Source organism: Balaenoptera acutorostrata, chromosome 16, assembly GCF_949987535.1.
Source record: "Balaenoptera acutorostrata chromosome 16, mBalAcu1.1, whole genome shotgun sequence".
Lineage (NCBI taxonomy): Eukaryota > Metazoa > Chordata > Mammalia > Artiodactyla > Balaenopteridae > Balaenoptera > Balaenoptera acutorostrata.
In genome coordinates this window covers 9315563-9457557 of record NC_080079.1, presented here as the reverse complement: position 1 = coordinate 9457557, position 141995 = coordinate 9315563, and the positions used below count along the sequence as shown (strand labels likewise).

General features: G+C 49.2%; 2 protein-coding genes across 2 annotated transcripts; one reads left to right on the top strand and one right to left on the bottom strand.

Moving 5' to 3' along the window:
* Nucleotides 1–30196: 30196 nt before the first annotated feature.
* On the top strand, nt 30197–116295 carry DMBT1 (deleted in malignant brain tumors 1). The gene is made up of 57 exons (XM_057531417.1): nt 30197–30258; nt 38301–38363; nt 39427–39456; nt 41412–41441; nt 45452–45496; nt 46300–46329; nt 48160–48201; nt 48933–49260; nt 51303–51337; nt 51730–52093; nt 54505–54909; nt 57322–57704; nt 58480–58509; nt 59113–59142; nt 60201–60524; nt 61972–62010; nt 63018–63341; nt 64117–64146; nt 64750–64779; nt 65838–66161; nt 66937–66966; nt 67570–67599; nt 68655–69014; nt 69754–69783; nt 70387–70416; nt 71472–71795; nt 72571–72600; nt 73204–73233; nt 74292–74615; nt 75391–75420; nt 76024–76053; nt 77109–77432; nt 78208–78237; nt 78841–78870; nt 79929–80252; nt 81028–81057; nt 81661–81690; nt 82749–83072; nt 83848–83877; nt 84481–84510; nt 85569–85892; nt 87028–87054; nt 88544–88576; nt 95011–95334; nt 96470–96496; nt 97986–98018; nt 101966–102119; nt 102417–102619; nt 103338–103658; nt 104249–104269; nt 105331–105360; nt 105622–105772; nt 107467–107675; nt 108534–108718; nt 113027–113415; nt 113998–114269; nt 115751–116295. Exons 1-57 carry the CDS (start codon nt 30198–30200, stop codon nt 115915–115917), a joined length of 8217 nt encoding a protein of 2738 aa, XP_057387400.1. The 5' UTR covers nt 30197; the 3' UTR covers nt 115918–116295.
* Nucleotides 116296–133383: 17088 nt separating this feature from the next.
* C16H10orf120 (chromosome 16 C10orf120 homolog) lies at nt 133384–135591 on the bottom strand. Its single transcript, XM_007173246.2, has 3 exons — nt 134963–135591; nt 134681–134756; nt 133384–134139 (listed from the first exon to the last, which is right to left on the bottom strand). The coding sequence occupies exons 1-3, from the start codon at nt 135262–135264 to the stop codon at nt 133384–133386; spliced, it is 1134 nt and encodes a 377-aa protein (XP_007173308.1). The 5' UTR covers nt 135265–135591.
* Nucleotides 135592–141995: the final 6404 nt, after the last annotated feature.

Below are 141995 nucleotides of genomic sequence, written 5' to 3'. Positions count from 1 at the left end.
CATCATATGAATATGCCAGGATTAACTTTTCTATTTCCTGATTGATGGACCTTTATGGTGAAAAGGTTCAGTGTCTTGATCTGTAAAGTGGGAATCATTATACCTTTCTCACACATTGTGGAGCCTATATGAGGGGACACAGGTGAAGGCATCTCACATGGCCCTTGGCCACAGAATCTTCTTAAGACCTACAGGGAGTGGTTTTCCAGCCCCCAGGATGAGTCCTGTTGCAGGACACACTGTGTCCAGTATCTTCCCCAATGTCCAGCAAAGGCAACCTTTCTGGTAGACCTCATAAAAGGAGGGCTTGTGGCCCAGTGAACAGGGTCAGCCCTGGGGGCTCCTCTCTAAGACTGGAAAGAATTTTATGAGTCCTCTAACCCAATTTCCTTCACAAGTTACCACCATGGGCTGTCCATTCCTTCCGAACCCTAAAAGGCAGCTCTATCTTAAATCGGGTCAAAAATCTGTGTCCTGCTAAGTTCTACTTTTTTGCCCCAGTTTTGCCTGAAGGGGTCATACAAGCCATCCCACCCCTCCGTGAACCCCAGCACACTGCACATTTAAGGGCAGCAGCTACGCCCGTCCTTACTCCTTTCATCGTCTAGGCTAACCACCCAGAAGTTAAGAGGGAGATGCAGCCTTCCTGGGATGCATTCTTCCATCCCTTCGCCATCCTGGTCATCCTCTGAATGTGTTCCTGTTTCCAGCCTCAGATGAGAGATTCCTGGTGAGCTGAGTTTCTGCTGAAACGTTTGGGACTGCAGTGTATGCCGGAAACGAGTATGGCCTACACTCTCTGGATGCTTTCTGCCTTAAGTATAAACAACTTTGTACTGAGCATCTATTGTTTTTTCTGCTCAGGGCCCTCCCCCATCCACAGCTTTTCTCGGAACTATCTCTTCACCCAATTCACATGGAAAGTGCAATTGGCATCCAAGCAGCCTCCTGGCACAGTGAAGGGACCAGGGCCCTGGAAGCTCTGAGAAGTGGCTAAGCCTTTCACAACCCTCCCTCCCAAGTCCCCTGATGTTCATGGCTGAGGACACCCATTCTTTATTTTAGGCAATTGATTCAGCCTTCTATAAATTGCCATACAAATGCAGTGTCAAGCTCTGCTTTCCAATTTGTTGGCTTTTTAGGTTGGAACTAAGAGATTCTGGGTTAAGGTTGTGGGTCTCTTTAAAGGAGCAGATGCAAATTAGAGAGTTGCTGGCAGCCAGAGGTTTCCTTGGTAAGGAGAGATAATCCAAGGAGAGAGAGGGGGAGGGTGGAATGAAGCAAGAGGCCAGTGAGAGAGCTCTGATGGAGCAGTGATGAGGGAAGGAGAGAGTCCCAAGCAGCCTGAGCCCCTGCTTCCCATCCCCTCCTGGGGACCTGCTGTGTCCTGGACCTTGGAGACCATAAGACACCCCGGATGCATAAAGAATCTTCCTTTTTGTGTGAGCTGCTTCCAGTTACTTTCTGTTTCTGGCAACCAAGAGACTTGATTCATGCAAAGTGGAAGCCAAGTTGACTCTATTACCAGAAGCGGCCGTGTGACCTGCTGTCGAACCACATCCGCTCCCTCGTCCCCTCTCCCTGTGGCCTCTATTCGAGTCTTTGAATGTCCACCGTTATACTGTGTTTTTATCCTAAGCTACCCCTATTGCCTTGGAAGGCAGTAGGGCACAACCCTGGCATCAGTAAAGCATAGGAGCGGAGGGGAAACTCCCTGTTAAAAGGCTCAATCTGGACTTTGTTAGGGACCGCATTCCACCACTTCATCTGGTCCAGAGAGAAAAAAAATCAGCTCCCAGATGGGAAACACCTGTGCCTGTAACTATTGTTGCAGTTGATGCAGCCAGAAGAACTGTGCAGCCCAAGGCTTCAGGAACTGGGCTGAGGTCCGGGTCAGCATCCACCTCAGCAGCACCCAGTTGCTGGAAAAATCGAGTAACCTGAGGAGGAAGTCCACTCTCCTCCCTGTCTCACCTCTGGCCACCCAGTGTGTCAGCTTGGAGGCTTTTGATTTTAGGCAGCGCCAAGGAGCAGCTTTGCAGGGGAGGAGGTGGGGCACCTTGCTTCTGCTTCACGCTCAGTCACTCATTAGCTAGGTCAGCTCGGCCAGGTGAACCTTTAATTCTGTGTGTGTGTGTGTGTGTGTGTGTGTGTGTGTGCGCGCGCGCGCACGCACGCACGGAGGCTGTCACGTAGAGTTTTGAGAGGATAAAATTTTTTTAATGGATTAGAAACCTGCAAAAAATAAAAACTAAAAAATTAAAAATGGATTAAAGAGTTTTTGCCAAGCAATAATAATAATGACAAAATGGCTACCATTAGCCGAAGATAGAAGTGTGTTGACTCTCATTGTTGGTGAGGATGTGGACAAAAGGGAACTCTCATACACTGTTGGTGGAAATGTAAATTGGTGCAGTCACTGTTGAAAACAGTGTGGAGGTTTCTCAGAAAATGGAAAATATAAAAATACCATATGACCCAGCAATTCCACTCTTGGATATTTATTCAAAAAACAAACAAACAAACACCAAAAAACTCATTCAAAAAGATACATGCACCCCAATGTTCACAGCAGCACTATTTACAATAGCCAAGATATGGAAACAACCTGAGTGTCCATCAGCAGATGAATGGATCAAGAAGCTGTGGTGTATATAGACAATGGAATACTACTCAGCCATAAAAAAGAATGAAATTTTGTCATTTGCACAGATGGACTTGGAGGGCACTGTGCTAAGTGAAATAAGTCAGGCAGAGAAAGACAAATACTGTATGATATAACTTATATGTGGAATCTAAAAAAGAAAACAAACTAGTGAATATAACAAAAAAGAAACAGACCTACAGATATAGAAAACAAATTAGTGGTTACCAGTGGGGAGGGGAGAGGAGGGCAATATTGGGGTAGGAGTTTAAGAGGTACAAACTACTACATATAAGATAAATAAGCTACAAGGATACATACAACACAGGGAATATAGCCAATATTTTATAACAACTATAAATAGAGTATAACCTTTAAAAATTGTGACTCACTATATTGTACTCCTGTAACTTATATAATATTATACATCAACTATACTTCAATAAAAAAAAAAAAGAAGTGCGTTGACTCTCATATTTGGTCCTTAGAACACCCTGCAGCATAGGTGTTATGGCCCTATGTCAGAGGTGAACAAGGTGAGGTTTTGCTCACTAATTAGCTTGTCCCAGATGCTCAGCTAATAAGAGCAGGAAGTTGATTCCAGGTCTTTTCTGACTCCAGGGTCTATGAGACATGATTCTCTTCTTCCAGGAGGCACCCTTCACACTGGAAGGCAGCATCGTGCTGGCTCACCGGGGTGTGTACAGCGCTTTAAGGCCGCTCAGAGTCAGTGTGGTTTTACAGCTCTGGCAGAGAGAGGGGACACTGCTCTTTGAACCTAGAGCTGTCTGCAGCTGCCATGCAGCCCCAGGGCAATGGCATCACTCACACCACATCAGGTGGTTCTTTGTTTTGGGGGAGAATTTGGAGGCCTTTGGGATTGAAAAAGTGAAGGCTCCAACTCAGGCGAAACTCCTGATCTAGAAGGAGAAAAGCAGAAGGAGATGGTTGCTTTGTCAAAGAAGACAAGAGGAATTTGGGTCTTTCCTGGGCAGCCTTCAGAGAGAGGTTAACAAGCCCAGAAAAACCGAGGGCAGAGGGGCAAAGAGACACAGATCTTGACGGGAAGCCAGTGAGAAATCCCTGTGGGTGGGGAGAGCTGACGGAGGTGCTTATACTTGAAGCTCTAGCTCTTCTGTAAACCCCTTTCATTGTCCCCAAACGTGGGTAAAGTTTTGCTGATGAAACTTTAGGTCAATGCTGGGCAGAGAGGAGCAAATGGATGAGGTGGTAAGACTCTGGTGAGACCGGTCGCTGAGCTCAGTGGGTGCAGGAAGCAGGGACCAGTGGTGATTTCCAGTATGAGTTACAGAAACATGGGGGCTGTGCTGATGCTCTCAGTAGGTGACAAGGGATGTGAGCGCTTTATATTTAAATATTAGAGACCTGGGTCACTCCATAAAGCTGAAGGCGTGCGGATGCACAGGCACCTGACATCTGGTGTCTCGGCCCTTCATAAGGTGTTGCCTGTGCTTTCCAATCTCCCTCCCATGTTCTGATGCCACGTCCATAGTGCCTCCAGAGGATGCTGGGTACCCATCTGTGACTTTCCTGTTCCTGTGGTCCTATTCCTTCCCTGAGCAGTGTCTGACACGTAGAGAAGGAGAATGCGAGCTTCCCCCCATCCTCCCGGTTGCAACAAACCCCAAACTCACCAGCACTGCACATTTAAGAGGCAATTGCCAAGCAGCCTGGAGTCAGCCGCCCACCACTGGGATCATCACCAACAGTCCCCTTCAGACGTATTTTTCTCATAAAACCAACCCAATGTTTTAAAAGGAAACCTGAGGAGGGAGCAATTTCCCTGGCAGTGGGTAAGGACTAGAGCCAGCACCTGACACAGCCCAAGATGGCGGCTGCCTGGTGGGGCTGGGTTGCTATGGAAACGGTTTGGAGCCAATGCACTTGCAGCCAAGTGCACTTCCTTTGGCTTGGCCACACCCCTAACTTCTTTTCATTCTGGATGGAAATGGCCAAGTAATTTGGCAGGAGATCTTGACAGCTAGATGTGGAACTTATAACCTCTGGGAAGGAGAGTGGCACTGTAAGATGTTTTCGTGGTCACTCCTAGGACACTACATTTTTCACTGACGATTTCTCTTTTTCTGTGTCCTTCCAGCCTTGAGGGGGAATAGTCTGTAATGAGCAGTTGCGGTGGACATCATCTCTGTTGTTTCCAAAATCCTCTTTCTATGTCTTACATATTAGTCACGCGGCGGGATCACCACGTTGCCAGGCACTTTACATACATTATCATCTTATTTAATCCTCCCATAACCCTATGGAATAGACATTATATTAATCTACATATAAGGAAACCGAGGCTTCGGGTTTGCTTCACTTCAAAACTTATGCTCTGGGCTTCCCTGGTGGCGCAGTGGTTGAGAATCCACCTGCCAATGCAGGGCACACGGGTTCGAGCCCTGGTCTGGGAGGATCCCACCGCGGAGCGGCTGGGCCCGTGAGCCACAACTGCTGAGCCTGCACATCTGGAGCCTGTGCTCCGCCACAAGAGAGGCCGCGATAGTGAGAGGCCCGCGCACCGTGATGAAGAGTGGCCCCCGCTCGCCGCAACTGGAGAGGGCCGTCGTGCAGAAACGAAGACCCAACACAGCCATAAATAAATAAATAAATAAAAAGAGATTAAAACCCCTTAAAAAAAAAAAAAACTTACGCTCTTACCAACCACCTTTACCTACCGTTCACGGCTCAGCTGGAAAGCCTTTTCTAACACAAAGCCAACCCCTACTCATCCCACCTAAGGGGTCTCCCTCCCCCAACACTGTTTCCTGGATTCCTAGGTCTGTGCTTGTCTGAGGTAGGCTGAATAATGCCCCCACGTCCTCATCCTAATCCCTGAAACCTGCCACTGTATCACCTGATGTGGCAGAAGGGACTTTGCAGGTGTGATTAAATAAAGGATCCTGGGCTCTGGAGATTATTCTGGACTATCTGGGTGGGCCCAGTGTCATCACAAGGGTCCTTATAAGAGGGAGGCAGGAGGGTCAGAAGGAGAGAAAGCAGATGTGACCACAGAAGCAGAAGTTGCAGTGATGTGCTTTGAAGATGGAGGAAGAGACCATGAACCAAGGAATATGTGCACCTCTAGAAACTAGAAAAGACAAGGAAACGATTCTCCCCTGGAGCCTCTAGAAGGAACACGGCCCAGCTAAAACCTTGATTTTAGCCCAGAAGACCCATTTTGTTTTGTACTTCCGCCCTCCAGAACTATAAGAAAATTAATTTGTGTTGTTTTAAACTACCCAGTTTGTGGTAATTTGTTACACGAGCAATAAGAAACTAATACGGTCCATGTCATGATTTTTTCCCCTGCACTTATGTCCACACCCCCAGCCAGGATGTAAGTTTCTGAAGCCTGGACTGACTTAATTCAGTAGCTATATTTTGAGCACTTGCTCTATTTCTGAGAGTATTGTCTCTGTGGAAAGCAATGCAGGCATGAGTAAAACAACTCTCTGCCCTCAAGAAAAGCACATCTAAAATCTTTGTGTTTTTAGAGGTCCCAGCTCAAAAGAAGTGAGTAGTGATTAGCTAGTGACTGAGGGGCCCCATCATACAAAGAAAACAATATACAAAAGAAAACACAATTAAACTGGGTCAACTTTTGTAAGTGAAATTAAAATAGGAGTTCTCTGATTTTTAAATGAACAGCAGTGAAGATAAACATTTCTTTAAACTTAAAGACAAAGAACCAGGAGAAGGGGAGGTACTGGAGCCCAGGGGACATGAAGGAGGGAGAGAATTGGTGAGAGGCTGGAGGGAGGGATCAGGTGAAGGCATTGGGGCCAAGGGGGTAGGAGTTTCTGAGAGAGAGCAGGGACTTGGTAAACTGCTTGGCGCATACCTGCCTCTATGATTTACAGTCACTTGCTAACTAAACAAATTAGCCACCTTCCCAGGGGTTAAAATGGCCTTTATCCTTAAACCCAAGCCCTCGCCTCTGAAAAGAATAAGGAAAAACAAGGACCGGGAACTATTAGCATTACTGTTCCTTACACCAGGGTGTGGGTCTGCCCCAGGGCATTGCTGATGGGCATCCTGCCAGGCGAGGGGATGCCCTGTACCCAGATGGTCAGCTACATCCTTTTAACGTGCAATCTTAAAGATCACCTGTATCAGAATTACCTGAGCAAATATTAAGATTCCTTACCCCCTCCCAGACCCCTTGATTCTGATGTTACCTAAGATTTGAGAACAGTGTGACTTTTCTGTTTATTGGACAAAAGTTTTTCAAAATATTAACAATCTTAGCAGTTTTATGAACTTAATTAGCATGAAGTTTGGGGTCTTAGTACACCTGGGCTGAACCAATTAATTCTTATGATTGATTTTCCTGTTAAATTTCTATAGAGTACAGAACAGTCTGGATAAAAGTTATCTCCTAATTGCCCTCTAGTAACAATTATTAGGAGTAAACGGATTTCCCTGGCGGTCCAGAGGTTAAGATTCTGCGCTTCCAGTGCAGGGGGTGTAGGGTCAGTCCCTGGTCAGGGAATGAAGAACTCACATGCCGTGTGACCGAAAAACAAACAAACAAAAAAACCCCCCAAAAAAACAATTATTAGGAGTAACAACAGTAAGCATTTTATGGCATGTCCAGCAAACATCAGTTTCCCTAAATTAACATTTATTATTCCACCTGTTAACTCATGTTATCAGTATACTACTTCATAGTATGATAAGTGGCTCTTAGGAGCCTGACGTTTGACAAATAGAGGAAGCTGGACTTATTGCCTGGAAAACTTTGGGGAATCAAAGTTATTCATGAAATAAAGCCATTCTTGGGACATGGTGTTTTCTCACAATCTAAGTGATTGATAACTTACATCAGCAATTTGGTAGTTTTATAACATACTGGAACAATGACAACTAATCTTTCTGGCAAATTATTTTTGTGCTGTGCATTACTTGCGTGGTCTAAACTGTGACAAAACACTGCAAATGATTAACTGAAGTGTAAAGATGAACACACTGGATAATGTTGGATATTAGTTAGGTGTCTCAAGCTCATTTTCATGGGAAGGAAACCAGATCAGCTAGTTTTAGGTAGCTCCCCAGGAGAAAGGCTTCTAGAACACCAGCCCTGGGCTTGGGGTGGAAGATGTGAATTGCTCATGATCCACTGAATGGGTAACTGAATGGAAGACTTCTTAAAATAATGTTGAAAAGGAAAGGTCAGCATGAAGCCCTTAACTCTTCCTAGATCACGTATCTATGTTGTGTGGTGCTTAAATCTAGAATTACACTGTGTTTTAAAAATTACTATTTTGAATATGCTTTTGGAAGACCAAGTACATAAAACAGATAAACCAGAGGGTATTCACATTACAGCAAAAGGTTTGCAGAACGAGCTGGTTGGAAGTAGGCAGGGCTCTGGAGGCAAACAGAACTGGGTTCAAGCTCTCGCTCAGCCAATTAGTTAGCTATTACTGTAGCGCCACTGGGCAATATTCTCCACTTTATTGCAGCTCTAAAATGGGCCAATAAAACTTACCTCCTAGAATTGCTGTAGTGTTTTGGGACACTGTGTATAACATGCCAGCACCATGTTGGTCGTCGTTAAATGGAGGTGACAGTGGTGATCTTCGTCATTGCCACCATTCTTCAATCCGACTCCATAGATTTGTGCCTAAGTTTTAGGGCTGTATAGATTACATAAAATGTATCCTGCATCCTTATTTTTTGCCAAGAGGGATATATGAAATGTCTTATTCATCTCTGTGACCACCTTCCTGCCCACAGTTGCCTGGGGCTTGTTGACATGTAAGTGATAGGTGCTGGGTTAGATTATGGTTGAATTGAGTTGAATCATAAGCTTTAGATCTTGACAGGGGATGGGGAACTTGAGTTTTTCACCCTTGAACAGACCAAAGGAAATGACTAGACCTGAAAAGAGTCAACAGAGACTATTATGTCCACCTGTTTACCTGTAATTATGATGCACAATGGCTCTTTGAAATATGTGTGCACCAGCGTCAGAGCTCTGAGCATTGTGAAGTCTTGGGAACCTGTCTGGATTCCCTTTCTTTTTTTAAAATCAGATTTTGCTGGAGACACCTTTGGGGCCTTCCGGTACCAGGCTTTTGACTTGATTTTATTGGCAAAGGGGACAGCTAGACACTCTTTGTAACCATAGTGCTCTTAGGTTCCCATAGGAGACGGCAAGTGCTTCTGACCTTGGGAAGAGCAAATATGAGGTAGTGGTTAAGCACACAGGCTGGAAACCACTTAGACCTAGATCTGGGATTGAATCCAAGCACTGTCACTTATTATTTGTGATAAGAGTCTACTTACTTAACTTTCCCAAGCCTCAGTTTCCTCATCCGTAAAGTGGGTATGATAACATTGGTACTTGTCTCATAAACTATGGGAGGATAAATGAAATACTGCAGCACAATGCACTGAGCTTAGTAAAGCTTCTCTCTGTCATTGTTGTCTGGTCTTCCAGAGCGGTTTGGGTGCTGTGCTATGAGCGACCTTGACTGCAGAACTTGAATTCATTGCTCTTCTTCCTGCACTTTGGACCTCCACTCATAATGGTTGGTTAGATGAGAACATCAACCTCTAAAGCTCAGACTCTTCTGGGAATTGGATGAAAGCCATGGACTCTATAACTAGGAAGATGCACACGCCCTGTACTTTAAATGTTCATAGGGCTCTCAAGCCCATAGGTCCATGGGACCAGGTTTGGGAGCCCCCGGCTCAAAGGAAATTAATCATAAATGGATTATGGAGCACTTAACAATGCACCATGCTTGCAGTCTGGCGGGATTCAAAATGGCATTGGCAGTTACTACTTTTCACCAGCCCTTGACTCTTTTGAAGCTGAGTGTCCAGTGGGCTGACCCCAGTCTTCTTCCTTGAATCACAAATTCTGCCAAAGTCAGAATCTGGGTCCTCAGTGGAGGAGAGCCTCCTCGTCTGTCTTTCCCAGGGAAAGGTCTGGATGCTCAGATTAGAATACTTGTACTAAAGAGAATTGCCTTTTTGACTCAACTCAAGTGAGAAGTGTTTCTGTGGTCAAGTTCAAGCAAGCAAGCTCAATAAACCCCTTATGGGAAAGGATGAGGCAAATCAAGACAGATTACTACACTGTTCTTCGCTGGTGGTCGTTAAATGCATCCAAATAAATTAGTTGGGGGACTCAAATAAAATAGGAGTGGATAAAGGGGAGAATGTTGCTTTAGTCCCTCTTTACCTACATGTTTGATTGCTTATGGTTCCTGCTCTAGTCTGGAAGACCCAGGAAGGCAGGGCTCCTGTGTTCTTTGCTCACTGTACAGTGCCTGGGACACAGTAGATACAATAAATATTTGTGGAATAAACGATGATTCCTGATTCTCAAACTGCTGTTCTGAGCAGAAACTCTGCCATCAACCAATAGAAGTGCTTCTATGGGTCTGTTTGAAGGACTTAAGATCCATGGAATGATTTTGACTTCTCTACTTGCTGTAGAAAAATGTATTGAGGGAAAAATCGGAGGTTCATATAGAGCATGGAGGCATCCAGTACGTCTTTTTCAAAGTCCTTATAAATCTAACAAGGCTGACACAGTTAATGCTAATTAAAATGTTTCCTTCTTTTTTTTTTTTTTTTTTTTTTTGCCGTGCTGCACGGCTTGCGGGATCTCAGTTCCCAGGCCAGGGATTGAACCCCGGCCCTGGCGGTGAAAGCCTGGAATCCTAACCACTAGGCCACCAGGGAACTCCCCATAATTTATGGAAACCTTTAAGATTTTATTTTTTATTTTTTTGGCTGTGCTGCGTGGCATCTGAGATCCTAGTTCCCCGACCAGGGGATCAAACCTGTGCCCCCTCAGTGGAAACGCAGAGTCCTAACCACTGGACCGCCAGCGAATTCCCCCTTCACAGTTATTATGATCAACTTTTCTTTACTAGGATTTGCTAAATCCATGATTAATTTGTTGTTGAATTCTTGGCCAAGAACACACATCCAAATATGACATTATTTTTTGTAAGCTTTCCGGTTATTTGGCACTAAAAGAAACCCCTTTAATAGCTGTTTTTATTTTGACTATATCTTATGTATGTGCAATAGGGTCAAACAAGGCCAAAATTTATACAGTAAAAGGGGAAATTCCCCTCATAGATTTAGGTTGCCACTTTCAGAGCTAAATATTCTCCATATCTTGCTGTTTAGTAATTCAGACCTTTATGGATGTCAGCGTTTGCTGATATGACTGGTGCTCAGGAGATAACCTTGGCAGTACAGGAACCATGGTGAAATAGTCTGAATCTCATAGTGAGAACATAGGTCCTTGTCCGTTCTCCTGCACTCTGTTAAGTAAAGCTGTCTCTGGTGCTAGGCTTTAACATTCCCTAACCTTGAATCTTCCTTTTAACAATTGCACAAAGCTCAAGTTCTGACCCATGTTAATGCAATCCACTTTTTAAAACGTACAATGTGCCTTTATGAGCACATCCCCTGCCTCTAGGAGCTCACAGTTTAGCTCAGGAGATAAGAAATAAACTTATAAGAAATTTGACAATGCCAGATGGCATGTATGAAATGCCAGACATATTCTCAGGCTCTGAGGTGGGTCTTAGAGGATGAATAAGTTTGCAGAAGGAGAGCTGGCCGTTGTAAGCAAATGAGAACAGTTGAAGGAGGGTAAGGTCTGTTACTAGGACATGGTTGGTCGGGAGGAGAGAGTGTATGCGGAAGCAGGTAGATTGGATGGAGGTGGTGCAGGCCCTTGAATGTCAAACTTGGAAGTCTGTCCTGTAGACAATGGGCATTGAAGGCTTCTAGATGTATCTGATGGCAGCTGGAAACAGGTCAAAAGGCTAAAGAATTGATTCAAACCCAAAGAAGATACAGCAAAGAGGTGGGTATATCAGGCCTCTAGATCCATGAGAAATTCCTGTAGAGACGAAACCAAGCCCCCTTCTACAGCCACGAATGCACCCTGTCTCCTCGTTCAGGGGCTCACACAAGACCCTCCATCTCTCACCAGGTGCTTCCTCCTCCCACTCTATGCTTCCCTGGCAATTCTCCCAGTGTGCCAGTGCTTTCTCGTATCTTCATGGCCTTGCACATGCTAATCCTCTTGTCCTGAAAGCCCTCCCCACCCTCCCTTCCCTCCTCTGCTTCCTTACTACCTACTTTGTTTCATGACTTGGCTCAGGCATGGCCTTTGTGACTAATGCTCTCACTCTGTGCCAGTCCCCAAGCAAGAGGCCTCTCCTTGGTGCCCCCAGAGCCTCCTTAGTTACCTTATCACGCTGTACTGTTGCTATCTGCTTTATAGTTCTCCCCATTGTTTCAGAAGCACTTTAAGAGCAGGGACCTTGTATTACTCATTTTGAAGCCCAACACCTGGCCCAGGAACTGACATGGAGCCAGGACTCTGTAAATTCTTATTGAATGGATTATGCAAGTTTTTTTCATTTTTTTCTTTTTCCCTTCCTGGAACTGGACTTAAATGAAAGCAAAATGTTATAAAGGAAAACTTCTAGGATGTCAGGATAATAAGACCCTAGAACTGTGGTTCTCGAGTGGAACCTCAACAGGTTATGAACCCTTGGATAAGAGTCAGATAAACATTTAAAATGTATTTTTGTTTTAATAAAAGATTTATTTTGTTAGGTGGTATTGATCATAGGCTCGTTGAACTAAGCAGGCATTTGAAGCCGAGGTAGCTTTTTCCCCAAAGAGTTATGAGGCTTAGCATGAGATTGAGTCAGAGACAGATGTGGACGTGAGTATTTAAGAGAATACAGTCAGGGCAACAAAGATTCTTGATCAAACAGAGATATGGTGGTAAAAACCAGCCAAGTGAATATCACATTAACTGTGAATGCTTTTATAGATGGCATGGAAATCCTGTTGTAATCTTTAGTGTTGTTTTGAGTCTTTTATTCTTCAAGTTCCTGCCAAAATCTAGATGGGAACCACTGCCGTAGAAAGAGTTCCTGAATGGTGACCGGGCCATCGGTCAATAGGTAGCAGGTCTTATGGCAGAGGCCAACAGGAGATATTGGTGGTCTTCTTGTTCTTTCAGCTTGATGCCATTTTTTTCAAAGCGATGAAAGGATAAAAAGTCAAGGACTGGCTTGCTCTTGTTTTTATAAAATTGTTACTCTGTGGCAAGTTTATAAATGTGTCTTGTATTAGGTTAATGATTAAATGATCATTTTCTAATAGCCATCATTTTTCAGTCATGTTATTCACTAAAAAATTGTTTTCAGGCTATTAAGAGAAAGGACACTGAGAACCATGGAGTGATAACTTCTGCCTTTTATGATTTACCTGAAGTTGCATTAGTGGTTGGATTTTAATCAGGGCTTGGTGACTAATAGCCCCATTTTTTTTTTTTTTAAACAACTCTTCTGTATTCTTAACAATGTAATGCCTGCTTGATCTGTAAGTGTCTGAGAAAAACCTGCTAAGATCCTCAGTTTTTACTTAATATATTTCCAGATTATTTTGGTAGATGCAATCAAATTTTGGTGGAAAGTTCCTTTTATTACTATGTAGCATTCTTCCTTATCTATATTAATGACTTTTGGTAAGTTATATCATACTTTACTATAAATTAATACCACTATGCAAACTATGGTTTAATACTTACACAGTATATCTTTCCTCAATATTTCTGTGTCATTTTGTTTTAGGCATGACTTTTATAGACAGAATATAGCTTAGTTAAAAAAATATGAAGGGATAGTCTGTTTCTTTTAAAGAGTAAGCATAATCTACATTTACTGTGATTTCTCATATATTTAAACTTATTTTAAACATCTTCTTTTATGATTTGTGCTTACCATCCTTTTTGTTTGCATTTTTTTCCTGTCCTGCCTTCGATTAGATTGATGAAATTTTTTCATGTTCCCTTTTCCTCCTTTGCTGATGTGGAAGCTATAAATTCTGCATTTCTTATTTTATTCTTACCCCTAAATTTCTAAACTTAATACATAATTCTAACTTTTTTTAGAAAAATATAAAGGTATTCAGTTCCTACCATCTACCATCTTAATGTAATAGCTATTGGCATTTTGTTACCTTCTGTTCAATGTATTTATTATGTTTAAATGTGTCTTCAGGCAGTGCTGTTGTCATAGCTCACTACACCTATGTGCAGACTTACGAATACTTTATTGTGGATGTCTATTGTCTTGAGTGTTTTGTCTTCGATTCTTTTGAGGGTAGCTTTCTTTTTGCTTCGGGAAACTGCTTCATCCACTGGAGCAGGAGTTGCCATGTTCTCAGAGACTCCAGCAACTGACCTTTGCTGATTGGCTCAGGGGTGAGCACTGAACTTAAATCAGGCCAATCAGAGTCCTTCCCTGATTTTTTTGAATTGGAACAGAAAAAAGAGGGCCTGTCCTTTCTAGTCACAGACACTGTGATGGCTTGTGTATGGCACAAGCACTGCCAGCACGATTCCTACAATCCAGAAGTGGCCCAATTAGAACAAGGAAAGGAACCATGAAATATTCTAGGTGGTAGGAGAAATTCATATAACATGTGGACCTGAGAAAAGACGCCATCTATAATGCACAAAATGAATTTTTTAAAAATTCTGAATGACAGGTTTAATTTAATATCCAGCTGAATCTCTTTTTCTTCTTTGCCTGTGTTTGTGCCTGTATACCTGTGCACACATGCTTATTTAGGGCAAGGGTGCTTCTCAGCCAGGCTGACATGGGCCATTCCATCCCATTCCTGTTTCTGCTGGTCTCAGAGGAAGGCAGAGGGAACCTTGCCCCAGCAGGACTGGGACAAAGGGACACTTCCTTATTTTGGACAGTGTTTAACAACTTTTATTCTCATGACTCTTGTGTTTTATTTCCCACAAAATAAGATGGCTGAGAGTAGCGGAGCCTTGTTTTTTGAATTTTTTCAAAGCAAGAAAGTTTCACCATCTGGGGTTGGTTCAAAGAGATAGTCTAACCTGAAGGCTGTGGTGTGGATATGTTGGTTTCTCAGTGAAACACTTCTTGTCCAAAGATCCCCAGATATTACGCATATGTGTTCTGTGATGAACACGGTGTGGCCGGCAAGCCCTAGCCCGGTGCCCTGACAGAGGCCCCTGAAATGCACAAGCTGAAGCTTTGAGCATTAGTTCCTGAGCTCATGATGACAGCTGGTGGCAACACTGTGGACACCGCGCAAGGCGAAGAAAAACAGAGTGGGGCAGGAATAGGAAGGCTGTGAAAGAGCCACATGGGGAGGGATGCCTCTTCCAGGCACAGGGCAACAGGACAATAATCAGGCTGGAGACAGGCAGGTACCAGTGGGGTGGGTGGTCTCAGGCCTGGCTCTGTGGCAGGACCACGCTTGAATTCTGAGATGGGGCTGCCCAGACATGGAGTCAGGTGGTGAGAGGGTGAGGGTGAAGGCCCCAAAAGCCAGCAGGCAAAGGAGAGGCTAGGAAACCCGCTGTCTGGCTCCGGAAGAGCAGGTCAAAAAGAAAGGGAGACAGACTAGGAAGAGGTCAGAGAAGATTGAGGCCCTGCAATGTGGAAGGACAGGCCGTGGACGCTGACTGAGGTGACAGAGGGGAGTTGGGAAGTCTGTGTTGGCAGTGGGCACAGGAAGCTGTCCCCCACTCCTGTGCAACCTTTGCCGTGGTCACCGCCACACAAAGAGCACTCAGATGATCTGCCCCTTGTCCTGGGGCTTCCGGGGCATGGCGGGGGCTGTGGGGGCTTCTCACTGCTAGGGCGGCTCAGTCCTTCTGGAACACACTTACCTGAGCAGCCCCTGCACAGCTCGGAAGCTGGGTGAGATGCTTCCCTTTTCCCCACAGTGGCCTTGTGCGGCCTGTCCTTCCCGTCACACACGTCCCCCAGCTGAACGGTCTGGAGGGCAAGCAGCTCTGTCCAGCCTGCAGCAGCCCCTTCCGAGGGGGGGGACTTCCCAGAGGCAGGGTGACCAGTGGGAAGCAGGAGGGGTTGGACCCACTCCTTTGAATTTGGATGTGTGCTTTGACTTCCCTGGAACTCTGTTTTCTCATCTCTAAAACAGGGGCAGGAGAAGAATTGGATGCGAACGTTCGCTGAGGTCCCTGCTAGTTCTGGGATCCTGCGACTTAAGGGGAACTGGAACTGCAGGTGGGCGGTTTCCAAACAGGGAAGCCAAGGGGTCCTGAAAACTTAGGCAAAGGAACCGTGCCTTCCTATGGGTTTAAGGTTGGGTGCTCTTGCTCTCCAGTTATAAGGACGGCTGATTTGCCTTTTGAATTTCCGTTTCTCAGCCAAAATGGAAAGAACAGTTTAACTAACCTAGAAAAGTAAAGTAAACTAAACCTTTGAGCAAGCTGATGCTTCAGAAGCCTGATTTACCCCCAAATCACTAGCAAATGATTTTTCAATGTACAAGTAGGGTCCTGATGGATTCCTTTAAATGGCCAGTTTCCCTACTTTCCATACAAATAAAGTTCCATTCACACAATGTTACTCATGAAGTTTCAAGGACATTTCTTTTGTGTAAAGAAAATATACTTAAAATCCTTCCGGGGCCATTTCGAGTCTCATAAATCCTTTAAGGGAATAGGTGGGAGTCTATGTTATGATAGGAAGCCATTCATTTTATTATTTTGTAACTTATTTTAAAGATCATACTTGTCCTTTAGAAATTTGCTTGTGTAACTGATACACTGAAAAACCTCAGTCCGTGGTGTAATCGAAACACAAATTTATTTTTTGTTTTTGTCCCTTAAAAATTTAGTATCACCCCCTGTTCCAGAAAGAAAACTTAGGCTGGTGTTCTTCAGAAGCGCTGGAGAGCACTGTGGTTGCTTTAAATCACAAACCAGAGCTTCGGGGCTGCCAGCCTGGGGCCCTGGGCACTAAGCCCAGGGGCTTGGACACTAGGGTCACCCACCACTGAGTAAGCCAGCTGGCCTGGTCAGGATGCAGGTCAAGCAAGACTTGCTTCTACAAAGTTATAGTGATGGATGGGCCAGGAGGATGAGGATTCACCTAGTATCAGTCAAGCAAAGGGCGGGGATGAGAGGTGGAGTGGGGTGGTGGGGACTTGAGACCACCCAGGAAGAACCTGGGGCCTCGGTACCACCCTAGAAGGCAGGAGAATCCCTGAGGAATGATGGGTGTTGGCCTTCTCATCAGCACTGGTGAATGGGGTACTTCCTTGGCGGTCCAATGGTTAAGAGTTCAAGCTTCCACTGCTGGGGCCCGGGTTCAATCCCTGGTCGGGGAACCAAGATCCTGGAACAAGCTGTGCGGCACAGCCAAAAAAAAAATTGGTGAATGGGAGGCTTGTGGCAGGATTGGATTGGATTAAGAAAAATTAATGTGGTGTTTATTCCATCTGAAAATTGTGGAGCAGTGTTCACCATGGCTTGTGATAAAGATACAAACGTATTCTTCTTCTTAAAAAACATTTATTTGGAAGATACATTTATACAAATGTAAAGTGAAAGAGTTTATTTTCATATATTTTGCCCTTTTTCATAAAATGAAATATTTTACCTTTTTTTAAAAAAAAGTTGCACTTTTTCTTCCATTACAAAATTGTATATGACCTGGAAATTAAATTTTGATAGCTTGTTGCAGCAATTTGTCAATGAGACTGTTTTAAATCTAACCACAAATGGTAACTCATGACTCAAATTACAGCTTATTTCAACTCCCTCTGGCTGCTGTTCTGTCAATACCTTAGAATTTTCTAAAGCGGTTCGTGATCAGATACTTACAAGATCTGGGGACACATCTCCCAGAAATGTCAAGGATTTTGACAGCATCCACAAGGTCCAGCTGAAGCCCTAAACTGTTCTAAGTCTCCTTGCATCCCTCGAATCCATGGAAGCTGGCTTCACAGGCCACCTGGTGCATTCACCTACCAGACACAGCACAGGTGGCCTGTGTACTGCTGGTGATTTCATTTTTACCTTTTAAATAAAAAATATTTACGCAAATAATAATTCAAAACACCCAGTGATTTTCTAGCTATAAAAAAAGTGAATACATAATGTAGATGAAGATTTGAACTTACACATGCCTAGGCAGTGCCAGGTACCATCTCACAAATCTTTCCCTATTAGATATCTGACTCTTATCTGTTCCCCAGATTCAAGCTTTTAAAGGAATTAGAGTTCATCTAAGCTTTTTTCTTAAAGTCAAAATCTTCTATGGTCTCTAAGGTCTTAGAGAGGCCGAAAAGTTTCCATCTGTTATTTTCTGATGAGCCAGTGATATTTCTGTCCAGCTGGATTGTACGTTTCTTCAGGCAGGGATTATTTTATTCTTCCTGGTAGTTTTCCAGACTCCTGCACAATATGACGGGTATGGCTGTGCTCGATAAATGTGTGTGTGCCTCCGTGCCTCCCGACACAGACACACTGTCGTGTCTTGTTCTATTGTCTGTCTTTATAAAAGACGCATCCCACCACTCTCCTCCTCAAAACCCTGCCGGTGAATTAAATGCAGAGTCCTCCGTAAGCTGTCTGAAACCACATCCTTGCAGCCCAAAGCTCCTTTCTGCTGTTCTCAAATGAATCTGCCACTGGCCCAGTGTGAATTTCCTTCCGTGTTTGCAGCCAGGAGGTCCTGCTCAGAGCTGGCTTCTCTCAGTTCCCACACCCTGGTGTATATCAGAATCATCTGGGAAATTTAAGCAGAAAGATCTCCAGGTCCAACCCCAAACTTAGTGTATCAGACTCTCGAGGGCATGGGACCCAGGCATCTGTATTTTAAACCGATGCCCCTGATACCCCTGATGATTCCATTCCCCCCATTCCACCCCAACCCCCCGCCGGAAGAGCTCAGTGGCCTCTGATTTTGGAATCAGTCTGGAGCAAACTCATCAGCTTCCCACTGCAGGTCGCCCTATTGAAAAACAAAAGGGAAATTTAATGAGCCCCTGCCCTGTGTAAGTTTCCATGGTTCTATGAGGACAGCTTCCAGGAGGACCTGGAGAAAGTTGCTCCGTCCCCCAGGGAGGGTCCTCCTCACCTTGGGCCACAGGACAAGGGAGGCAAGGTACTTCTGGTTCAACCAGGAAGCCAGCTTCAAAAATTCTGGCTCTCTTATCTCCACTTATCTCGAAGTTATCATTGCAGTTTGCTACTGGAGAGGCAGTGGTTATCAAGGAGTTGTAGGTTCTTAGTTTTATTAGAAATCTGTAAAGAGTCAGCAGGTGGAACGGAAAAGACCTTTGACCAGGGAGGGGTCGGGAGATTTAGGGAGGATACATAACCTTTAGGGGAATTGAGTAGATGACGTCTAAGCTCTCTTTTTTGTACTGCGAGGAACTATCAGAAAAAAATCTTTTCTAATCAAACTATTTTGTTGATTCACACATACACGTTTTGTGTTCGGTTTTTAACAGTTCTGAAATTGGGAATTGTCTCAGTTGAGACACTTTTACTGTACTGTTTCTTCCTTCTTCCTCTTCCAACATAGTTATTAACCCAGGACAAGACTTCTATATAATCCACGCCATATTATAATCAAGGACATTCTGTATATTTTAAGAGGGGGACACAGCCCTTCTCTCTCTGCTGAGTGTGGAGTGTTTTTCCCTTTTCCCTCCTTTCGAGGAGAGAAGAGGCAAAAGCTCTACTGGAGAATTCTTGAGAGAATAATAAGGTAAAGAGAAAAACCACCTCCAAGGGGGTTTGTCAGCTCAGGAAAGGCACTGAGGGCTCCTAGCAGTGAAGAGGAGGAGGAGAGGAGAAAGGGACAGGGGGTCCAGATTGCAGGGCTCCTTGCACAGGACTGAGATCCTTGTATGTCTGTTTGCATAGAAAAATGAAAGCCTCCTGGGAGTTTTGGGTGCTAGAAAATAGGATAAGATGGAAGATTTTAATAAAGTCAAAGTCAAAATTCCTGATGGCCGTGAATTGACACGCAGGAGCTGCTTATCTCTAGGCTTCACAGGCCACCATAGCATTCTAAGTGTAATCTCTGCTCTGCTGGAGCTGAGGTTGGTGGGGAGGAGGTGGGTGCAGGAGCAGAGCTAGCTTCCTCACCCTTCTCTTCATCACACCCATGGCACCCCAGGGATGTGGGAATATGATTTGAAAGCTGCCGTGTTTCACCCAGGTAATCTGTCCGTGAGACCATTTGGGAGACATTTTTTCAGGGCTTGGGAACAAGAAAACTAATGCCTCTAAGAACAAAGATGAGTTAAATTTTATACTGATCTTGTTTCCTTCTTTGCTTTGGCCGCTAGGAAGCTTAGAGCCACAATTCCAATTGCTGTCTAGCAACTAAGTTCCTTCGGTGGAGGACCTTACAGTATTTCTCAATTTTGTGTTGAAAATTTCCCCTGGCTTTGTTTACTAAACTACCATTAGTTTTCATGGTCTTGTTAAACATTTCTCTCCTTGCTATTACACCATATGTGGCTTTGAAAATTGCATCAAACTGTTTTGGAGCAAAGCAGGTGCACACAAACTATGGGAGAAATATCACATCCCATCAGGGAATCTCAGCCAAGAACAATATCATCAGGGAGCTTGTAGGACCTGAGTCAGGCAGTCGTGGGTTTGTGTCCTGAGCTATCCCCACTCTGTTCACTTATTAAACTTGATCATGGGAGTAGGTACTTCACCTCTGCGAGCCTCAGTTTTCCTCATCTGTGAAGTGGGCTGAGTCTCACCTGAAGAGTGTATGTGAGGCTTTGTGGTTTAGTACAGGGTGCTGAGAGCATGACAGCTTTTGCAACTTGTCCTCAAGTGCTGTTTGAGATCTTGCTGGGTATGCAGTGCTGGGGGAGTAGAAGCTGTGGTTCCTGATTTCACAAGGAGGACCCAGATTGTGATACGCAGAATAATTAGGGCCCCGTCCAATGTTGCATGTTAGCCAGAGGAAGACAGGGAGTGAGTGGGGCCACTGACTCCATGAGTGGGGAGAGAAAAGTCTTCGTGGAGAGAGGCAAGAGGGGTTAATCCGGTTTTCTGAGAATGTGTGAGGCAACCCCAGAGGAGGAGAGAGAATTCTGAATAAGTCTTTTGGCTGAATGAGAAAGGGGTAAAGCCCTCCCTATGCCCTGGCACTTTCGGCAAGAGGAAAGGTTTAGGCACCGGCTCACCTACCAGTCCAGAGCCCCTCTTCAGAGCCCAGGCCGCCAATGGCTCGGAAGTGACCCCAGAGGTGGTGCAGGTCACGCAGATCTCCCCCAACCTTGGGTAAAGCCAGGCTGGCTCTCTTGGCCTGAGGTCAGCTCCCTCCTGGACTGGACTCCCTGGTGCTCAATTCTCAGCCGGATCAAAGGCTACGGCAAAAACGTGTTCGTTCCATTAAATCCACCCAGATGGTCGGTCAGGCATCTCCTGGGGGATACCGCCCATGCGTGTGTGAAGCACGCACACACACATACGCACATGTGCACTGGCTCTCTGAATCCTGTGTTGTAACACGGAAGAAGGAAACATGAACGAAACATTTCTAACTCAAGGAACTAGCTGAGACCCAGTGAGAGCTTTGTGGAGGCCATCAATCACGTTACCTTCTTCGCTGGCCGTGCATAAGAACTCCATTATGGCTGTGCTGTTTTTAAGGCACTTTGTTTTCTTTGGTTTGGCTGAGTGTTGTGTGCTTGTCATTGCCCTGTACCCATTTAAGACTCTTCTTTTGTTCCAATTTCCTTGGAGTTTTATAGTAGGTGTTGTGGTTTTCAACACCACCTGTCAAGGCCACAACGAAGACTAACTTGAGGGTTGTTGATGAACAAAGCAGTGGATTTGAACCACTGCCTCAATCTCAATGTGAACTAGCTCTCTGGAGCCGAGCGGCCGTGGCCACAGCTTCTTGGTCCCTGGGGCCACACCTGCCACCTGAGCTCACTTTGGGACTACAGTGGGCTCTTCAGCCAATGTGGGCAACAGATGATCCTCCTTTTTTAGATAAAAAGCTTTCCTCTTCGGTGATAAGGGTCCTTTGCAATGCTCTTCTTTTTCCACTTTGATTGCTGTTTGGAGCTGCTGCCCTCTATCCTCAGAATCAGAATGAAAGGCTGGATACAGGTCTCATCTCTAAGACTGAGAGTGGTGGCTTGGGTCTGATGCCCTTCCCAGGGGTCCGATGGTGGTCCTGCTGGGCTCCTGCTAAGAGCTGGGCTCCCCTCATATTTCCCCTCCAACTCTGGGGCCCAGAGAAGTGTGAAGATCCACAGTATTGGGGATGGTCAGTCTGGGTTTGAATGTGGATCATTCATCACCAGTGTCACGCCCTTCTGTGATGCCCACATGGCTTTCCTCTTCTGCTTTGGTGTTGTTTCACTGGCTTGAAAGGCCCATACTCCCTGTTGAAGGAGAGAGAAGGATGTGAGCCGAGAGTTCCAGATCCTGAGGGGAAAGGGCCCATGGTGTGGCTGAGGACCAGAAGGAAGGCCAGCCGGGCTGGTGGCCAGAGAGCAGGGGCCAGATGCGGGAGGGCGCAGGGGCCATGTCAACTCGTCCCAGCCAGGACACTGGTGTCAGTGGACGGATGGTCCAGCAATCATGGCTCTGGGGTAGGAAGTAAGAAGCGGGGCTGTCCGGGGGACACTGGACGGCCACGGTCCCTGTCAGGCAGGCATGCTCCCCTGGCATCTGCCACTGGCCCCCAGATGCTGGCATGTGGACAGCGCCACTAGGATGAAGAGGGACTGATCTGTGGCAAAATGAGACAACAGGTCTCTTCTCAGGAAGGATGGTCCTTGAATCTGATCTTCTGTCATCCCCGATTCTTTTTGTTTAAACATCTGTTAGTTTGTGAAACAATGGTGATGAAAACCGGGCTTTAAAAACATCTTCATTTACCAAATAAAACATGGCAGGCTTGTGGGGACAAAAATGACCCCAAATAACATTTATCTGAAAATTGATAGGGCTGTGAAAGCAAATGTCTGGGAACAGCAGGTCAGGGTCACGCTGAAGTGCAGAGTCCAGCAGCGCCTCGGTTCTTGGACCCCTTCTGCCCAGTGACCTTCCTTTATCCCATGGCCACACCAGACCTTAGCAACTTGCAGAACCTCAGCCAGATGTGCTGCTGCCAGACACCACTGCCGGCCACGAGCCTCCACCCTCCCTGTCCTCAGTGCCTCCACACGGATGATGACAGGTCCAGACCTCATTTCACAGGTGACCCCCAAGTTCATCTGCTCCACCCCCAGCCTTACTGCTCCTTTTCATCACGCCTTCCAGACCCCCACCCTTGGAACCTCCCAACATTTTCCCCGTCCCACCCTGGGTGGAGAGGACACCGCAGTCCAGGGGTCTGGGCTGCTGTCATCTGTGGCTCAGTCTCGGCCACCCCTGCTGCTTGTCCTTCTGTGTAGTATCTTATCTCGGGGCCCCTCTCCCATCCCCTCCAGGGCTGCATCGACTGAAGGTGCAGGTGGAGGTGACCAGAGGGAAGTTCGAAGAGGGAGGGGGAAGCAGGGACTGGGGAGAAAGGACTGGGGTGAGTGCATGTCCCAGGTCCATGAAGCCGGGGGAACAGATGGAGTCTGTCAAGAGGGAAGAGAAGAGGGGAGCAGAACCCCCCAAAGCGTTCATCGTCCCCAGTGCCCACCCTTCCTCCTGGGCTCCCTGTCCCATGTGGTGCCTCTTTCACCTGGAAGCCCAGAGACTTGAAGCAGAACTGGTTTTCCTGGGCTCCCTCGTCCCCTTTGTCCCTATGCCCTTGCCATCCAGTCGGCCCCCAGCTTACATTCCTGACTTCAGCTACCATCATCTCTAAAATCTCCTTCCCCACCACCACTGGCCCTGCTTTGTCCCTGCAGTTCAGGGCCCTGCTTCACTCACCTGCACGTCCCTGGCTGGGCAAGTGAGCCCGCCGCATAGGCAGCGTTCCCCGCATGTTTGTGTAGTGCAGGGTGAGCCTCGGAGCCCCCGCAGGTTGCTGGGACCCACTGTGCAGCCTGAGACTTTGCAGTTCTAACAGGTGCCCAGGTGATGCCGGTGCTGGTGGTCCAGGGACCACACTGTGAGCTCCAGTGGTTTAGTGCATCAAATGGCCGGATGAACCTGAGCTAGTACTTGAGGTATGGTCTGTTTCATCCAGAGGGAAGTGGGTTCTTCCTCATTCAGGCCCACCCCACGCCTGAGCAGCAATTAAGATGCCCTTAGACCCATTCACTTTTGGTGGCGCCTTTTCCCACTGCACTCCTATTATGTTTCCGGTCGATTCTAATGTTATAGTGGTTTTTACACATGTAAAAACCCACCACCCACCCCCACCATCCAGGACTGGTACAGTTGATTTTTAGACTCAAAGACAGGTGTGATTTGGGTACATTTAATCATGGTTGGCTTGGCCGGTGGTTCAGTCTTTCTAGATTGTCATGCGTACGGGTGGCAACTTCTGTTTCTGTTTCATCCCTCCCTCTATGTTGTTGCCCAGTCATGTGTAAAGTTGTTGAAGGAGCTGGGGATGAAGGATTCTCCTGCAGCTCAGGAAACCCTTCAGTAGACCCATCATCAGCCCCTTTGGACCACAAGACTTCACCTAAAGTAACTGAACTCTAGTCCCTTAATTTAACAAGAAGACTGTCACATGCCACCCTTCTGAAGCAACTGAATTGAACTTGAAAAATTATGAAACGAAGCAACTTGGCTGTGGCCCAAGTTCACCCATGCTCTGGTTGGAGGTGGTCTATTTGAGTCTCCTGTGTCTCTTACTTACCAGGGACCCCATGTCGGGGATTTGGAAGGGCAGACAGGATGACAATCATTTAGAGGAACCCAAAACGGTTCTTTATGCTGAGACTTCCAAAATGGGGTAATGACAGGCTCCATTATCTTGATAAGAGTTTCTTTTGGACACTATCCAGTTTCCTTGTTCTTATTCTTTGTTCCCCAAGCAAACTGCTGGCATATAATTTGATCTCTCAAGCAGAATAATTCTTTAGTCAAAGTATACTCCAATTGCAAATGAATGAATTGGTCTCCTGGCTCACCAATTAGTGTCTGACGAGTGTAATTAATGTCTGGCGAGTGTAATTAATGTAACTGGATTTCCTAGAATCTGATCACACTGGGGCGAGTTGAACTTGAAAAGGCTAACACTCCATGATGCTGCCACCCCGTCTACAGCCCCGCCTGAAGCAGCCATCCCCACCGTCCCCCACTGCCCTGCGCTTCCTTCACTTTGCTGTTAGACCTTCACTCTTGAGGCTTCCCTGCTCAGTTGCAATAACCCCCTTGGAAGGGCAGTGCGCTGGGCTCCACCAACCTCATGTACCTTAAGGGAAAGTGTTAAGGAGTAAATAACTCCAGGGAGATGGTCACATCTCTGATGTTTTATTTTCCCACTTTGCTGTGAGCCTATTGGGCACTGCAATTTTGCCGATACCACTTCCAGCCATGTTGGTCTAGATCTAGTGTTGCCTTTAAAGATATTCTCCTTTTACTCTTCCAGGGAGAAGCCACTTAGCATCTTTCGTGGGGCATATGTCAAAAAATTCTGTGCCTGTTCTGATGACATCAGAGCCAGTTTTCCTTCTCTACCCATTCCTTTGAATGTTTCTGAATAGCAAGGCATCCTTCGGTGGGGGGCACTTAGACACAAGGCCTGCCATTTGAATGGAAACACAGTCTTCTTGGGGGAAGGGGAAGGCTTTGGGGTCTAGTGGAAAAATACCAGGCTTTGGAGTTAGACTTCAGTTCAAGCTCTGGCTCTGCCACTTTCTAGCTGTGTGACTTTCATAAGTTACTTAACTTCTCTGAGCCTCAGATGAGGAATCTCTGAAGGAGTTATTGAGCTAGTGTGAGATTTTGACCACCCTATCCAAATAGCCCTCCCTACCACAGATACTTGCTATTCTATCACCTTGTTCATTTCCTTCATAATTCTTATCCCAATCTGAAATGTTTCTCCCTACGTATTATTCTCTTGCCTATTGTCTGTGTTGCCCTAGTTTATAAAGCCCAGGAAGGCAGTGATCATGTCTATCTGTCTTTGAACTTCAGCCCTATTACCTAGAGCAGTTCCTGGAACATCGTAGATGCTCAGCACTTATTTGTTGACTGAACAGAGGTACGGATAACATAATCCTCAGCACGTTGTTGGCACCCAGTTAATGTAGAACTCACTCAAACCATCTGGGTAAAGAGCCCTGGTCCTCCTCTTCCGATCTGCCCACACTCATTCAGTCAACTCATTCTACACATATTTCCTGAGTACCTACTATGTGCTAAGTATTGTTCTAGATTCTGGGGATACAGCAGTAAACAAAACAGACACAAATTCCTGCCTCGTGAAGCTTAAGTTTTAATGGGCAGACAGGCAAAAGAATAAAAAAGTAAAATATAAGGAGGGCAGATGGTGAGAAGGGCTGTGGAGGGGGTAGGGAGTGCTGGGGAGGGATGGTCAGGAAAGTCTGCCCGGAGGAGAAGATATGTCAGAAAAGTCCTGAAGGAGGGGAGGGGTGAACTCACAGATTTCTGGGGGAGAAGTCTTCCAGGCAGAGAAAACAGCAAGTGCAAAGGTCCTGGGGCTAGATGATTGCCAGAGTGGGCTGCGGGGAGTGAGGTCATGGGGGTTGGTTGAGCGGGCCCTTGTAAACCATGGTGAGGGCTTTCCGCGTTGCTCTGAGAAAGATGAGAAGAATGTGGTGAGCCTTCTATTTTCAAGGGTCATTAGAGGGCTGTGTTTGTTGCTGGAAGATTCTGCAGTTGGACTGCACCCTGGTGAGCAGAGAGCTGTGTCAGGCCTCTACTCTCCATCCTTCTCATGGGAGGCAGTTTCTGCTGCCCTGGACACTGGCCTGGCTCTGCGTGTCACTTCCTGTCCCTGGAGTGTCCCCTGCTCGAGGCTGTAGGTTACCCTGGAAGGCAGGGGCAGGGGGCGGTGCTGCTCTTGACAGCCACCTTCAACAACCAATGCCGACTGAACACCTGCTCGGCTTGAAGCTCCCAATTACAGAGGAGCAGCAGGAAAGGATGAGACTCAGCTCGGTCCTCAGGCTGGGGGCTGGGTGGGTGGGGTGGGGGTCCCTGGTAACCTGGTTGGGAAGACAGGCTCTCTGAGGGCAAAGCTGAGTGATGTTGCAACATTGTGCGTATCACATACACAGTGCCCAGAGGGTTGTTACAATGGTAACAATGGCTAACAATTATGTCAGGCTACTCAGCGACAGTAATATTAGATTTTAGGGGTCAAGCTGACACCCGGAGGGGAGCCATGGTCACACAGACTCCTGGGACCCAGTACCTGGAAGCGTACGGTGATGCCTGAGAGGCCACAGCCCCCGATTCTTCCCACCTAGGTCTGTCCCAGGTCACGGGGCTCCCGGGCTCAGAGATCAGAGACCTCACAGGGTGGGAGGACCCAGGTGACCGGCAGGGTGTAGAGCCAACCTCTGGGGAAAGGGGCTTAGATAACCCAAGTTGAGGGCAGGTGCCTGCTCTGCAGTGTCTACTTGGGACCTGGCTCAGTATCAGGGCAGAGCCTCTGGCAACCCCAGGAGCCTCGCTGGGCCTCCAGTTCCTGGTCTGGAAAGGGAGGGGCTGGCTTCCATCAGGGAACCCCCAGCTCTGCCACAGGCTGCCCTCTAGGAGGACAGGGGCTGGTGGCATTGGCTGAGCCGGCAGGGACTCCTCTGCCACACTCAGAGTGGTCCCACTGATTTGTTAATGTTAATATTTGGAGCTTCCCCATGACTTTCAATTTAGGAAAGTGTTCTGCTTCTTAAAAAAAGCCGTGAGGAACCCCTATAGAGGATTCTCCCCAGTGAAGGCCATGCCTCCCGGGTTGAGGCCCAGCACTTGGTTCTGCCTTCTGGAGTTTTCAAGAGCAGGTGGTCATCAGGACCATAATCACCTGGGGAAGGTCCTTGCGAAATGGGGTCTGAGGGCCGAGTCCTGGAGCTTTAATGAGCTTTTCCTTCTTCCTGCTGTTCTTTTTTAAACTCTCCTGGAATCATGCTTGGGCATAATATTTTGTCTTTTTTTTTAAATTTATTAATTAATTTATTTATTTTTGGCTGTGTTGGGTCTTCGTTTCTGTGCGAGGGCTTTCTCTAGCTGCGGCAAGCGGGGGCCACTCTTCATCGCGGTGCGCGGGCCTCTCACTATCGCGGCCTCTCTTGTTGCAGAGCACAGGCTCCAGACGCGCAGGCTCAGTAGTTGTGGCTCACGGGGCCATTTGCTCCGCCGCATGTGGGATCTTCCCAGACCAGGGCTCGAACCCGTGTCCCCTGCATTGGCAGGCAGATTCTCAACCACTGCGCCACCAGGGAAGCCCCCTTTCCTGCTGTTCTTAATGTTAGGTTTCATTAGGAAATGGAGTTCTGTAGCTCTGGTCTTCTACCCAGACATGCTGTTGACATAGAAGCTTCTAACCAGTGGGTAGGGGAAAGGCTGGCCCTCTGAGAGGGGTGGGTCTCTCCAGTACCCTCCTCTCTACACAAGAGGAAGACCACTCTGAACGGGGTCTGATAAAAGGCCATGGGACACAAAGGGCCTTGGGACAGGGTGGGGTCCTGGTGATGAAGGACCCACACTGTTGTGGCAGGTGGCCTGCGGCCCCATTGTGCTCTTCCCGCACCTCCAGGACCCCACCTCCTTCCTGCTCCACTGACATCGCCCATCTTCCCACCTGGACACCTCTCCAGCTGGCTTTGAAATGACAGGTAGGTTCCCTCCTCTTCCTTCTTCCTGGTATCTTCTGAACAAAAAGCTCACAATCCCTTGTTGTGTTAGGATCTTTACGCTAACCACAGGGCGGAAAGGACAGGGTCATCACAGTGACAAAAATGAGGAAGTGGTGCTGTTCTTTCTGCTCTGAGCTGAGCTATTGATGGAGTTTCCTCCACAGTCTCCTGGCAGGATCCCTACCACCCACTCTACTCTCACACAGTCCTGGAAGGTCACTCCTGTTCCGCATCTGGTCTTCCCACCCTTGTTTGCCCGATGACTCCTGCTTATATTTCAAGTCTCACTTCCTTAGAGAAACTGCTTCTGCCATCTGATTTACATGTTTTATTCCCTGTATTCTCCCATAGCAACTTGTATTAATACTCATGCCCTGTTGTAATTGTCACCATGCAAGTCTGTCTCTAAGACCAGACAGTGTGCTTCTGTGGGGGAGGGACACTTTGTACCCCCTCCTCCTTCGTGGATATTTTGTACTCCTTCCTCTATTTTTCTCTGCTGTGCTCAGGGCAGGCATTACGAATCAATCACAGCACTCTTTTTTGATGATCCCAAACTCAGCACTTCACAATCATTCTCAGCCCAGCACTTCAAGATCCAAACAATCATAACCCCCGTAAGAGGAATCACGGTGCTGTCCGGTCTTAGGCATTCCCTAGCAGATGTGTATCCTGGTTCTCTTGTCACCTGACTCTCATCAATTGTTGGACGGAAAGTAGGAGGATGAAAAACAGTGGGGCTATCCTGCGGAAATTTGCCTATCCTCATCAAGGAGAGAGGAGGAACTTGGGAACGATGGGAAGAGCTATAGGATTAAAAAAGAAATCCAAGGTTGAAAGTAACTTTCATCTGGATGAAGCCAAATGCAGACATCCAGCCCTAAATCCTGCTTGGTGGCTGATACAAGGCATGGGCTCCTGGTATCCTTCCAGAATGAAGCACCAGGAGACTAGGGGTTAACAGCTCGTGGCAAGGAAACCAAGGTGTCATCTCATAGCCTCCACATCTCAGCTGAAAGACGGGACATGGCTCACTCAGGCCACGATAACAGAGGCAAGTCCTACAAAACCATATGCTTCTAACCAAGAGTTACCAACCACCAATAGAGTTTTGATAAAAAATAAACGACAGGAAACCTTCTTGGTAGATTGTCAGGGTAAAACCAGAGTCTGGTGATAAAGAAAGACTGTGGGTCCCAAAGCGATACTTACGTAAGAGAGGGATTGCAGGCAAGGTTGGGGGAAGGTGTGGTGGGTTTGCAAAGCTCCAAGGGTCAGACAATGTGAATGCCAAGGGCAAGAAATCAAAGACTGTGAATGGTTGGAGGTGGTTCAGTTTGAGGTCCCATGTTCTCAGCTCCTGGGTTATGGAATCCGTGTCAGAGGCAGAAGGTGACGGCTAAAGCTAGTATAAGCCCATGGAATCCATGGGTATCACTCATGTCTTCTGCTCTCCAGTCATGTCTGCACTGACGCCATCCTCATTTCTCCAAGGCAAAGGGCCAACAGGAGACTGCCCTGCCAGGGCAAATCATCCCCAAGAGATGCTTTTCCCCTTTGGCACCATGTCCTGTATTTGCTCAGCAGCCCACATCCTGCTCTGCCCCGAATCTTGGAGCAGTCTTCCCACAAATTCATTCACATTCTCCAAGATTAAAATCAAGCCTATATTCAGGGAGCACTTGAGAGACTTAGAGGTTCACCTAGAAGGAAGTGGAAATTGCATCGCTAATGTCAGTGCTTTTGCAGTTGGGGAATAGCCAAACTGTTCATATGACAATCAATCTAACACACCTAAATTGTTCCCACAGATTAACCATCGATTGTTAGAAAAGTCACTTACTTCCTTTATCTTTACGGCAGCAGTAGAAATAGAGTACCCCAGAAGACACGCCTCCTTTTAGCTAGGAACTTATAAATATCAAGGCATTTTTATTCAAATTGAGAAGAACCCGGAAAAATGGGGATCTCCACAGTCATCCTTGAAATATGTCTTTTATGGGGTCAAGTTCTATCTACAGGTATTATGTCTAATTACTACATTTGTTAATTTCACTGCTCTAAATCCAAATCATGGCAAATTATATCTGTTTCTTGGTGCTAGACTTTCCATCTCAAGGGGAGTTTTCTCTCAAGGGTGGGGGCAATTCTTTGCTGATCATTGTAATTGCAAGTATTTTTATTTTGTTTCTGGCTGAGAAATGCCATGGTTGTAGTTAGAAAAAGTCAATCATTATGTCAGTGTCTACAGTGAGTCACTCAACTAAGGAAATGATTGATTGGTCTTAGAAAAATTCCTGAAATTAAGGAAAAGTGTGCACTAATAAGAGACCCTAAAACTTTGTCATCATTGGTTAAGCCCTCAGTTTGTGTACTGATGAAAATGGGCAGAAAAGATTGCCCTGGAAATGCTCATAATGTGACTTCTTTCTGCAGGTGTGTCTGACTTGTTAATTAATATTTACCGAGCAAAATCAGATCAAGTGGCTGAGCGCAGATAAGATCATTAAGATTGCAAGTTTGTGTCTGTCACTACTTTAGAGAAATAATTTTTTTAATAAGATGCAGTTAAATTCTCTCTTTTTTAAAAATAATTTATTTATTTATTTTTGGCTGCGTTGGGTCTTCGTTGCCGCGCGCAGGCTTTCTCCAGTTGTGGTGAGCAGGGGTTATTCTTCGTTGCTGTGCGCAGTCTTCTCCTTGCAGTGGCTTCTCTTGTTGCAGAGCACGGGCTCTAGGCACATGGGCTTCAGTAGTTGTGGCACGTGGGCTCAGTAGTTGTGGTTCGCAGGCTCTAGAGTGCAGGCTAAGTAGTTGTAGCGCACAGGCTTAGTTGCTCCACGACACGTGGGATCTTCCCGGACCAGGGATCGAACCCGTGTCCCCTGCATCGGCAGGCGGATTCTTAACCACTGCGCCACCAGGGAAGTCCTAGAGAAATGATCTGAAGCTTAGTTAGTCAAGCATATCTTTGTGTTCTTAGAGTGTCATGATAAAATGGACACGAAAGAGCCCTGGACAAATCAGTGAGACCTTGAATCTCAATGTCATTTTACTGAGATGCTAAGTGAACAGGACGATTAGCCAGTCTGTCTATTAGCTCTCTCTTTTTTTCTCTCTGTCTCTGTCTTTCTCTGTCTCTCTCTCTCTCTGTCTCTGACCAGGAACACGCTGACAGGTGACACCCACCTTCCCTTCTTGTCAGGAGGACCTCGGGGGGTACTGGCTCTGGACAATCGGGGGGCTGGAGTTTGTGCCTCCATCAGAATATTTGAAAATGGAAGGCAGTGTTCTTAGCTCCAGCTTTTGTGAGTATGAAGTTAATCCCTGGACTTGCACTGGCTCTGAAAAGTGACAGGGGATTCATGTCAGCCCCTAAAGGACAGGGAGCGGATTGCCATGTCCTTATCTACAAAGGGGCTTAAGGCAGCCTCTATGCGTGGCTTGAGGGAACTTGTGGTTTGACATGATGTTATGTGCACATATATGCCCAGAAACACACATGCATGTGTGCCTGCATTCGTATTTTAGACGTAAGAATTAACCCTCTGCAAAGTGCTGGCTCTGTACCAGGCGCTCTGTGAGACAGGGTGCCTATCTTCCCTTGTCTAAATCTGCTAACAAGTTAGGTATCCATATTGCAGATGAGGAAACTGAGGCTCAGAAAGGTTCTGTGTCCCGTCCAAAGTCAGCAGTTGTTGCAGGCGGTGGGCCGGGATTTGAACCAGAAGGAGGTCTGCTGGCATTCGGGTAGCGGGTAGCGGCTTTGGCCCATTAACCCCTGCTTTTCCTGGCAGAGAGCTGAGGAGTGCTGGAGCCCCCCGGGGGAGCTTTGTGCTGGGGGAACCCATGCAGCAGACACTCTTCTCAGTTCCGGTCTTTGCACAAATGCTTGAGAAAGAGTCAGTGAGCTCAGGTTTGTGCTGGGCTCTAGGCTCCTGGCAATGTCTTTGGTTCTGCCATTTACCAGCTCTGGAGCCTCTGCAAGCCTCATTTTATTCACTGGTAAATTGGGGTTGTGTTCCAGCTTCACAGGGTTGTATAGACCTGAGGTCACCCACGCGGTGTCTGGCACCTGGAGGGTGTGAGGGGGCCTGGGTGTCGTCCACTGTTACTCTCCTAGGCATTTTCCTCACATAACTTCCTAAATGCAAAGTGGTATCTTGGACTGGATCCTAGAAAAAGGAAAAACTGGTGAAATCCAAATAAAGTCTGGAGTTTAGTTAGTAGGAATGTACCATTGTTGATTTGGTAATTGTGACAAATGTACCTCAGTCATGTGAGATGTTAGCATGAGGGGAAATTGGGTAAGAGTATATGGGAACTCTCTGTATTTTCTGCAACTTTTCTATAACTCTGTAAAGTTATTGTGAAAGAATTTATTTTAACTCAACTTCCCTTGGTCCCATTTCTTCAAGGTCAATGTTTTGCAAAATAAGAAAGTAATAATTGCTTACAAACTAATTCCTAGCAAAGTGTTAATGCCTGTACTTCCCCTTTTCACAGTTTATCAGGGGTTTTGGCAATGATTAACGCCATGAAAAGAAGGAGGAAATGCAATGGAAGGACTTTAAGGCACTGTGAGATGTCCTTATGCCGGTGACATTGGACTGGGGGAGGCGCTTCTGTTATCACTTAAACAGACCCCACAGATGTCTAATTACTCCCTCGCCAGTTCTCTTGGCTGCAACTCATCTTTACTGTGCAAAATCCCCCCTGGGCATTATGTCACTCAGTCCAGGCTAGGTGTGGAATGTTACAGAAAGAAGATAAAGTCCAAGGCCATGCCCCTGGACCGAGTCCCAAAGCGTCACAGCCTGGCACCGGGACCCTGCGTTCCCGCCCGGCCACCCTCTCCAGCCTCCTGTGTCTCCAGACCCCCACCTGGGTTTCAGTTCCCACTTGTTCCCTGCTGTTTTCCACCCCATGATTTTATTTGTTCCACCTGTTTTCCAGGATACTTGGTAGCGGGATGTCTACAGTACAAAGCAACCTGTCCTGCCCACCTCAGGCCCGGCAGTAATGCTGCCTCTTGCCATGGTGACTGTGCTCATGCTGTTCCCTCCACCTGGAACGCAGTCTTATTCTTCCCCTCCTCCCTCCCCTCCCCTGGCTAAATCTAGCCGCTATTTTTAAATACGATGGACACTGTCCCATCCAGGAACCCTGACATGTACTCTCAACACACACACACACACACACACACACACGCAGTGTGTCACCCTATGGTTACCACTCTTATTCTCCCATAACATCTTAACTCTTACACTAGATCATCTGTGGATTTTTCTAGAGATCCTGCCGTGCCGGGAGTCCCTGGAGGGCAGGGACCACATCTTGCTCACTTAGTACAACACAGTGCGTCACCAAGAGCCTAACAAAGGCTCCCGCTGATGGTAATGGAAGGGCAGGAGAGAGGGTGCTTGTGCCCTGAGACATCCCCTCTGTGCCCTGTGCCAGGTCCCGTGAAGTATTTCTCTTCCCTTATGTATAGTTTATGGGGAGCCAGATGCCGTATCAGGAACAATACTGACCACAGCCTCTCCATTACTAAATATTATTATTTCAGAATGTTTTGCTTTCTGACAAGTTGAAGTGGAATCTCAGTGTTTTCACTTGAATTTTGGGAAGCAGTGGAGCTGAGCTGTGAGCACACTTGCTCTGGGGTCAGTGCACTCGACTTCCGGCATCAGTTTCTCTCTGTCACACCTGTGTGACCTTTGACAAGTTGTTTTCCTTCCCTAAGCCTTGGATTTCTCTTCTATAGAATAGATGGTGTAATAACTCTACCATAAAGGATATTGTGAAGATAAAATGAGATACTACAGGTAGAGCACTTAGCTTAATGCCGGAATGTCCTAATTGCTAAAAGATATGAGCATCTCCTCCCCTTCCTAACTCTCCCCTCCCTACCTCTCCCCTCTCCCCTCCTTCTTTTTCTCTCCTCTTCCTCCCTCTCTGTTTTATCCTTAGCTCCATTTTTTCCTGATCTTCTTTTTCTTTTTCATCCTTGTTCTTTTCTTTTAGGCTACAACCCCAATTCCCTGCGAACCTAATAGAATCTGCCTCCTACCTTACCTACCACCTCATTTCATGCCTTCAGCCTCAAACCACAGCTTTTAATGCATAGTTAGCGTGGGAAATGTAGGAGCTAGAGAAAAACAGAGAGAAGGTGAAAACTCATCGTCCTATCACCCGAGATTGCCTTTGTTAAAATATGTATTTCTTTCAAATTATGTGTGTATGTAGTGATATCATTTTTTCTGGCCGCACTGTGCGGCATGAGGGATCTTAGTTCCCCGACCAGGGACCAAACCTGTGTCCCCTGCAGTGGAAGCTTGGAGTCTGAGCCACTGGACCACCAGGGAAGTCCCTAAGTGATATCTTTTCATATACAGTTTTTCTATAGTTTATATTCTGAACATTTTAACATGCAGTCATGATTTTTGGAGGAAAGTTTTTTCAGGTTTTCTCCTTTTTTTTTTTTAATTTCAGCTTTATTGAGGTACAATTGACCAAGAAATTTATAGGATATTTAAAGAGTACCTCGTGGTGATTTGATATGCATATGCATTGTGAAAAGATTCTCCCCCACCTAGTTAATGAACATATCCATCTCCTCACATTTTTATCTTTTATTTTGGTGAGAGCATTTAAGTTCTACCCTCTTAACAAATTCCAATTGTACAGTAAATACAGTGTTATCAACTATAGTCCCCATATTTTACATTAGATCCTGAGAACTTATTCATGGTATCAGTGAAAGTTTGTACCCTTTTACCAACCTCTCCCTATTTCTTCCACCCCCTTTCAGGTTCTTTCTGTAATTATAATGACTAATACTGTGAAGATCATGTTTGCTCATGCATCTTTGTCCACATTAAGTAAATTATGATTTCCTTTGGCTAGGTTCTTAGAAGTGGAATTACTAAGTCAAAGAGTTGATCATTTTAAGACTTTTAAAACATATTGATAAATTATTTTCTAGCAATATACCAATTCTTTCTCCAATCAGTAAAAAAACAAGAGTGGCAATTTTCTACACCTTCACTGGATCTGAATATTATCAGTCAAAAATCTTGGCTAAATTGTTGGGTGAAAAATGGTGTACAGTTCTTTTAATTTGCATTTCTTTGCTTACAGTGAAGGTGAATGTTTTTAAGCCATTTACATTCCTTTTCCTTGAAGTGTCTGTTTATATCCTTTATCCATTTATTTTGTGCGTGTGAAAGCTAGTATCATCTTTGTTGATTTATATAAACTCTCTCTACAATTTGGATGTTAATACTTTGTCCATTACATTGATGACAAATATTTTCCCAGTTTGTTGTTTGCCTTTTAATTCTGATTTTCTTCCCCACAAATATTTTATATTTTTACAAGATTAAATTTATTGCTATTTTCCTTTGTGATTTCCTGTTGATTTAACACCTAGAAATTTCACAGAAATCAGATAAACATTTAATGAGTTTCCTGTTTTGGTGTGTTTAAAAAAAATCTAGTTCTTCTGTTCTGAAAATTATGTTGCTTTCTGGTGTGAAATAGGTATCTAAAATAATTTTTAGATTATTTCAATTTTTAAACTTTGTTTTAATTGTATAGCTTTATTTTGAATATTTTGGAGCTAAGAATAATTTTTTGAATGCTGACTACATGGTAAACACTATATTAAGCACTTGATATATTTTTCTGATTTTGTCTTCACAATAACCTTGTGAAGTAGGTTAGTGTAACTACCTTTTTGCAGATAAGGAAACTAGGACTGAGTGAGAATTAATGACTTGCCCAAGTTTAGAGACCAAATAAGCAGCAGAGCTAGAATTTGAACCTAAGTCGCCTGTCTCCCAGGTTCATAGGTGGACAAGATCTCCCAGCCCCACTCTCACTGCCCCTACCCCTGCCCCATCAGTATTTTTTTCTTTTTCAAGAACTTCTCAGTCATTTGTAGCCTATTTATTTTTCCTGATAAACTTCAGAATCATTTTTTAAAGAACCAATCAATCCAAGAAAAACCTTTGGATGGAAATTATATCAAACCTATGCATTAGTTCAGAATGACTGATTTTCCTATATTCAGTCCTTCCATCCAGAAACCCGATTCATCTCTTCATCTGCCAAGAGACAGCCAAGAAGCTTCACATAGAGTTTGTAGTTTTATTCTCATGAGTTTATTTCGAAAGGAAAGTTTACTCATAATGTCTTTACTTCCTCGGAGCCCATTTTCACCCACATCTTCCCCTCTGCCTGACGCACATCCGCTTGGACGTCCAGGTCCCATTCCAGGAAATCTCGCGTGATCTTCTGCCGGACTCCCGGACGTCCAGCAATCGGAGCCCTCAGTCCCCTGTCCTGTAATTGCTTACCTGCAGGTCTCGACAACTAGAGCCAATTACCAGAGGCAGCATCGTGTAATCTCAACATTCCCCCTGCCTGCTGGAGTCTAGCACGCAGGAGGTGCCGGTAAATGATTGTGGAATGAATTATTCGCTCTCACTGTGTGGAAACGCTCTTGCTGCAGAACAGCGAGCAGTTTTCAAACCTTAGTGTGTATCAGAATCACCTCGAACGCCTGTTAAAAACACATATTGTTGGGCACCACCTCCAGGGTAAATCCTTAAGTCTGGGGGAGGCCTAAAAATTTGCATTTTGTACAAATTCCCGCATGCTGGCTGGTGCTGCTGATTCATGGAACCGTTTTAAGAGCCGTTGTTCTAAAGGAACCCTTTTCTAACGTGACTGGGTCCGGTAGTTGGTTGGTTTTTCAAAAATGTTGTTTAAAATGGGGAAATCATAAAATAGGATACAGACACATTTTAAATGTTTCATTTTATCTTAAAACATATAAACACACTTTGATTTGCCAATTTGTTGCTGTAGGCTTCTCTCTCAGGGATCTTCTGCAATTCTGCAATGTCTTTCTTATATAAACTACGCCCATCTGGCATTATCTATAATTTCTAATTTTAGTTTCTCTAAAGTAGAGCATGAAATGAAAGACATTTGCAAAGCAGTATGAGGGCAGAAGTTCTATTGCTTTACATATCCTTCTACTTTTTGCTGTTTAACCCACTTGCTTTCTTTTAGCAACCTGATTTTATTTTATTTCCAAAGCATTCAGCCTTATTTTTTTTAAAAGACATCTTTCTTTTTGTACCCATATTTGATCACTTTACTTAATATTTAATTTAATCTAATGCCAGGTACAACCAGCATAAACAGGTTCAGGACTCACACCTGCCTTTAATCGATCACACAGCTTGGTTGGAGTGAAAGATGCCAAGTGTACTAGATATTAGCATACCAGCCCTAGTGTTCAGTAGGTTTACAGAGAGGATGGAGAGCCTCAGTGGATCTGGCTAGGGGGTTACATATAGGGTAGTTAAAACAACTTCTTGTCTACTGCCACCTATGGGATGCCTTTCATCTAGAGTAGCTGGATATTGTAAATAACAATACAATGCACCCAGTTAAATTCGAATTTCAGATAAATTTTTTTTCTTAAGTATACATATATCCCATGTAATATTGTGGACATACTTATATTAAAGCAGTATTCATTGTTTATCTGAAATTCAAATTTAACTGGGCATCCTGTGTTTCATCTGGCAACTCGACTTCCACCCTGTTTTTTCCTGATGTATGTCTATGTCTTCTTCTAAGCCTTGTTGAAATCTCCTCTCCTCTCTGGATTCCTCCTGCCCTTCTCCCAAGCCCAGGAATTGCTTCTTTTGAGATTCCCATTCCCCTTCCACTGTGTTCCTCACTGGCCAAGATGGAGAGTCACCGGTTAGCAAGTCTGGCTGCCAGGTGGCCTCTGAGCTCCAGAGGACTACACCTTACCCTCTGTGATGGATCCCTACTGTCCTGTGTCCCCTGTGCGGTCAGAGACTGGTCCATATTCCCTGAGTGAATCAATTAATGAATGATGTGTCCAGCTACCCTCCAAAGCAAAGAGTAATGCAACTTTCTCCCCTGCTTGAATTAGCGGGTGGGAGGGTGGGTCCGGATTTAATTCTTGTTTTCGGAAGACCTCTCATTTGGCTATTTTTCCTTGTATTTTCAGCAACATCAACAGTGAGCGACACCAGAGAAACTGCTTTTCGGGAGACACAGACACTCAGCTCTGGTAACTCTATCACACTCGGGAGCTGGGCGATTGTGGTGCCCAAGGCCACCCCCAAGAACTCAGGAGGGACTGCTGCAGAGTCCTGCTGGGTTTTAGATGTAGGACAGGTCCTCTGAGGGGGTCCACTTGGACCCTTAGCTCCTTCCTTGTGAGGTTCCATACTGACCATAAGACGGGCCCCAAGTTTCCATGCAAGTCTCTGTCCAGCCACACTTCTTTCCTAAGGTCTCTGTCCCCCAGACTGCCCCACTGGGTGTCCAGCAGGGGTTACAGACAGCAGGGCAGCAGGGGCAGACAGGGACAGCAGCTTCTAACTGAGCCTCTCTGGATAGAATCACATTTCTCTTCTTTTCTAGAATTGTTAACAGGTCTTGGGGAAATAATGAATACCCCTGCCTCAGTCAATGCTTTAAAGGCTAACTTCTTCTGCTTCCTAATTCCTCTTTTATTCTAGTCCTGTGCACGCATGAGCATACCTGTCTGTGCAAAACCGCAGACCATGATTTGGGCCCAATAATACAAACATTAAAAATATATATACTGGGAGGCAGAATAGTGAAATGGTTAAGAGCAACTGTCTGAGTACAAATCCTGCCCCTGTCACTTACTAGTCAGTTGATTTGGGTCACCTACCCGAGCCTCAGTTTCCCTATGGGGTTGTATGAGGATTAACTAAGATGACACATATAAAACTCTTGAATATGACCCCAGGTCCCCAGGTTAGAAAATGTACAAAATCTTCTGCCATGATTAAGCTTTTAAAAATCAGCACCCTTGGGTGTGTGTGAAGGAGGAGAAGAGACGACACAAGTGTGGACGTTTGAGGCATTTTAGAAGCAAGCCTAGACCTCTCGTTGCACTAGAGCCTCAAGAAACCTTTTCAATTTGAATTAAATTTCAAAACCAGATTCCAGATTTGTTGATGTTGAGTTACATGCAGTTGTTACATCTTTAGTTCAGAGTCAACTATAAGAAAAGCAATGGCTCAAAGGTGGATTTCTTGGTTAGGGTTCCCTGTGCATGAAACATGCGTGCGTCTGATTTTTCTTTTATTCCTTTATAGTTTCTGAATCAGATCTTCCCAGAACACGTGGTAAGTACTTTGAAAACAGCATCTTGTATTTGGTTTAAAATTTATTTATCCTTCTACACAGTTATTTATATCAAAAAGAATAAACACTGCCTCACTGGACTTTAATGAATGGTATGAGGGTTGCATAAGAATATGATTTGTGTCCTGTATGGAAATACAAGGGCAATAGAAACTTCTTTCAGCTACAGCATAAATGGATCATGTGGTTATACAATTAGGTTCTTCTTCAGTTTTAATTTGCCTTTGCCTCAAACTTCAGTGCACATCAGAATCAACTAGGATATTTGGCTGAATGCAGGTCCTTAGAGTTCACCTCCCCACTCCAGACACTCGGATTTGGTTGGTCTGGGGTGGGGCTCAGGAATCTGCATTTTTATATAACCGAAAATAAGGATGGTCTGCAGACCACACTTTGAGCAAGCATGCTGCATGGCCCAGGACTGAATTAAGTTTTCATGTTTACAATGTAATTATGGGACTTTGCTAAAAATTTCCAAAGCAAGCGACAGAAGATACGTGTATATATTTTAAGGGCTACCTTTTTAAACTTATTTTTTCTTAATGTCTGTATTTTGCTTAATGTCAAGTAAATGCAGGTTTTTAACATTTTCCCAAATGGTTATTGGCTACATCGTAAGTCTGACTTGTTGATGTAAAGACTTTTCCATAAGTGAATCGCTGACATTGAACTTTTACACATCTTTCACAACGGCTTCGACATCCGTGCCACCTCATTTGGCCAGAAGAGGTCCTACCAGGATCCTTCTAAACAGGAGAAGTCCCTGCAGGGACTCAGGGTCTAATGGAAAGATAGACATTAATCTCTGAGCACACAGTTACAACTACAGCTGTGATAGGTGCTGCAGCAAGAGGTCCAGAGCAAGAGAGGCATGCTCAAGCCATCAGAGAGAGCAGCCCCGAGGAAGTCACAGGTGAACTGAGGTCCGGGGCTGATGGTGGAGTTAGCCAGACAGAGGAGAAAGGAAGAGTGTTTTTCTGTTAGTCATTGGCACTGTTGCCAGGAACTTGAGGGAATAGATACAGACTTAGGTTGACAGTAGCCGCCCTCCCCCTGCAGTCAGATACTCCCCCCTCCCCATGCTTAGCCATCCTTATATCGTGTAGCTAACCAGCGTAGTGTGCTGATGGGAGGTTATCTCTAGGTCCCATTCCCCAAACTGTGCCTTTGATACATTTTCTGAAGCTCTAGAAAAAAATGGCTTCTGATCAACAAAGTTTGGAAGTGTCACCTGCCATTGGTGGTAGAACACCGTTTGTCTTTTGGGGCAAATGACTGAAGAGCAGGTGTGTGGGCAGCTGCAGTCAGACTCGGTTCTTGTCTGCTTTCTAAATCGTCGTCTAAATCTGCGTGGAGATGATGGAGGCAAATTCAGAGATGTATCCATGAGCACATCTCCCGGATGCTCATCCTTGGTCACGTCTCAAACTGACACATCAAGCAATGAGCAGTCGGGCACAGTCTCCACTTTGTGCCACCCCTGCCCCTTCGTGCCGTCCCCTTAGGCCGGACATCCTCCCCTTCGTCCGTGGAGAGCGCTCAGACAAGGTGCCCATCCACAAACTCCTTAAACTTCACTGAGATAGATGCATTCTGTATGGCAGAAAAGATAGTACCTGAGAGCATGAAATAAGCTGGGTGCCTCCTGAGCATAGGTCACATCCTGGGGCTATAACTAGTGTTAGAGGGCCTCGTAAGGAGACATGTACTTTATTACATCTAATATTACTGAACACCCCATATCCAACGCACTTGTTTTAAAGGTCTATTGCAAAACCCCAAACACTTTCAGCAAGAATGCTGCAGGCACAGAAACCCAACATTGAACCACAGCACCCCGTGGCATTGCTGTGAGGTGAACTTCAAGCCAGTTTCTGTGACTGTAGATCATTTACAAACAGCAGAATAGCCTAAGATGAATTTGATTTCTTTCTAGACCCATGGCTTCTCCACACCACAGATGATGGTAAGATATTTTTTCTTTATTTGTCTTCCCCGGGGTTTTGCTCGCTGGCTGGGTCGGCCAGGGTTACTTGAGGCTGAGTGCAGTCTTAGCCACAGAGCAAGTGCCTGCCCTTTAGAATGCAGGGATGAAGCGGGAGGGGTCAAGGGGTTCAGAGATACTTTGCGTGTCCCAGACACATACTCAGCCAGTTTCATCTGTCATTTTCCTTCCTTCTTCTCTCTGCCTCTCAGTTATTCATTGCATGAGATTACCTTCAGCTTGGTGTCAGGAGAGAGAGGTGAAAAAAAAATCAGTGCCTCTTCTCACCATGAATGTCAGTTCTATCAAAGATAGTTAACATCTCCCAAGCATTTGCTTTGTACCCTGCACAAAATTATTTTCATACACCAAATGAGTTAATATATAAAAAAGCATTTAAAAGACTGGCTGGCACATAATAAGTGCTCAACTAATGCACATAGTAAGTGCTATTATCATGAAATCTTTCCAACAACACTTCGAGGTAAGTAGTATAATCACCTTCCTTGTGCAGATGGGGAAACCGGGGCATTGTAAGGTAACTTGTCAAGTTCTGTGTCTAAGGTCACATGGTGGGTCAGTGGCCGGGCAGAGATCTGATCCCAGAACAGGTGCCTTTGCCTCTGTCCAGGATTCTTTCTAAACGTGTCATCTCTTCTCCTCTGCTCAGTGAGAATACGCACACTTTGCACCAAATTTGATACGTCAGGGTCCTTCGTGTGCTCACTTGGGGCAGCTGATCCTGCCATTGGGTCTTAGCTGTTTTGAGGCCAATCCCTGCCCTTTCAGAGCATGCCCTAAGAGTCCAGAAGTGGTCTGGGAGGGACTTGAGGGACAGCTTTCTGGTGATTGACCTCCAGCAAGGCACAGGCCGAGGCTGAGATCTCTTCTGCAGGGACCTTTCACAGGAGTGACCAGAAGGGGACAGCAGGAGGGGCTAAGGGAGCCCAGAATGCACCTTGGGAAAACCCAACAGATAGTCCATTTGGCCTTTCCTCCCTCTTTCCCTGACCCCTACCCTGACAACAACCATGGGCGCCACCTGCCCCTTTCTCTTCCATCCCATGCTAACCTCTCTGATCACTACCCGATCAAAAATTTCTCATAACCTCAGACTAACCACTGACAAGGCTCCTGTTGTCAGGACGCTGCTGGATCCCTCAAAACCTGCTGCCTGTTCTCCTTGCGTCATCAGCGTGGGTGATTCTACAGGATCATGTCAGGCAGGAACACGGTGCCCACTGACTCCCCAGTCACGGTCATCCTTCTGGTGAGAATCAGGCTCTCTAAGCCCCTCACAGGAGGCTCAAAAGGTAGCATGAAGCCCACTCTTGGACATGTGCCATCTTGGGCTTGACCCTGATGGGAGTGCAGAGTACATCGAGGCATTTGGAACAGAGACGTGACTTGCACATGTCTGTACTTTATATAAAGATAAAACTTGAGGTGGTCTGGGGGAGACAGATGCATCAGCTCAGCACAGGAACTGGCACAAAGTAAGCACCTCAGGAATGCTGGTTGAATCAGTGGGTGTGGATGGATTCGAGATGGGAAGGGCAGGGGCAGGGAGATGAACAGGCAGGCCCCTGGGGAAGGCCAGGTTCAAGAGAAGGAAGACCTAACCTCGCAAAATGGCGGTGGAGTGAAAACGGGAAGACGACCTTGGTGACAGGCTGGGTATAAGGGGTGGGGAGAAGGAGGAATCAAACATTATGCCCACATTTCCGACGCAGTTAACGTGGAATGTGATGACACTGCTGGTTCAGATGGAGGAAAGAGCCTGTGTTCAGTGTGGGATGGGGTCGGCCGGGGCAGGGGATGGGATCTAGGAGCCCATTTGAAAACGCTGGTCCCGAGCTTGGGGCTGGGCTGATCAGGGCTGATCAGGCCTGGAGAGTTGGAATTGGGGGCCTTCTTCCTGGAAAGCTCTCAGGGTACATGAGGCCCTCCAGGTGGGGAAGAGAAGAGGGCTGAGACGGCGCTGGGGGAGCCGCCATGTATAAGGTCCTGAGAGAGGACAAACGTCGGTCCCGGAGAGGGGACAGAGGAGGGAGGGCAGAGGGTGCCGGCTGGTGAAAGCCGGGGCGGCAGAGAGCGTGACGGCAAGGGCTTTCCACCGTGTCCACGCAGGGTGGCCGGGCAATGGAGGTGACCGGTGTCAGGGCCAGGTGGAGCTCCTGTACCAAGGCTGCTGGGACACCGTGTGTGACGACAGCTCGGACGCCCGGGATGCAGACGTTGTTCGCCCACAGCTCGGCTGTGGCCATTCACTGCCGGCCCTGGGTGGGACCCACCCTGGTCAGGGCTCAGGGGACGTTCTCGTGGGCACCGTGCACCGCTTGGGAAGGGAGCACCCCCTGCCCCGCCCAGTTGCCCCACAGCGGGTGGTGCGACCGTGAACGTGGCCACGGGGAGCACGCTGGAGTCGGGCGCTCAGGTAGCGCAGACATCACTGGCACTGTCACCTGTGCCACCCTGAAGACAGGGCTCCCGAGGTCCTCAGTGTCGTGACACATACCCGGAACACTCTGCAGTTTACCTGCTCTACTCTTTTTTTTTTTTTTAAATTTTATAGCTACTTTATTTATTTATTTATTTATTTTTGGCTGTGTTGGGTCTTCGGTTCGTGCGAGGGCTTTCTCTGGCTACGGCAAGTGGGGGCCACTCTTCATCGTGGTGCGGGGGCCACTCTTCATTGCGGTGCGCGGGCCTTTCACTATCGCGGCCCCTCCCGTTGCGGGGCACAGGCTCCAGACGCGCAGGCTCAGTAGCTGTGGCTCACGGGCCCAGCTGCTCCGCGGCACGCGGGATCCTCCCAGACCAGGGCTCGAACCCGTGTCCCCTGCATTAGCAGGCAGATTCCCAACCACTGCGCCACCAGGGAAGCCCTGCTCTACTCTTATTTGATGTTAGGGGGCAGGTGTCACTGTCCCTTCTCACAGATACAGAAATGGAGGTTCAGAGAGGGCAGGCGACTTGCCTGAGCTTGCTGGTGGCATACCCCGGGGCGCATGATCCTGTGAACAGCATCGCAACCATCCCTGGCCTGGGATGACCAAACACCTTCCTAAGTGGTACCTTCTCATCCTTTTAAATGCGAGGAAGAAGGATTGGGGAGTTTTGGTCTTTAAAACTTAAATCTATACCAAAAGCAAACTAAGCAGTAACCAATATGTTCTCTTTATCGGTGATTAAATGACAAATGAAGGATATTTACAGCCTCAGTGAAGAAGAGAAATTCTCCCTGACTTAACCCAGCAAATCCCAACATTTCTCCTTTATGCTCAGAGTGCTGGTGGGTCTTCTAGCACCAATGGGTCCTTTAATCCACAAAGAAGCCTCCAAGGATGCCACCCGTCTTGTGTGCCCCAAAGGGGAGCTTCTAGTCAAATTATCCATCTTTAGAGCAACCTCTGGCGTTTACTGTGTGGACTGCTGTGTGTACATACATGTCACTATGCACAGGATGCGACCATGACAGTGCAGCTGTCACGTGAGAATGTGTCCCCAAGAGAGCGTGTCTGTCCGAGCAGTCACTTTGGAGCAGGTTATTTTGACATTTGGGGCTGCATCTTTGGAAACTGCCTTTCCTCCTAGTTGGGACCACATTCAGGAATATCTCAGTGATGGTAGGTATTGTCATTTGAGACTACGTTTGAGCCATAGAAATAGGCAGTTGGTATTTGAAGTTTAATCTTGTGGATAGATTTGGGCAGTTCATCAAAGGGTGATATTTTGGATGGATATTGTGGAAGCATAGGAGGTGGTGAATGTCTGGAACCAAGAATGTCCCTGGTGGCCTCCAGCATTGAATGAGGGCTGACAGAGTGACAGAGAGATGGGTTCTGCTTCACAAGGAAGACAGCCTTTGGGCAGTGGGCAGGGCTTCCAGATCTTTGCATCCAGCCCCTTTTCTGAGCCAAGGTGCAGAGGGTCAACCCTCCCGGAGGAGAGCCAACATCAAATGACCTTTCCTTCTCTCCACTCTGTAGCTTTGTTTGTCACGGAGGAACCCTCAACAGCAAGTGCAGCAGAAGGTAAAGTTTGTTATGTGGGATCCCTGTGGGCTCATTACCTTACTGCACCCAGAGGTCCATCTCTGATCCAGAAGAGGGGCAGAAGGTGTAAGAGATGGGGGTGCTCAGCTTTCAAGGGTGGGGACTTCTGAACAAGGCCTCAGGCCTGAAAAGGTATCTCTTCCATGGACCTTGACTCTGAGAGAGGGGAGGAATCAACCTGCAGAGGCATCTCCAAGGAGCTCCAAGATGGAGCTTGGTGTTCTGTCTCCAAGAGGGTCTTATTGCCCATGCTCAGAGCCCACCATGTGGTCCTCACCAATGCATGCTGACCTCTGGTCAGGCTAGGGTCCTGGGTCTCTGGCTGCACAGCCTGCAGAGGCAGCTGCACACCTGTTGAGGGGGCCACCTTGTCTGTGCCCTTTCCTGAGCCCATATGAGGCCACACTGATTTCTTTTCACTATACAGGAACCATGACCTTTCAGCCTGTGGACATCAGAGGTCCCGTAAACCCCCCTGGGGGTACCCCGAGTAGAAGAGCTGGGAGGTCAGCCAGTAGAGCCTGAGGTTCTGGCAGCCTGGGCTTGGGGAAGGAAAGTCTCTGTTCTTTTCCCTGTGATGAAGGTTAACTCATGGCCATGTTCAAAGTGACTCCCTGCCCGGGGAACTGTGGCCATTAGAAATGGTGTGAGTCTGGAACCTGCCTTAGACCTGTGACCTCAAGAGAGACATGAAGCGGTGTCCTTGTGTCATCCTCATCCCCCTTTGCCCCTGTCGTGCCCCTTCTGTGCAAGGTGTCTGATCTGCCTTCTCTCTCTCCCAGCTTCCCAGCCCCAGTCCACGCTCCTGCCAGGTGAGTCCTGCTGCCTCTTGACTCCGGGGTGTCCCCTCCCTCCCCACTAACCTCTACAGACTCCAAGCAGGTGCCCCAGGTGGGGCGAGTGGACGTTTTCCACCTCTCAGCACCTGCCCTGCTCACCCTAGAGCGAGCAGATGCTTCCAGAGGAGCCATAGCACAAGGATCCTCGGGTCTGGCTCAGCGATTTCAGGACATTGTGGCTACACAGTGTCTCCCCAGAGCTTTGGGTGACAGGGAGGCCTGTCCTGGGGTCATTTCTGCGCGAAAGCATTGTCTAGACCGAGAGTTATGTGTGCGGGGAGAACAGGGCTTTTTCATGTCCCGCACCCCCGGCGGAGTCTAGGGGATGCTGTTACCAAAAAGGAAAGGTGCGCTTGATGGCTTACAGACTGCGGTCCTCTCATAGCCAACTCAGTCAACAGAGTTCCAGTGTAAAAGGTGCATGTGTGAGTGCGGTGAACACAGTTGAGAAGGCGGAAGGGTACGGGAGGGGGTGGCTGTGTGGAGTGGCAACGAGCCTGCTAGGACACTGGGGCAGGAGCCGGACCCCAGGCAGAAACTCTGGGGCGCCTGGCTGAGCCTCACCCTCATTGCAGCTGGGCTGGTGGCCTTGGGGTCCTACCCTAACCGCTGGGGCTCATCCTTGCTGCTCCCACAGGGAGTTAAGGCGGTAGCTCCGGTGGCCGGTCGCACTGGTGGCTGGTCGCAGGCATGCCAGGGACTTTCATATTCAGGAAAGTAAGCCCTCAGGTCCAGGCAGTCAGGCACAGGAAGTGAGACAGAACGAGAAGCCCCAGTGGACTGAGTCGTCGATGGTGGGCACACACTCTCCACGCAGAGGCCCTAAGAAAAGCATCAGCAACGTGTGAAGGCTGAGTTTCTTCCACGTGGGATCCCAGTGGGGCCCCTGTGTGCTTTGTGTCTGACTTTCCTTGTCTTTCTCGCAGCTGCTCGGCCCCAGTCCACTGCCTGGCCCAGTGAGTCTCAGGCGACCTTCCTCGGGATGTCCCTTTACTCCCTGCCCATCCCCCATTCTTCTCCCCTCGGGGGGAATCACTGTACTTTGCAGAACCTGGGGGGACACATTGTCCCCTCCCTTGCTCATTCTCCCAGCTGGTTCTTCTCATCTAGACATGGGGTTTCCAACACTCCCGTCTTCCCATTGATCCATCTGAGTTGTCACATCCTGTCCTTGATACTGTCCCAGAGATTGTCACCTGCAGGTTCAGAGAACCAGGAATGTGTTCCACCGCCCTAGGCCCTGTTACATCCCAGCTGAGGAGAGTTTTGTGGGAGAAGGAAGGTTGATAATCACTGACCTTCTGTTGATGGGACATGAGAACAGGGAGGAGTGCCTGCATCCCTCACTCCGGGCCACACCTCAGATCCAACAGGGCCACACCTGCATCCGGACGTGGCAGGGACAGTGCCCAGGAGACGCTGGGTCATAAGGGACTGCAGTGCTCTGGGTGCCAGGACCATGATTGGCTCCAGCTTCATCCCCTGACTTTTCTGTCCGCTTCTGCCTCTGGACAACCCCTCAGGTGTGCCAGTGCGGACATGGCTCATGGAAGGGAGGTGGCAAAGGTTTTCTCACGGGAAGGAGAACATGCCAGGCTTAGAGAGGTGGAGGGAGCCGGCTGACCTCAGACAGGGCCATTGTCCCAGAGGAGCTAGCTGAGCAGGAGGCTTGCTCAGCAAACACAGGTAGCAAGTGGTAGGATCCAGATGTGGAACTGGTGTCATCATGCTGGGTAAAAGTTTTTCCAAGGCTTCCTTCCTGTGCTGTCTAACTCTGACCTTTCCCTTTGTTGCCACTTCCAGCCTCCTGGCAGACCTTATCCTCACCTGCTCCGTCACCAACAGGTAAATATTCCTATCCACCTCCCTGGGGCTTACTTTCTGCTTCTGGATAAACTGGGGGTTTGGATGTGACAGGAGCAGGTTCAGGGTGTGGCCGTCCATATCCTTGTGCCTGTGAGTGAAGCAAGAGTCTCTGGAGGCCAGGTCTGAGGTCCGATCTTAGTGGGCTGGTGAGCTGTGTCCAGTGGGATCGGGTCCAGAGGCTCAGGAAAGATTTTCCTCCAGGCGGTCAGTGTAGGCCCTGAATGCCTCTCTATCCTGCTGGTACCTCTCCCGGCCTCTCAGGCCATGGATGGCCGTCCAGCCGGAGGAGTGGGGTGTAAAATGCCTGAACTGCTTCTGTCTGCCCCGCTCCCGTCACCTCCAGGGGCGGGGCCAGAACGCAGGGAAAACTACCCGTGAGACAACAAGCTACCAACAGGGGAATGGTCTTGGCCTTCCTCCTGCGACCATGGCGCTCTAGCCTGGGTGTATCCTGGGTGGGTTGGGCTTACCTTCGTGCTCGCCTCCTCTTGGACTGATGGGCTGCGTCTTTCATTTGAGCATCTTGAGACTTGGGCACAATAGGAATCTCTGCTCCTTTCCCTGTGGTGAAGATTAACTCCTGGGCATAAAAGAAAGGTGATTCCTGCCCAGGGGAGAGTCACTGGCAGGAAGTCCCCTGAGTCTGGAACCGGCCTTAGGCCTGTGACCTCAGGAGAGACATGAGGCGGTGTCCTTGTGCTGCCCTCTAGGGACCGAATTGGCTTTGGCCCTGAGGCTGGTGAATGGAGGTGACAGGTGTCAGGGCCGGGTGGAGGTCCTGTACCGAGGCTCCTGGGGCACCGTGTGTGACGACAGCTGGGACACCAACGACGCCAACGTGGTCTGCAGGCAGCTGGGCTGTGGCTGGGCCACGTCAGCCCCAGGAAATGCCCAGTACGGTCAGGGCTCAGGGCCCATCGTCCTGGACGACGTGGGTTGCTTGGGGCATGAGAGCTACCTTTGGAGCTGCCCTCACAGTGGCTGGAACACACACAACTGTGGACACAGCGAGGACGCCAGTGTCGTCTGCTCAGGTTGGTCTCAAATAAGCTGGGTGGCCCTCTCTGGGGGTGCCATTTCCTTCTGACATTCTGAATCACTTATAAGCATGTTTACATTTCTCACTTCCTTAAATCACCTTGTTTCTCTGCTAAGAATTAGTATGAGCTGTCTGACAAGCTGCCGGGAATGTAGCTGGTGAATTAGAACAAAGAACCAAACTGAAAGTGACTTGAAGCCATTTTCTCCATGCCACAGTGCAAGCCAGAGGCAAAAGAGGCTAGTTCTGTCAAGAGGTCTGTGAATGGAGGTCATGGCCTAGGACTGCAGGTGGCCCAGGGTTTGGTTCCTGAGCCCTGGACGGTAGCCCGTCCAGGGAACCGGGATGCACTGTCTGGGCACCAGGTCTGCCGTGTGCAGGGCAGTGGCCCCTGTGTGGCCTACCGGGCACAGCCTTGTCATCACCTACGGTCGGGCCTGACAGATCACACATGGGATTTGAACTTCGACCCCTCAGTCTTGCTGCCTCAGTGAGCCCATAAAAGCTGTGAGGCTGATGACTGGTTTGGGTCCACTCGGTCATGTAGACACAGAGCTAATCACCTTGACACTGGAAATAAGGGATGCTGGGCTGCCTGGAACTCTCAGGAGGAGCATCTTTGGGGGGTGAGGATGGCAGAGGTCCCCCCCTGCGTGGCAGGGCACAGGCGTGGACCGAGCGTCTCACCTGCTCAGCGTCGTCCCCCTTTGCCCGTGTCGTGCCCCTTCTGTGCAAGGTGTCTGATCTGCCTTCTCTCTCTCCCAGATGCCAGGCCCCAGTCCACGCTCCTGCCAGGTGAGTCCTGCTGCCTCTTGACTCTGGGGTGTCCCCTCCCTCCCCACTCACCGCCACAGACTCCAGCCAGGAGCCCCAGGTGGGGCGAGTGGACGTTTGCCACCTCTCAGCACCTGCCCTGGTCACCCTAGAGCAAGCAGACACTTCCAGGGAAGCCATAGCACAAGGATCCTCGGGTCTGGCTCAGAGATTTCAGGACATTGTGGCTACACAGTGTCTCCCCAGAGCTTTGGGTGACAGGGAGGCCTGTCCTGGGGTCATTTCTGCTCGAAAGCATTGTCTAGACCGAGAGTTATGTGTGCGGGGAGAACAGGGCTGTTTCAGGTCCCCCACCCCCCGCGGAGTCCAAAAGGGCGACTTTCCCCAGAGAGCACTCAGTCAGGAGAGCGAGCTAATTGCTCTTATGGAGTGTGGTGCCTCCTCGCCCTGCCGTGGACATTTGAGGGCATGATCTGGCTCACGGCAAGCCTTCAGCAAAGGCCTCTTCCTCCCCCAGGCAGTGGAGATTCTCAGACCCTCCTTTCCCCGATGTGAGTGACAGGGCACTAGACCGACCTTGACTCTAGACACCTTCTTTCTAATCCTGCTGTGTCTTCCCTTCAGGTTGGTGGACTTCCGCAACTCCTGCCAATGGTAAGCATCACTTGGATCCTGCCGTAACGCTCCAGTCATCAGGCCTGGGTGCAGTTCCTGACTCTTGGTTGGAGCCTCTGAGCTCACCACCTCATCTAATGTGGAGGGTTCCTTTCGTGTGCCAGAGTTATGGAGAACCTTCACCTCCCAGTTGTGGCATACATGACTCAGAATGCTTTTGTTGCCAAGTGATAGGATCCCAACTCACACTCTCTTGAGTTGGGGGTGGGAGAGGGGGCCACAATGACTTCCATAGCTAAGAGGTGGTTGGTCTTCAGGTAGAGCTGGATCCAGAAGTTCCAGTAGAGCTTTTCCCCTGCACTTTTCTTACCTCTATTGTCTTATGTTTATGGATTTCGCTGTCAGCTTGCTTCCTGCCAAGGGGCAGTTGTCAGCCACAGGTCTACAGCCCAGGAGGCGAGAGAGTCTGGTTTTTTTGTAGCTCTTCAGCGGACAAGCCCTGGAAAGACTCTGAACAGCCTGCTACCAATAGATGCCTTCTCCCTAATCGTGTCCATGTGCTCTGATGATTTTCAGCGGGTGCATGGCTTGTTCAAGAGTCAGCTTAAGTTTGGGGTTTGAAACTGCCATGACTGAGTGCTCAGCGGAAAAGTAGTCTTCAGAATACACTTGGACCTGATGGAGTGGGTTCCCATGTGGGAGTGAACATCTGAAGGTGGCCGCTTGGCGGGGTCTGGGAAGCTGTCTTTGCCGGTCTCCTGCTGCAGGGGCTCAAGTTCATCCCAGTGGTCCCTGGGGATTCAGGCTGTAGGCTTCCCCTCTTCCCACCTCCATCCCAAGGCTGGGATCAGCCACTGAATGCTGGGCCTTGTGGGGAACCCATCAGAGAACATGCATCGCTCAGTCCACAGCCAAGGGTTCTATCAAACAGCCCCGTGAGAATAAATGATGATGGCCAGGCTCAGTCAGGTCCTCCGGAGGAAAACATTAGCTTGATCTCAGAAGTCTTTCCCTGGAAGGATTCTGAATCTCGTTGAGTCCTCCGGACCTCTTCCTCCGGAAGACACAGGAGAGTGCAGTTTCCCGTCTCCTTCCAGGAACTGAATCAGGTTTGGCCCTGAGGCTGGTGAATGGAGGTGACAGATGTCAGGGCCGGGTGGAGGTCCTGTACCGAGGCTCCTGGGGCACTGTGTGTGACGACAGCTGGGACACCAACGACGCCGACGTGGTCTGCAGGCAGCTGGGCTGTGGCTGGGCCACGTCGGCACCAGGAAATGCCCGGTACGGTCAGGGCTCAGGGCCCATCATCCTGGACGACGTGCACTGCTCGGGGCACGAGAGCTACCTGTGGAGCTGCCCTCACAGTGGCTGGAACACACACAACTGTGGACACAGCGAGGACGCCAGTGTCGTCTGCTCAGGTTGGTCTCAAATAAGCTGGGTGTCCCTCTCTGGGGGTGCCGTTTCCTTCTGACATTCTGAATCTCTTTTAAAGCATGTTTACATTCCTCGCTTCCTTAAATCACTTTGTCTCTCTGCTAAGAATTAGTATGAGCTTTCTGACAAGCTGCCAGGCATGTAGCTGGTGAATTAGAACAAAGAACCAAACTGAAAGTGACTTGAAGCCATTTTCTCCATGCCACAGTGCAAGCCAGAGGCAAAAGAGGCTAGTTCTGTCAGGAGGTCTGTGAATGGAGGTCAGGGCCTAGCATTGCAGGTGGCCCAGGGTTTGGTTCCTGAGCCCTGGACGGTAGCCCCTCCAGGGAACCGGGATGCACTGTCTGGGCAGCAGGTCTGCCATGTGCAGGGCAGTGGCCCCTGTGTGGCCTGCCGGGCACAGCCTTGTCATCACCTACGGTCGGGCCTGAGAGATCACACATGGGATTTGAACTTCGAACTGGACCCCTGTCTTGCTGCCTCAGTGGGCCCATAAAAGCTGTGAGGCTGATGACTGGTTTGGGTCCACTCGGTCATGTAGACGCAGAGCTAATCACATTGACACTGGAAATAAGGGATGCTGGGCTGCCTGGACCTGTCAGGAGGAGCATCTTTGGGGGGTGAGGATGGCAGAGGTCCCCCCCTGCGTGGCAGGGCACAGGCATGGACCGAGCGTCTCACCTGCTCAGCGTCGTCCCCCTTTGCCCGTGTCGTGCCCCTTCTGTGCAAGGTGTCTGAGCTGCCTTCTCTCTCTCCCAGATGCCAGGCCCCAGTCTACGCTCCTGCCAGGTGAGTCCTGCTGCCTCTTGACTCCGGGGTGTCCCCTCCCTCCCCACCACCGCCACAGACTCCAGCCAGGAGCCCCAGGTGGGGCGAGTGGACGTTTGCCACCTCTCAGCACCTGCACTGGTCACCCTAGAGCAAGCAGACACTTCCAGGGAAGCCATAGCACAAGGATCCTTGGGTCTGGCTCAGAGATTTCAGGACATTGTGGCTACACAGTGTCTCCCCAGAGCTTTGGGTGACAGGGAGGCCTGTCCTGGGGTCATTTCTGCTCGAAAGCATTGTCTAGACCGAGAGTTATGTGTGCGGGGAGAACAGGGCTGTTTCAGGTCCCCCACCCCCCGCGGAGTCCAAAAGGGCGACTTTCCCCAGAGAGCACTCAGTCAGGAGAGCGAGCTAATTGCTCTTGTGGAGTGTGGTGCCTCCTCGCCCTGCCGTGGACATTTGAGGGCATGATCTGGCTCACGGTAAGCCTTCAGCAAAGGCCTCTTCCTCCCCCAGGCAGTGGAGATTCTCAGACCCTCCTTTCCCCGATGTGAGTGACAGGGCACTAGACCGACCTTGACTCTAGACACCTTCTTTCTAATCCTGCTGTGTCTTCCCTTCAGGTTGGTGGACTTCCGCAACTCCTGCCAATGGTAAGCATCACTTGGATCCTGCCGTAACGCTCCAGTCATCAGGCCTGGGTGCAGTTCCTGACTCTTGGTTGGAGCCGCTGAGCTCACCACCTCATCTAATGTGGAGGGTTCCTTTCGTGTGCCAGAGTTATGGAGAACCTTCACCTCCCAGTTGTGGCATACATGACTCAGAATGCTTTTGTTGCCAAGTGATAGGATCCCAACTCACACTCTCTTGAGTTGGGGGTGGGAGAGGGGGCCGCAATGACTTCCATAGCTAAGAGGTGGTTGGTCTTCAGGTAGAGCTGGATCCAGAAGTTCCAGTAGAGCTTTTCCCCTGCACTTTTCTTACCTCTATTGTCTTATGTTTATGGACTTCACTGTCAGCTTGCTTCCTGCCAAGGGGCAGTTGTCAGCCACTGGTCTACAGCCCAGGAGGGGAGAGAGTCTGGTTTTTTTGTAGCTCTTCAGCAGACAAGCCCTAGGACTCTGATCCACCTCCTACCAACAGATGCCTTCTCCCTAATCATGTCCATGTGCTCTGATGAGTTTCAGCGGGTGCATGGCTTGTTCAAGAGTCAGCTTGAGTTTGGGGTTTGAAAATGCCATGAGTGAGTGCTCAGTGAAAAGTAGTCTTCAGAATACACTTGGGCCTGATGGAGTGGGTTCCCATGTGGGAGTGAACATCTGAAGGTGGCCCCTTGGCGGGGTCTGGGTAGCTGTCTCTGGTGGTCTCCTGCTGCAGGGGCTCAAGTTCATCCCAATGGTCCCTGGGGATTCAGGCTGTGGGCTTCCCCTCTTCCCACCTCCATCCCAAGGCTGGGATCAGCCACTGAATGCTGGGCCTTGTGGGGAACCCATCAGAGAACATGCGTCGCTCAGTCCACAGCCAAGGGTTCTATCAAACAGCCCCGTGAGGATAAACGATGATGGCCAGGCTCAGTCAGGTCCTCCGGAAGGAGAACATTAGCTTGATCTCAGAAGTCTTTCCCTGGAAGGATTCTGAATCTCGTTGAGTCCTCCGGACCTCTTCCTCCGGAAGACACAGGAGAGTGCATTTTCCCGTCTCCTTCCAGGAACTGAATCAGGTTTGGCCCTGAGGCTGGTGAATGGAGGTGACAGGTGTCAGGGCCGGGTGGAGGTCCTGTACCGAGGCTCCTGGGGCACCGTGTGTGACGACAGCTGGGACACCAACGACGCCAACGTGGTCTGCAGGCAGCTGGGCTGTGGCTGGGCCACGTCGGCCCCAGGAAATGCCCGGTACGGTCAGGGCTCAGGGCCCATCGTCCTGGACGACGTGGGCTGCTCGGGGCACGAGAGCTACCTGTGGAGCTGCCCTCACAACCCCTGGAACACACACAACTGTGGACACAGCGAGGACGCCAGTGTCGTCTGCTCAGGTTGGTCTCAAATAAGCTGGGTGTCCCTCTCTGGGGGTGCCGTTTCCTTCTGACATTCTGAATCTCTTTTAAAGCATGTTTACATTCCTCGCTTCCTTAAATCACTTTGTCTCTCTGCTAAGAATTAGTATGAGCTTTCTGACAAGCTGCCAGGCATGTAGCTGGTGAATTAGAACAAAGAACCAAACTGAAAGTGACTTGAAGCCATTTTCTCCATGCCACAGTGCAAGCCAGAGGCAAAAGAGGCTAGTTCTGTCAGGAGGTCTGTGAATGGAGGTCAGGGCCTAGCATTGCAGGTGGCCCAGGGTTTGGTTCCTGAGCCCTGGACGGTAGCCCCTCCAGGGAACCGGGATGCACTGTCTGGGCAGCAGGTCTGCCGTGTGCAGGGCAGTGGCCCCTGTGTGGCCTGCCGGGCACAGCCTTGTCATCACCTACGGTCGGGCCTGACAGATCACACATGGGATTTGAACTTCGAACTGGACCCCTGTCTTGCTGCCTCAGTGGGCCCATAAAAGCTGTGAGGCAGATGACTGGTTTGGGTCCACTCGCTTATCTAGACCCAGATTTAATCACCTTGACATTGGAAATAAGGGATGCTGGGCTGCCTGGACCTGTCAGGAGGAGCATCTTTGGGGGGTGAGGATGGCAGAGGTCCCCCCCTGCGTGGCAGGGCACAGGCATGGACCGAGCGTCTCACCTGCTCAGCGTCGTCCCCCTTTGCCCGTGTCGTGCCCCTTCTGTGCAAGGTGTCTGAGCTGCCTTCTCTCTCTCCCAGATGCCAGGCCCAGGTCCACACTCCTGCCAGGTGAGTCCTGCTGCCTCTTGACTCCGGGGTGTCCCCTCCCTCCCCACTCAGCTCCACAGACTCCAGCCAGGAGCCCCAGGTGGGGCGAGTGGACGTTTTCCACCTCTCAGCACCTGCCCTGGTCACCCTAGAGCGAGCAGACACTTCCAGAGGAAACATAGCACAAGGATCCTCGGGTCGGGCTCAGCGATTTCAGGACATTGTGGCTACACAGTGTCTCCCCAGAGCTTTGGGTGACAGGGAGGCCTGTCCTGGGGTCATTTCTGCTCAAAAGCATTGTCTAGACCGAGAGTTATGTGTGCGGGGAGAACAGGGCTGTTTCAGGTCCCCCACCCCCCGCGGAGTCCAAAAGGGCGACTTTCCCCAGAGAGCACTCAGTCAGGAGAGCGAGCTAATTGCTCTTGTGGAGTGTGGTGCCTCCTCGCCCTGCCGTGGACATTTGAGGGCATGATCTGGCTCACGGTAAGCCTTCAGCAAAGGCCTCTTCCTCCCCCAGGCAGTGGAGATTCTCAGACCCTCCTTTCCCCGATGTGAGTGACAGGGCACTAGACCGACCTTGACTCTAGACACCTTCTTTCTAATCCTGCTGTGTCTTCCCTTCAGGTTGGTGGACTTCCGCAACTCCTGCCAATGGTAAGCATCACTTGGATCCTGCCGTAACGCTCCAGTCATCAGGCCTGGGTGCAGTTCCTGACTCTTGGTTGGAGCCGCTGAGCTCACCACCTCATCTAATGTGGAGGGATCCTTTCGCGTGCCGGAGTTATGGAGAACCTTCACCTCCCAGTTGTGGCATACATGACTCAGAATGCTTTTGTTGCCAAGTGATAGGATCCCAACTCACACTCTCTTGAGTTGGGGGTGGGAGAGGGGGCCACAATGACTTCCATACCTAAGAGGTGGTTGGTCTTCAGGTAGAGCTGGATCCAGAAGTTCCAGTAGAGCTTTTCCCCTGCACTTTTCTTACCTCTATTGTCTTATGTTTATGGACTTCACTGTCAGCTTGCTTCCTGCCAAGGGGCAGTTGTCAGCCACTGGTCTACAGCCCAGGAGGGGAGAGAGTCTGGTTTTTTTGTAGCTCTTCAGCGGACAAGCCCTAGGACTCTGATCCACCTCCTACCAACAGATGCCTTCTCCCTAATCATGTCCATGTGCTCTGATGATTTTCAGCGGGTGCATGGCTTGTTCAAGAGTCAGCTTGAGTTTGGGGTTTGAAAATGCCATGAGTGAGTGCTCAGTGAAAAGTAGTCTTCAGAATACACTTGGGCCTGATGGAGTGGGTTCCCATGTGGGAGTGAACATCTGAAGGTGGCCCCTTGGCGGGGTCTGGGTAGCTGTCTCTGGTGGTCTCCTGCTGCAGGGGCTCAAGTTCATCCCAATGGTCCCTGGGGATTCAGGCTGTGGGCTTCCCCTCTTCCCACCTCCATCCCAAGGCTGGGATCAGCCACTGAATGCTGGGCCTTGTGGGGAACCCATCAGAGAACATGCGTCGCTCAGTCCACAGCCAAGGGTTCTATCAAACAGCCCCGTGAGGATAAACGATGATGGCCAGGCTCAGTCAGGTCCTCTGGAAGGAGAACATTAGCTTGATCTCAGAAGTCTTTCCCTGGAAGGATTCTGAATCTCGTTGAGTCCTCCGGACCTCTTCCTCCGGAAGACACAGGAGAGTGCATTTTCCCGTCTCCTTCCAGGAACTGAATCAGGTTTGGCCCTGAGGCTGGTGAATGGAGGTGACAGGTGTCAGGGCCGGGTGGAGGTCCTGTACCGAGGCTCCTGGGGCACCGTGTGTGACGACAGCTGGGACACCAACGACGCCAACGTGGTCTGCAGGCAGCTGGGCTGTGGCTGGGCCACGTCGGCCCCAGGAAATGCCCGGTACGGTCAGGGCTCAGGGCCCATCGTCCTGGACGACGTGGGCTGCTCGGGGCACGAGAGCTACCTGTGGAGCTGCCCTCACAACCCCTGGAACACACACAACTGTGGACACAGCGAGGACGCCAGTGTCGTCTGCTCAGGTTGGTCTCAAATAAGCTGGGTGTCCCTCTCTGGGGGTGCCGTTTCCTTCTGACATTCTGAATCTCTTTTAAAGCATGTTTACATTCCTCGCTTCCTTAAATCACCCTGTCTCTCTGCTAAGAATTAGTATGAGCTTTCTGACAAGCTGCCAGGCATGTAGCTGGTGAATTAGAACAAAGAACCAAACTGAAAGTGACTTGAAGCCATTTTCTCCATGCCACAGTGCAAGCCAGAGGCAAAAGAGGCTAGTTCTGTCAGGAGGTCTGTGAATGGAGGTCAGGGCCTAGCATTGCAGGTGGCCCAGGGTTTGGTTCCTGAGCCCTGGACGGTAGCCCCTCCAGGGAACCGGGATGCACTGTCTGGGCAGCAGGTCTGCCGTGTGCAGGGCAGTGGCCCCTGTGTGGCCTGCCGGGCACAGCCTTGTCATCACCTACGGTCGGGCCTGACAGATCACACATGGGATTTGAACTTCGAACTGGACCCCTGTCTTGCTGCCTCAGTGGGCCCATAAAAGCTGTGAGGCAGATGACTGGTTTGGGTCCACTCGGTCATGTAGACACAGAGCTAATCACCTTGACATTGGAAATAAGGGATGCTGGGCTGCCTGGACCTGTCAGGAGGAGCATCTTTGGGGGGTGAGGATGGCAGAGGTCCCCCCCTGCGTGGCAGGGCACAGGCATGGACCGAGCGTCTCACCTGCTCAGCGTCGTCCCCCTTTGCCCGTGTCGTGCCCCTTCTGTGCAAGGTGTCTGAGCTGCCTTCTCTCTCTCCCAGATGCCAGGCCCCAGTCCACGCTCCTGCCAGGTGAGTCCTGCTGCCTCTTGACTCCGGGGTGTCCCCTCCCTCCCCACTCAGCTCCACAGACTCCAGCCAGGAGCCCCAGGTGGGGCGAGTGGATGTTTTCCACCTCTCAGCACCTGCACTGGTCACCCTAGAGCGAGCAGACACTTCCAGGGAAGCCATAGCACAAGGATCCTCGGGTCTGGCTCAGAGATTTCAGGACATTGTGGCTATACAGTGTCTCCCCAGAGCTTTGGGTGACAGGGAGGCCTGTCCTGGGGTCATTTCTGCTCGAAAGCATTGTCTAGACCGAGAGTTATGTGTGCGGGGAGAACAGGGCTGTTTCAGGTCCCCCACCCCCCGCGGAGTCCAAAAGGGCGACTTTCCCCAGAGAGCACTCAGTCAGGAGAGCGAGCTAATTGCTCTTGTGGAGTGTGGCGCCTCCTCGCCCTGCCGTGGACATTTGAGGGCATGATCTGGCTCACGGCAAGCCTTCAGCAAAGGCCTCTTCCTCCCCCAGGCAGTGGAGATTCTCAGACCCTCCTTTCCCCGATGTGAGTGACAGGGCGCTAGACCGACCTTGACTCTAGACACCTTCTTTCTAATCCTGCTGTGTCTTCCCTTCAGGTTGGTGGACTTCCGCAACTCCTGCCTATGGTAAGCATCACTTGGATCCTGCCGTAACGCTCCAGTCATCAGGCCTGGGTGCAGTTCCTGACTCTTGGTTGGAGCCGCTGAGCTCACCACCTCATCTAATGTGGAGGGATCCTTTCGCGTGCCGGAGTTATGGAGAACCTTCACCTCCCAGTTGTGGCATACATGACTCAGAATGCTTTTGTTGCCAAGTGATAGGATCCCAACTCACACTCTCTTGAGTTGGGGGTGGGAGAGGGGGCAGCAATGACTTCCATAGCTAAGAGGTGGTCCGTCTTCAGGTAGTGCTGGATCCAGAAGTTCCAGTAGAGCTTTTCCCCTGCACTTTTCTTACCTCTATTTTCTTATGTTTATGGACTTCGCTCTCAGCTTTCTTCCTGCCAAGGGGCAGTTGTCAGCCACAGGTCTACAGCCCAAGAGGCGAGAGAGTCTGGTTTTTTTGTAGCTCTTCAGTGGACAAGCCCTAGAAGGACTCTGATCCGCCTCCTACCAACAGATGCCTTCTCCCTAATCATGTCCATGTGCTCTGATGATTTTCAGCGGGTGCATGGCTTGTTCAAGAGTCAGCTTAAGTTTGGGGTTTGAAAATGCCATGAGTGAGTGCTCAGTGAAAAGTAGTCTTCAGAATACACTTGGGCCTGATGGAGTGGGTTCCCATGTGGGAGTGAACATCTGAAGGTGGCCCCTTGGCGGGGTCTGGGAAGCTGTCTCTGGTGGTCTCCTGCTGCAGGGGCTCAAGTTCATCCCAGTGGTCCCTAGGGATTCAGGCTGTGGGCTTCCCCTCTTCCCACCTCCATCCCAAGGCTGGGATCAGCCACTGAATGCTGGGCCTTGTGGGGAACCCATCAGAGAACATGCGTCGCTCAGTCCACAGCCAAGGGTTCTATCAAACAGCCCCGTGAGGATAAACGATGATGGCCAGGCTCAGTCAGGTCCTCTGGAAGGAGAACATTAGCTTGATCTCAGAAGTCTTTCCCTGGAAGGATTCTGAATCTCGTTGAGTCCTCCGGACCTCTTCCTCCGGAAGACACAGGAGAGTGCATTTTTCCGTCTCCTTCCAGGAACTGAATCAGGTTTGGCCCTGAGGCTGGTGAATGGAGGTAACAGGTGTCAGGGCCGGGTGGAGGTCCTGTACCGAGGCTCCTGGGGCACCGTGTGTGACGACAGCTGGGACACCAACGACGCCAACGTGGTCTGCAGGCAGCTGGGCTGTGGCTGGGCCACGTCGGCCCCAGGAAATGCCCGGTACGGTCAGGGCTCAGGGCCCATTGTCCTGGACGACGTGCACTGCTCGGGGCACGAGAGCTACCTGTGGAGCTGCCCTCACAACCCCTGGAACACACACAACTGTGGACACAGCGAGGACGCCAGTGTCGTCTGCTCAGGTTGGTCTCAAATAAGCTGCGTGTCCCTCTCTGGGGGTGCCGTTTCCTTCTGACATTCTGATTCCCTTTTAAAGCATGTTTACATTACTCGCTTCCTTAAATCACCCTGTCTCTCTGCTAAGAATTAGCGTGAGCTTTCTGACAAGCTGCCAGGCATGTAGCTGGTGAATTAGAACAAAGAACCAAACTGAAAGTGACTTGAAGCCATTTTCTCCATGCCACAGTGCAAGCCAGAGGCAAAAGAGGCTAGTTCTGTCAGGAGGTCTGTGAATGGAGGTCAGGGCCTAGCATTGCAGGTGGCCCAGGGTTTGGTTCCTGAGCCCTGGACGGTAGCCCCTCCAGGGAACCGGGATGCACTGTCTGGGCAGCAGGTCTGCCGTGTGCAGGGCAGTGGCCCCTGTGTGGCCTGCCGGGCACAGCCTTGTCATCACCTACGGTCGGGCCTGACAGATCACACATGGGATTTGAACTTCGAACTGGACCCCTGTCTTGCTGCCTCAGTGGGCCCATAAAAGCTGTGAGGCAGATGACTGGTTTGGGTCCACTCGGTCATGTAGACACAGAGCTAATCACCTTGACATTGGAAATAAGGGATGCTGGGCTGCCTGGACCTGTCAGGAGGAGCATCTTTGGGGGGTGAGGATGGCAGAGGTCCCCCCCTGCGTGGCAGGGCACAGGCATGGACCGAGCGTCTCACCTGCTCAGCGTCGTCCCCCTTTGCCCGTGTCGTGCCCCTTCTGTGCAAGGTGTCTGAGCTGCCTTCTCTCTCTCCCAGATGCCAGGCCCAGGTCCACACTCCTGCCAGGTGAGTCCTGCTGCCTCTTGACTCCGGGGTGTCCCCTCCCTCCCCACTCAGCTCCACAGACTCCAGCCAGGAGCCCCAGGTGGGGCGAGTGGACGTTTTCCACCTCTCAGCACCTGCCCTGGTCACCCTAGAGCGAGCAGACACTTCCAGAGGAAACATAGCACAAGGATCCTCGGGTCGGGCTCAGCGATTTCAGGACATTGTGGCTACACAGTGTCTCCCCAGAGCTTTGGGTGACAGGGAGGCCTGTCCTGGGGTCATTTCTGCTCAAAAGCATTGTCTAGACCGAGAGTTATGTGTGCGGGGAGAACAGGGCTGTTTCAGGTCCCCCACCCCCCGCGGAGTCCAAAAGGGCGACTTTCCCCAGAGAGCACTCAGTCAGGAGAGCGAGCTAATTGCTCTTGTGGAGTGTGGTGCCTCCTCGCCCTGCCGTGGACATTTGAGGGCATGATCTGGCTCACGGTAAGCCTTCAGCAAAGGCCTCTTCCTCCCCCAGGCAGTGGAGATTCTCAGACCCTCCTTTCCCCGATGTGAGTGACAGGGCACTAGACCGACCTTGACTCTAGACACCTTCTTTCTAATCCTGCTGTGTCTTCCCTTCAGGTTGGTGGACTTCCGCAACTCCTGCCAATGGTAAGCATCACTTGGATCCTGCCGTAACGCTCCAGTCATCAGGCCTGGGTGCAGTTCCTGACTCTTGGTTGGAGCCGCTGAGCTCACCACCTCATCTAATGTGGAGGGATCCTTTCGCGTGCCGGAGTTATGGAGAACCTTCACCTCCCAGTTGTGGCATACATGACTCAGAATGCTTTTGTTGCCAAGTGATAGGATCCCAACTCACACTCTCTTGAGTTGGGGGTGGGAGAGGGGGCCACAATGACTTCCATACCTAAGAGGTGGTTGGTCTTCAGGTAGAGCTGGATCCAGAAGTTCCAGTAGAGCTTTTCCCCTGCACTTTTCTTACCTCTATTGTCTTATGTTTATGGACTTCACTGTCAGCTTGCTTCCTGCCAAGGGGCAGTTGTCAGCCACTGGTCTACAGCCCAGGAGGGGAGAGAGTCTGGTTTTTTTGTAGCTCTTCAGCGGACAAGCCCTAGGACTCTGATCCACCTCCTACCAACAGATGCCTTCTCCCTAATCATGTCCATGTGCTCTGATGATTTTCAGCGGGTGCATGGCTTGTTCAAGAGTCAGCTTGAGTTTGGGGTTTGAAAATGCCATGAGTGAGTGCTCAGTGAAAAGTAGTCTTCAGAATACACTTGGGCCTGATGGAGTGGGTTCCCATGTGGGAGTGAACATCTGAAGGTGGCCCCTTGGCGGGGTCTGGGTAGCTGTCTCTGGTGGTCTCCTGCTGCAGGGGCTCAAGTTCATCCCAATGGTCCCTGGGGATTCAGGCTGTGGGCTTCCCCTCTTCCCACCTCCATCCCAAGGCTGGGATCAGCCACTGAATGCTGGGCCTTGTGGGGAACCCATCAGAGAACATGCGTCGCTCAGTCCACAGCCAAGGGTTCTATCAAACAGCCCCGTGAGGATAAACGATGATGGCCAGGCTCAGTCAGGTCCTCTGGAAGGAGAACATTAGCTTGATCTCAGAAGTCTTTCCCTGGAAGGATTCTGAATCTCGTTGAGTCCTCCGGACCTCTTCCTCCGGAAGACACAGGAGAGTGCATTTTCCCGTCTCCTTCCAGGAACTGAATCAGGTTTGGCCCTGAGGCTGGTGAATGGAGGTGACAGGTGTCAGGGCCGGGTGGAGGTCCTGTACCGAGGCTCCTGGGGCACCGTGTGTGACGACAGCTGGGACACCAACGACGCCAACGTGGTCTGCAGGCAGCTGGGCTGTGGCTGGGCCACGTCGGCCCCAGGAAATGCCCGGTACGGTCAGGGCTCAGGGCCCATCGTCCTGGACGACGTGGGCTGCTCGGGGCACGAGAGCTACCTGTGGAGCTGCCCTCACAACCCCTGGAACACACACAACTGTGGACACAGCGAGGACGCCAGTGTCGTCTGCTCAGGTTGGTCTCAAATAAGCTGGGTGTCCCTCTCTGGGGGTGCCGTTTCCTTCTGACATTCTGAATCTCTTTTAAAGCATGTTTACATTCCTCGCTTCCTTAAATCACCCTGTCTCTCTGCTAAGAATTAGTATGAGCTTTCTGACAAGCTGCCAGGCATGTAGCTGGTGAATTAGAACAAAGAACCAAACTGAAAGTGACTTGAAGCCATTTTCTCCATGCCACAGTGCAAGCCAGAGGCAAAAGAGGCTAGTTCTGTCAGGAGGTCTGTGAATGGAGGTCAGGGCCTAGCATTGCAGGTGGCCCAGGGTTTGGTTCCTGAGCCCTGGACGGTAGCCCCTCCAGGGAACCGGGATGCACTGTCTGGGCAGCAGGTCTGCCGTGTGCAGGGCAGTGGCCCCTGTGTGGCCTGCCGGGCACAGCCTTGTCATCACCTACGGTCGGGCCTGACAGATCACACATGGGATTTGAACTTCGAACTGGACCCCTGTCTTGCTGCCTCAGTGGGCCCATAAAAGCTGTGAGGCAGATGACTGGTTTGGGTCCACTCGGTCATGTAGACACAGAGCTAATCACCTTGACATTGGAAATAAGGGATGCTGGGCTGCCTGGACCTGTCAGGAGGAGCATCTTTGGGGGGTGAGGATGGCAGAGGTCCCCCCCTGCGTGGCAGGGCACAGGCATGGACCGAGCGTCTCACCTGCTCAGCGTCGTCCCCCTTTGCCCGTGTCGTGCCCCTTCTGTGCAAGGTGTCTGAGCTGCCTTCTCTCTCTCCCAGATGCCAGGCCCCAGTCCACGCTCCTGCCAGGTGAGTCCTGCTGCCTCTTGACTCCGGGGTGTCCCCTCCCTCCCCACTCAGCTCCACAGACTCCAGCCAGGAGCCCCAGGTGGGGCGAGTGGATGTTTTCCACCTCTCAGCACCTGCACTGGTCACCCTAGAGCGAGCAGACACTTCCAGGGAAGCCATAGCACAAGGATCCTCGGGTCTGGCTCAGAGATTTCAGGACATTGTGGCTATACAGTGTCTCCCCAGAGCTTTGGGTGACAGGGAGGCCTGTCCTGGGGTCATTTCTGCTCGAAAGCATTGTCTAGACCGAGAGTTATGTGTGCGGGGAGAACAGGGCTGTTTCAGGTCCCCCACCCCCCGCGGAGTCCAAAAGGGCGACTTTCCCCAGAGAGCACTCAGTCAGGAGAGCGAGCTAATTGCTCTTGTGGAGTGTGGCGCCTCCTCGCCCTGCCGTGGACATTTGAGGGCATGATCTGGCTCACGGCAAGCCTTCAGCAAAGGCCTCTTCCTCCCCCAGGCAGTGGAGATTCTCAGACCCTCCTTTCCCCGATGTGAGTGACAGGGCGCTAGACCGACCTTGACTCTAGACACCTTCTTTCTAATCCTGCTGTGTCTTCCCTTCAGGTTGGTGGACTTCCGCAACTCCTGCCTATGGTAAGCATCACTTGGATCCTGCCGTAACGCTCCAGTCATCAGGCCTGGGTGCAGTTCCTGACTCTTGGTTGGAGCCGCTGAGCTCACCACCTCATCTAATGTGGAGGGATCCTTTCGCGTGCCGGAGTTATGGAGAACCTTCACCTCCCAGTTGTGGCATACATGACTCAGAATGCTTTTGTTGCCAAGTGATAGGATCCCAACTCACACTCTCTTGAGTTGGGGGTGGGAGAGGGGGCAGCAATGACTTCCATAGCTAAGAGGTGGTCCGTCTTCAGGTAGTGCTGGATCCAGAAGTTCCAGTAGAGCTTTTCCCCTGCACTTTTCTTACCTCTATTTTCTTATGTTTATGGACTTCGCTCTCAGCTTTCTTCCTGCCAAGGGGCAGTTGTCAGCCACAGGTCTACAGCCCAAGAGGCGAGAGAGTCTGGTTTTTTTGTAGCTCTTCAGTGGACAAGCCCTAGAAGGACTCTGATCCGCCTCCTACCAACAGATGCCTTCTCCCTAATCATGTCCATGTGCTCTGATGATTTTCAGCGGGTGCATGGCTTGTTCAAGAGTCAGCTTAAGTTTGGGGTTTGAAAATGCCATGAGTGAGTGCTCAGTGAAAAGTAGTCTTCAGAATACACTTGGGCCTGATGGAGTGGGTTCCCATGTGGGAGTGAACATCTGAAGGTGGCCCCTTGGCGGGGTCTGGGAAGCTGTCTCTGGTGGTCTCCTGCTGCAGGGGCTCAAGTTCATCCCAGTGGTCCCTAGGGATTCAGGCTGTGGGCTTCCCCTCTTCCCACCTCCATCCCAAGGCTGGGATCAGCCACTGAATGCTGGGCCTTGTGGGGAACCCATCAGAGAACATGCGTCGCTCAGTCCACAGCCAAGGGTTCTATCAAACAGCCCCGTGAGGATAAACGATGATGGCCAGGCTCAGTCAGGTCCTCTGGAAGGAGAACATTAGCTTGATCTCAGAAGTCTTTCCCTGGAAGGATTCTGAATCTCGTTGAGTCCTCCGGACCTCTTCCTCCGGAAGACACAGGAGAGTGCATTTTTCCGTCTCCTTCCAGGAACTGAATCAGGTTTGGCCCTGAGGCTGGTGAATGGAGGTAACAGGTGTCAGGGCCGGGTGGAGGTCCTGTACCGAGGCTCCTGGGGCACCGTGTGTGACGACAGCTGGGACACCAACGACGCCAACGTGGTCTGCAGGCAGCTGGGCTGTGGCTGGGCCACGTCGGCCCCAGGAAATGCCCGGTACGGTCAGGGCTCAGGGCCCATTGTCCTGGACGACGTGCACTGCTCGGGGCACGAGAGCTACCTGTGGAGCTGCCCTCACAACCCCTGGAACACACACAACTGTGGACACAGCGAGGACGCCAGTGTCGTCTGCTCAGGTTGGTCTCAAATAAGCTGCGTGTCCCTCTCTGGGGGTGCCGTTTCCTTCTGACATTCTGATTCCCTTTTAAAGCATGTTTACATTACTCGCTTCCTTAAATCACCCTGTCTCTCTGCTAAGAATTAGCGTGAGCTTTCTGACAAGCTGCCAGGCATGTAGCTGGTGAATTAGAACAAAGAACCAAACTGAAAGTGACTTGAAGCCATTTTCTCCATGCCACAGTGCAAGCCAGAGGCAAAAGAGGCTAGTTCTGTCAGGAGGTCTGTGAATGGAGGTCAGGGCCTAGCATTGCAGGTGGCCCAGGGTTTGGTTCCTGAGCCCTGGACGGTAGCCCCTCCAGGGAACCGGGATGCACTGTCTGGGCAGCAGGTCTGCCGTGTGCAGGGCAGTGGCCCCTGTGTGGCCTGCCGGGCACAGCCTTGTCATCACCTACGGTCGGGCCTGACAGATCACACATGGGATTTGAACTTCGAACTGGACCCCTGTCTTGCTGCCTCAGTGGGCCCATAAAAGCTGTGAGGCAGATGACTGGTTTGGGTCCACTCGGTCATGTAGACACAGAGCTAATCACCTTGACATTGGAAATAAGGGATGCTGGGCTGCCTGGACCTGTCAGGAGGAGCATCTTTGGGGGGTGAGGATGGCAGAGGTCCCCCCCTGCGTGGCAGGGCACAGGCATGGACCGAGCGTCTCACCTGCTCAGCGTCGTCCCCCTTTGCCCGTGTCGTGCCCCTTCTGTGCAAGGTGTCTGAGCTGCCTTCTCTCTCTCCCAGATGCCAGGCCCAGGTCCACACTCCTGCCAGGTGAGTCCTGCTGCCTCTTGACTCCGGGGTGTCCCCTCCCTCCCCACTCAGCTCCACAGACTCCAGCCAGGAGCCCCAGGTGGGGCGAGTGGACGTTTTCCACCTCTCAGCACCTGCCCTGGTCACCCTAGAGCGAGCAGACACTTCCAGAGGAAACATAGCACAAGGATCCTCGGGTCGGGCTCAGCGATTTCAGGACATTGTGGCTACACAGTGTCTCCCCAGAGCTTTGGGTGACAGGGAGGCCTGTCCTGGGGTCATTTCTGCTCAAAAGCATTGTCTAGACCGAGAGTTATGTGTGCGGGGAGAACAGGGCTGTTTCAGGTCCCCCACCCCCCGCGGAGTCCAAAAGGGCGACTTTCCCCAGAGAGCACTCAGTCAGGAGAGCGAGCTAATTGCTCTTGTGGAGTGTGGCGCCTCCTCGCCCTGCCGTGGACATTTGAGGGCATGATCTGGCTCACGGTAAGCCTTCAGCAAAGGCCTCTTCCTCCCCCAGGCAGTGGAGATTCTCAGACCCTCCTTTCCCCGATGTGAGTGACAGGGCACTAGACCGACCTTGACTCTAGACACCTTCTTTCTAATCCTGCTGTGTCTTCCCTTCAGGTTGGTGGACTTCCGCAACTCCTGCCAATGGTAAGCATCACTTGGATCCTGCCGTAACGCTCCAGTCATCAGGCCTGGGTGCAGTTCCTGACTCTTGGTTGGAGCCTCTGAGCTCACCACCTCATCTAATGTGGAGGGTTCCTTTCGTGTGCCAGAGTTATGGAGAACCTTCACCTCCCAGTTGTGGCATACATGACTCAGAATGCTTTTGTTGCCAAGTGATAGGATCCCAACTCACACTCTCTTGAGTTGGGGGTGGGAGAGGGGGCCGCAATGACTTCCATAGCTAAGAGGTGGTTGGTCTTCAGGTAGAGCTGGATCCAGAAGTTCCAGTAGAGCTTTTCCCCTGCACTTTTCTTACCTCTATTGTCTTATGTTTATGGACTTCACTGTCAGCTTGCTTCCTGCCAAGGGGCAGTTGTCAGCCACTGGTCTACAGCCCAGGAGGGGAGAGAGTCTGGTTTTTTTGTAGCTCTTCAGTGGACAAGCCCTAGGACTCTGATCCACCTCCTACCAACAGATGCCTTCTCCCTAATCATGTCCATGTGCTCTGATGAGTTTCAGCGGGTGCATGGCTTGTTCAAGAGTCAGCTTGAGTTTGGGGTTTGAAAATGCCATGAGTGAGTGCTCAGTGAAAAGTAGTCTTCAGAATACACTTGGGCCTGATGGAGTGGGTTCCCATGTGGGAGTGAACATCTGAAGGTGGCCCCTTGGCGGGGTCTGGGTAGCTGTCTCTGGTGGTCTCCTGCTGCAGGGGCTCAAGTTCATCCCAATGGTCCCTGGGGATTCAGGCTGTGGGCTTCCCCTCTTCCCACCTCCATCCCAAGGCTGGGATCAGCCACTGAATGCTGGGCCTTGTGGGGAACCCATCAGAGAACATGCGTCGCTCAGTCCACAGCCAAGGGTTCTATCAAACAGCCCCGTGAGGATAAACGATGATGGCCAGGCTCAGTCAGGTCCTCCGGAAGGAGAACATTAGCTTGATCTCAGAAGTCTTTCCCTGGAAGGATTCTGAATCTCGTTGAGTCCTCCGGACCTCTTCCTCCGGAAGACACAGGAGAGTGCATTTTCCCGTCTCCTTCCAGGAACTGAATCAGGTTTGGCCCTGAGGCTGGTGAATGGAGGTGACAGGTGTCAGGGCCGGGTGGAGGTCCTGTACCGAGGCTCCTGGGGCACCGTGTGTGACGACAGCTGGGACACCAACGACGCCAACGTGGTCTGCAGGCAGCTGGGCTGTGGCTGGGCCACATCGGCCCCAGGAAATGCCCGGTACGGTCAGGGCTCAGGGCCCATCGTCCTGGACGACGTGGGCTGCTCGGGGCACGAGAGCTACCTGTGGAGCTGCCCTCACAACCCCTGGAACACACACAACTGTGGACACAGCGAGGACGCCAGTGTCGTCTGCTCAGGTTGGTCTCAAATAAGCTGGGTGTCCCTCTCTGGGGGTGCCGTTTCCTTCTGACATTCTGAATCTCTTTTAAAGCATGTTTACATTCCTCGCTTCCTTAAATCACTTTGTCTCTCTGCTAAGAATTAGTATGAGCTTTCTGACAAGCTGCCAGGCATGTAGCTGGTGAATTAGAACAAAGAACCAAACTGAAAGTGACTTGAAGCCATTTTCTCCATGCCACAGTGCAAGCCAGAGGCAAAAGAGGCTAGTTCTGTCAGGAGGTCTGTGAATGGAGGTCAGGGCCTAGCATTGCAGGTGGCCCAGGGTTTGGTTCCTGAGCCCTGGACGGTAGCCCCTCCAGGGAACCGGGATGCACTGTCTGGGCAGCAGGTCTGCCGTGTGCAGGGCAGTGGCCCCTGTGTGGCCTGCCGGGCACAGCCTTGTCATCACCTACGGTCGGGCCTGACAGATCACACATGGGATTTGAACTTCGAACTGGACCCCTGTCTTGCTGCCTCAGTGGGCCCATAAAAGCTGTGAGGCAGATGACTGGTTTGGGTCCACTCGCTTATCTAGACCCAGATTTAATCACCTTGACATTGGAAATAAGGGATGCTGGGCTGCCTGGACCTGTCAGGAGGAGCATCTTTGGGGGGTGAGGATGGCAGAGGTCCCCCCCTGCGTGGCAGGGCACAGGCATGGACCGAGCGTCTCACCTGCTCAGCGTCGTCCCCCTTTGCCCGTGTCGTGCCCCTTCTGTGCAAGGTGTCTGAGCTGCCTTCTCTCTCTCCCAGATGCCAGGCCCAGGTCCACACTCCTGCCAGGTGAGTCCTGCTGCCTCTTGACTCCGGGGTGTCCCCTCCCTCCCCACTCACCTCCACAGACTCCAGCCAGGAGCCCCAGGTGGGGCGAGTGGACCTTTTCCACCTCTCAGCACCTGCCCTGGTCACCCTAGAGCGAGCAGACACTTCCAGAGGAAACATAGCACAAGGATCCTCGGGTCGGGCTCAGCGATTTCAGGACATTGTGGCTACACAGTGTCTCCCCAGAGCTTTGGGTGACAGGGAGGCCTGTCCTGGGGTCATTTCTGCTCAAAAGCATTGTCTAGACCGAGAGTTATGTGTGCGGGGAGAACAGGGCTGTTTCAGGTCCCCCACCCCCCGCGGAGTCCAAAAGGGCGACTTTCCCCAGAGAGCACTCAGTCAGGAGAGCGAGCTAATTGCTCTTGTGGAGTGTGGTGCCTCCTCGCCCTGCCGTGGACATTTGAGGGCATGATCTGGCTCACGGTAAGCCTTCAGCAAAGGCCTCTTCCTCCCCCAGGCAGTGGAGATTCTCAGACCCTCCTTTCCCCGATGTGAGTGACAGGGCACTAGACCGACCTTGACTCTAGACACCTTCTTTCTAATCCTGCTGTGTCTTCCCTTCAGGTTGGTGGACTTCCGCAACTCCTGCCAATGGTAAGCATCACTTGGATCCTGCCGTAACGCTCCAGTCATCAGGCCTGGGTGCAGTTCCTGACTCTTGGTTGGAGCCTCTGAGCTCACCACCTCATCTAATGTGGAGGGTTCCTTTCGTGTGCCAGAGTTATGGAGAACCTTCACCTCCCAGTTGTGGCATACATGACTCAGAATGCTTTTGTTGCCAAGTGATAGGATCCCAACTCACACTCTCTTGAGTTGGGGGTGGGAGAGGGGGCCACAATGACTTCCATAGCTAAGAGGTGGTTGGTCTTCAGGTAGAGCTGGATCCAGAAGTTCCAGTAGAGCTTTTCCCCTGCACTTTTCTTACCTCTATTGTCTTATGTTTATGGACTTCACTGTCAGCTTGCTTCCTGCCAAGGGGCAGTTGTCAGCCACTGGTCTACAGCCCAGGAGGGGAGAGAGTCTGGTTTTTTTGTAGCTCTTCAGCGGACAAGCCCTAGGACTCTGATCCACCTCCTACCAACAGATGCCTTCTCCCTAATCATGTCCATGTGCTCTGATGATTTTCAGCGGGTGCATGGCTTGTTCAAGAGTCAGCTTGAGTTTGGGGTTTGAAAATGCCATGAGTGAGTGCTCAGTGAAAAGTAGTCTTCAGAATACACTTGGGCCTGATGGAGTGGGTTCCCATGTGGGAGTGAACATCTGAAGGTGGCCCCTTGGCGGGGTCTGGGTAGCTGTCTCTGGTGGTCTCCTGCTGCAGGGGCTCAAGTTCATCCCAATGGTCCCTGGGGATTCAGGCTGTGGGCTTCCCCTCTTCCCACCTCCATCCCAAGGCTGGGATCAGCCACTGAATGCTGGGCCTTGTGGGGAACCCATCAGAGAACATGCGTCGCTCAGTCCACAGCCAAGGGTTCTATCAAACAGCCCCGTGAGGATAAACGATGATGGCCAGGCTCAGTCAGGTCCTCCGGAAGGAGAACATTAGCTTGATCTCAGAAGTCTTTCCCTGGAAGGATTCTGAATCTCGTTGAGTCCTCCGGACCTCTTCCTCCGGAAGACACAGGAGAGTGCATTTTCCCGTCTCCTTCCAGGAACTGAATCAGGTTTGGCCCTGAGGCTGGTGAATGGAGGTGACAGGTGTCAGGGCCGGGTGGAGGTCCTGTACCGAGGCTCCTGGGGCACCGTGTGTGACGACAGCTGGGACACCAACGACGCCAACGTGGTCTGCAGGCAGCTGGGCTGTGGCTGGGCCACATCGGCCCCAGGAAATGCCCGGTACGGTCAGGGCTCAGGGCCCATCGTCCTGGACGACGTGGGCTGCTCGGGGCACGAGAGCTACCTGTGGAGCTGCCCTCACAACCCCTGGAACACACACAACTGTGGACACAGCGAGGACGCCAGTGTCGTCTGCTCAGGTTGGTCTCAAATAAGCTGGGTGTCCCTCTCTGGGGGTGCCGTTTCCTTCTGACATTCTGAATCTCTTTTAAAGCATGTTTACATTCCTCGCTTCCTTAAATCACCCTGTCTCTCTGCTAAGAATTAGTATGAGCTTTCTGACAAGCTGCCAGGCATGTAGCTGGTGAATTAGAACAAAGAACCAAACTGAAAGTGACTTGAAGCCATTTTCTCCATGCCACAGTGCAAGCCAGAGGCAAAAGAGGCTAGTTCTGTCAGGAGGTCTGTGAATGGAGGTCAGGGCCTAGCATTGCAGGTGGCCCAGGGTTTGGTTCCTGAGCCCTGGACGGTAGCCCCTCCAGGGAACCGGGATGCACTGTCTGGGCAGCAGGTCTGCCGTGTGCAGGGCAGTGGCCCCTGTGTGGCCTGCCGGGCACAGCCTTGTCATCACCTACGGTCGGGCCTGACAGATCACACATGGGATTTGAACTTCGAACTGGACCCCTGTCTTGCTGCCTCAGTGGGCCCATAAAAGCTGTGAGGCAGATGACTGGTTTGGGTCCACTCGGTCATGTAGACACAGAGCTAATCACCTTGACATTGGAAATAAGGGATGCTGGGCTGCCTGGACCTGTCAGGAGGAGCATCTTTGGGGGGTGAGGATGGCAGAGGTCCCCCCCTGCGTGGCAGGGCACAGGCATGGACCGAGCGTCTCACCTGCTCAGCGTCGTCCCCCTTTGCCCGTGTCGTGCCCCTTCTGTGCAAGGTGTCTGAGCTGCCTTCTCTCTCTCCCAGATGCCAGGCCCCAGTCCACGCTCCTGCCAGGTGAGTCCTGCTGCCTCTTGACTCCGGGGTGTCCCCTCCCTCCCCACTCAGCTCCACAGACTCCAGCCAGGAGCCCCAGGTGGGGCGAGTGGACGTTTTCCACCTCTCAGCACCTGCACTGGTCACCCTAGAGCGAGCAGACACTTCCAGGGAAGCCATAGCACAAGGATCCTCGGGTCTGGCTCAGAGATTTCAGGACATTGTGGCTATACAGTGTCTCCCCAGAGCTTTGGGTGACAGGGAGGCCTGTCCTGGGGTCATTTCTGCTCGAAAGCATTGTCTAGACCGAGAGTTATGTGTGCGGGGAGAACAGGGCTGTTTCAGGTCCCCCACCCCCCGCGGAGTCCAAAAGGGCGACTTTCCCCAGAGAGCACTCAGTCAGGAGAGCGAGCTAATTGCTCTTGTGGAGTGTGGCGCCTCCTCGCCCTGCCGTGGACATTTGAGGGCATGATCTGGCTCACGGCAAGCCTTCAGCAAAGGCCTCTTCCTCCCCCAGGCAGTGGAGATTCTCAGACCCTCCTTTCCCCGATGTGAGTGACAGGGCGCTAGACCGACCTTGACTCTAGACACCTTCTTTCTAATCCTGCTGTGTCTTCCCTTCAGGTTGGTGGACTTCCGCAACTCCTGCCTATGGTAAGCATCACTTGGATCCTGCCGTAACGCTCCAGTCATCAGGCCTGGGTGCAGTTCCTGACTCTTGGTTGGAGCCGCTGAGCTCACCACCTCATCTAATGTGGAGGGATCCTTTCGCGTGCCGGAGTTATGGAGAACCTTCACCTCCCAGTTGTGGCATACATGACTCAGAATGCTTTTGTTGCCAAGTGATAGGATCCCAAATCACACTCTCTTGAGTTGGGGGTGGGAGAGGGGGCCGCAATGACTTCCATAGCTAAGAGGTGGTCCGTCTTCAGGTAGTGCTGGATCCAGAAGTTCCAGTAGAGCTTTTCCCCTGCACTTTTCTTACCTCTATTTTCTTATGTTTATGGACTTCGCTCTCAGCTTTCTTCCTGCCAAGGGGCAGTTGTCAGCCACAGGTCTACAGCCCAAGAGGCGAGAGAGTCTGGTTTTTTTGTAGCTCTTCAGTGGACAAGCCCTAGAAGGACTCTGATCCGCCTCCTACCAACAGATGCCTTCTCCCTAATCATGTCCATGTGCTCTGATGATTTTCAGCGGGTGCATGGCTTGTTCAAGAGTCAGCTTAAGTTTGGGGTTTGAAAATGCCATGAGTGAGTGCTCAGTGAAAAGTAGTCTTCAGAATACACTTGGGCCTGATGGAGTGGGTTCCCATGTGGGAGTGAACATCTGAAGGTGGCCCCTTGGCGGGGTCTGGGAAGCTGTCTCTGGTGGTCTCCTGCTGCAGGGGCTCAAGTTCATCCCAGTGGTCCCTAGGGATTCAGGCTGTGGGCTTCCCCTCTTCCCACCTCCATCCCAAGGCTGGGATCAGCCACTGAATGCTGGGCCTTGTGGGGAACCCATCAGAGAACATGCGTCGCTCAGTCCACAGCCAAGGGTTCTATCAAACAGCCCCGTGAGGATAAACGATGATGGCCAGGCTCAGTCAGGTCCTCTGGAAGGAGAACATTAGCTTGATCTCAGAAGTCTTTCCCTGGAAGGATTCTGAATCTCGTTGAGTCCTCCGGACCTCTTCCTCCGGAAGACACAGGAGAGTGCATTTTCCCGTCTCCTTCCAGGAACTGAATCAGGTTTGGCCCTGAGGCTGGTGAATGGAGGTGACAGGTGTCAGGGCCGGGTGGAGGTCCTGTACCGAGGCTCCTGGGGCACCGTGTGTGACGACAGCTGGGACACCAACGACGCCAACGTGGTCTGCAGGCAGCTGGGCTGTGGCTGGGCCACGTCGGCCCCAGGAAATGCCCGGTACGGTCAGGGCTCAGGGCCCATCGTCCTGGACGACGTGCACTGCTCGGGGCACGAGAGCTACCTGTGGAGCTGCCCTCACAACCCCTGGAACACACACAACTGTGGACACAGCGAGGACGCCAGTGTCGTCTGCTCAGGTTGGTCTCAAATAAGCTGCGTGTCCCTCTCTGGGGGTGCCGTTTCCTTCTGACATTCTGATTCCCTTTTAAAGCATGTTTACATTCCTCGCTTCCTTAAATCACCCTGTCTCTCTGCTAAGAATTAGCGTGAGCTTTCTGACAAGCTGCCAGGCATGTAGCTGGTGAATTAGAACAAAGAACCAAACTGAAAGTGACTTGAAGCCATTTTCTCCATGCCACAGTGCAAGCCAGAGGCAAAAGAGGCTAGTTCTGTCAGGAGGTCTGTGAATGGAGGTCAGGGCCTAGCATTGCAGGTGGCCCAGGGTTTGGTTCCTGAGCCCTGGACGGTAGCCCCTCCAGGGAACCGGGATGCACTGTCTGGGCAGCAGGTCTGCCGTGTGCAGGGCAGTGGCCCCTGTGTGGCCTGCCGGGCACAGCCTTGTCATCACCTACGGTCGGGCCTGACAGATCACACATGGGATTTGAACTTCGAACTGGACCCCTGTCTTGCTGCCTCAGTGGGCCCATAAAAGCTGTGAGGCAGATGACTGGTTTGGGTCCACTCGCTTATCTAGACCCAGATTTAATCACCTTGACATTGGAAATAAGGGATGCTGGGCTGCCTGGACCTGTCAGGAGGAGCATCTTTGGGGGGTGAGGATGGCAGAGGTCCCCCCCTGCGTGGCAGGGCACAGGCATGGACCGAGCGTCTCACCTGCTCAGCGTCGTCCCCCTTTGCCCGTGTCGTGCCCCTTCTGTGCAAGGTGTCTGAGCTGCCTTCTCTCTCTCCCAGATGCCAGGCCCAGGTCCACACTCCTGCCAGGTGAGTCCTGCTGCCTCTTGACTCCGGGGTGTCCCCTCCCTCCCCACTCACCTCCACAGACTCCAGCCAGGAGCCCCAGGTGGGGCGAGTGGACCTTTTCCACCTCTCAGCACCTGCCCTGGTCACCCTAGAGCGAGCAGACACTTCCAGAGGAAACATAGCACAAGGATCCTCGGGTCGGGCTCAGCGATTTCAGGACATTGTGGCTACACAGTGTCTCCCCAGAGCTTTGGGTGACAGGGAGGCCTGTCCTGGGGTCATTTCTGCTCGAAAGCATTGTCTAGACCGAGAGTTATGTGTGCGGGGAGAACAGGGCTGTTTCAGGTCCCCCACCCCCCGCGGAGTCCAAAAGGGCGACTTTCCCCAGAGAGCACTCAGTCAGGAGAGCGAGCTAATTGCTCTTGTGGAGTGTGGTGCCTCCTCGCCCTGCCGTGGACATTTGAGGGCATGATCTGGCTCACGGTAAGCCTTCAGCAAAGGCCTCTTCCTCCCCCAGGCAGTGGAGATTCTCAGACCCTCCTTTCCCCGATGTGAGTGACAGGGCACTAGACCGACCTTGACTCTAGACACCTTCTTTCTAATCCTGCTGTGTCTTCCCTTCAGGTTGGTGGACTTCCGCAACTCCTGCCTATGGTAAGCATCACTTGGATCCTGCCGTAACGCTCCAGTCATCAGGCCTGGGTGCAGTTCCTGACTCTTGGTTGGAGCCTCTGAGCTCACCACCTCATCTAATGTGGAGGGTTCCTTTCGTGTGCCAGAGTTATGGAGAACCTTCACCTCCCAGTTGTGGCATACATGACTCAGAATGCTTTTGTTGCCAAGTGATAGGATCCCAACTCACACTCTCTTGAGTTGGGGGTGGGAGAGGGGGCCGCAATGACTTCCATAGCTAAGAGGTGGTTGGTCTTCAGGTAGAGCTGGATCCAGAAGTTCCAGTAGAGCTTTTCCCCTGCACTTTTCTTACCTCTATTGTCTTATGTTTATGGACTTCACTGTCAGCTTGCTTCCTGCCAAGGGGCAGTTGTCAGCCACTGGTCTACAGCCCAGGAGGGGAGAGAGTCTGGTTTTTTTGTAGCTCTTCAGCGGACAAGCCCTAGGACTCTGATCCACCTCCTACCAACAGATGCCTTCTCCCTAATCATGTCCATGTGCTCTGATGATTTTCAGCGGGTGCATGGCTTGTTCAAGAGTCAGCTTGAGTTTGGGGTTTGAAAATGCCATGAGTGAGTGCTCAGTGAAAAGTAGTCTTCAGAATACACTTGGGCCTGATGGAGTGGGTTCCCATGTGGGAGTGAACATCTGAAGGTGGCCCCTTGGCGGGGTCTGGGTAGCTGTCTCTGGTGGTCTCCTGCTGCAGGGGCTCAACTTCATCCCAATGGTCCCTGGGGATTCAGGCTGTGGGCTTCCCCTCTTCCCACCTCCATCCCAAGGCTGGGATCAGCCACTGAATGCTGGGCCTTGTGGGGAACCCATCAGAGAACATGCGTCGCTCAGTCCACAGCCAAGGGTTCTATCAAACAGCCCCGTGAGGATAAACGATGATGGCCAGGCTCAGTCAGGTCCTCCGGAAGGAGAACATTAGCTTGATCTCAGAAGTCTTTCCCTGGAAGGATTCTGAATCTCGTTGAGTCCTCCGGACCTCTTCCTCCGGAAGACACAGGAGAGTGCATTTTCCCGTCTCCTTCCAGGAACTGAATCAGGTTTGGCCCTGAGGCTGGTGAATGGAGGTGACAGGTGTCAGGGCCGGGTGGAGGTCCTGTACCGAGGCTCCTGGGGCACCGTGTGTGACGACAGCTGGGACACCAACGACGCCAACGTGGTCTGCAGGCAGCTGGGCTGTGGCTGGGCCACGTCGGCCCCAGGAAATGCCCGGTACGGTCAGGGCTCAGGGCCCATCGTCCTGGACGACGTGGGCTGCTCGGGGCACGAGAGCTACCTGTGGAGCTGCCCTCACAACCCCTGGAACACACACAACTGTGGACACAGCGAGGACGCCAGTGTCGTCTGCTCAGGTTGGTCTCAAATAAGCTGGGTGTCCCTCTCTGGGGGTGCCGTTTCCTTCTGACATTCTGAATCTCTTTTAAAGCATGTTTACATTCCTCGCTTCCTTAAATCACTTTGTCTCTCTGCTAAGAATTAGTATGAGCTTTCTGACAAGCTGCCAGGCATGTAGCTGGTGAATTAGAACAAAGAACCAAACTGAAAGTGACTTGAAGCCATTTTCTCCATGCCACAGTGCAAGCCAGAGGCAAAAGAGGCTAGTTCTGTCAGGAGGTCTGTGAATGGAGGTCAGGGCCTAGCATTGCAGGTGGCCCAGGGTTTGGTTCCTGAGCCCTGGACGGTAGCCCCTCCAGGGAACCGGGATGCACTGTCTGGGCAGCAGGTCTGCCGTGTGCAGGGCAGTGGCCCCTGTGTGGCCTGCCGGGCACAGCCTTGTCATCACCTACGGTCGGGCCTGACAGATCACACATGGGATTTGAACTTCGAACTGGACCCCTGTCTTGCTGCCTCAGTGGGCCCATAAAAGCTGTGAGGCAGATGACTGGTTTGGGTCCACTCGGTCATGTAGACACAGAGCTAATCACCTTGACATTGGAAATAAGGGATGCTGGGCTGCCTGGACCTGTCAGGAGGAGCATCTTTGGGGGGTGAGGATGGCAGAGGTCCCCCCCTGCGTGGCAGGGCACAGGCATGGACCGAGCGTCTCACCTGCTCAGCGTCGTCCCCCTTTGCCCGTGTCGTGCCCCTTCTGTGCAAGGTGTCTGAGCTGCCTTCTCTCTCTCCCAGATGCCAGGCCCAGGTCCACGCTCCTGCCAGGTGAGTCCTGCTGCCTCTTGACTCCGGGGTGTCCCCTCCCTCCCCACTCAGCTCCACAGACTCCAGCCAGGAGCCCCAGGTGGGGCGAGTGGACGTTTTCCACCTCTCAGCACCTGCCCTGGTCACCCTAGAGCGAGCAGACACTTCCAGGGAAGCCATAGCACAAGGATCCTCGGGTCTGGCTCAGAGATTTCAGGACATTGTGGCTATACAGTGTCTCCCCAGAGCTTTGGGTGACAGGGAGGCCTGTCCTGGGGTCATTTCTGCTCGAAAGCATTGTCTAGACCGAGAGTTATGTGTGCGGGGAGAACAGGGCTGTTTCAGGTCCCCCACCCCCCGCGGAGTCCAAAAGGGCGACTTTCCCCAGAGAACACTCAGTCAGGAGAGCAAGCTAATTGCTCTTGTGGAGTGTGGCGCCTCCTCGCCCTGCCGTGGACATTTGAGGGCATGATCTGGCTCACGGCAAGCCTTCAGCAAAGGCCTCTTCCTCCCCCAGGCAGTGGAGATTCTCAGACCCTCCTTTCCCCGATGTGAGTGACAGGGCGCTAGACCGACCTTGACTCTAGACACCTTCTTTCTAATCCTGCTGTGTCTTCCCTTCAGGTTGGTGGACTTCCGCAACTCCTGCCTATGGTAAGCATCACTTGGATCCTGCCGTAACGCTCCAGTCATCAGGCCTGGGTGCAGTTCCTGACTCTTGGTTGGAGCCGCTGAGCTCACCACCTCATCTAATGTGGAGGGATCCTTTCGCGTGCCGGAGTTATGGAGAACCTTCACCTCCCAGTTGTGGCATACATGACTCAGAATGCTTTTGTTGCCAAGTGATAGGATCCCAACTCACACTCTCTTGAGTTGGGGGTGGGAGAGGGGGCCGCAATGACTTCCATAGCTAAGAGGTGGTCCGTCTTCAGGTAGTGCTGGATCCAGAAGTTCCAGTAGAGCTTTTCCCCTGCACTTTTCTTACCTCTATTTTCCTATGTTTATGGACTTCGCTCTCAGCTTTCTTCCTGCCAAGGGGCAGTTGTCAGCCACAGGTCTACAGCCCAAGAGGCGAGAGAGTCTGGTTTTTTTGTAGCTCTTCAGTGGACAAGCCCTAGAAGGACTCTGATCCGCCTCCTACCAACAGATGCCTTCTCCCTAATCATGTCCATGTGCTCTGATGATTTTCAGCGGGTGCATGGCTTGTTCAAGAGTCAGCTTAAGTTTGGGGTTTGAAAATGCCATGAGTGAGTGCTCAGTGAAAAGTAGTCTTCAGAATACACTTGGGCCTGATGGAGTGGGTTCCCATGTGGGAGTGAACATCTGAAGGTGGCCCCTTGGCGGGGTCTGGGAAGCTGTCTCTGGTGGTCTCCTGCTGCAGGGGCTCAAGTTCATCCCAGTGGTCCCTAGGGATTCAGGCTGTGGGCTTCCCCTCTTCCCACCTCCATCCCAAGGCTGGGATCAGCCACTGAATGCTGGGCCTTGTGGGGAACCCATCAGAGAACATGCGTCGCTCAGTCCACAGCCAAGGGTTCTATCAAACAGCCCCGTGAGGATAAACGATGATGGCCAGGCTCAGTCAGGTCCTCTGGAAGGAGAACATTAGCTTGATCTCAGAAGTCTTTCCCTGGAAGGATTCTGAATCTCGTTGAGTCCTCCGGACCTCTTCCTCCGGAAGACACAGGAGAGTGCATTTTCCCGTCTCCTTCCAGGAACTGAATCAGGTTTGGCCCTGAGGCTGGTGAATGGAGGTGACAGGTGTCAGGGCCGGGTGGAGGTCCTGTACCGAGGCTCCTGGGGCACCGTGTGTGACGACAGCTGGGACACCAACGACGCCAACGTGGTCTGCAGGCAGCTGGGCTGTGGCTGGGCCACGTCGGCCCCAGGAAATGCCCGGTACGGTCAGGGCTCAGGGCCCATCGTCCTGGACGACGTGCACTGCTCGGGGCACGAGAGCTACCTGTGGAGCTGCCCTCACAACCCCTGGAACACACACAACTGTGGACACAGCGAGGACGCCAGTGTCGTCTGCTCAGGTTGGTCTCAAATAAGCTGCGTGTCCCTCTCTGGGGGTGCCGTTTCCTTCTGACATTCTGATTCCCTTTTAAAGCATGTTTACATTCCTCGCTTCCTTAAATCACCCTGTCTCTCTGCTAAGAATTAGCGTGAGCTTTCTGACAAGCTGCCAGGCATGTAGCTGGTGAATTAGAACAAAGAACCAAACTGAAAGTGACTTGAAGCCATTTTCTCCATGCCACAGTGCAAGCCAGAGGCAAAAGAGGCTAGTTCTGTCAGGAGGTCTGTGAATGGAGGTCAGGGCCTAGCATTGCAGGTGGCCCAGGGTTTGGTTCCTGAGCCCTGGACGGTAGCCCCTCCAGGGAACCGGGATGCACTGTCTGGGCAGCAGGTCTGCCGTGTGCAGGGCAGTGGCCCCTGTGTGGCCTGCCGGGCACAGCCTTGTCATCACCTACGGTCGGGCCTGACAGATCACACATGGGATTTGAACTTCGAACTGGACCCCTGTCTTGCTGCCTCAGTGGGCCCATAAAAGCTGTGAGGCAGATGACTGGTTTGGGTCCACTCGGTCATGTAGACACAGAGCTAATCACCTTGACATTGGAAATAAGGGATGCTGGGCTGCCTGGACCTGTCAGGAGGAGCATCTTTGGGGGGTGAGGATGGCAGAGGTCCCCCCCTGCGTGGCAGGGCACAGGCATGGACCGAGCGTCTCACCTGCTCAGCGTCGTCCCCCTTTGCCCGTGTCGTGCCCCTTCTGTGCAAGGTGTCTGAGCTGCCTTCTCTCTCTCCCAGATGCCAGGCCCCAGTCCACGCTCCTGCCAGGTGAGTCCTGCTGCCTCTTGACTCCGGGGTGTCCCCTCCCTCCCCACTCAGCTCCACAGACTCCAGCCAGGAGCCCCAGGTGGGGCGAGTGGACGTTTTCCACCTCTCAGCACCTGCCCTGGTCACCCTAGAGCGAGCAGACACTTCCAGGGAAGCCATAGCACAAGGATCCTCGGGTCTGGCTCAGAGATTTCAGGACATTGTGGCTATACAGTGTCTCCCCAGAGCTTTGGGTGACAGGGAGGCCTGTCCTGGGGTCATTTCTGCTCGAAAGCATTGTCTAGACCGAGAGTTATGTGTGCGGGGAGAACAGGGCTGTTTCAGGTCCCCCACCCCCCGCGGAGTCCAAAAGGGCGACTTTCCCCAGAGAGCACTCAGTCAGGAGAGCGAGCTAATTGCTCTTGTGGAGTGTGGCGCCTCCTCGCCCTGCCGTGGACATTTGAGGGCATGATCTGGCTCACGGCAAGCCTTCAGCAAAGGCCTCTTCCTCCCCCAGGCAGTGGAGATTCTCAGACCCTCCTTTCCCCGATGTGAGTGACAGGGCGCTAGACCGACCTTGACTCTAGACACCTTCTTTCTAATCCTGCTGTGTCTTCCCTTCAGGTTGGTGGACTTCCGCAACTCCTGCCTATGGTAAGCATCACTTGGATCCTGCCGTAACGCTCCAGTCATCAGGCCTGGGTGCAGTTCCTGACTCTTGGTTGGAGCCTCTGAGCTCACCACCCCATCTAATGTGGAGGGTTCCTTTCGCGTGCCGGAGTTATGGAGAAACGTCACCTCCCAGTTGTGGCATACATGACTCAGAATGCTTTTGTTGCCAAGTGATAGGATCCCAAATCACACTCTCTTGAGTTGGGGGTGGGAGAGGGGGCCGCAATGACTTCCAAAGCTAAGAGGTGGTTGGTCTTCAGGTAGAGCTGGATCCAGAAGTTCCAGTAGAGCTTTTCCCCTGCACTTTTCTTGCCTCTACTCTCTTACGTTTATGGACTTCACTGTCAGCTTGCTTCCTGCCAAGGGGCAGTTGTCAGCCACAGGTCTACAGCCCAGGAGGGGAGAGAGTCTGGTTTTTTTGTAGCTCTTCAGTGGACAAGCCCTAGAAGGACTCTGATCCGCCTCCTACCAACAGATGCCTTCTCCCTAATCATGTCCATGTGCTCTGATGATTTTCAGCGGGTGCATGGCTTGTTCAAGAGTCAGCTTAAGTTTGGGGTTTGAAAATGCCATGAGTGAGTGCTCAGTGAAAAGTAGTCTTCAGAATGCACTTGGGCCTGATGGAGTGGGTTCCCATGTGGGAGTGAACATCTGAAGGTGGCCCCTTGGCGGGGTCTGGGAAGCTGTCTCTGGTGGTCTCCTGCTGCAGGGGCTCAAGTTCATCCCAGTGGTCCCTAGGGATTCAGGCTGTGGGCTTCCCCTCTTCCCACCTCCATCCCAAGGCTGGGATCAGCCACTGAATGCTGGGCCTTGTGGGGAACCCATCAGAGAACATGCGTCGCTCAGTCCACAGCCAAGGGTTCTATCAAACAGCCCCGTGAGGATAAACGATGATGGCCAGGCTCAGTCAGGTCCTCTGGAAGGAGAACATTAGCTTGATCTCAGAAGTCTTTCCCTGGAAGGATTCTGAATCTCGTTGAGTCCTCCGGACCTCTTCCTCCGGAAGACACAGGAGAGTGCATTTTCCCGTCTCCTTCCAGGAACTGAATCAGGTTTGGCCCTGAGGCTGGTGAATGGAGGTGACAGGTGTCAGGGCCGGGTGGAGGTCCTGTACCGAGGCTCCTGGGGCACCGTGTGTGACGACAGCTGGGACACCAACGACGCCAACGTGGTCTGCAGGCAGCTGGGCTGTGGCTGGGCCACGTCGGCCCCAGGAAATGCCCGGTACGGTCAGGGCTCAGGGCCCATCGTCCTGGACGACGTGCACTGCTCGGGGCACGAGAGCTACCTGTGGAGCTGCCCTCACAACCCCTGGAACACACACAACTGTGGACACAGCGAGGACGCCAGTGTCGTCTGCTCAGGTTGGTCTCAAATAAGCTGCGTGTCCCTCTCTGGGGGTGCCGTTTCCTTCTGACATTCTGATTCCCTTTTAAAGCATGTTTACATTACTCGCTTCCTTAAATCACCCTGTCTCTCTGCTAAGAATTAGCGTGAGCTTTCTGACAAGCTGCCAGGCATGTAGCTGGTGAATTAGAACAAAGAACCAAACTGAAAGTGACTTGAAGCCATTTTCTCCATGCCACAGTGCAAGCCAGAGGCAAAAGAGGCTAGTTCTGTCAGGAGGTCTGTGAATGGAGGTCAGGGCCTAGCATTGCAGGTGGCCCAGGGTTTGGTTCCTGAGCCCTGGACGGTAGCCCCTCCAGGGAACCGGGATGCACTGTCTGGGCAGCAGGTCTGCCGTGTGCAGGGCAGTGGCCCCTGTGTGGCCTGCCGGGCACAGCCTTGTCATCACCTACGGTCGGGCCTGACAGATCACACATGGGATTTGAACTTCGAACTGGACCCCTGTCTTGCTGCCTCAGTGGGCCCATAAAAGCTGTGAGGCAGATGACTGGTTTGGGTCCACTCGGTCATGTAGACACAGAGCTAATCACCTTGACATTGGAAATAAGGGATGCTGGGCTGCCTGGACCTGTCAGGAGGAGCATCTTTGGGGGGTGAGGATGGCAGAGGTCCCCCCCTGCGTGGCAGGGCACAGGCATGGACCGAGCGTCTCACCTGCTCAGCGTCGTCCCCCTTTGCCCGTGTCGTGCCCCTTCTGTGCAAGGTGTCTGAGCTGCCTTCTCTCTCTCCCAGATGCCAGGCCCCAGTCCACGCTCCTGCCAGGTGAGTCCTGCTGCCTCTTGACTCCGGGGTGTCCCCTCCCTCCCCACTCAGCTCCACAGACTCCAGCCAGGAGCCCCAGGTGGGGCGAGTGGACGTTTTCCACCTCTCAGCACCTGCCCTGGTCACCCTAGAGCGAGCAGACACTTCCAGGGAAGCCATAGCACAAGGATCCTCGGGTCTGGCTCAGAGATTTCAGGACACTGTGGCTACACAGTGTCTCCCCAGAGCTTTGGGTGACAGGGAGGCCTGTCCTGGGGTCATTTCTGCTCGAAAGCATTGTCTAGACCGAGAGTTATGTGTGCGGGGAGAACAGGGCTGTTTCAGGTCCCCCACCCCCCGCGGAGTCCAAAAGGGCGACTTTCCCCAGAGAGCACTCAGTCAGGAGAGCGAGCTAATTGCTCTTGTGGAGTGTGGCGCCTCCTCGCCCTGCCGTGGACATTTGAGGGCATGATCTGGCTCACGGCAAGCCTTCAGCAAAGGCCTCTTCCTCCCCCAGGCAGTGGAGATTCTCAGACCCTCCTTTCCCCGATGTGAGTGACAGGGCGCTAGACCGACCTTGACTCTAGACACCTTCTTTCTAATCCTCCTGTGTCTTCCCTTCAGGTTGGTGGACTTCCGCAACTCCTGCCTATGGTAAGCATCACTTGGATCCTGCCGTAACGCTCCAGTCATCAGGCCTGGGTGCAGTTCCTGACTCTTGGTTGGAGCCTCTGAGCTCACCACCCCATCTAATGTGGAGGGTTCCTTTCGTGTGCCGGAGTTATGGAGAAACGTCACCTCCCAGTTGTGGCATACATGACTCAGAATGCTTTTGTTGCCAAGTGATAGGATCCCAAATCACACTCTCTTGAGTTGGGGGTGGGAGAGGGGGCCGCAATGACTTCCATAGCTAAGAGGTGGTTGGTCTTCAGGTAGAGCTGGATCCAGAAGTTCCAGTAGAGCTTTTCCCCTGCACTTTTCTTGCCTCTACTCTCTTACGTTTATGGACTTCACTGTCAGCTTGCTTCCTGCCAAGGGGCAGTTGTCAGCCACAGGTCTACAGCCCAGGAGGGGAGAGAGTCTGGTTTTTTTGTAGCTCTTCAGTGGACAAGCCCTAGAAGGACTCTGATCCGCCTCCTACCAACAGATGCCTTCTCCCTAATCATGTCCATGTGCTCTGATGATTTTCAGCGGGTGCATGGCTTGTTCAAGAGTCAGCTTAAGTTTGGGGTTTGAAAATGCCATGAGTGAGTGCTCAGTGAAAAGTAGTCTTCAGAATGCACTTGGGCCTGATGGAGTGGGTTCCCATGTGGGAGTGAACATCTGAAGGTGGCCCCTTGGCGGGGTCTGGGAAGCTGTCTCTGGTGGTCTCCTGCTGCAGGGGCTCAAGTTCATCCCAGTGGTCCCTAGGGATTCAGGCTGTGGGCTTCCCCTCTTCCCACCTCCATCCCAAGGCTGGGATCAGCCACTGAATGCTGGGCCTTGTGGGGAACCCATAAGAGAACATGTGTCGCTCAGTCCACAGCCAAGTGTTCTATCAAACAGCCCCGTGAGGATAAATGATGATGGCCAGGCTCAGTCAGGTCCTCCGGAAGGAAAACTTTAGCTTGATCTCAGAAGTCTTTCCCTGGAAGGATTCTGAATCTCGTTGAGTCCTCCGGACCTCTTCCTCCGGAAGACACAGGAGAGTGCATTTTTCCATCTCCTTCCAGGAACTGAATCAGGTTTGGCCCTGAGGCTGGTGAATGGAGGTGACAGGTGTCAGGGCCGGGTGGAGGTCCTGTACCGAGGCTCCTGGGGCACCGTGTGTGACGACAGCTGGGACACCAACGACGCCAACGTGGTCTGCAGGCAGCTGGGCTGTGGCTGGGCCACGTCGGCCCCAGGAAATGCCCGGTACGGTCAGGGCTCAGGGCCCATCGTCCTGGACGACGTGGGTTGCTCGGGGCACGAGAGCTACCTGTGGAGCTGCCCTCACAACCCCTGGAACACACACAACTGTGGACACAGCGAGGACGCCAGTGTCGTCTGCTCAGGTTGGTCTCAAATAAGCTGGGTGTCCCTCTCTGGGGGTGTCGTTTCCTTCTCACATTCTGAATCTCTTTTAAAGCATGTTTACATTTCTTGCTTCCTTAAATCACTTTGTCTCTCTTCTAAGAATTAGTGTGAGCTTTCTGACAAGCTCTCAGGCATGTAGCTGGTGAATTAGAACAAAGAACCAAACTGAAAGTGACTTGAAGCCATTTTCTCCATGCCACAGTGCAAGCCAGAGGCAAAAGAGGCTAGTTCTGTCAGGAGGTCTGTGAATGGAGGTCAGGGCCTAGGGCTGCAGATGACCCAGGGTTTGGTTCCTGAGCCCTGGACGGTAGCCCCTCCAGGGAACCGGGATGCTCTGTCTGGGCACCGGGTCTGCCGTGTGCAGGGCAGTGCCCCCTGGGTGTCCTGCCAGGCACAGCCTTGTCATCACCTATGGTCTGGCCTGGCAGATCTCACACGGGATTTGAACTTCAAACTGGACCCCTCAGTCTTGCTGCCTCAGTGGGCCCATAAAAGCTATGAGGCTGATGACTGGTTTGGGTCCACTCGGTCATCTAGACACAGAGATAATCACCTTGACATTGGAAATAAGCGAAGTAGGGCTGCCTGGACCCCCTCTGTCTGGCTGCCTGTCGAGCAGTTCCCACAGCTGTTGGAACTCCCACAACTGTGGGCACCACGAGGCCGCCAGTGTCATCTGTTCAGCTTGGCTTCCAAGTCATTGAGCTTCTATTTTAGTGTGGTCTTCTCCAGAAAAGGGGTCTTCGTGCTGAGCTCCTCTCACACTGAACTTCCCTGAAAGATGGTCAGTTTCCCTGAAGGCATCACCCATGTACCTTGGTCCCTGAATTTCTTGGGTCTGGTGTAGCACCTTCCTTAGTGGACCACCAGGGCAGAGAAGGGTGAATACAAGTTGTAACAACAAATTCCGCAAAAACCTTTTTTATTGTGGAGACTGATTGATAGATGAGTTTGAGGTTTGCTACTCAGCTCTCCTGGACATCTCCCAGGCCGCCCTTCTCACGCCCTGGAGGGTAGGGGCCAGGCACTCAGCATCTCTCTCTCAGGAACCTGATGGGTTTGTTGCAGCACATACTGGGTGCTGAGGCTGATCATGTTTCCTCTTTCTTGCAGCTGCACAGATCAGTTCTACTACCCCAGGTGAGTCCCTGCAGCCCACCCCAAGACTCCTCTCTGGAATCCTACCCTCTCGGGTTTCCAGAAATAGAAGGAGGAGAGCATACCCCTCCTAGGGACTGATTTCCCTCTGAGGACTCTGGAATCCGTTTCAGTGACCAGCTGAATCGCCAAGACCATGGCTGTCACTCCTCTTGGGCTGGAGGGCCCCTCTGGTCTCCTGTCACCTCCTGCTGCCCGTGTTCATTCAGAGAGACTGTGGAAGAAAAAGATTGTTTCCTCTGGTCATTTTGGATGAAAATAACTGTCCCAGTCATCCCATGGACAACTGTGACCGTGTTAGAAGCATGGCCGAGTAGCAGTCTTACAAACGTGTGTCTGTTAAAGAATCCTTCATGTTGAGAGCAATCCCCCAAATGATCTTCTTGCTGATCTCACAGAGGCAGCAGTGAGTGGTGGCATGAAGCGAGATCTTGATTCCCTGCCCAGGAATTGAACCTGGGTAGCCTGGATGAAAACCAGGAATCCTAGCCACCCCACACCCCCTGGCTCTTGCCCCCAGTGAAAACGCATTTCTCATGGAGGCAAAGACTGTAAAAACAGGCACAAAGTTTATTATTAGAGACATAGCAGAACAACAAGTGGGAGAGCACACAGAGAAACTGTTTGTTAAGACAGAAGCAGGGCAGAGAAAGGGTGTGGGCGTCCCGCCTAATGAGGAGGAGTGCAGTAAGGGGGCGGTTAAGTCACTTATATAGGGCAGCTCTTCCGGGTCTTTGTTTACCTTTGGCCAATTATCTGGCTTCTTTTTCCACACCTGCCCTGCCCTAGGACCCTCCCCACATGTTTGCGCAACTTTTTTCCAAGATGCATTCCAGCCCAGAGGCCTATGGGATGGCCTTAGCATCACATATTATGGGGTGGCGTCCCCTCCTTTTTGACCCCCAGTGAGCCTTTCTGTGCATGTGCAATGTTTCCCTTGCCCCAAGGATGGGAAATGTATGACCTCTTGATCTTTTAACAGGGTTTAGCCCCTCTCTGTCCCTGCCATAAAAGTGACCAGTGTTGGGTTATCTACCCCATTCCTGTTGTTGTTTCTTATATTGAAGTGCAGATCTCGAAATATAGATAGGAGTCTGGTCATAAATATGTAGTCCAGAGCCCGTTTGTCTCTTGCCTCAGGAAATGTAAACAGGGGGTTGGTAATGAATGTCTGGCCTGGAGTCCATCTTCTTCTCACCCCAGGAAGTGTGAACAGGAGGCCAGTTGTAAATTTCTAGCCTGGAGCCCATCTTTCTCCTGCCTCATTGCCATAGTGATAATATCTGGTGCCAAAGAAGGTGGGAAGTGCTGTGTACTCCAGCCCATTTGGCCAGTCTCAGTGCAGGTGGGATGGTCAAGGCTCTGAGAAGTCCTGCAGTAAGGAAAACGATTGACTTTCTCAATCAAACTGACAACATGGAATTAAAAAATTATTCAGCAATATCCTAAAATCACTTCATTTTCTTTCTAGATTGGTGGCGTCCATCAACTCCAACCACGGAAAGTAAGTGTCACATTTTTCCACCTGACCCACAGGGCATGGGTTTCCTGTCCCCAGGTGTGGCTGTCTATGCAGCTAATGCCGACACCTGCATAGCCCACCTCAACCTGCACACACAGCCCACCCAGGCTGCCCCACCACGTCCTGCCCCTGCCCCCACCCCCAGCCAGCATGGACCTTGCACACTCTCAGCCTCATTCTCCCCTGCTCGGTAGATGACTTTTGTTTTAACTAAGGAGATCGCCTTCCCCTTCTTTTTTGTGAATGAGATAAGTGATTCTCAAAAAGATAGACCTCATGGCTTTTATTTCTTGGAGTATCTCCAAAGCTTTGGGAGAAAGAAGGGGGATAAAGGATAAATGGATAATTTCCCAAATAAGCATGCTTTTACAAGTATTTTTTACCTCATGATATGGATATAGTTCAGTAGGTTTCCATTGTTCTTAAGAAATGATATGGCTACTTTTCCTTGTCATTGTCTTCTCTTCCCATCGTTTTAAATAAATGCCCCTGCGATGAAGGATATTTTTGTTTGTTTGTTTGTTTGTTTGTTTGTTTTATACTGCATGTTCTTATTAGGCATCAATTTTATACACATCAGTGTATACATGTCAATCCCAATCGCCCAATTCAGCACACCACCATCCCCAGGTCACCGCAGTTTTCCCCCCTTGGTGTCCATATGTCCATTCTCTACATCTGTGTCTCAACTTCTGCCCTGCAAACCGGCTCATCTGTACCATTTTTCTAGGTTCCACATACATGCGTTAATATACGATATTTGTTTTTCTCTTTTCTGACTTACTTCACTCTGTATGACAGTCTCTAGATCCATCCACGTCTCAACAAATGACTCAATTTCGTTCCTTTTTATGGCTGAGTACCACAACTTCTTTATCCATTCGTCTGTTGATGGGCATTTAGGTTGCTTCCATGACCTGGCTATTGTAAATAGTGCTGCAATGAACATTCGGGTGAATGTGTCTTTTTGAATTATTGTTTTCTCTGGGTAAACGCCCAGTAGTGGGATTGCTGGGTCATATGGTAATTCTATTTTTAGTTTTTTAAGGAACCTCCATATTCTTCTCCATAGTGGCTGTATCAATTTACATTCCCACCAACAGTGCAAGAGGGTTCCCTTTTCTCCACACCCTCTCCAGCATTTGTTGTTTGTAGATTTTCTGATGATGCCCATTCTAACTGGTGTGAGGTGATACCTCATTGTAGTTTTGATTTGCATTTCTCTAATAATTAGTGATGTTGAGCATCTTTTCATGTGCTTCATGGCCGTCTGTATGTCTTCTTTGGAGAAATGTCTATTTAGGTCTTCTGCCCATTTTTGGATTGGGGTGTTTGTTTCTTTAATATCGAGCTGCATGAGCTGTTTATATATTTTGGAGATTAATCCTTTGTCCGTTGATTCGTTTGCAAATACTTTCTCCCATCCTGAGGGTTGTCTTTTCGTCCTGTTTGTAGTTTCCTTTGCTGTGCAAAAGCTTTGAAGTTTCATTAGGTCCCATTTGTTTATTTTTGTTTTTATTTCCATTACTCTAGGAGGTGGATCAAAAAAGATCTTGCTGTGATTTTTGTCAAAGAGTGTTCTTCCTATGTTTTGCTCTAAGAGTTTTATAGTGTCCAGTCTTACATTTAGGTCTCTAATCCATTTTGAGTTTATTTTTGTGTACGGTGTTAGGGAGTATTCTAATTTCATTCTTTTACATGTGGCTGTCCAGTTTTCCCAGCACCACTTATTGAAGAGACTGTCTTTTCTCCATTGTATATCTTTGCCTCCTTTGTCATAGATTAGTTGACCATAGGTGCGTGGGTTTATCTCTGGGCTTTCTATCTTGTTCCATTGACCTATGTTTCTGTTTTTGTGCCAGTACCATATTGTCTTGATTACTGTAGCTTTGTAGTATAGTCTGAAGTCAGGGAGTCTGATTCCTCCAGCTCCGTTTTTTTCCCTCAAGACTGCTTTGGCTATTCGGGGTCTTTTGTGTCTCCATACAAATTTTAAGATGATTTGTTCTAGCTCCATAAAAAATGCCATTGGTAATTTGATAGGGATTGCATTGAATCTGTAGATTGCTTTGGGTAGTATAGTCATTTTCACAATGTTGATTCTTCCAATCCAAGAACATGGTATATCTCTCCATCTGTTGGTATCATCTTTAATTTCTTTCATCAGTGTCTTATAGTTTTCTGCATACAGGTCTTTTGTCTCCCTAGGTAGGTTTATTCCTAGGTATTTTATTCTTTTTGTTGCAATGGTAAATGGGAGTGTTTCCATAATTTCTCTTTCAGATTTTTCATCATTAGTGTATAGGAATGCCAGAGATTTCTGTGCATTAATTTTGTATCCTGCAACTTTACCATATTCATTAATTAGCTCTAGCAGTTTTCTGGTGGCATTTTTAGGATTCTCTATGTATAGTATCATGTCATCTGCAAACAGTGACAGTTTTACTTCTTCTTTTCCAATTTGTATTCCTTTTATTTCTTTTTCTTCTCTGATTGCCATGGCTAGGACTTCCAGAACTATGTTGAATAATAGTGGTGAGAGTGGACATCCTTGTCTCGTTCCTGATCTTAGAGGAAATGCTTTCAGTTTTTCACCATTGAGAATGATGTTTGCTGTGGGTTTGTCATATATGGCCTTTATTATGTTGAGGTAGGTTCCCTCTATGCCCACTTTCTGGAGAGTTTTTATCATAAATGGGTGTTGAATTTTGTCAAAAGCTTTTTCTGCATCTATTGAGATGATCATATGGTTTTTATTCTTCAATTTGGTAATATGGTGTATCACATTGATTGATTTGCGTATATTGAAGAATCCTTGCATCCCTGGGATAAATCCCACTTGATCGTGGTGTATGATCTTTTTAATGTGTTGTTGGATTCTGTTTGCTAGTATTTTGTTGAGGATTTTTGCATCTATATTCATCAGTGATATTGGTCTGTAATTTTCTTTTTTTGTGGTGTCTTTGTCTGGCTTTGGTATCAGGGTGATGGTGGCCTCATAGAATGAGTTTGGGAGTGTTCCTTCCTCTGCAATTTTTTGGAAGAGTTTGAGAAGGATAGGTGTTAGCTCTTCTGTAAATGTTTGATAGAATTCACCTGTGAAGCCACCTGGTCCTGGACTTTTGTTTGTTGGAAGATTTTTAATCACAGTTTCAATTTCATTACTTGTGATTGGTCTGTTCATATTTTCTGTTTCTTCCTGGTTCAGTCTTGGAAGGTTATACCTTTCTAAGAATTTGTCCATTTCTTCCAGGTTGTCCATTTTATTGGCATAAAGTTGCTTGTAGTAGTCTCTTAGGATGCTTTGTATTTCTGCGGTGTCTGTTGTAACTTCTCCTTTTTCATTTCTGATTTTATTGTTTTGAGTCCTCTCCCTCTTTTTCTTGATGAGTCTGGCTAATGGCTGATCAATTTTGTTTATCTTCTCAAAGAACCAGCTTTTAGTTTTGTTGATCTTTGCTACTGTTTTCTTTGTTTCTATTTCATTTATTTCCGCTCGGATCTTTATGATTTCTTTCCTTCTGCTAACTTTGGGTTTTGTTTGTTCTTCTTTCTCTAGTTTCTTTAGGTGTAAGGTTAGATTGTTTACCTGAGATTTTTCTTGTTTCTTTAGGTAGGCTTGTATAGCTATAAACTTCCCTCTTAGAACTGCTTTTGCTGCATCCCATAGGTTTTGGGTCGTCGTGTTTTCATTGTCATTTGTCTCTAGGTATTTTCTGATTTCCTCTTTGATTTCTTCAGTGATCTCTTGGTTATTTAGTAACGTATTGTTTAGCCTCCATGTGTTTGTCTTTTTTACGTTTTTTTCCCCAGTAATTCATTTCTAATCTCATAGCGTTGTGGTCAGAAAAGATGCTTGATATGATTTCAATTTTCTTTTTTTTTTTTTTTTTTTTTTTTAAAGTTTTTACTTGATTTTATTTATTTATTTATTTTATTTTTGGCTGTGTTGGGTCTTCGGTTCGTGCGAGGGCTTTCTCCAGTTGCGGCAAGCGGGGGCCACTCTTCATCGCGGTGCGGGGACCGCTCTTCATCGCGGTGCGCGGGCCTTTCTCTATCGCGGCCCCTCCCGTCGCGGGGCACAGGCTCCAGACGCGCAGGCTCAGCAATTGTGGCTCACGGGCCCAGCTGCTCCGCGGCATGTGGGATCTTCCCAGACCAGGGCTCGAACCCGTGTCCCCTGCATTAGCAGGCAGACTCTCAACCACTGCGCCACCAGGGAAGCCCCTCAATTTTCTTAAATTTACTGAGGCTTGATTTGTGACCCAAGATGTGATCTATCCTGGAGAATGTTCCATGCGCACTTGAGAAGAACGTGTAATCTGCTGTTTTTGGATGGAATGTCCTATAAATATCACTTAAATCTATCTGGTCTATTGTGTCATTTAAAGCTTCTGTTTCCTTATTTATTTTCATTTTGGATGATCTGTCCATTGGTGTAAGTGAGGTGTTAAAGTCCCCCACTATTATTGTGTTACTGTCAATTTCCTCTTTTATAGCTGTTAGCAGTTGCCTTATGTATTGAGGTGCTCCTATGTTGGGTGCATATATATTTATAATTGCTATATCTTCTTCTTGGATTGATCCCTTGGGCATTATGTAGTGTCCTTCCTTGTCTCCTGTAACATTCTTTATTTTAAAGTCTATTTTATCTGATATGAGTATAGCTACTCCAGCTTTCTTTTGATTTCCATTTGCATGGAATATCTTTTTCCATCCCCTCACTTTCAGTCTGTATGTGTCCCTAGGTCTAAAGTGGGTCTCTTGTAGACAGCATATATATGGGTCTTGTTTTTGTATCCATTCAGCAAGCCTGTGTCTTTTGGTTGGAGCATTTAATCCATTCACGTTTAAGGTAATTATCGATATGTATGTTCCTATGACCATTTTCTCAATTGTTTTGGGTTTGTTTTTGTAGGTCCTTTTCTTCTCTTGTGTTTCCCACTTAGAGAAGTTCCTTTAGCATTTGTTGTAGAGCTGGTTTGGTGGTGCTGAATTCTCTTAGCTTTTGCTTGTCTGTAAAGCTTTTGATTTCTCCATCAAATCTAAATGAGATCCTTGCCGGGTAGAGTAATCTTGGTTGTAGGTTCTTCCCTTTCATCACTTTGAACATGTCATGCCACTCCCTTCTGGCTTGTAGAGTTTCTGCTGAGAAATCAGCTGTTAACCGTATGGGAGTTCCCTTGTATGTTATTTGTCGTTTTTCCCTTGCCGCTTTCAATAATTGTTCTTTGTCTTTAATTTTTGCCACTTTGATTACTATGTGTCTCGGCGTGTTTCTCCTTGGGTTTATCCTGTATGGGACTCTCTGCGCTTCCTGGACTTGGGTGGCTATTTCCTTTCCCATGTTGGGGAAGTTTTCGACTATAATCTCTTCAAATATTTTCTCTGGTCCTTTCTTTCTCTCTCCAGTCATCAGGTCTGGGTGCAATTCCTGACTCTTGGTTGGAGCCTCTGAGCTCACCACCTCATCTAATGTGGGGGGTTCCTTTCATGTGCCAGAGTTATGGAGAACCTTCACCTCCCAGTTGTGGCATACATTACTCAGAATGCTTTTGTTGCCAAGTGATAGGATCCCAACTCACACTCTCTTGAGTTGGGGGTGGGAGAGGGGGCCGCAATGACTTCTATAGCTAAGAGGTGGTCGGTCTTCAGGTAGTGCTGGATCCAGAAGTTCCAGTAGAGCTTTTCCCCTGCACTTTTCTTACCTCTATTTTCTTATGTTTATGGACTTCGCTGTCAGCTTGCTTCCTGCCAAGGGGCAGTTGTCAGCCACAGGTCTACATCCCAGTAGGGGAGAGAGTCTGGTTTTTTTGTAGCTCTTCAGCGGACAAGCCCTGGAAGGACTCTGAACAGCCTGCTACCAATAGATGCCTTCTCCCTAATCATGTCCCTGTGCTCTGATGATTTTCAGCGGGTGCATGGCTTGTTCAAGAGTCAGCTTAAGTTTGGGGTTTGAAAATGACATGAGTGAGTGCTCAGCGAAAAGCAGTCTTCAGAATGCACTTGGGCCTGATGGAGTGGGTTCCCATGTGGGAGTGAACATCTGAAGGTGGCTGCTTGGCGGGGTCTGGGAAGCTGCAAGGGCTCAAGTTCATCCCAGTGGTCCCTGGGGACTCAGGCTGCGGGCTTCCCCTCTTCCCACCTCCATCCCAAGGCTGGGATCAGCCACTGAATTGCTGGGCCTTGTGGGGAACCCATCAGAGAACATGCGTCGCTCAGTCCACAGCCAAGGGTTCTATCAAACAGCCCCGTGAGGATAAATGATGATGGCCAGGCTCAGTCAGGTCCTCCGGAAGGAAAACATTAGCTTGATCTCAGAAGTCTTTCCCTGGAAGGATTCTGAGTCTCGTTGAGTCCTCCGGACCTCTTCCTCCGGAAGACACAGGAGAGTGCATTTTCCCGTCTCCTTCCAGGAACTGAATCAGGTTTGGCCCTGAGGCTGGTGAATGGAGGTGACAGGTGTCAGGGCCGGGTGGAGGTCCTGTACCGAGGCTCCTGGGGCACCGTGTGTGACGACAGCTGGGACACCAACGACGCCGACGTGGTCTGCAGGCAGCTGGGCTGTGGCTGGGCCACGTCGGCCCCAGGAAATGCCCGGTACGGTCAGGGCTCAGGGCCCATCGTCCTGGACGACGTGCGCTGCTCGGGGCACGAGAGCTACCTGTGGAGCTGCCCTCACAGTGGCTGGAACACACACAACTGTGGACACAGTGAGGACGCCAGTGTCGTCTGCTCAGGTTGGTCTCAAATAAGCTGGGTGTCCCTCTCTGGGGGTGTGGTTCCCTTCTGACACTCTGATCCCCTCTCAAAGCATTTTCTACATTTCTCGCTTCCTTAAATCACGTTGGCTCTCTGCTAAGAATTAGTATGAGCTTTCTGACAAGCTGCCAGGCATGTAGCTGGTGAATTAGAACAAAGAACCAAACTGAAAGTGACTTGAAGCCATTTTCTCCATGCCACAGTGCAAGCCAGAGGCAAAAGAGGCTAGTTCTGTCAGGAAGTCTGTGAATGGAGGTCAGGGCCTAGCATTGCAGGTGGCCCAGGGTTTGGTTGCTGAGCCCTGGACGGTAGCCCCTCCAGGGAACCGGGATGCACTGTCTGGGCAGCAGGTCTGCCGTGTGCAGGGCAGTGGCCCCTGTGTGGCCTACCGGGCACAGCCTTGTCATCACCTACGGTCGGGCCTGACAGATCTCACACGGGATTTGGACTTCGAACTGGACCCCTCAGTCTTGCTGCCTCAGTGGGCCCATAAAAGCTGTGAGGCTGATGACTGGTTTGGGTCCACTCGGTCATCTAGACACAGAGATAATCACCTTGACGTTGGAAATAAGCGAAGTAGGGCTGCCTGGACCCCTCGGTCTGGCTGCCTGTCGAGCAGTTCCCACAGCTGTTGGAACTCCCACAACTGTGGGCACCACGAGGCCGCCAGTGTCATCTGCTCAGCTTGGCTTCCAAGTCATTGAGCTTCTATTTTAGTGTGGTCTTCTCCAGAAAAGGGGTCTTCGTGCTGAGCTCCTCTCACATTGAACTTCCCTGAAAGATGGTCAGTTTCCCTGAAGGCATCACCCATGTACCTTGGTCCCTGAATTTCTTGGGTCTGGTGTAGCACCTTCCTTAGTGGACCACCAGGGCAGAGAAGGGTGAATACAAGTTGTAACAACAAATTCCGCAAAAACCTTTTTTATTGTGGAGACTGATTGATAGATGAGTTTGAGGTTTGCTACTCAGCTCTCCTGGACATCTCCCAGGCCGCCCTTCTCACGCCCTGGAGGGTAGGGGCCAGGCACTCAGCATCTCTCTCTCAGGAACCTGATGGGTTTGTTGCAGCACATACTGGGTGCTGAGGCTGATCATGTTTCCTCTTTCTTGCAGCTGCACAGATCAGTTCTACTACCCCAGGTGAGTCCCTGCAGCCCACCCCAAGACTCCTCTCTGGAATCCTACCCTCTCGGGTTTCCAGAAATAGAAGGAGGAGAGCATACCCCTCCTAGGGACTGATTTCCCTCTGAGGACTCTGGAATCCGTTTCAGTGACCAGCTGAATCGCCAAGACCATGGCTGTCACTCCTCTTGGGCTGGAGGGCCCCTCTGGTCTCCTGTCACCTCCTGCTGCCCGTGTTCATTCAGAGAGACTGTGGAAGAAAAAGATTGTTTCCTCTGGTCATTTTGGATGAAAATAACTGTCCCAGTCATCCCATGGACAACTGTGACCGTGTTAGAAGCATGGCCGAGTAGCAGTCTTACAAACGTGTGTCTGTTAAAGAATCCTTCATGTTGAGAGCAATCCCCCAAATGATCTTCTTGCTGATCTCACAGAGGCAGCAGTGAGTGGTGGCATGAAGCGAGATCTTGATTCCCTGCCCAGGAATTGAACCTGGGTAGCCTGGATGAAAACCAGGAATCCTAGCCACCCCACACCCCCTGGCTCTTGCCCCCAGTGAAAACGCATTTCTCATGGAGGCAAAGACTGTAAAAACAGGCACAAAGTTTATTATTAGAGACATAGCAGAACAACAAGTGGGAGAGCACACAGAGAAACTGTTTGTTAAGACAGAAGCAGGGCAGAGAAAGGGTGTGGGCGTCCCGCCTAATGAGGAGGAGTGCAGTAAGGGGGCGGTTAAGTCACTTATATAGGGCAGCTCTTCCGGGTCTTTGTTTACCTTTGGCCAATTATCTGGCTTCTTTTTCCACACCTGCCCTGCCCTAGGACCCTCCCCACATGCTTGCGCAACTTTTTTCCAAGATGCATTCCAGCCCAGAGGCCTATGGGACGGCCTTAGCATCACATATTACGGGGTGGCGCCCCCTCCTTTTTGACCCCCAGTGAGCCTTTCTGTGCATGTGCAATGTTTCCCTTGCCCCAAGGATGGGAAATGTATGACCTCTTGATCTTTTAACAGGGTTTAGCCCCTCTCTGTCCCTGCCATAAAAGTGACCAGTGTTGGGTTATCTACCCCATTCCTGTTGTTGTTTCTTATATTGAAGTGCAGATCTCGAAATATAGATAGGAGTCTGGTCATAAATATGTAGTCCAGAGCCCGTTTGTCTCTTGCCTCAGGAAATGTAAACAGGGGGTTGGTAATGAATGTCTGGCCTGGAGTCCATCTTCTTCTCACCCCAGGAAGTGTGAACAGGAGGCCAGTTGTAAATTTCTAGCCTGGAGCCCATCTTTCTCCTGCCTCATTGCCATAGTGATAATATCTGGTGCCAAAGAAGGTGGGAAGTGCTGTGTACTCCAGCCCATTTGGCCAGTCTCAGTGCAGGTGGGATGGTCAAGGCTCTGAGAAGTCCTGCAGTAAGGAAAACGATTGACTTTCTCAATCAAACTGACAACATGGAATTAAAAAATTATTCAGCAATATCCTAAAATCACTTCATTTTCTTTCTAGATTGGTGGCGTCCATCAACTCCAACCACGGAAAGTAAGTGTCACATTTTTCCACCTGACCCACAGGGCATGGGTTTCCTGTCCCCAGGTGTGGCTGTCTATGCAGCTAATGCCGACACCTGCATAGCCCACCTCAACCTGCACACACAGCCCACCCAGGCTGCCCCACCACGTCCTGCCCCTGCCCTCACCCCCAGCCAGCATGGACCTTGCACACTCTCAGCCTCATTCTCCCCCGCTCGGTAGATGACTTTTGTTTTAACTAAGGAGGTCGCCTTCCCCTTCTTTTTTGTGAATGAGATAAGTGATTCTCAAAAAGATAGACCTCATGGCTTTTATTTCTTGGAGTATCTCCAAAGCTTTGGGAGAAAGAAGGGGGATAAAGAATAAATGGATAATTTCCCAAATAAGCATGCTTTTACAAGTATTTTTTACCTCATGATATGGATATAGTTCAGTAGGTTTCCATTGTTGTTTTTTTTTTTTTTTTTTTTTAATTTTGGCTGTTTTTGGGTCTTCGTTTCTGTGCGAGGGCTTTCTCCAGTTGTGGCAAGCGGAAGCCACTCTTCATTGCCATGCGTGGGTCTCTCACTGTCGCGGCCTCTCCCGTTGCGGAGCACAGGCTCCAGATGCGTAGGCTCAGTACTTGTGGCTCACGGGCTTAGTTGCTCCGTGGCATGTGGAATCTTCCCAGACCAGGGCTCGAACCCGTGTTTCCTGCATTGGCAGGCAGACTCTTAACCACTGCGCCCCCAGGGAAGCCCCATTGTTCTTAAGAAATGATATGGCTACTTTTCCTTGTCATTGTCTTCTCTTCCCATCGTTTTAAATAAATGCCCCTGCGATGAAGAATATTTTTATAAATAAATTTTGCATACCTCCTCAATATTTTTTTAGGACAGAAATAGATTTACTGGCTAAATTTAATATAGTGCCTTGTACATAGAATGTACTGAAGAAATACTAACTCTTATTACATTAAATATTTTACAATCTTTGCTTTGTGTATGGTCAAATCACCATTAAGAATGGTTGTAAAATTACAGAACACTGAAAAGGATATATTAATCTCTTCACTCAGGTATTAAATATCAAATACCGAATTAATGATATTATTACAGTGAAAGGTGCTTCACAGGGAAAGTTCAGTGTGCAAGGAGGCATATTAGCAGAGTCTTTACTTGCTCAAGGGATTAGGGAAGTTCTTTACGAAGTGACACTTTTTGCTGAGGCTTACAGGAGAAGCAGGTTCATTGGTAAAATGCCTTCCAGCCAGAAAGAATGCTTTGATGGTCTGCGTGGGAAGGATCTTGGCTTTTCAAATGAGTGACAGGTGGTGACAGGAGGGATTGTGGGAGAGCTGGGTGAGGGAGGGCCAGATCCTTCAGAGCTTGTGTGCAGGTTAAAACTCTTGGCTTTATGCTAAGGGCAGTGGGAGCTGCTGAAATGTTTTAAGCTAGGGAATTCCACAATCAGAAGTGTGTTTGCAGAAGATCACACGTATCTTTTCTGCCAAACTGCACTTCCCGAGGGCAGGAATTATGTCTACCATTTTCATTATTGCATCCTTATTATCTAGCATTGTGTCTGGCATTCCATAAGTAGAAAGAATAGTGAACACATGAATGGATGGATGAATGTATAATTACTATTGGCATTCTGATGTATAGTCCATATACATATACAGGCACGCACACACACACACACACACAGAAAGTACGGTATGCTTTTTACCCTATTGTATAACATCCTTTTTCACTTGAGTATATAATAAATACTTTCTTGATGGTCTTAAAGTTAACATTTTTATGGACCTGAAATTATTTCTACACCATAAAGTTTAATGGCTGCACAGTTTTCAATTGTATGGATATACCATGATTTAGTTAAATAATGACTATTCATAGGACAAAAGAAGAAATTCTTTCTAATTATATGTTACATATTTAAGTAATTACATCCAGTAATAATTTTATTTTATTTTCTAAATCTCTATTATATTTTTAGAAATCTGTAATGCATATCCTGTGTCTAAAACTTTGGCCTTATCTTTGATTATTTCCTAGTATAGAAATAAAACTTCTGAGTGGGTATATTTGAAAGGCCAAATTATATTTAAGATACACTGTTTTTTCACAGAATGAGAGGAAATATTTGCAAATTATACGTCTCATAAGAGATTTGTATCTAGAACATATAAAGAAATTTTATAAGTCAATAATAAACAGTCAAATAACCCAACTAAAAATAAGCTAAGGCTCTGAATAGATATTTCTCCATAGAAGATGGTCAACAAATGGTCACAAGTACATGAACATATGCCTAACATCATTAGCCTGAGGGAAATGTAAACCAAAACCACAAAGAGATGCCACTTCACACCCAGTAGGTTGGCTGGAATCAAAGAGTTGGAAAGAGATGCCACTTCACACCCAGTAGGTTGGCTGGAATCAAAGAGTTGGATAATAATAAGTGTTGACAAGGACATGGAGAAATTGGAACACTCATACACTGCTAGTGGGAATGCAAAAAGGTACGTCCACTTTGAAATATAGTTTGGTAGTTCCTCAAATATTTAAACATCAAGTCACTATATGACCCAGCAATTCTACTCCTAGGCATATACTCAGGAGAAAAGAAAGCATATGTTCACACAGAAACTTACATGCAAATGTTCATAGATAGCAGCATTATTCCTAACAGCCCCCAAGTGGAAACAACCCAAATGTTCATCATGGTGAATGGAAAAACAGAATACGGTCTATCCACACTATACAATATTATTTGGCAATACAAAGAAATGAAGTCCTGATACATGTTCATACATGTTAAAACATGGATGAACTTTGAAAAGATTATGCTAAGTGAGAGAAACCAGTCACAAAAGACCACATGTTGTATGATTCCATTTATATGAAGTGTCCAGAATAGACAAATCTATAGAGATAGAAAGTAGATTAGTGGTTGCTTAGGGCTGAAGGTATTGGGGAAAATGCAGACTGACTGCTAATAGGTACAGGGTTTCTCTTTGGAGTCATGAAAATGTTCTAAAATTGACTGTGGTGATGATTGCAGCACTCTGAATATACTAAAAACCATGGTGTTGTATACTTTAGAAAAAATAAAAAGTTATGAATGAGGAGAAAAAACAGTTTTAAGTTAGATCACTACTGAGGAGAACATAAATATTTTTAAGTGGTCTTAATAGACCACTTATTTATTTTAATAAATAAACCAACCAATGAAAAGTTTGAATGTGCAGTATTATTTATCACTCTCTGATAAATAGTAATAGATAATATTGTTGGGTGCTCGTTATGTGCTGGGCACTCTTCTAAAGGTTTTCATGTATTATCTCATTTCACACCTACCAGAATCTGATGAGGCAGATGCTATTACCATCCCCATTTTTCAGATGAGGAAACTGAGGCAGAGAGGATAAGTAACTCACTCAGGTTCACGGAGCTGATAAAGGCAGAGCCGAGATGCAAGCTCAGACCTTCTGTGGCAGAAACACAGACGTTCTGTTTACACAGACCCCACTTTACACTGCTTCTTGTCAAGTGGCAGAATCTCGTGCTCCCAGGAGACACTAGGGAATAAATTATATCACAGGGTGTTCTCCACGGGCCAGCACTTCTCTCACCCAAGATTTATCCCCATGTCCCTGTCTGTAATTGAACAGTGACAGCAGTGTCTTTGTTGCTTTCTTGGCACTTTTTTGCTGTAAGGGGACACATGCTCCCTCTGCAATGGAGTCACCTCCTGCCAGATAATCACTGTTCTAGCTAGGCCCATTGGGGGAAGTAGAAACTCAGATCAAGGCCTCTAATGTGGGACCAGGCCCGAGAGAGGGGACTTGTTTAAAGAAAAGTTGAGTCCTGCTGTAAGTGCAGAGGATAAACCTTGAGGACTCTCACCCAGAACAACACCCCTGAAGAGCCACCACAATGGGGATGTCCCTCTCTCTCTCCTCTCTAGGCCCCTCTTCAAGTTGTGGTGGCTTCTTATCCAGTGCCAGTGGGACATTTTCCAGCCCATCCTACCCTGGATACTACCCCAACAATGCCAACTGTGTCTGGGAAATACAAGTGAACTCCAGCTACCTCATTAACCTGGGCTTCAGCAGTCTGCAGTAAGTAACACCCAGGCCATCTGGAAAAGGATGTGTCCTCCATGGAACACCTTGTGGGTTTGGGTTGTGTTCTAGGTTGTGAGGCTTTTCACTCTCACGTACTATAGACTGTATTTCAGGTTGCTCTGTTCCCTACCAGGAAGCATCAGGCAATATTGGGAAGTCCTTTGATCTGATTGAGGAAGAGCAAGAAGAAAATCTTAGATTCAAGGGCATCATTCATGAAGTCCAAAATATCTATAAAATATATAAGCAACAGGAATTCTGTTGTTAACATGAATCTATTTTTCCATACAGGTTGGAGATGCACAGTAGTTGCAGGTTTGATTATGTTGAAATCTTTGATGGATCATTGAGCAGCAATGTTTCGCTGAGGAAAATTTGTAATTACACCAGGGATATATTCACCTCTTCTTACAACCGAATGACTATTCGATTTCGAAGTGATGTCAGTATCCAAAACACTGGCTTTTCCGCTTGGTATAACTCCTTTCCAAGAGGTGAGTGCAAGACATAGAGAACAGACTTGTGGTTGCCAAGGGGAAGGGCTTGTGGGGAAGGGATGGATTGGGAGTTTGGGGTTAGCAGATGCAAACTACTATATATAGGGTGGATAAACAACAAGGTCCTACTGTATAGCACAGGGAACTATATTCAATATCCTGTGATAAACCGTAATAGAAAAGAATATACGTATGTATAACTGAGTCACTTTGCTGTATAGCAGAAATTAACACAACATTGTAAATCAACTATATTTCAATAAAATAAGTTTTTAAAAAGACATGAGTGCAAACTAGACCTGACCTCTGGGGCTCCGTGGATTCCTGCAGCCCCCTCTTCTACTTGCATCATGGTGTATTCAAAGAGGGGCCTCAGTGATGCTTTGCTCATCATCCTTGTCTCACAGCTGACCATGGTAATCCAAGGCAGCAAGGTGTGGAGAATAGGTGACACACCCTGGCCTTGGGTTTGCCACCACCAGCACCCTGGGCACCTGATAACTCACCTTACTGAGCCAACACCTTCCCATCTGGAGGGTGAGGGGGGCTGAGCTCTGTGATGTCTGGAGCCCTTTCCAAGTCGATCACGTAGCTGTCTGTACCCTGATCAGTGCCACTGGGTGACTCTGGGGATTTGGAAAGGACAGTGGGTTATCTGGCCTTTGGCTTTTGTTGGGGGATGTGGCCATCACCTTTTATGTCATGTGTCTTTCAGACGCCAGCTTGAGATTGGTCGATTGGAACTCCTCCCATCCTGCATGTGCCGGGCGTGTGGAAATTTACCACGGTGGCCAGTGGGGAACAGTGTGTGATGACAACTGGGGCATTCAGGATGCCCAGGTGGTGTGCAGACAGCTGGGGTGTGGCTATGCAGTATCAGCCCCAGGAAACGCCTATTTTGGCTCCGGCTCTGGCCCCATCACCTTGGATGACGTGGAGTGCTCAGGGGTGGAATCTAACCTCTGGCAGTGCCGGAACCGAGGCTGGTTCTCCCATAACTGTGCCCACCACGAAGACGCTGGGGTCATTTGCACAGGTATTGCGTGATGTCATTCGCGGAAGGCCCATGTCACCTCTGACCTGCTACAAGTGGAAGCTGGAGGCCGGTGGCTGATGGTCTGTGGCTCAGTTCAGGGGGAGGGGGCAGGCAGGAGCTTGTCAGTTTGTCCCCTTGGCCTGTCCACTCCAGGAGACCTTGCAGGGGCCACTTGATCTCTGGTAGGCCTGGGGTCCTTGTACAGAACACACAGCTGGTGTCCAGTTTATTCTTACTCTCCCATTTGCTTTATGACCTTTAGCAATGAGTTAACCTCGAAGCTTCAGTTTCCTCCTTTATTAAGGGGATATGATCATGGTAGAACCTGCTTCCAATGGTGATTAGAGAATTAAAGGGATAATGCATGTAAATCCTTAGAACAGCTCTGGTCAAGTAGGAAGTGATGGTGTTATGACCTTGGCTGTGAAGCTGATGACCCCCAAGTAACGATGGATCTGTGGGAGCAGCTGTGGAAACCCACTTAGGCCTCCTCCTAGTGTCACAGACCTCCCCAGCAGTAGACCCTAGGTGCACTCACTGATTTCCAGCCACACTTCAGTGACCTATACTTTCTTTCTATCCCTTTTTAGGAACCTATACAACCACACCTGGTAAGTACCCGCGGTTTCATCTCACCACCCAGCTGCCCCCTCTCTGCTGCTGGTCCCCGAGCTGCAGTCATGGTGCTCACTCTCCAAAGAGTTTGCCCCTCCTGCTGCTTCCGGCACGTGGCATCGCCTGCAGCTGATGTCCCAACCCCAGGAGGGCTGAGCCTCTCTCTAGGCTCCTCTTTGTCCTTTAGTAGCCTGGCCAGCCTAAGATTCGGATCTCTGGTCAGTCCCTAGGCGAGCCTGCCCCCCCTCCCCCGTGTAGATCCCACCCCTCCCCTTGGACACTAGCCCCTGGGCAGTGCTGGCTGGCTGGAGCCTGCTTCACCTCTGAGCTCGGTGTGTAATCAGCAAGAGCTCCTGACTGGCTGCTCTTGAGCTGCTGCTCAACACCCGCCACCCCGAGATCTTTCCTCTGCGTCCCCACCCTCCCCTCCTCACCACCTGGCTTCCTGCAGCAGCAGCGGCTCCAGGCTGGCCCTCCCCTCTGACCCTTTCTCTGCAGTGCAGCTAGGGGCATCTTCACAAGATGCCAAGGTCAGTCCCAGCCTTGGGGACTGATTCCTCAGGGCCTTCTGGTCACAGATCCTCACTGCTCAGGACAACCTCTGGGGCTCTGCACAATTCTCTCCTGTTGTCTGGTTAGTTCCCGCCATCCCTCCTGTCCCTGCTGCATGCACGCTGAGGTTCCCCAAATGTGCCAGGTACACCTAGTTTCCTTCGCACACACTGTTCTCTCTGCCTGGAACACCCTTTCTCCCTTTTTGCCTCGCCTCCCTGATTATCCGCCCACCCTTTCCCTGCTCAGTCTGGGTCAGGAGCCAAAGCTCCAGGCTCCCACCGCCTCCTGGGCTTTGCTCCACCACAGTCCCAGCCCATGACGCTGGGATTGACTCTTTTCCATCCTCTCCTCCAGGCTGTGTGGTCCCTGAGGGCAAGGCCTGTATCCAGCATTCACTGTGAACCCAGGGTTGGCACATTTCCAGGCACAGAGCCAGCAAGGACTCAACAGTTGTGTCAAGGGTACCGGGAAACTGATCATTATGTTTTCTCTTTGTCAACAGATCCTGTTTACAACCTCACCCGCCCAGCCAGTAAGTTCTGAGCTCCCTGACAAGTCCCCTTTCCCTTCTCCTCGGTGACAGTGACACTGGGGAGGGACGAGGAGAATGACGAGGAGATGGTTGCCCTAAGTCCAGCCTCTGTGGAGGGGCACCCCACTGACCATCAGTGCGTAGTTTGGGTCTAGGCACCTCCTGGTGGGTTTCTGTCTTGGGAATTGTTTAAAAACTCTCCCCCAGGTGACTGTGCAGTGTGCACTGTAGGTCATCAGTGTTTCCATTTTATCCCAACAGCAAATTATACCTGCGGAGGCTTCCTGTCCCAATCTTCAGGGAGCTTCTTCAGCCCATTCTACCCTGGGAACTATCCGAACAGCGCCAAGTGTGTGTGGGACATTGAAGTTCAGAACGACTACCGTGTGACTGTGGTCTTCAGAGATGTCCAGTAAGTGTGTGTGAGGGACCTTGCAGACACTGTAGAAGGGGATAAGTGGCACCTAGCACTTCAGGAGAGATGTTGGCCCCGTTGACATTTTTTCTTATGGGTTCCATTTTCGACTGAGCACAGAGGTGGCACCAGGACCAGAGCCCTGGTTTCAAGTTACACCTATGTCACTAATTTCCTGTGTGACCATGGGAAACCACTTAATTCACCTTAGCCTCAAGAGAGGAGAATAAAATAACTGCTCTCCTACCCTTGCTGGTTACTGGGAGGGTCACAAGAGAGAAATATATGAAAATACTTGGATGATGTTATCCAGTGGGAAGGATTATAGTTAGGAGTACTAATAATTATTATTATTACAATAATTATTATAATAGTAATAATAATAATAACAATAATAATTGTTAGGAGTAATAAGAAGAAGAATCCTATTAACAACCACACCAGTTTTTCTGAACCCTTTTCGCTCTACTCTCTCCTTTTTTTGGGTGAGTTTCGGGCAGAGGAGGAGAAATCCCTGCAGCAGAGGTTAGGTTATCTGTTCCTCATCCAATGAAGAGTGGGAATCCTTGTTTTAAGTGGAGGAGACTTCATCAGCACGACAGTGATACATGATTGGTTCAAGGAGGGGGGTGACCACAGCGAGTCACCAGTAGTTTCTAGAGTCCTGGGAAGGGGGTACCGTAATTTCTCCTCTAACAGCCACCACTGAACAAAGTAGTTTTCTCTCTTGATTCCTGGTTGCAGTGGCCTTGGGAGTCTCTGCCTTGGAAATTTGTGTGGGGTTTTGTGAAAGGTACAATATTATTTTAATTTCTTCATCATTACAATTCGTACTGGATTGTGGGGACTGTATGAAATCCTTTGGAGAAAGGTTGACCGTGACTGGTTCTGAGTCAGCATCTTAATAACAATGACCACCATTTGTGACATTTTATGAAGCACTTTTCCATATATTAACATTGTTTGAGCCTCACGACGGCTTTCTTCAGTATACATGGGTAGGGAGATTTCACCTTCGTAAATAAGAAACCTGAGCTGCAGAGAGGCTATTTGACTTGCCCAGTATTTTTTTGTTCAATTATTTGTTTCTATCCCTATGAATTCATGGATTTTAAAAAATTCTATGGGAAGCTGGGGTCTTTTTGATCAAAGAAAAAGTCTAAGGTGGGATGTGATCCTTTCTCACATGATGCAAAAGGCTGTCAGGAGAGGGGCTGTAGATCTCATATGTGTGACCCCAAAAGGCAGGGCTAGAACCATGTATGGAGGTCATGGGAAGATGAATCTCCGCCCGATTTAAGAAAGTCTCACAAACTGGTGGTTACGAGTGGGGAGAGGGATTGGAGGAGGGACAGTACAGGGGGAGGGGATTAAGAGGTAGAAACTGTTATGTATAAAATAAGCTACAAGGATACATTGTATCAATACAACGCAGGGAACATAGCCAATATTTTATAATAACTATAAATGGAGTATAACCTTTAAACATTGTGAATCACTATATTGTACACCCGTAACTTGTATAATATTGTACATCAACTATACTTCAATAAAAAAAGGAAATCTATTACTTTCAATTAATTTTGTCAGAGTTTCTGGCTTAGAGGTGTGATGCCTGTCACGGAGATCTGACCCCGTGCATCAAATCCTGGTTAAAAGTGAAGCCAGAACTGTGTGTTGTGTCTCTGCAGGCTTGAAGGCGGCTGTAACTACGATTATATTGAAGTGTTTGACGGCCCTTACCACAGTTCCCCTCTGCTCGCCCGGGTTTGTGATGGGGCAAGGGGCTCCTTCACCTCGTCGTCCAACTTCATGTCCATTCGCTTCATCAGCGATGGCAGCGTCACGAAGAGAGGGTTCCAGGCTGAATACTACTCCAGATTTTTCAATGGGAGCACAAGTAAGTCCCCGTCCGTCTGGGTGGGGCCCCTCAGAGTGACTTCTGCTGCTCAGCCTTCCCATGGCTGTGAAATGAGAAATGATGACCGCCTTTTCAGGTCACCAAGGCTCTACCTGGTGCAGAAAGGGGCCAAGAGCAGTGGGTCTTGGGACTCTGGCTCCCAGACATGGCCGATGGGTGGCGCGTTGGCCTTTCCGTGGTCAGCAGAGATGAAGTAGAAGGGCAAGGTGATGCCTTCAACAGATAGTGAGATGTCAGTGCCAAGGGCAGAGGGGATCACCTGGCTTGAGGCCTTGTGGCCTTCCCAGCATGTGGGACACTGTGACCTTGTCCTGAGACCTAGCACATTCGGCTGCTACCTGAAGATGGTCTGAGCTGGTCACTCGGCCACGTCCAGCAGAGGCTGATGGCCACGGTTTGAGCTGTTAAGTGGACTGATGTACAGATTGGCCAGGGGCCGGGCGAGGTGAGGTACTGGCTCACTTTGAGGTCAGGATTTTAAGCACCGACCTGCCCCTTAGCTAAAGGACCTATGTTTAGGTCCATAGCTAAGGATGTTGATTTTCCGACATCCCTGCAATTCAACCCGAGCGTTACTTTACTATATGGATAAACGGCAACTTGGCAAAACATGTTGCTTGTTTCACACCCTGCCTTCACTTCTCCATCAGAGGAATCCTGGCCCCTGTGCCCTCGAGGGGTCTCACGAGAGTGAAACTGACTTGAGCCCCAGGGCACCTGGCGTGGTGGTGAGCCGTGTCCGCAGGCAGACCATCTGCCAGCCATCTCAATCTCTGCACCTCTCTGTGGGCTTGGGGGGCGCTGACACTGACCGCACTGTCTACCCTCGGCCCCCAGAGCTGCTTTGCCTGCAGAATCACATGCGAGCCAGCGTGAGCGTGGGCTACCTCCTGTCCCTGGGCTACTCTGCCAGAGACCTTGTCATTCCCGGCTGGGACAGGAACTACCAGTGTCAGCCCCAGATTGCCTCGAGCCAGGTGACCTTCACGGTTCCCTACTCCGGCTGTGGCAGCACCCAGCAGGTAAGCCTGGAGCTTCTCCCGCTCCCTCCTGCCGAGCCAGCTTTCCTACAGCGCCCTGCGCCGTGCTTTGTCAATTCCGGGGACCCGGGAAACATGAGTATGGTATAACCAGAACGTAATCGGGCTGAAGATATAAATCCGTCCCTTGGTGCCATGGCGTAGCTGCAGCCATGTCCAAATAGGAGGAAGGAAAGTCAGTGGGGAGGAGGTTTTCCCACACTGTCCACCAGAGAGGGTGCCTGGCAGGCTGCTATCACTTCGGCAAGAGCGAGAGCGGCTCCCAGGGGCAGCTCCAGGTTCCGGAGGGCCTGGAGCTTCTACAGGTTGGTGTTGGGGTGGGCGAGAGAGGCAGGTGCCTCATTCATGGAAAGAATGCAAGCATATCTTAGTTTTAGAAATCTTACAAAAACACATGGCTGTGCCAGTGCATTGCTGAGCCCCGGAAGAGCCTGGGCAGGGGGGCCCTGAAGCTTAAGTTTCATTAGCTTCACAGTAAATTGGCCTCTGCTGCTATCATTTGTTGAGCTGTCTCCACCTCGGGTGACCAGTTGTCTCGGTTGACCTGGGACTTTGCAGATTTTAGCATGGAGAAGTCTCATGTCCCAGGAAACTCCTTAATCCTGTCACCCTACAAGTGGCAGACACTGAGATTAGTCTGTGTCAAACTCCCCCAAATCCCCACCAAGATGATGCAAGTCTCCCCTCATTGTCATCCTACTTGAAAAACAGGGAGACTGGGCTTTGAGGCGTCAAGCAGGTTGCTTAAAGCTACTTAGCCAGGAAGCGGTAGGGCCAACGCCAGACTCTGAGAATCTCAAAAATGTGGCACTGAGTGAAAGAAGCCAGGCATGCAAGATTACCCACCCTGTGATGTCATTTCTATGAAATTTGTGTACGATAGTGAGCCGACCTGGCGGGAGGGGACTGCCTGCAAAGGGGCAGGATGGAGCTGTTTGAATTAATGAGAGTGTTGAGTCTTTTACTGTCAAACCCCACCGAATGGTAAACTTAGAGTTGTTGCATTTAATTTTATGTAAATTCATTTTAAATTCTGCACTCTAAGTTCTGAATTTTTGGCTGACACCTAAGTAATCACTTCAAGATTTTGTCTGTCAGGGAACAGACACAGCGCAAATACTTTTATTAGGTTTAGGACCGCAGTAAATATACAGCACAAAATGCTCAAATACGTACAATGTGTGTGACACACGTGATCAGAGGCTTTGCCCGTCACCAAAGATGTACCGTACATTTGCCACGTGCCAAGCTAGGTGCTATGAGGGTGCTGTTCGTTATCTGGCAAGGTCACAAGGAACCGTGAGAGAGGGAGGGGACACTCGTTTAGCTAACCAGATGGGCCTGTCAGCCACAGGTGGATGCCCGGGCCCGAGGGTCTGCAGTTGCCGCTGTGGCCCCCCAGCTCCCATTGGACAGTCCCTACAGACACCAGATCTCCTTCTGATAGGAGCTGACTGGGTCAGGGAGGCTTATATGCAGAGAAGGGTACAGATGAGTCACGCCCTGCAAACGTTCTAGTGGACCTGGATTTTACATTTCGCCCTGTCAACCAGTCGTGTTGGATTCTGGTTTGTCCTGAGTTCAGTCAGTGGTAATCAGTCTACCAAAGGTGACCACCCCTCCCAGTTCCAAATATGCAGCCTGGAGCCTCTGACATCTGAGCCATCCTACCTGTGTTCCTTCATCTCCAATAGGAGCTGCCAAAGCCACGGGCCAGCCCTGGTCTTCTACTCTGGCTGGTGGTGGGCAGCACAGGCTACATTCTGATTCCTCTGCTTATTTAAATACCTGTATCCCCTAGCAAACCGTGCCTCCAGGGCAGGCCGATGTTTCATTCACCTTTGCAACTGCCAGTGCCCCTGGCGTGGAGCCGAAGCCTTTATAATCAGATTATTAAGGGCTAGTATGCGTGCCAGGCACTGAACTAAGAGCTCCACAAGACTTTCAAAATTCTCGAGACAACTTCTACTCCCATTTAATTGTGAGGAAACAGAAGCTTGCAGAGGTTAAGCCACTTGCCCAAGGCCACATGATCACGAACTGTGGAGCCGGGATTCAAAGGCAGGACGGTATGATCCGTAGCTGGGACTTTCTGCATCTCCTCCAGGTGCCCCGTTTAGTGGGTGTCTGACAAACGTTGGCTCGTGTGTCTGAATAGGCGAGGTCTCCCCACCACAGGAGTGGGATGCCAGGCGGAAGAGGCCGAGTCTCTGTGGGATAGCCGTTGACACGTCTGCCAGACTCCCACTCTATCCCAAGTGCCTTGCACGCTGAGCAGACGTCTAATAATGAATTTTAATTTAAAATCAGAACAGCTTCTGATGATCAAGAAATAAACCTGCACCCCACTTTCATTGTTTGGCGTGCATTCAAAATCTAGCTTGACCATGGAAACCACAGGCAAATGTGGATTCAAGAACACTTTTATGTGAATGTACAGAGTTCAATTGAAGGCACCTCAGCTTGTCTTTGAAGGAGTAACAAGGTGGCAACATTTATATGGTTTATTGCGATAACCACTGGCACTCCAATATAAAGCCCCCCCCCTTTTTTTAAGAAAATATAAAGGCAGAAAACACAGTGTACTTCCCATGAAGGAATGGAAGGCGTAGAGCCCATCCTAGGCCCTTTGCCAGACCTGAGTCCAAAGTGCGGGCTCTGGCGTCCCCTGCAGGCCAGAGCCTCCCTCTGACGGGAGAAAAGGGAAACCCACGGTCAGAGAGTAGGCAAGGGTCCCAGGGTGGCAAGACCACTTTAGATAGTTGTTAAACTTTCCTCTTTTCACATGTCTTTCTGGAAGGGACAAACTCAGAGCTGAATTTTGCAACTTCAGACATGAAGTGAAAGCCTCTCCAACACATGCTGCTCTAAAGAATAATTATATTTAGGTTGTACAAGCGCTGGCTTCACAAGGGAACTTGTCTAATCTCCCAAATGGCCAGGAATGAACTTTTGCTCCTGACAGCGCATATGACTAAATGTCACTCAATTACAAACTTGCTATTCTTTTTTTTTTTTTTAAGAGTAAGGTTGTCTTACGTGTTAGGGCTTCTATTGAGGCCACTATGGTGTTATTTTTGTGCCTGTCCTGGCAGAGGCACCCACGGCTGGTGGGAACTCGTACCAGGCAAGGACAGGTTTGCTTATGACCATCACAGCATGTGGGAGGGAAAGAGTGCGCCACGCCCAGTCTCCAACTGGAGATGCTGCTCTTGTGCTCACCTCACCTGCGGCCAGATGATCATGACCGTGGGGCTTCCAGGGGCGCGTGCTCACCTGTGTCCTCTTGGCCATTTGGGCTGGTTGCTCCTGGCACCACCCTTCTTTCATCACAAGTACTTTTGCTGGACTTCTGTCCCCTGGACCTTTCCTCCATTCCATGGATCTTTATTGACGCTACTGATGCTATAGTTAACACTACACCAAGCCCTGGGAAGAGAGAGATGCTTAGACATCACCCTTTCCTTGAAATGCTTACAGACCACCAGGTGTGAGACTCTTGTCTCCGGAAAGGTCACTCTTATGAGACGTTAGGCACATCAAACAGCATAGAGACCAACATTCTTATGAATTTGCTGCTTCATGAAAGGCACAGCAGGAAATGGTCCTGTGGTTTGGGGAGTGGAGAAGCAAAGCGTGACAGGAAGTGCTCCAGCATTGCCATGGCCCCCATTCCAACCCCCCCCCACACACATACCACCACCTTGTTGTCCATATGAGCCTCTGGGGAATTTCCTGCCCCAGAGGTCAGAGACCTGCCGCAGCCATAACTCTGGATCTCTGTTGCTTTAGGCTCCGGCAGCTTCAGACACCAAACTGCAATAACTACTGACCCATCCAAACAGCACAGTGAAAATGAATCCCACTAGGCCCTCCCACGACTGCCTCCCCTGATTTTTCCCAGCAAGAGCGAGAATGAAATAGAACAAGCCAGAAGGGCCCTGAGCCATGGAGACCAAACTCTGCTTAGTCATACAGCAGGGGTAGGGGGTCATCCAGACGCCCCCATCTTTCCATAAGCAGCAGCTCCTGGGAGGCACCAACACACTGTGGTCCCCATCACGTGGCAGAGGAAAGGGGATGTATGAAAGGAGGGAGTCTTGCTGGTGAAGTGTATCCATCCCAGGTAATGGTAGCCATGGTGATAGGCATGTGCCATCTCTGTGTGGTTCTGGGAGGGTTTTGAAATCTTGCAGCGTCACTTCAGTCTCATTCTCACCCAAACCAGCAACGAGATTCCCTTAGTAGATGACGTTTGCCTGACTCTGCTCGCCTGCCTGTCTCTCCCAGGTGGATAATGATACCATCACCTACTCCAACTTCCTCAAAGCAGCTGTTTCGAGTGGCATCATCAAGAGGAGGAAGGACCTCCTCATTCACATCAGCTGCAAAATGCTCCAGAACACCTGGGTTAACACGATGTACATTGCTAATGACACCCTCGAGATCAAGAACATACAATACAGCAATTTTGACGTGAACATTTCCTTTTATACATCCCCTTCATTCTTATATCCTGTGACCAGCAGCCCATACTATGTGGACCTGAACCAGGATTTGTACCTTCAGGCTGAAATCCTCCATTCTAACGCCTCCCTGGCCTTATTTGTGGACACCTGTGTGGCGTCACCAGATCCCAATGACTTTACATCTTTGACTTATGATCTCATCCGGAGTGGGTAAGGAGTGTCTTCATGGGGTGGACTTCAGCCTTTACCTGATAACTCACACACAACCAGCCCAGAGCTCAAGGGAGGCAGATTGGGCTCCCAGTAGCTCAAGCTTAACCAGCCAGGCTGTCCTCTCTGGGCATCTGGAGAACTGAGTGGCCATCAAGCAGGTTAGCTATAAAGTAAAATTAGACCAAGTGACTGAACTCCAGGCAAGCCTTAATATTAAAAAGACATGCCTGTAGTGGGAAAACGTTGTTTCTGAAGCAGATGGAGGTTGAGATGCCAGCTCTGCCCCGTCCCAGCTGCATCACTCTGGACAGGCAATAGCACCTCTCTGAGCCAGTTTCTGCAGCCATCAAATGAGCGTAGTGGAGCCCATATCACAGCCTGTTGGAAGGATTAAACAAGGAGGAGATGGGGTGCTGCACAAAGAGCATGCCCAGCAGGTGGTCCACAAGGAATGTTGTGAAGGCAGCAGGCGGTCCCCTGACCGCCACCCTCTGAGGAGGACGCCCAGCCCATGGGGTGGGTGGCGTGAGGAAGGCAGCGCCTTGCTGAGAGCTGACGGTGACTCCTCTCCTCCTGCAGGTGTGTGAAGGATGAAACCTACCAATCCTACCAGCAGCCCTCACCCAACGTCCTCCGCTTCAAGTTCAGTTCCTTCCACTTCCTGAGCCGCTTCCCTTCCGTGTACCTGCAGTGCAAGATGGTCGTGTGCAGGGCGTACGATGCCTCGTCCCGCTGCAGCAGAGGCTGCATCGTGAGGGCCAAGAGGGGCGTGGGCTCCTACCAGGAGAAGGTGGATGTCGCCCTGGGACCCATCCTGCTGCAGGTCCCGCACGCTGAGAAGAGGAGCCTGGGTAGGTGGCCATCTTCCCACCCTGCCATCTGCCGGGGCCCAGGCCCGTGAACCACGGGGACTTGGGATGCTTCCGTGGGTGTCCCGTTTCCCCTCGAATAGGGCTCCTGTGCTACCGTGCGCGATATGAAGTGGAGCTAGACCTGGTTCTCACCTTCTTCCGAGAGCTTCTGGTCCGTGGGGGATGCGCATGTAGGGTTTGGTCAAGACAGTTCTAATGTGGGACACAGAACACCTGACACTTTTACCCTCTGGGTTCTGAATACCCAACCTCACACTCCTCATCTGTAAAACAAAAACGTTAATACTTACCTCTTAGGACTGTTGAGAGGGTTACACAAAATACTGTTAGTTCCACTGCTCTGGCCCCTGCCTGGTATAAGTCACCGGCTGCAAAGAACGGTGATTTTGTTACTATCGTTATTGTCATCAATGTTAACATTAATCATCACGTTATTACTTATAATGATGATGACAAACTGTAGCCCTGGAGTAGTGCCATCAGGGTCTGGGCAGGGCCGTGCAGATCCAGGCAGGACTGGTTTATTCTCACGGCTCCCAGGGGTTGATCCTGGAAAAGCCATTTCATTTTCCCCATCTAGAACGGGGAGCAGATTTCCCACTGTGCTGTTCTGTTGTGCGTGTGGGTGAGGAAATGTTTGCCGAGGGATTCCCATGATTTCTGGTCCAGGCCGGGCCAGGTCAACAAGTGTGGTGGCATTGGTGACAGGGGCAGATGTGGGGCAGCACTAGTCACAAATCCTCCAGCAGTCACAGGGCTTCACCCCACAGAGGATCTTTGACAGCTCGCTCCCCTCAGGGCCCAGATTCAGGCCCTCGCCTGGAAGTCTGGCTGCTTCCAGGCTCTTCCCTCCCATATTCAACATTCCAGGCATCTTTGGAAGACCTATTATGTGCCAGGAGACAGAGAACTAAATACATCAAAATCCTTGCCCTGAGGAGCTTCCATTCCAGCAGGAGGGAACACAGTGCAGTCATAAGTCACCTGCATGGTACCCACCATGGGGGCTGGAGCTACAAGAGAGAAGGAAGGCAGGGCAGGGGGAGGGGCAAAGGCGGCCGATGGGGACACTGTTCATGTCTCTCCTTTTCCTTCTCTTCCCACCGACACTGCGGTAGCTTAAGGCCGGTGTCCCTCTTGCTGGGACCTTTGTACCCATTTCCCAAATGGGCTCAAATGCCCCAACTCACTCTCCTCCCATCCATCGGGAGCCTTCAGCCAGATATCTTATGCCAAAGCCCAGCTCTGACTTCCTGTTCACAAACCTTCTTTGCTCCTGTTGGCTGACAAGACACCGTGAAGTCTGCCAGGGCTGACACTCAGCTGCTCTTTGGGGTCTGACCTCAGTTTCCTGAAAGGCACTCTTTTCTCCCTTCTTTTCCCCGCCCACCAAACAGTTCTGATTGCCATCACCCTGCCCTGGGACCCCCATCCTTATTTCTCTCCCCTCTCCTTCCCAGACCGGCCAGAGGTTGACCTGGAAGAGGAGGCCAGCGCTCAGGGGAGCTCCCACAGTGCCACCATCCTTGCTGGGGTCTTCCTGCTCGTGCTCTTGGCCGTAGCAGCCTTCGCACTGGGGAGGAGCACCCGTGCTGTCCGTGGCCTGCCTCTGAGCTCTAGGATGTGAAGCAGGGGAACACACGCGATGCTCGGACGCAGGGCCCCACGCTCCTGAGCCCGTACGAGGAGGGGAGAAACCAGTGTCCAGAGCTTGGCACCCAGAGCACCCAACTCTGGCCCAGGTGCACAGTGGTGGGTGGAGGTGGGGGTGAGAAAGATGGGAGCAGGTTTTCCCAGAAACACAGACTTGGTGCCGGGACAAAATGTCAGGCAAGCAGGTGCTGGAACCTAAAATCCCACGTGAAGCAGTTAGCCGCACACTGGGAGCGGCAGCGCTTGTTGTAGATAGAATTTCTTTTCTGACTTTTTATGAACCAGCTTCTTTGGCCTGTAGTGTATATCTTAGCCTTTTCTTATTATAGGACAAGCCAAATAAAGAACTTTTTTCAAAGCAAGTGTCGGTTTGGTCACTGTTCCCAGCGCCACATCTAAGCACTGATCCCCTCATGTTAGGTAGACGGGTAACGTGGGCTCCCACAAGGAGTGAGAAAGGCCACGGGGCCCTGCCCTGTCGTGGCCCTGAGGCGGAGGAGAGTGTGCAGTGAGCAGTGGACAGGTGGGGGTGAGACAGCTTCACCGCATCCCCCACGCACAGCCCCTCGGGGTCTTCACGGGCAAGGCGGCTGTGACGGGCGGACAGCCATGCCCACATCAACCTGCCCCCCCTCCCTGGACCCATTACAGCCTCTGTACGCAGGGCATGGGAGGCAAAGTTGGGCACATTCCCTTCTTGTACGTGTCCTTGACGGAGCAGGTAGTTGTAGGAGGGCTGAGGTTGGCCCGAGGGGCCGGGGGTAGTGTCGAGCTTGGGGTGTGGGCTGAGAGGGTGAAATATCAGGAGCTCATGGGGGAAACAGGACAGAAAACTCTCGACAGAGACCTGCGGTGACCCTTGACGTGTCCGCTCCCTCTCACATGGCCTCCTGTGAGGTGTGAAGTGTGGAGTAGACTTGGTGGAGGGTCAGGAAGTACAGGAAGTTGGAGCCTTTAACATCTGTGTGAAATCATCTCCCGCTAGGTTGACAGGGGACCTGCTTGACACCGCTGCATGCGGTTGGCCATCTGACCACTCAAACCTCTGTCCCCTGTCCTTTGGCCACTGGAGCCTCATTTATATCACCCTTGTTTGGGAGGGGACCACTCACCCTTATCTTCCTAGGACCTTCTTGGTTTGGCACTGCTGCCGCTTGTCCTGAGAACCCCCTCTGTTCCCCGACTAACCGGGAGGGTTAGTCAACCTAAACTTTGGGCAGCAGGGCTAGCGGGGAGCTGGGGTCTAGGTTCCCATGACAACCACGAAATGTAGCAGACAGGATGGAGAAGCAGGCAGGAGACCAGGCCAAAGTGCCGCAGCCAAGCTGGCTGCTACCTGCCTTGATCCCCCGGACACAGGATTTGGGAGACTGCCCTTAGCTCAGGTTAGTGTCTGGTCATATTTTTTTGGTCTCTAGGGGCCAAGAACAGATGGGTGAGAAGACCTCAGGTTTTACTCAGGACTGGATCAAGACCCTGAGTTACAAAAGCATATGGGCCTTCATGGTGTGTGTGTGTGTGTGTGTGTGTGTGTGTGTGTGTGTGTGTGCGCGCACCTGGGGTGGACTGGATAACGTCTTCCAGCACCATGTGAGGAGCTGGGCCAGCACCACTCATGTTCACTCTCCAGTGTGTGAGCACAGTGACATCTCTGCCTGCGGGAGAAGTGGAAAAGGGAAAGTGTCTAGTGGGGAAGGGTCCCTGGTGGCTGGAGTCACAGGACCCCGCTCTAACAGGATGTTCGTTTCAGGAAGAGATTCCTGGAAGGGAGGGTAGTCCTGCTTTGACTTCTCTGTGGAGGGAAGGTCTAGCTCAGAGAGAGAAGAAGCCATTTGGGAGTTGTCTGCCCTTTTCAGGAGGACCAGCTGGAAACTGCAAACGGGCTGCCTCCGCAAAGCAGCGGGCACTGAGCCCACCCTGGGGCTGTGCTTTGCGGGAACGGAGAGCAGTCAGATGAGGCCCAGGACTTTTCCTTGGACTTGTTCTCAGTTTGTAACTGCATCTGTAATGTGCCTGACTCTTTTCTCAACACAGGGAAGCAGACTGACGTCATCCCTGGAGACAAAGGCTGCTGAACTGGAATTAGGTTTGGCTTGTAGTGGTTGGGGGACAAAAGCTTATCGTTACCCTCTTAGGGTTTTATACAGCAGGGCTGTGGCTTCAGTTGGCAGAAGACAACTCAACAGGAGGAAAGCATACAAGTTTATTTAATGCAAGTTTTACATGACATGGGGAGAGACTTCATAAGAAATGAAAACCCCCCAAATTGGGAAACCTACTTGCTTTTATATGTGTTTCAACAAAGAGAAACAATGGTGGAAAAGTAATTACACTATGTGAGGAAGACAAGATAATTAGAATTATTTTATCAAGGTCTCTGTGTATAGAATTCTCTGGACTCAACTTTATGTCCTGATGATAAGAATGTTATTTCCTTCTGGCATAAGGAGGACGCATTTCAATGGCAACTTATCTCCTGCTTTTAAGAAAAAGAAAGAAGGTCAGAGTGCACGTGAGTGTGCTGTTGTTTTGGATTTGTCTTTTTTCAAGTGTCTTTAAGTCAACACAGTCAATATGCCATATCAACATACTTTCTGGTGGCAAGTTCTGAATTCCTTCAGGGTAAACATGAAAACAGGTTCAAGATTTTAAATAGGCTCAACTGTTTTAAAGCTAAGTCATTTCAAACTTTAGAATCACTCAGGAGCCTCTCCGGCTGACCTGGTGCAGGGCAGTGATTGACAGTCCTCCTGTCCCCAGCTGTGATTCTTACAGAGTTGACTTACCAGTCACTTTGAGAAATGTTCCTTTGCCTTTGGGTAAAAACCTCCCTGAAATTCAGCACATGACTATATGGATAACATAGGGAAAAATCAAAAGCTCACATGGGTTCAAATAGAAGAACAATGTTTCTAAGATCTGGAAACACTGATGACACAAAAATGGCCAGTAGGTTGAAGCTCAGGGGTCAACTGAGAACTAGGAGCCGCCGTGTCCTCCACTGACATGACCTGCTGGGAGGGCCAGGAGCTGGCCAACCACATGGGGACTGACGTGCATCCACCCACCCAACGACCACTAGCTAAGGGAGGCTGATGAAGATCTTCTGCTGGACCTGGGGCCCCGCTGTGGGAGACGGAAGGTGGACACACAATTCAACAAAATTGGATAGCTGGGGCTTCCCTGGTGGCGCAGTGGTTGAGAATCTGCCTGCCAATGTAGGGGACACGGGTTCGAGCCCTGGTCTGGGAAGATCCCACATGCCGCAGAGCAACTGGGCCCGTGAGCCACAATTACTGAGCCTGCGCGTCTGGAGCCTGTGCTCCGCAACAAGAGAGGCCGCAATAGTGAGAGACCCGCGCACCGCGATGAAGAGTGGCCCCCACTTGCCACAACTAGAGAAAGCCCTCACACAGAAACGAAGACCCAACACAGCCATAAATAAATAAATAAATAAATAAAAATTTTTTTAAAAAATTGAATAACTATTAACGTAACAAAACGCTTAGAAACTAGTCATTGAAGGAAACAAGTTTAAGTGCATAACTCACAACAACAAAGAACATCCAACAAAGCATATAATTTATAACTGAGACGTCAGGAGCAAGCCTAGTAAAGTTAAGAACACTACAGAATGACTGTCATCAAGTTTAGTCAACATTGTATTGGAGGCTTTCCTCCAGTATAGCCAATATAGCCTTTCCTCTAAAGAAGAGTGAGATGGAGCAGGTCTGCTCAGCTTGGGGGGCTCAAACAGAAGACAGCTCTTGTTCTTCTGAGTCTTTAAGGAGTCTTAGAAGCACTTTCTGTCCTTGGATTCATGAGGCCTTAAATGAGTGAGGATGTTTCCTGCTGCGTGTGACTGAAACCCCACCTCAAATGCCTCAACAGCAAGGACGGGGATGACTCCTGGGGCTGGAAGAGTGGAGGCTTTGGAGGTGAGGTTGCCCAGGGGCTCTGGACCGGCAGCCCCGCCCTCCTCTTGCCTTGTGACTTGGCTTCACTCTCAGTTGGGAGGAAGCGGAGAGCAGACCTCTCCCACCTTCCCTGCGGCCAGACCTTTCCTGTCACTTCAGTGGCCCATCTGGGGGACACGCTCATTCCTGCACCATCACCAACCGGGACGGGGAGCCTCCTGGTGACACTCACACCACCTCTTCCACCACTGAGGCCAGTTCTCGGAGCTGGGTCTGGGGTCAACCTCTCCCAAAGCCCATGGGACATTCAGGGGGGAAGAGAAACTGAATAAACCTGTGGTTCTCTGTCAACGAGGAGGGAATCCATGCTGGGGAGGCAGTTTACAAAATGCCCAAGAGACCCTTGAACTCTTCCGTGAGAATAAAGCCTGGGCGCTCAGCAGGAGGTGACGCCCATCTAGAAAGAGAGTAGATGGAAAGTTCTGATGGGGTGGAAGGCACGTAGGGGGCCTGTGAGCCAGGTGGAGACAACTAGTACATCTCATGGAGAAGGAGAGGAAAGACGTGTCGTGGAGCATTCCACAGGGAAGGAGCTTAGGGGGGGAGACCAGGCTTGTTTAGGGCCCCTCAGAAACCAGGTGTGACCTTTGGGGACAGAATCCAAGGGGCAAAAATCCTCAAAAACTGCTGTTAACCCATAAATTTCCTCCAGAGGACGTTGTGATTTTAGGAACCTTGAATTTCCCTGGAAAAGGGACCATGCTTTCTTTTTCTCCCCAGGCAGCCTCAGCCGTGCTTGGACACTGCTGGGAGGACAGCCGGCCTGACACTTTGGAGCTGAAGGCAGATGCTTGGGCTGGGATGTAAGATGAGGAACTGCCTTTTCCCCAGGGTTCCCGTGTTGGCTCAATTCTTGCATTTATATCCATTGGGGAGCTCCTTTGTCCTCTCCACAGACCAGGGCCGGGTAGTATTCTGAGTAAAGGTGACTGTGAGGGGTAACAGGGAAAGATTAGGAAAGGGAGATTCTAGATGGAAGGAGAACTGTGAGGAAATATTGGATGTTATATTAGTAATAACCAGGGAGCTTAATGACTGCAGCAGAATTCTCATTGTATCCTGAGAGGGAGAAACTGTCCAGGGTGCTTCCTCCCCCATCATCAGCCAGGAGTGACCAGATGGCTCAAGGCAGCTTCCCTGGGTTCTGCTTGGGGTGGAACATTTCTCCACACTGTGAACCCATTAGGGCCTCTATGAAAAGAGATAGGGATTGGAAAGGACAGGAAGTTTCTACAATCCATAAGAAAAAGATGAGTGATGCAATGGTAATAGAAAACTGACCCAAAGATATGTATGAACAGGCATTTCACCAAAGAGCTGCAGTTGCATTAGAAACATAAAAAGAGACCAACTCCCCCGGCAATTGGAGAAACAACAATTTAAAAAATTAGATATGAATTATAGGATTTTTGATCAACAAGAAATTTTGAAAGATTTGGTAAAATACAGAGATGTTGATTTTTCAGGAAACTGGACTCTCATGTTTCTGTTTGGTTTGTAATTGCTAATACTCTTTCGAAGGCAGTTGGGCTGCCATTTCCCTTTATGGCTGAATGACTTCTATTGTATGGACAGACCACGTTTCATTTACCCATTCATCAGTGGTTGGACATTTGGGTTGTTTCCACACTTTGTCTCTTACAATAATCCTGCTACGAATATTCATGCATAATTTTCTGTGTGGACATACATTTTCATTTCTCGGGTAAATAACTAGTGGAAAGCTGGGCCATATGAAAACTCCTGTGGAATCTGGTGAGAACCTGCTAGACTGTCTTCCACAGGAAGTTTTCCTGGGTTCTTATAACTGTGACAGTCCTTGGACCGAGCCATGTGGTATTGGTGTCATAAATACAGAAGGAATTCCGACGTGTGTACCCATGTCATCCTTGTGGAGACACCACACACGGGCTGGTATGTACTACAGCTGCCCCACCAATCCTGACCCACACCTGCAGCAGACTGGGGGCTGTTTACGTGCCTTTGCCCCGAGTGACAAAGGAGGGCTCCTAGAGAGACCAGGCAGCCAGGAGGTCAGACCTCATCCCGCTTCTGCCACTGTCACCCTGTGATGTTGGGCAAGTCCCTTGATCTCTCTAGGTCTCAGTTCCCATCCTGTCCAAAGCGTTGTGAGGCTTCTGCAAGTTACTAGAGGTGAAAGTGCTGTCACTTAACCCCAGGCAGGAGGTGCTCCCCAAACAAAAGTTCCATGTGGCCAGTGGTCAACTTGTCACCCTTCATCCAGGACCACAGAAAGAGGAGAGGAAGAGAAGAAACTGGCCATTATTTCCCAGTCTGGGTGAGAAAGGACACAGAAGTGTCTGAGAAAGACAAGGGGTAAGTAGCAGGCAGCCTCCCTCCCTCTAGAGAACCCGAGGCTCCTGCAGCCCTGCTGGCCTGGCCTCCAGAGGGAGGGAGGAGATCAGGTGTCAGCGGCCGTGTCTATACAGCCCCAGGCCTCCAGGGCCAGGCTCATTCCTGAGGCTGCTGCCAGGCCTGCTAAGATGAAGCTGTCCAGCGCCATCCCTTGGGCCTTGCTGCTCAGCACAGGTAAAGCCTGGCCCCGAGCCCCTTGCTCCTGGGCCTCTCTCTCTGCTTCCTGTTCAACCTAGAGATTCTATGCGGTTTGCTTGTTGCCAGCGAAGAGAGTCTGCAAGATACTCTCCTCCAACCAGATGTCTCCCTCACCCTGGGCTGGAGGAGGAGGGGTCCAACAGGATGGCCATGACCCTGGGCTGAGGCCACCTTGATTTTTAAACATTTTCTGGCCTCCCCTGTCTGTTCTGAGATGTTTTCTTGGGTCTCCCTGCCTCCCCCCTCCCTCCTGCCTTAAGCCAATGTCCCTGGGATGCACTGCAGGGCAGCCAGGGCTCAGCCCAGACCTGGATGAGGTGAACCAGACGTGCTTTCGCTTTGGAGGCGTTCTTGGAGCTGTGACCGTGTGGGTGCTGGAGGGGGGACCCTGGCTGGACCTGAGCTGGAGGGCGTGACTAAGGGGGAAACGGGGGCCCCTGCGGAAGCCCCCGGACAGGTGGGCGTGCTCTGAACCTGCCCCCGGGGATTGAGACGTGGCAGCAACACAAGTTCGGGAACGAACAGCAGGAAGAGCAGCTCCCAGCAGGGGCTGAGGATGTCCTGACAGGGAGAGCCTGGCCCTGCCGCTGGGACTGCCCTTGACCACAGGAGGGAGAGCAACGCTGATTCCCGATGCTGGGAGGGAAAAAGAAGCCGTCATTTCTCCAGGGAGACCTCTGTCTTCTTCTCCCTCATTCTGTATCTCTGTCTCATTCTGTCCTTCCCCCTTCTGTCCCCCTTTCTGCTCCAGCTCCCCTTTGCACCCCTCCTCACTCTGTTTCCCTGCCCTCGCCCTGTGGTTCCTCCCCTGTTCACCTTTGCCCCTCGCACTTCAGGTCAGGGGCTGCGCCCATTACTAGGCTCTCCCCTCCCCTCTCCTCTCCTCCCCTCTCCTCTCCTTCAGGCAATGTGGGTCGGGACTAGGAGCTGTAGGTGGTGGCAAGTGGAAGGAGAGGGTTATGCACAGATGAGCACAGATGAGCACAGGTGAGCACAGGTGAGCACAGATATGCACAGGTGAGCACAGGTGAGCACAGATATGCACAGGTGAGCACAGATGAGCACAGGTGAGCACAGGTGAGCACAGATATGCACAGGTGAGCACAGGTGAGCACAGATATGCACAGGTGAGCACAGGTGAGCACAGATCCCTGTCAGCGCCCATCCCAGGCTCGTGTGAGGAGGACCTTCCTGTCTGCCTGGTCCAGCGGGGGCGCCATTCTGATGGGACATTTTGTGGGCAGCTTGTAGGTAGAAATGCATCCATCAGAGCCCTTCCTGCATCTGCTGTGTCTCAAGTGCCTTCAGTTCAAATCATCAATATGCCAAGATGGCATGTTTCAGGGTGACGTGTCTTGAACTCCTACAAGGGGCTGCATGTTCCCTCTGCTTCAAAGCCGGGACCTCAGATTCTAGATCAGCGGGGTTCACTGTAGATGTGGGTCCAGTCTAGAGACGCCACCTGAAGTGACGGGAATAATTTCTGGTTCTGCACTTGACACCTGCTTTCAGGCAAACCTTCATTTATATTTTCCAGAGCTGACGTGATGGACACCCCAGGGTGGGGAGGTTTCTTTTGTGCCCCCCAATCCAATGCCACCTCAGGGCCCAGGAAGGGCAGCTGGAGATGGACTCCCAGTGTTCAGGTTGACATTTATGGTCAAATAGTTTCCAGAGCATTTGTTGATTTCTATTTACTGAGGAAAGAAGTATCTAGTTGGGAAAGGAAGTGGTTGTCATAGGATGTTGACAGTGGCAGGTAATGTACTGGAGAGGCTCCCTGGGCTGGGCACTGAGCCGTGTATGTGTGGATTATCCTCCAGAACCCAAGGAGGCTATTACTATTAAATTCCCATTTTACAGATGAATGGACTGAGGCTTAGGGAGAGTAAATAACTTGTGTAAAGCCATCCAGCTCTCATGCCCACAGGGCTGTGACCAGGGCCGTCTGATTCCTGAGCTGGGCTGTGCCCACTCGTCACACTGTGAGGACAAGCCATAGCGCACATCAACAGTGGAAGCCGTGTGATTGCCGTCAGAACATCACAACAATCCATGAAAGTTGTGATATATAATATCCCATCCCTCCCAAAATATGGTGAATTTGAAATATTCATATCAAATGAGATATTGAATGCACAAGTCAATAATAAGGATAAAACTAAAAAGAGTCACTAAAAAATAGTGGAAAAAAGTCCACTAAGAAGATACAACAATCACAAATTGCACACTTAACATAACTACAAAGCAACAACTGATTGTGGTAGGAGGAGAAATGAATGTGGTGGGTGATTTTACCACAAAGTGTGAACATTTAAAATTTTGATCTAAAAGATGAATATGGGACTCGTACCCTAGAAATCATGAACTATCTTTTCAAGGATGTGTTGAACATTCACAAAAATTAATCGTGTCATATATTAATTTTTAAATCCAGTAATTAAGGATGTCATATAGACCATGTTTATAACTTCAAGGCAATTAAATAGTAAATAGTAAAATAAAAGTATTAAATTATTTGTAAACTTGAAAGTGAACTCCGAAATAAAATAATTCTTGAGAGGGAAGTAAAATGGTAATAGAAATTATTAAATGTTTAGAATATAATGAGGATGAATGTAGTTGACATCAAATTTTGTTAGATGCAGCTATTTGGCATTTAAAGGCAAACATAGAACTTTAAAATACATTTATTTAAAACACAAAATTAAAAAGTGAGTTGTGTTAGACTTTTAGTTAAGTAAATCTAAGGAAATAGAATAGAGAGCACCAACAAAACTAAAATCTGTTTTATTTTTTAAGCTAGTAAAAAAGAAGAACCTCTAGGAAGACTGACCAGGAACAAAAAGTGGAGTGGAGTATGGGGACCTTATACTGTGAACAAAAATTACAGATGATATTTTTAAAATAAAGTGAATATATAAACAACTGTATACTAAATAATGTAAAACATTAGAAAAAAATAGTTTTGAAGAAAATATAAATCAGAAAATACAAGTTTGTCCAAGAAGAAATATAAATGTTGACAAACAAATAATCATTTAACATGGAGTAAATAATCAGAAGTTTTCTACTCCAAAAGACCCTAAGTTCAGATAGTTTTACTAAAAAAAATAAAACTAAACTCTTCAAAAATCCTTATCTTATTTAAAATATCTTAGAGAAGGTAAAAGGTCTACCGGCTCATTTAACAACTTTAGAAAAATCTGATATAACTATAATCTGATAACATAACGAGCAAGGACAATTCAGGAAGGAAACTAATTTATTAACTTAGATGCAAACATAAGATAAAATGGGATAGAATGTTAAGAAATCGAATTTAGCAATGTAAAAAATAATCATGAAAGTATAGGATTTATTCCAAGTATACAAGGATAATTAAAAAATCAGAAAATCTATGAACGGTAGCAGAATAGGCCACCCCAAATATGCCCCTTTGGCATAAGGATTATTTTGAGCTGGTTATTTCTGAGAAACTGTAGATGCAGAAGAAGGTACCCTTCTGTAAGGGAAATCTACATTCATAAAGGAAATTTCCATTAGAAAGAGTATTTGTAAAGGAGGAGAGCTACTCCCAGAGATCTCTTTTTTTTCACCTGAGATTTACCTGCCTGGAAGGGCAAGAACTTTTGTTTCCCATACATTTTCTCTTCCCACCTGTCCTTGAATTGCCTTCTCTTCACCTACAATTCCTATCCTTTTCCTTAGCTCAGGATGGCTTATAAGTCCCAATCATCTGGCCACATTTTGAGTCCCACATCTTTATGGGGCTCCACAAATACATCCATAATTAAATTTGTTTCCCCCCCAGTGGTTAATCTGTCTTATGCCAGTTTAATTCTTAGAGCAGGCACAGAATCTAGAAAGGGTAAAGGTGGAAATTTTTCCTCTCCCACACTATGTGCACAGACAGCTGGGATGTAGGGGCAAGTGAAAAACAGGTGTATGAGTCCTTTCTTCCTTCAGCTATTAGAGGAATAGTTTCTACTGTTATAATGTTTACCATTTGATGCTTATAAACCTGGTACTCATTAGGATGAAAATAAAATTAACTAACATTTCCCTCCCCTCATATTTCGAGCCCTTGAATACCACCATGATTTTGAAACCAAGAATGCCATATGTCTCTTTAAAAGCAATAGTGTTTCGGGTTTAAATGGAAAATTTTCTCCCCTAAACAGGAAAGAATATCTTATACCCTCTATTTCAAATATTGCTAAAATAACACCTGATACGGGTGACGAGTTGAATTGACAAAAGCTGTAATGGAAAGGATGTCAGGGTACTGTATGGCTTAGAAGCTAAAAGCTATACTATTCACCAGTAAGAGCGCTTACCAAATGGTAAGTAATGAACCTAACTGGAATGTCTCGAACATTCACTGGTGCATTAGGGTACTTTTGTGGATTTTAAATCTTTTGTGCTTTATTTCTCAGGAGGCGATTACCACAGAATACAAAAGAAAAAGAGAGATGCAATCAGAGCATGATTTAATCTATCTAGGAATTTGGGTATTTGCACTAAAAATCAAGTCTTTTGAACTTCCTGGGTTTTTCCATATGAAGAATTCTGAGTTTGTACCAAAGATGAGCAATAATTACTCAAACTGATAATTGAGCCTCTTTTATTCAATGTGAATATGAAAATGTAGCTCAGGGTAGCAGTATGGGAGCCATTGTTCTAATGGTGTCACAGTTTCCATGATTTGATTTTTCCAGTCAAAAAAGTTTAAGAATCGTTTCGCGTAAGAATCGTTTTACGTAAACCTTTAGGATGGATGTTTCCAAGCATTATATTTTGCATATTTCCCGCTGATTATTCTTGATATTTATCAGGTTGTCTTTTCTGACAGCTTTGCTGGCTTTTGGAGACTGATGAAACACTGAACTGAAGTAGCAGACATGCATATTGTAGGGGAAGAAAAATTTTCTTCAACTTTCTTAGGATCCCTGGATGGGTCTAAAAATTAAACTGACAAATTAACAGGAGAAAAGCATATACATTTCATTGAATTTTTATATGGGGAGCTTCAACCAGATTGAACCCAATAATAATAATAAAGATTCAGATATTATAAACTCTCAGCTGATATGAAGTAGTTACCAAGCCTCATGCTGAATTAACTGTTCTTAGTGTTTCCCACACATTACCTCATTTAATCCTCCAACATCCCTGTGAGGGGGACGCATTATTGCTCCCATTTATAGGTGAGGAACCTGAAGCTGAGAGATGTCTGGAACTTGACCGAGATCCCGCAGCTCATAATGGAACAAGGACTTGCACCCAGGTGTGCCTGCCGCCATAGCCCATGTGGTCTTTGAACTCTCAGCATCTACTTCAGGGCTGACTCTGAAGGCCTGTTTGCTGAAACTGGAGATTCATGGTGCGCAGAGGAAGATAAACTTGGATAGGTGGGGCTCCATGGTATTAACATTTTTGAATATTTGTCTCATTCTTTTTTTTTTTTTTTTTTTTAATTTTATTTATTTATTTATTTATTTATTTTTGGCTGTGCTGGGTCTTCGGTTCGTGCGAGGGCTTTCTCTAGTTGCGGCAAGTGGGGGCCACTCTTCATCGCGGTGCGGGGACCGCTCTTCATCGCGGTGCGCGGGCCTTTCACTATCGCGGCCCCTCCCGTTGCGGGGCACAGGCTCCAGACGCGCAGGCTCAGCAGCTGTGGCTCACGGGCCCAGCTGCTCCGCGGCATGTGGGATCTTCCCAGACCAGGGCTCGAACCCGTGTCTCCTGCATTAGCAGGCAGATTCTCAACCACTGCACCACCAGGGAAGCCCCTGTCTCATTCTTTAACTAGTTTATAAGCTTGTTGAGGGTGGAGTCCAAGTCTTCCTTTTCATCGCCATCTGGGGGTTTTATGTGGTCCCTCTACCCATGCACCCTGCCTTACTCCATCTCACTAGTTCCTCCCTCCTCTCTCTCCCTTCTTTCTCCCTTTTTCAAGAGGAAATTGAAAATTCCTCTCACTTCCCCATGCAGAAGACTTAACCATTCTTTTGTTTTGTTTGGGGGGCTCCTCAAGTATCCTGTTCCAGCTCAAAATGGATTATAAGGTATTTTTCCCCAAGAAAGACAATTTACCCTAAGATACATCCTGGTACCAGCTCTTAAGGAATACAAATGTCACCTCATTACAATGATGTACTGATTTATGGAGTACAGAAGGTGTGCTAGGCACTAAGGCTGCCAGAATGATTAAGTTGAACCTAGGCACTGGGGTCATACAAATGGCTTATCACCCAGCGGGTTATACATGAGGAAAGATGAAACAGGGAAGATGGAGGGAGCAAAGTCAGATTGCTATGGGATCCCAGAGGGGGGCAACAGACCCAGTCTGGGGGTGAACTATAGCAGGAAGCACCCAGTGTCTCTTCAGGAAATGCAGCTGAAGCTCTGGCCATGTCCAAAGTGCTAGCCAGATGTTTCACCCCAGAATCTTCCAGCTCATTTGGTCACCTTCTTCAGATACCATCCTCATAAATGAGCCCTCTCGGACTCCACAGGGCTCCTGTGAGTCTCAGGCAAGAACAGATTAAAATCTGTATTGGTTCTAAGAATGGAAAAGACGACGAGGTCTGTTTCCATAAGTAATTCAAAATAAAACTGATACTAAACTGTAAGTGTAAGGAAGTCCAAAGAAGTTCTGACTTTTTCCAGTAATGACGACATTAAGCTTATGTGAAAATCAACTATCAGATTCTTTTTTCCTCTGAAATATCTATCATCTATCATCTATCTATCTATCTATCTATCTATCTATCATCTATCATCTATCTATCTGTCATCTATCTCTTTTTGCCTCTGTATATTGAATAACCAATACTGGACTTTGGGGAAAAATTTAATCTATCACTTGCCCACAAGGCTACTTTGTATCAGAGTTCTCAAGGAATAAAGAATTGTTACAAATTTCAGGTTAAATTACTCCTTACCAGAAGTCTCTTTGGGCTGATGCCCAAAGGCTTTCTAAGTTCCACCATAGTTCCTTAAAAAGTAAAAATAGAGTTACCATGTGATCCAGCAATCCCGCTCCTGGGCGTATATCTGGAAAAGATGAAAACTCTAACTCAAAAAGATACATGCACCCCAAGGTTCATAGCAGTGTTATTTATAATAAACAAGATATGGAAGCAACCTAGGTGTCCATCGATGGAGAAATGGATAAAGAAGATGTGGTACAAATATATAATGGAATACTACTGAGCTAAAAAGAAGAATGAAATATTACCATTTCAGCAACATGAATGGACCTAGAAATTATCATACTAAGTGAAGTGAGTCAGACAGAGAAAGACAAATATCATATGGTATCACTTATATGTGGAATCTAAAAACAGAAATGATACAAATGTACTTATTTACAAAACAGAAACAGACTCCCAGACATAGAAAACAAACTTATGATCACCAAAGGGGAAGCGGGTGGGGTGGGGGGGGAGGGATAAACTGGGAACTTGGGTTTAACAGATACATACTACTATATATAAAATAGATAAACAAGGACCTACTGTATAGCACAGGGAACTATATTCAATATTCTGTAATAATCTATAATGGAAAAGAATCTGAAAAAGAGTATAAATATATATACATATATGTAAATATATAACTGAATCACTTTGCTGTACACCTGAAACACTGTAAATCAACTATACTTCAATAAAGTTTTTTTTAATTAAAAAAATAAAAAATAAAATTTTAATTAAATTCCACCATAGCCTAAGGCTCTTGAAGGGCTCTTTAGGTCACTTATCTTTTTATCAAATATTATCATCTGGGTGTGTTTATGTAACTCCAGGTAAGCAGTTAGAAGGAATACATACTTCATTCAGAGATTTTTCAGAAACCTTTAATAATAAATAAATCGAAGCTTATTTTCATATATACTTCCTAGAAGATGGCACACAGACACACAAACCTGTATGGTTAACTGTGGGTTATTTCTGGATGGCTCCAAGTAATTAATGTTTATTGTCATTAAAATGACACCATCAACAAGGTTGTTACTGACAACAGCTAGTAGAGCAACATCTTGCATTCTGTTAACACCTTCCCTGATTTATTCTCAGAGGTGACCTCTGGACTCAGTGAAAATGTCTCCAGACCAGCACCACCTGGTGCTGTAACACAGTTCTTCGGTTGTGGCACTAAGCAGACGGTGAGCAATGCAAACTCCATCGCAAACAGCTAGTTAAATGAATCCCAGAACTGGACCTTGGTGATGTTCTAGTTGATGAGCTCATTTAACTGCTGAGGAAGTTGAGTCCCAGAGAGCCTTGTGGTTTACCCACACTTCCCAGCTGCTTGGTGGTAGATCTCTAAGAAGAGCACTGGTCTCCTCACTTCTCATGCAAAGAACTTTCTACCACATTGCAGAGCTGATCTTGAGCAATGTTTAGGATCCAGCTAAATAGCTTTAAAATGTTTTCAAACCGGTTTGAGTTTTCATGTGTTGCTTTGATATTCACAATTTTATAGCCATTGGAGAAGTTATATCAACATTGGAAATAATATTTTCCTTCTCCCCAGTTTCCAACTTTGCCCCAGTTGAAAAGTTAGAGCATTCCTTTGGTTTATACTGATTCTTCCACTGATGACTTTGGAATGATGCTACATCTCCCTAAATCGCTGTCTTGGCAATAGCAGCTACCGATACAATACTTTCTCTTAACCTGTGGCTATGGCCAATGGAGTCCTCCTGGAAAATGGGAGAGGGTCGGCCTCCCCCACATGACTCCCCCTCTGCTTGGAGGAGAGCTGTGGTTCTGAAAGAGCCAATTGCAAAAAATCCACAGAGAGGAACGATCTAGAAAGAATGCTGGCCTTGTCCCCAGAAGCTGTACCTGTGGACAAGCTCAGTGTCTTTCCAACTGTGTGCAGGGTTGCTGAGGACAGAGTGTGATTAACCAGGGGATCCTTCTGGGTTTCAGATGCAGACAAGAAACGAATGTGTCATCTTCTCAGACGCTGAAATATCTCCCAGATCTGCCACCTTGGGGCCGAGGCAGGGCCTTCATGGGAGTAGCAATAACTGACCGCAGGGACCTTGGACCCTCCTCCTGACACATCCAAAGGAATCGTGCCCGCTACAGCCTTGCGTGTCCCATGCCTGCACTTGACTCGATGGGGGGGGGGGGGTGTAAGTCACGTGGCTGCACAGACGAGGAAGGAGGCAGAGATCAGGCCGGGAACAAGCTGGCTCTGCCTTCCAAGGTAGAAGCTGCACGTCTAGGCAAGAAGTGGGGAGCATGGGACAGACCTCTAGCCTTTAGGCCTGGGCAGCCTCTTTCCTGAGCAGGGTTCTTTCCCCCCACCTGGGCTACAGGCTGGTCCCAGCTCCAGCCCCAGGGGCTCTGGGGCAGACTGACTGCAGCCACGGTCCTGTCTGTACCAGCCTCCCTGAGCTCATGCCCTTTTGCAGTATGACTTTCCACCTCCTCCCAGCAAGAGGTGAAGTCCATTTACACACCCTTGCATCTGGACCTGGCCGTGTATCTTGCTTTGGCCAACAGAATGTGGCAAAGGGGTGGTGTGCCGGTTCTGGTCTTGGCTTCAAGAGTCCTTGCAGACTTTTGCTTGCTCTCTCGGCTCCTGCAGTGGCCCCGTGAACAAGCCTGGGGCTGGCCTGCTACAGCTGCTGGAAAAGGAAAGATGTAACCCGTCACTCCCACTGACCCAGCTGATAGCTCTCCCCCGAGAAAGAGAGCCACCCAAATGACCCGCCGTTGACTGCAGACACAGGAGGAACCCCGTGGAGACCAGCCCAAATTGCTGACCCACAATTAGAATTATAACCTAAATTAATGAAAGTGGGTGTAAGCTGCTGAATTTGGGGGTGATTTGCTTCACAGAAGCAGGTAACTGATACAGGCCCCATGGGAGTAGGTGAAAAGGAGGAGCTGCATCCTGGGAAGGCTGGGTTGCTGGGGGAGGGGGAGCAGCTGAGAGCCAACAGTTGCCTGACACCAGGAAGCTCAGCAGCTAGGTCCTACCTTGAGGACGCCCTGGAGATCGGGTCCTGTAAGGAGAAAAGGAGGGAGGCCACCAAACAGAAATAGACTCACAGACTGAGAGAACGAACTTATGGTTACCAGGGGGGAAGGGTAGGGGGGATGGATAGTTAAGGAGTTTGAGATTGACATGTACACACTCCTATATTTAAAATAGATAACCAACAAGGACCTACTGTATAGCACAGGGAACTCTGCTCAGTACTCTGTAATAACCTAAATGGGAAAAGAATTTGAAAAAGAATAGATACATGTATATGTATAACTGAATCACTCTGCTGTACACCTGAAACTAACACAACATTGTTAATCAACTCTACTCCAACATAAAATAAAAATCTGGGGGCTTCCCTGGTGGCGCAGTGGTTAAGAATCCGCCTGCCAATGCAGGGGACACGGGTTGGAGCCCTGGTCCAGGAAGATCCCACGTGCCGTGGAGCAACTAAGCCCATGCACCACAACTACTGAGTCTGCGCTCTAGAGCCCACAAGGCACAACTACTGAACCCGCGTGCCACAACTACTGAAGCCCGTGTGCCTAGAGCCCGTGCTCAGCAACAAGAGAAGCCACTGCAATGAGAAGCCTGTGCACCTCAACAAAGAGTAGCCCCCGCTCGCTGCAAATAGAGAAAGCCCGCGCACAGCAACAAAGACCCAACACAGCCAAAAATAAGTAAATAAAATAAATAAATTTTTTTTAAATTAAAAATAAATAAATAAAATAAAAAATTTTTAAATAAAAAAAATCTTAAAGCTAAAAAAAAAAGAAAGAAAAAAAGAGAAAGAGGGAAGCCACCTGGGGCAGAGCTGCAGGAGTAATAAGGACCAGGACACTCGGTTTCCATGGGGAATAAATAAACCTTTAATAATGGTGGGAAGCAGCTTTGTGCATGTACTCTTTCCAGGCACTGCCTTCTTCCAGGCAGCTGGCCTTTGACACATCACTGGGGTGGATTCCCCGTGATATAAAATCCTGATTCAACAGCATTAGGTCTCCAGGGAATTCGGCCAGGTGCAAAAGATTTCTGTTTGTTAAGCCAGCGATGGATCTTTCTGCTTTTTTTGTGGGGAGGAATGGTTTTAGATCATTTGGATGGTACGTTACACATTTTTTTGGTTCTTCTGACTTGAAAATTACATTCATCTTTATTTCCTGTCTTTTCGTGGTTTTGCTCTCTGCCTCATCTCTCTTCTCTTGATGGGCATAGTCGCAGTGATCGGCGTCTCGGTCATCCTTGCCTTCCCCAGTTTTGTCCCTTGCCAGGGGGCCCAGGCCCACTCCAGACAGAAGCGAAGAGCTCCTACATCTTTCAATGTAGGGTGAAAGCTGCTTATTCCTCAGGGCTCGAGCGAGCTGCATTCGTTCTATGTGCTTGCTGATGTTCAGCCTCTCCCGTTGTGGCATTTTGAACTCCTCCGGGGGCACCATCACCTTCGCCGTCCATATTTTTTCTAGGGGTCCACAGGTGGCACAAGGAGGGGTGAGTTGCTTTCTATATTCCACCGCCCGTTTATAGTCTGAAGACAGCACCTGTAGTTCCTTGAGCATTTTCCGTTCTTCCTCTTGCTTATAAGTCAGAAACCTCCTGGCTGCTATGGTATGAACACCACCTAGACGCTGACAATGGGAAAGGGATGGTTAAAATCTCAACGGGACAGGAGCAGGGGGCACCCACAGGAACAATTACCTAGTGGCACCTTCACCCTCCATCGCTGAGGGTGCCCAAGCCCCTGTGTAGTGAGAAAGAGGGCAGATCTTTGGGGTCAGATGAGCCTGGGTTCAACTCCTGACTCTCCTTCTTACCTACTATGAATTTGAAAGAATTTTATTGATCTTACAGGCCCCTGTGAGGTCTCCATAAGATAACATATATGAAAGCAACTAGTGCAAGATAAGGGCTCGAGAAAAGGCAGCTTCTGTGATTTGTTATCACTTGTAGTTATATTCCTACTTGGGACTTCGAAATAAGAGAGTATTTTGCTTTTGCTATGCAAGTGTGGAAGCCACTAGCTCACAACGGCCAAATAGTGGCCAACTCCAGTCTGCTGTTTGGGAGACTTACATCTCTATTGCTGGTGGGTTTTGAACCTCTGGCTCCCCTAACCTAACTGCCTGGCTTCCATGGGGCCTCCCTGTGTATAAATTTCACAGCACTTACTAGGATCTCTTTTTCCAAGGGGGAGTATTTCCCAAGGGCAATGTGTGGGTCTGATTTGTAGAATTTGGTCCATATCCTGGAAGGCAGAGAGGTGTATTAGAACTCGAAAGGGTCCTCCTAGTTTTCCCTTTGGAATGGGAAATCTCACAAAGGGTGATTCTACATTAGTCAGGGTAGGGTCACTGTGACCAGGGTTTCTACAGCCTTAGAGTGGGATCCTCCACTTGGCCTCGTTCTGACATGGGTGGGAAGGAATAGACCAGAAGCACAGGTCATACTCACCCCAATGGTGAAGCAGAACATAGATCCCCCTGGCAGCACAGGGAGTCTTTATCCCGAAAGGAATCGCTTATATTGAATACTTGGACTGGTGTTCCATTCTTATTTGACTTCCCCTCTGTAGTCATCCCTTCTTGGGCCCTTGAATCTCTAGCCCTCTGTTTTCCAGTCTTCTGACAGCCATTCTCCCATTCTCTGGTCATACTCTGGCAATAGGCTAGGATGGGAGGTGTCAGTGCCTGGAGTTTCTTTGTAAGACAGTTTTTATGGGAACCCAGGGGACAGTCACAAACTTCTTGCATCATAACTGGCCTACATGGAGCTATTGTGAGGTCTGAGTTGAGGCAACAAATGACCCCCTGGGGTGGAATGGACACACGCTACCATGCTCCTGGCGTGTTGGAGTCTAGAGGAATAGAGTGGGCAGAGAGTGTGGCTGGGAGATGATCTGACCACGTCACTGCCACTTATATGCCCATAAAGCCTGCTCAGTTCTTTCAGGATGAAGGCTCATCAGCTAAAGTCTCTCCCTGGTGCTGGCTTGCCTCTCCAATCTTAGCTCCAATCTTAGTTCCTCATGTTCCATCCATGAACTCTATCTATGGTTCTTGGAATCAGCTTCTAGACATGCCCCCCCCCCGTCTCAAATACCTCTCTCCCCCTAGACAACTTTCTTGTCTTTTAGGGCCCAGCTTAACTATTGTTTCCTCTGAAGATTTCCTTGCAGAATAAATTATCCCTTTGTCCACATTCGCACAGCACTTCCTGTATCATGCTATAGTGCTTTGTCACGTATTGACTTGGTTGTCCAATAGGTCTGTCTCTCCCTCTGCTCAAAAGCAGGTGCCAATAGCATCTCGTTCTTTGCACTGGGGTTGTTTGTCATGGGATCTAGTATAGAGCAGATGCTCAGCCTGTTGACCTAATAAGCAATCATCTTGGGTTCCTGCCCAAAAGTGGGGTCAAGAGTGCTGCTGGTGGGAATGTATACTGGCACAATCCTGTAGAAAATAATTAGGCAATATATACCAAAAGTTACAAGTGTGTTTACCCTTTGACCCAGCAATTACATGTATAAAATAAAATACACACAAGTTTGTCAGTGCAGCCTTGTTTGAGATGACAAACCTAATGGCAAACTCAAATGTCCATTAACAGGTGACTGGCTAGAGAGTTATGGTTGACCATACAATGGAATACTATATAGGAGTAATAGGACTATAGAAGTAATAAAAAGATCTTTATTTATTTGGAAATATTGCTGAGAGATATTGTTAGTGCAAAAAGCAAGGTGCAAAAGTATATAAACTGTAGACTACTTTTTTGTGTTGGAAAGGAAACTTATATTTGCATAAAGAAACTCTAGAATAATACATACCAAAAAAATGATAAAAATGGTTACCAGAGGTGGGTACCTGGCAGATGAGGAAGAGGTGGGAATGAGCCTTTTCATTGTGTACCTTATTATTTCGTCTTGAATTTTAGAACAATGTAAGCATATTACCTATTGAAAACATAAGTTTAAAAAGTAAAGAAGCAGCTTATGGAAGAAGTTGTCTCTGACAAGTACTGGTCCTAAAGCTTTCCTTTGCTTCTACCAGGAAACACCCCCAAGTGGGGATATTTAGAGCTCGGTCCAGTGCTCATACCGATGTCAGGCACCTAAAATACATTGGTGCTCCTCTTACTTACCTGGGCAAGTTCAGTTACCTGGAACAGCTGTGAACCTGGAAATAGCAACAAGTGCCTCTGAGCCTCCTGCCCTGTATTCATTGACTCACACATTTGTCCTACACTCAACTGCTTGCACAAGCCACACAACACCTGGCACATTGTGTGCACTCAACAAATATTCGTGGAACAACCAATGAATGATACATGATAGAATATTATGGGCCTATCAAAAAATCAAGTCTTTGTCAAATTTCCAATAATATGCTCATGATGTAATGTGATATTTTAAAAAGACAGAATACAAAACTTATATAGAGTATGATCTGGCTGCTGTCAATTTACAAATATGCAGGAGGAAAAAAGACTAGAAGGAAATACACAGAGACATCAGCAGTGGACTGTGGGCTGATGGGGGATATTCTAGGGCTGGCCATGTACCAGCAGCCTGCTTACCTCCAGGTACTGAGATGGAGAAGCTATGGCCTTGTCCCAGCAGGTCCAGGTAGAAAAGGGTGGCACTGTCAGGACCCAGTTCCTCCAGGCATCAGGGAAAAGGAGAGTGAGAAAGGGCACCCTGCCACTCTGCCCGGAAGTGATGTCACCATGGCAATGGTAGGTTTGGGGTGGGATCTGGAGACAGAGAGAAATTTATTTTAAGGAATTGACTTACATGAGTGTGGAGGCTGGAATGTCCAAAATCTGCAGGGGTGGTCCAGCAGGCTGGGGACCCAGGGAGAGCCCATGTCAAAATTCAAGTCCACTGGCGTAATTTCCTCTCGTTCAGGGGACATAAGTCTTTGTTCTTTTCAGGCCTTCAACTGATTGGATGAGGCCCACCCCCATTACAGAGCAATGGGCAATCTGCTTTACTCAAAGTTTGCTGATTTAAATGATAATCTCGTCCAAAAACACCTTCACAGAATAGGATTTCCCTGGTGGCACAGTGGTTAAGAATCCGCCTGCCAATGCAGGGGACACGGGTTCGAGCCCTTGTCTGGGAAGATCCCACATGCCGCACAGCAACTAAGCCCATGCACGACAATTACTGAGCCTGTGCTCTAGAGCTTGTGAGCCACAACTACTGAGCCCACATGCCATAACTACTGAAGCCCGCGCAACTAGAGCCTGTGCTCTGCAACAAAGAGAAGCCATCTTCTCTTCAAAGAGAAGACTCACTTATTAATCAGTCTTCTGTTGTTTACATTTGGGTTGGTTTTTTTAAAATTTGGGGTGCATTCTTGTCATGTTTCCTTGCACTTATTCTATCAGGTGCATACCTAAGAGTGGAATTGCTGAGCCCTAGGATATGTGTAGCTTTGATTTCCCAGAGAATTCTCAGCTCTATTCCAAAGTGTCTCTACAATTCACCATTCCACCAGTAAAGTATGAGAATTCCCTCTTGCCAACACTAATGGGTATCTTGTGATATCTCATTGTGGCTTTAATTTGCACTTTCTGATTACAGATGAGGTTGAACACTTTTTCTATTGCCCATTGAGATTACCCTTAGTGAAATGTCTATTCAACAAGTCTTTTGTCAATTTTTTCTTATTGATATGTACAACTTCTTTACATATTCTTGATATAAGCCCTTTGCCAGTAACCTATGTTGCAAATATCCTATTCTTGACTGGCCTCTCTTCTTTCTTAAAGATCTCTTTTATGCCAGCTGCACTCCAATTTATGAGTCTTTTCCTTGATGGTTAGTGCTTTTCATGTCTTGTTTAAGAAATCATTTCCTATCCTAGGTAGGAATGATACTCTCCTATATTATATTGCATATATATTTATGATTTCTCTTATATTATTCTCTAAAAACGTTTTTCTTTTGAACTTTCTTAACTTCCTACCCTCATCTTATTAACTTTAATGTTCATTTTCTACCTCTTTTTCTTTAAGTACATTTTCCAATTTATTATTATAATGGCTATCAAGGAATGTGTGTACATGTGTGTGTTTGTGTGTGTGTGTGTGTGTGTGTGTGTGTGTGCAAGTCATACACAAAAAGTCCGGGCTTCTCCTCCCCCTTGCTACAGCTGTCCCTTCAGTCACCTCCTAGGCTCTGGCTCCCTCTGGTGGATCTTGCCACTCGGTGAAAGATGGCTCTGCAAAGACCCACCGGCCATCCCCCTACTCCTGGGCTAAGATTCCCTATGGAGATAGCCCCCTTGGTTTATGAGAATGGTGCTCCTTTCTAACACTGCATTATATCCAGACTTTATATGAGAAGCTGTGTGCCTTAAAATCATAGTTCCCATTACAAAGCCGTTGGCTCTAGGCAGACCAGCCTCCTGGACAGGTCTTCAAGGTCAGTGCTTCTCCAACATTAATGTGCATATAACCCCCCGGGGAGATCTTATTAAAATGCAGAGATTCGGTAGGTTTGGGGTGGAACCTAAAAATCTGCACCTCTAACAACTTCCCAGGGGATGCCGATGCTGCTGGTCCAAGAGGAACAAAGTTGCAACTCAACGTGTGGGACTACTCAGCATGAGGAGCTACTCAAGGTGTGGCTAGGGGGCCAGCAGCAGTGGTATAACCTGGGAGCAGGTTAGAAATGCAGAATTTCAGGCCGTGTCCCAGATCAGCTGAGTCACAATCTGCAATTCAACAAGCTCCCCAGGTGAATACCACACACAGAAAAGTGTGAAAGGCAGCTGGTTGGCCCCGTGAGGAATCAGATGACACACAACCTCCACATGGACCCCCATGGAGTCAGCCCAGAGGGCTTGTGGTCAGGATTCACCTGCTGTGCACCAACCTGTTTCTAAAATCCAGTTTCCCAGACTTACAGATACTGAAAACAAACTTATGGTTACAAAAGAGGGAGCATGGGGGAGAGGGATAAATCAGGAGCTTGGGATGAACATACACACACTACTATATATAAGATAGATAACCAACAAGGACCTACTGTATAGCACAGGGAACTCTACTCAATATTCTGGGATAACCTGTATGAGAAAAGAATCTAAAAAAGAACGATTGTATGTATATGTATAACTGGACCACTTTGCTGTACACCTGAAACTAACACAACATTGTAAAGCAATTATACTCCAATAAAATTAAAATTAAAAAATAAATCCAGTTTCCAGCTTCCTGTCTGCTTCCTCTTGGCATAAGGATTGAGGAGATGCTGGCTCAAGCAGAGTTGTTACAAATAGTTACTTAGGAATAAGTCCACTGGACCCCTTTTGGGCCTCTTTGGGAGGTCCACCCAGAACAGTGGAACCTATGGATAAGGCGAGGCCTGTTTCCATTTAGACCTCTGGGGAATGCTTGGTCACATGGAGGTGTCAGAAGCAGGGTCTCTAATTCTTTTTTTCTGACTGAGGGGGAACAGATTATTATCTGGGGGAGGTCAAGACCCAAAAGGGTGATCTAATCAGACCTCAGAATCTAGGCCAGGATGATGATATTCCTGCCTGCATGTGTTGTTTTTTTTTTTCCCACCAGAATTTCAGGCCCACCAAGGAGGACTCCCCCTCCCCAATGGAATCTGTCCCACGGAGGTAAGCTGAGGTCACAGACACCAGGGCACAAGAAGGAGGGTCTTCCCTAGCTCTTCCCTCACTGATTAACAGAGACCACTGGGCAACGCCACATTCTCAGTCTGAAAGGAGGCTTTGAGCCCATCCAGGCTCCTGGGGAGGCACAAGGAGGAGAGACGCTGGGTGACTGGCCCTCCTGCCTCTGGAAGGCTTCCTTCATCCTTTAAAATCCCTAGGTGGTCATATCCCCATTTTACAATCCTGCAAGATCACACAGTCCTCATGCACCCAGACAGTAAGAAGAGCCAGAATAATCTTCAATTTCAAGTCGTTCAATGAGACTTTACTCTATCCCCCCTTTCCAAAAGGTGAAACTCTCTCTAAGGAATTGCCAGAATTCCTACGTTCTCCAAAAAAGAACCTATGTTATTCCCCTCCCATGGACAGGGATAGAAATATGAGATGTCAGTGCACCTAATGAAATAGCAAACAAGACTATCCATAGGCAGATCACAGCTAAACAGACCCCTTGTCGTCTAGAGCTTCATCAGTCTTAGAGCTGCTTGGTCCCTTTGGTCCCATACGTCTTTTGTAATGGCTTTACTATGTAAAGACCACCGAGGACAGGAGCCAACGTCTGTTGTTTGGGAGTTTAGTGCCAGAGCCTCAGGGAGTCACTAACTCAACCATTCCTCTCTTAGTCTTTACAACTACCCCACGGCGTAGGGGATGGGTTCCCATTTTACGGATGAAGAAACTGAGACTCAGAAAGGTGAAGAAAACTGCTCTGCTCCCATAGCTTGGCAGTGGGCTGTCTCTCACTTTAACTGTGCCTGTGGTTTCCCTCCAACTTGGAGAAATGCCTCTACTCACACTATCCATCAGCCCTTAATTTCTTAGGAATTATTCCCATGCCTGCAGGTGGAGGCGTCAAGGCCTCGAGGGCTGTGGCCAGCGAAGGCTCTGAGAAGCTGTCAGCTAGAAGGAACAGCAAAGCTAGGTCACCATCACTCAGTGCAGTGAAACGAATAATGCAGACACGTTGCTGGAAGGACTCATTATAAGACCCTTCTGAAGTTTCTTGTTTTGATTCATCTCAGTCAGTTACCATCACCGTCAAACAAGATTATTTAATTTTTTATTCATCTATTCTATGTTCATGGCAAACTTATCTTCAATCCTTGGCTCAGTAGAAACAAATCTTTAAAAAAACAGAAGATGAATTTAAGAACATCATATTTAAGAAAGCCTAAAGGAAATGAAGCCAGCTTCTACAAATTAATTATGCTGTGAGCCATCATTTATTTAAAAATAGTCAGTGCAAAGAGACACAGAACTCCTGCATTTCAAAGGCTTCTAGAGTAAGTGTATAAGTAATTGTGATACAAAGTGGATTATGAGGGACGGCAACAAAAAAGATACAAGTACAGAGGATATGTGTCCTTGTGGAGACCAGCGGAGGCTACCTGGAGAAAGCGAGCAGCCAAGCCACGATAGGACTTCAACAGGTCAAGGGAGGGAGGGATCTCATTTCAGGCAGCACAGCTACTGAAGGACAGCAACCTCGAATTCACATATTCAGGGAGATGAGGTGCTATGTTATTGTAATTTGATTAGAATATCGTGGTAGCATATGCATTAATCCCAAATACCTGGATTTCACATTTTCCTTACTCGTATATAGGCAGAAAACTTCCAAACAGATGATACATGAAGAAAAGGGGATTTGGGTCAAGTGTATTTTATAAGCATGGCAACCCATGACTTCCTGTGGGGATTTTATAGGGTTAATTGTATATTAAAGGCGCCTAGACATCCTGTAGTAAAGAAACCTGTGTAATTTGTTTAATGCAGTGTTTCCTAAATTC

Excerpts from the sequence above, each read along its gene's own strand:
- DMBT1 (XM_057531417.1), top strand. The coding sequence starts at position 30,198 with ATGGGGATCTCCACAGTCATCCTTGAAATATGTCTTTTATGGGGTCAA. Across the intron at positions 30,259-38,300 it reads GGGTCAAGTTCTATCTACAG|CAACATCAACAGTGAGCGAC; the intron begins GTATTATGTCTA and ends TTGTATTTTCAG. Across the intron at positions 108,719-113,026 it reads GCTGTGGCAGCACCCAGCAG|GTGGATAATGATACCATCAC; the intron begins GTAAGCCTGGAG and ends TGTCTCTCCCAG.
- C16H10orf120 (XM_007173246.2), bottom strand. The coding sequence starts at position 135,264 with ATGATGCAAGAAGTTTGTGACTGTCCCCTGGGTTCCCATAAAAACTGT. Across the intron at positions 134,757-134,962 it reads TGTTCTGCTTCACCATTGGG|GATATGGACCAAATTCTACA; the intron begins GTGAGTATGACC and ends TCTGCCTTCCAG. Across the intron at positions 134,140-134,680 it reads CCTTGGAAAAAGAGATCCTA|CGTCTAGGTGGTGTTCATAC; the intron begins GTAAGTGCTGTG and ends TCCCATTGTCAG.